This window comes from Hyperolius riggenbachi, chromosome 2, assembly GCF_040937935.1.
Source record: "Hyperolius riggenbachi isolate aHypRig1 chromosome 2, aHypRig1.pri, whole genome shotgun sequence".
In the NCBI taxonomy this organism is placed as follows: Eukaryota; Metazoa; Chordata; class Amphibia; order Anura; family Hyperoliidae; genus Hyperolius; species Hyperolius riggenbachi.
The window spans coordinates 205,466,518-205,610,696 of record NC_090647.1 but is presented as its reverse complement, the minus strand read 5'-3'; the positions used below and the strand labels follow the sequence as shown (position 1 = coordinate 205,610,696).

Sequence of the window (144,179 nt, the reverse complement as noted above, 5' to 3'; positions counted from 1 at the left end):
AGTTTGTGCAGTACTAATCTCAAATCCCATTGATCCCTTTCTCGCTCGGTAGCAGATCGGACAGGTTGGAAATTATTGACTTTTCCTGTCAATCTGGTGGGAAAATTACATCGTGTATACCAGGCCTAACAAGTAGTACAATCAAGAAAACTATTACTAAAAATACAGGGAGTGCAGAATTATTAGGCAAGTTGTATTTTTGAGGAATAATTTTATTATTGAAAAACAACCATGATCAATGAACCCAAAAAACTCATTAATATCAAAGCTGAATATTTTTGAAAGTAGTTTTTAGTTTTAGTTATTTTAGGGGGATATCTGTGTGTGCAGGTGACTATTGCTGTGCATAATTATTAGGCAACTTAACAAAAAACAAATATATACCCATTTCAATTACCAGTGAAACCAATATAACATCTCAACATTCACAAATATACATTTCTGACATTCAAAAACAAAACAAAAACAAATCAGTGACCAATATAGCCACCTTTCTTTGCAAGGACACTCAAAAGCCTGCCATCCATGGATTCTGTCAGTGTTTGATCTGTTCACCATCAACATTGCGTGCAGCAGCAACCACAGCCTCTCAGACACTGTTCAGAGAGGTGTGCTGTTTTCCCTCCTTGTAAATCTCACATTTTATGATGGACCACAGGTTCTCAATGGGGTTCAGATCAGGTGAACAAGGAGGCCATGTCATTAGTTTTTCTTCTTTTATACCCTTTCTTGCCAGCCACGCTGTGGAGTACTTGGACGCGTGTGATGGAGCATTGTCCTGAATGAAAATCATGTTTTTCTTGAAGGATGCAGACTTCTTCCTGTACCTGTACCACTGCTTGAAGAAGGTGTCTTCCAGAAACTGGCAGTAGGACTGGAAGTTGAGCTTGACTCCATCCTCAACCCGAAAAGGCCCCACAAGCTCATCTTTGATGATACCAGCCCAAACCAGTACTCCACCTCCACCTTGCTGGAATCGTACTGGAGCTCTCTGCCCTTTACCAATCCAGCCACGAGCCCATCTATCTGGCCCATCAAGACTCACTCTCATTTCATCAGTTCATAAAACCTTCGAAAAATCAGTCTTGAGATATCTCTTGGCCCAGTCTTGACGTTTCAGCTTGTGTGTCTTGTTCAGTGGTGGTCGTCTTTCAGCCTTTCTTACCTTGGCCATGTCTCTGAGTATTGCACACCTTGTGCTTTTGGGCACTTTAGTGACGTTGCAGCTCTGAAATATGGCCAAACTGCTCGATACACGGTACAGAAACGTACCGTGTATACCCAGCATAAGGGCACCTTTAAGCTTTGTGCTGACATCTCAACATCCTTATCACAGTTTTTAAACAAATATTTTTTTGTCACCAGTCTCAGCCTTTTTATTGTATGGTCACCTCCAGTAAATAGATCATTTCCATTTGTATGCAGACCTTAATCATGGAGATTTCCCAGCACGCTAGATTATCTTTTGATTGTTATTATCTTTGTCATTATGCCTTATATGATAACCCCCTCCCTGCTTAATAGCAAATGACTGATAAGTTAACTAGGCAAATGCAGCACTCTGAATATATCTGTATATCTTTGCAATGTTCCTGAAATTCGCTGTTTCCATGCACATACTGTAATACATTTCACCTTGGGCACGGCACATTTTGCATGGATATAAATGTGTACCTTGTTTTAATTAAGTTTACTTCCCCCAGTGCAGTCTGCTTGGCTTTTCTATGTCATAGTTATTTGTTTCACCTTTCATGTCTGGACAATTTCTTTCTGTATCATGCTTGAATTTTATTCTCTCTCTGGGCCCCCTGTCCAAGCTGCTAGAAAGTTATTTTTGAAATAAGCATTCTCAACCACACCTCTTTGAAGACATAATGAGATCAGGAATCATCTGATTTGATTTAGCAATGGTAGCTGAACAGATCTGTACCTGGTTATGTTTTTCCGCCTAGGAAAAACAGCAAACAGGCGGCATTGTAAAGATGGATTGCACATAACGTTGTAAAGATAGATTTCACATAAAAACAGGCTGTAAACTTGTGACCGACTGTGCGCAAATAAATCAGTATTTAGAATATTTACCAAACGTAATATGTCATTAATTAGTGGACACTGTAATGAAATTACTTTAAGTGTGCATTTCTGTGGGTTATAACTTAATCTATAGTCGGCCAGCAATGAGCAGCAGTGGTTTTACAACCAGCGCATTCACATCGGCACATGAATGAAACCGAATGGAATTCACTGCTGTTTAGAGTAGGCTTTCGCTAGAAGCATGCAAATCACATGCTGTTTCACGGATGCAGAAATGCGTGTGTATATGTGTTTTTTCATTCCTATTGACGTGGACACAAACACATGCAAAAACATGAATGCGAAAATGCACATGAAAACAGAATGCGGCGACTGAAAAATTGTAACACTGCTGTCCAGATTTTTTCTGGATGCGATTTTGGCATCTAATGGAAACGGTTACATAGAAATATCATTGGTATGTGGTTCATGTGCTGAAAAAAAACACACTAATTTGCACCTAGAGAAAACGGGGCTTTTGAGCTGGAACCCACTAGGAGTCACTGTCTGCAGCTCCTTTAAATCATGGCAGCGCTATGTGCGGCGATTCCTAGAGTGATTGCGTTTTGCTTCGTTTTGAAGTGCTGTAGAGTATACTGTACAGCGCTTCCGATTGGCATTTCACTTTAAAAAAATAAATAAATAAACTTTATTACGAACAGCTTTTGTCTATAGTCATGGAAGAAGTCATCGGAGCTTCTCTAGGACAAATCAGAGAAGCGCCTGTGACCTATTCTGCTAGGTGGTGGGGCTACGGACGGAAGCCGGACATCGGGACACCTGGTAAGTAAAATAAAGTTTATTTAAAACTCAAATTGCTTGACCCCTAAAATGCTGCTAAATCACTTTTCAAAGTAATTTGCAGCGCTTCTATACTTAGCATTGAGCGCTCAAAATGCTGCATGTCCAGCGATTGCAATTAAACCTAACAGCAATCGCACTAGTGGGTTCAGCTCCATTTAAATAAATTGGCAGAGCATTTTTGGGAATTGTCGCCAATCCAAAAACGCCCTAGTGGGTCCCAACCATTAGGCACCACTCAGTGAACCAATGAGAATCCTCCCTGTTTTCTGCAATCTAGTGGGAGCCTGATGCTTCTGATGACCCCACTTTGTGTTCTGCTTATCACAAAAGATCAAATGGATCCGTTAAACATTAACACGTGGGCTCGGATCCTATAAATAATATAGATACTGTGAACATGTCCATTTCTCCGCAGTGGAAACGGTTCATTTTTTTACTACTGTAGTGGGAACCTATTCTTATTCAAACCTTAGCATTGTCTAAGGATTATGGCTCTCTAGAAATGAACAGAATATATACCAGCATTACAGAATGCACTGCTTTGTATCCGCTTTTGTAATTATATTTAGCTATTTTTAACTCTGGATATATAAATAACCGTTTGTTTTAGCAGCTGCCAATTATTAAAGGAAAACTTAAGTCAAAAATAAAAAATATTTACTCACCCGGGGCATCCCTCAGCCCCCCGAAGCTGGATGGTGCCCTCGCAGCCCCACTCCGATCGTCCTGTCCCCGCCGGCGGCTACTTCCGGGTTCGGCGACAGCCGCAGACAGGCTGGGAACGTGGCTGATTTTCCGCGTTCCCAGCCGCTATATCACCCTCTATGCTGCTATAGCGTATAACGCCACTCAGACACCAGGGATATTTGGGGACACTAACTGGGGTGGTAGCAGAAATAAATTATTTAAAGGGGAACTCTTCCTAATATGTTTTATGACAAACACTGCCTACTGTGTTTTCTGAGGGGGTAAATGCTGCTTCATATGTCTGTGTGTATTTTGGTTGAAACTATGCCACATTTTGTGTATTTTATGGGAAACACGGCCACATTATATGTATTTTGTAAGATATGCTTCTGCATTATGTATATGTGTTATTTGGTTCCAACGTTGTCTAATTACCTTTAGGGTCATTTTGCCCTGTTTGTTTTGGGAGAAAACGCGAACCCACTGTCTTTGCTTAACACTGTTACATTACAGTTAGCTCCACCACATCCTGTAATGGCCACACCCATTTTCTGCAGCTGCGCTGCCACACCCACTCCTATTCTGGTCCAGCCTGCCGATCAAACTTAAGAACCCCATGTGGCCCTTAAGTCAAAACGTTTGCTCACCCCTCCTCTAGAGATTTCTATTACATTGCTTACTGAACTAGTACGCCATCTGCTGCATTTAACAGATAAGTATGAAACATTCATATTTAAAATTTCATGTACACTTACATAATGAACTGTGTGCCAATTTTTCTAGATGAACTTGATGGATGGATATATTTTTTTAACCAAACTAACTTTGTAACTATATAACATACATACTGCCTCTAGTGAACAATAAGGATGGTTAATGAGATGCAAATAATTTTGAGTTGATGCAGGATTATACACATTTTGTAGGCAAGATTGAACATAGACCAATCGAATCCTGCCAAGGTGGAATTCTGGTCTATTTTCGAGCTGCATAAATTTGCATATACATTTTGCGTAAATCTGCATCAACTCAAAATTATTTGCCTTTCATCATTCATCGCTAGAGAACAAATAATAATACAAAGTCCTAATCACGTTATTAGTGAAGATAAACGACAAAACTCCTAATATATGGCCTTTAAGTAGGAGTTAATGAAGTGGGTTTCTGTACTGCGTGAAACAGTAGGAGTCAGTTTCAGATAAGGCCTTAGCTTGCAGAAAGATGCAATCAGATTGTTTTGGTAAGAAATGAATGTCTTCTGGTCTCAGCCCTTATGACCCTTCTGAGGAGGGACCCGCATACAAGTCAGGAATGAATGCTGGCCTCCTCTTCAGTCATTCCCTACACATCCTATCTTCTAATTACACGCCATTTGCACACTTGTAACATCACAGATTATCTCCTGTTTATCAGAGGGACAGGGAAGTAGAAGAATAACATATATGAATCGCCTATCATCGTATGGGAGCAAAACAATGGATACGCAATTAGTACAAGTGCTACGTTAAACACAGCTGGCTGGAAACAGGGCATAGTGAACCTAATTTTATAAAAACAAAACAATATTTTGTTTACAGGTATAGTGATTGTTGTTTGTTCCAGCTGTACTTCATTGTTATTGCTTGACCCCTTTAAACACAGTGTTTTGGTTTTCAAACATGAAAAGCTAAAAACAAAAACAGTTCTAAAGTCACATGAAAGGAAACTGTTACATGTAAAATTGTAGGGCCCTATTTAATAAACTACACAGCATAAATTCTGAATATGGAAAACCACAGCTGTTCAATATCTATCTACGGTAGTTAAGCGGGTTTGGGCTTCTGTTTACTTTTCAGTAAAACATTGGATTTGTGACAAGCTCATTTGCATAGTTAACAACTCAATTTTTTTAACACTTGCTCTTCCGGAAAATAGAAAGGATCTTCATACAATTTCTTAGTAGGACTAGTGCTATATGTATCTATGTATCTATGTACAGTGGGTTATCTGGCACAGACGGGGATCAGCTGATGCAGGATAAATGTGCTTTCTGGTTGCTTGAGACTCGATTTAAAAAATAGGCCTCAGGTAATACAGTACTATACTCCACTCTATGTACATACTATTAACTCTATTGAATGTTAAAATACAGTAATTAAAAGTATATTAACCTGGGGGAGCCAAGGAACCCAGCCTTTAACCTTCTTAGCTCAGCTCATCCATAACCGCCGCAGGGCACTGCTCATGCCCTAGTGGGCCGATTTTCTTAATTTTTTTTTAAAACACGCAGCTAGCACTTTGCTGGCTGCATGTTGGGGACGATCACACCCGATGCACCGCTACCTGCCACGTAACAGGGCCCCCGCGAGACCCCGTGCGCAGCATGGCCAATCAGTGCCAGGCAGCGCTGAGGGGTGGATCGGGGATTCCTGTGACGACGACGTCGATGACGTCATTCTGTTCGTCGCCATGGCGACGGGGGAAGCCCTAAAGGAAATCCCGTTCAGAACGGCATTTCCTGGTGGGTTTGATCGCCGGCGCCGATCAGAAGGGTGGGAGGGATTCGGCAGGGGAGCGGAAAATGATTTAAAAAAAAAAAAAAAAATACTGCTGCGCAGCCACCCTGGCGATCTTAATAGAATGCCAGGGTGGTTAAAGGAGTTATCAGGCAAATTTATCAAAATAAGCGCTACTTACCCGGGGCCTCCTCCAGCCCCAAGCTCCCAGAATGTCCCTAGCCGCAGCACTGCCCGCAGCCGTTCACCGCAGCTACGTCCCGGTCCCTGGCGATGACGTCAGGGTGACCTCCAGGTCAGCCTGTAGTGCACCTGCGCAAGCGGCGCTGTCAATCACCGACACGTGGACCGTAGCGGACTGCGCAGGCACAGAACTACTAACCAGAAGTCTGAACCAAACAGCACAACTCACCTGCAGTACTCACAGTGGTGAAGGCCAACTTGTTAGGCTGTTTGTGGGTTCTGCTGTGCTTAAAGGAGTTATCAGGCAAATTTATCAAAATAAGCGCTACTTACCCGGGGCTTCCTCCAGCCCCAAGCGCCCAGAATGTCCCCCGCTGCAGCTCTGCACGCACAGCTCTGTCCCAGTCCCCGGCGATGACGTCAGGGCGACCTCCAGGTCAGCCTGTTGTGCGCCTGCGTGAGCAGCGCTGTCAATCACCACCACGTGGACCGGAACGGACTGCGCAGGCGCAGTAGTTCTGCGCCTGCGCAGTCCGCTCCGGTCCACGTGGCGGTGATTGACAGCGCCGCTCGCGCATGCGCACTACAGGCTGACCTGGAGGTCGGCCTGACGTCATAATAATAGCACCAACATCTACACCATACGTTTTTTCAGCAGATAGATGGTTCGATAGATAATTTCTGACATGTCCGATCTTATTTTCGATCATTTTTCTAAACGATTTTTCATAGAAGTGAATGGAAATTAATAAGAAAAGATAAGAAAATAGATCGGAAAATAGATCGTAAATAAGATCGGACTGTAAATCGACTGAAAAATCTCATTGTATATTCCCAGAATCAGGACTATAGATACACCAATAGTTCAACAAACAGTACAATAGAAGCATCAAGCAACACAAGCGCAAAAAACAAACATAGTTCATGGGTAGTTTAAAGCATTATCAATACTGGTACATGCTTATATGATAAAGTACAGCAGAAACAAACAGGAAACACTAGTGGGATGGACCTGCTCTTACAATCTAGGGGAGTCTATAGACATTTTTATTGTTAACAAATCCATTTAGAACTAAGAAAAAGTGAAATCTGTTTGTGTGAATACTGCATGGAACAGATTCCTTTGATAGGGAAATATAATAATATTTGTTGTTGTTATTAATGGGCATTTGGTAAACATTTCAACTGTTCCTCTGTGTTTGAAAAATATGTGTGTACATTTCAGCACAATCAACAATATCCTTGCTGGAATCCAATGAGTTTCACGTTTTGTTACTTCAGTGCCTTGTATAATCTGCAGATCTCAGGTTACTCTGACCCTGAGTATGGTTAATATGCCATAGAAATATGCATACACTTTCCCGCCTAGATGAATATAAATCTTGAAGTGACCTTTGGCATTCACATGCAATTGGTTGCTAGGAATAAAATAAGAGCCCGAGTTTCAAGTATCAGGGAGTCAGCTACTGTGAAGTGTCACATCTCAGAGCTCACATAAATATCCCACACTATGCATGGGATTTTTATACAGCTCACAAAGCTGAGAACCTTTAATCCCAGCATGGCTGCACATTCGGTGGAAGTGGTTAACCCTTCTGACAACCTGCTGTTTACAATACTGGTGAGATATAACTAAACACTCATTAGGCCCAATAAAAACATGCAACCTGAAACGACCGTTCATTATTACTTTGAGCGCACAATCCCTGTAGAAAATCACAACCCAACTGTTTGCTGAGCAGCCTGCTCTGCCCTATGGAGAGGGTTGCGTGAGCAGATGCAGTGGGGTATAACAATAGTTATCAGGCATGGTTTTCCTATATCTTTGAGGTACCGATACACACGTAGATTTCTCAATCTGATCAGAGATGGATCGAAGGCTCCCGTACACTGCACAAAGATTTCAAAAGATCAGTCCGAATGAGAATAGGAGACCATCTGCTGAGGAATGCAATAATGATTGGGTACAAAAAAATCCATTGCAGTTGATTGTTAAGACCCCATACACATGCTAGATTAAAGTCGGGTGAGGTGGACGATAACGAATGCCTATGCCAAACATCCGTTGTGTGTACAGCAGCTCCTGACTCCCGATGGCCGCCCGGCCAGTGATGCACCAGGCGGATCAATGTGGCTGAGTTACAGGCGATAGCCTTGTTCACCCTGCACGCCGTTTGAAGTGTCATGTCTGCACTGCTTTGTCCGTCTCCCCCCCCCCCCCCCCACACTGCAACAGAACATGTCCTTAGTAAGTGGGCTGAATGAGAATCTGTACAGCCTTGGCCCAGCGGTGTTGTCCGAGGGATTGATTCCCGATCTTGCATGTGTACTGGCCTTTACTCTTCAAGCAACATTGGTTGTACTGGGTACACAGCTTAAATCCAGCCTAGCTATCTATTGGTATGGGAGATCACGGGACAGTTGTGTAATGTCTGTAGTGTAAAGACCGTAGAATTACATTAGGCAATCCACAGTTAAAAAGAAGTCCAGGTCAAACTGGCCAGTCATTACAACTTTCTCTGAAGAGTCGAGTATAGTCTACTCTACAAGCTTACCCCTCCCCCCCAAAAAAATGAATAGTTTATAGCGCACATAAAACTTTATAACACTTAATGGTTTTGTAAGTGAAAACGCACTAGCACAGCTATTTTCCATAAACCGGAACAACGTACTCCCCTGATAATAGCATACATTCACAAAATATACATTTCACTCTGCCAGACATTGCCTCAAAGTGGTGTCAGGACTAGTTCCTCCATTGTTAGGCATGTCTACCCCTTGGCCTGGCCCTGCTTCCAGATACAGACAGTCCATGTATATTGTGCATTATCATTCAAGTACTTTCAAAACTTGTTCACACTAGATAATGTGTGGCAGCAGGCTTTCTTGTACTGCATTACCACAACGTTGTAGTGTCCAGACATGATCCAGGAGATGCAAATCATTGATTTGCATTCAAATTTCTTGTAATTAGAATACTGCTTGAAATTGAATTATTGACAGGAAGTTATTTTGACTTGGTCTAATTTTAAAGTGTACCTGAGACAAAGCTTGGGTGCAAAATGAAATACTTACCTAAAGAGAGAGAAGCCATAAGATTCTATTGAGGCTTTCCTTGGTATTCTAATGTCCCCCGTTGCTGAGCATGGCCCCCAAGAACATTAGGGCAAGGCATTGTCGCCGCTAATCATATTGAGGCCACACAGGTCCTCTTCCTGTAGCCTGGCTGCGGGAGCCTGCCTGTACATGCTCAGTAAGCCGGAGCCGCTCCCCGTGATCACGTGGCTACTGCACGAGTGCACGGCAACGCTTGTAAAGGAGGAGAGCGGCCCTGATCTGGAGAGGAGCCGTGTTCAGCGACGGGGGACATTGGAGCAACGAGAGAAGCTACAATAGGATCCTGAGGCTTCCCTCTCTTCATGTAAGTATCTCATTTTGATCCCAAGCTTCGTCTCTGGATTGCTTTAAGCTGCAAACATATTTGACTGCAAGTTGAAATTATTTGCATCTCATTGATGATCTCTTGTGGTGTGATAGTACTGATTTTATTCTAATAAGGGGTAGACTCATTTTTAAACAAAAATATGCCCTGCAATAGAGAAATATGCATGCATATCAGTTCTTTGTATTCAGATTCATTTTTCTGTTCTCGCTGCTCTCATGGAGTGATCATTGTAATGAAAATCCAGTTTTTCTGTGATGAGCAAATATAAAAACTGTGCGGTAGGCTTTTCTAAAGACCACTCTCTTCCTATGGGTAGCATTAGGATAAGCTCACATTAAAGCGGACCTGAACTAAAATTTAAACTATATGTAAACACATACAAATACGAAGTATGTTTCTTCCACAGTAAAATGAGACATACTTACTGTATGTCTCATTTTACTGTGGAAGAAACATACTTCTTATTTACTTTTCTCCTATGTTGCTGCTGTCACTTACAGTAGGTAGTAGAAATCTGACAGAACCAACAGGTTCATTTCTCTCTGTTTTCCTTCTGTCCTGTACAAGAATTCAGGTCCACTTTAAATAAGCGGCTTCAAGGAACCACATGTGTCCCGATGCACGGTTCCTCATCCTCATTCATGTGTAACGTGTGCATTGTCTGGTTGTGCCCAGCTTGGCTCATGGTAGAATGATGGAACATGTCAATATGGATGGGCTTTTGTGAGACGTTTGCAGCACGTTGTTGTGTGATTATAGTATGCATTATAATGCACTGCAACATGCATAGTGCTTACTGTATGTAGGTTCTGGCTCTGCTAGAATCCTGCTTTATCTTAGTGAAGAATTCAAAGACACCCCATGACTCCCTCTAGCCTTGTGTACACGCACTCTATAAATGTCGCCCTTAACGAACATGGATAGATCATTAGTGCAACACTTTGAGCCAACAAGCACTATACTATGCCATACCTGATCTATGTGTACTTTTTTAGGCCTCTTTCACATAAGACAAGCCAAGCCAAGACAAATAACATTTATATTGCGCTTTTCTCCTGGCGGACTCAAAGCACCAGAGCTGCAGCCACTAGGACACGCTCTATAGGCAGTAGCAGTGTTAGGGAGACTTGCCTAAGGTCTCCTACTGAATAGGTGCTGGCTTACTGAACAGGCAGAGCCGAGATTCGAACCCAGGTCTCCCATGTCAGAGGTAGAGCCCTTAACCATTACACCATCCAGCCACATAAGCATCTACAAGTGGTAAATTCACTGCCGTCAGCTGCTCTTATACACTGGCCGGGCACTTGTTAGCCCTCAGTACCGGTGCTGGAAGGCAGCCCCCATAAAGTCACATCTGAGCGCAGCAGTGTGGTTCTCTGCCGCGTAGTAACACAACTGCGTGTGAAGCGCTGACACGTGTGCTGTTACCACTGCTGCCATTAATCTGCATATCAATTGCACCTGAATGGCACTGGTGTGTGGTAGTCGGGAAGCTGAACTGCCCTACAATGTGGAGTTCAGCCGCCCATCTGAAAGAGGCCTTATTGAGAGGGGAGGAGGAACGATGGACAGCATCTGAGTGACGTCAAACATTGCTTGACGTTGCTCATTTGTCGCTCCTTCATCGCTTGTTGTTTAGCGATCCATAGCTCCAGATCATTAAGCAGACATCTGTACGCACATTAGATTCTCGGCCAATATGTCACAGAGCAATCACGTTTTTTTTCCCTAGCGTGTGTACAAGGCTCTGCAGCAGTTGCATCTAAACTTCTTCCTCTGCTTTTTTAATGTAGCTATTCCCACACAGCCAATTGTGTAACCTGACCTCATGCCAGTCATTCCTAATAACCCAGTGACAATATTAAGTCATACAAATCTAGACATAATATTGCAGATGAAGCCTTATCTGAGCCTTTAGTTTCTGCCTCCCTGGCGGATGTGGCTCGTTTTGGAGTTTTCTGTCTGTATTATTACTTTGCTTTGTTTAGGATCTTATCAGTCAAGCAGAAGCCTTTGATGTGAAATCCCAGCTCTTGTGAGGTATGCCTGGTGCTCTGCTGATGGGGGATGGATTAGTTGAACCTATTGCTAGCTTTTATTTTCAACTTTGCTTGTTTAACAGGTTTGCCTGGAAATATTTTCTTTGTGTATCTGTTTTTTTCTGCACTTACATGTACATATAAATATACCCCACCCATAGTTCCAGATAGTAAGTTCCTAAGGGCCAGTCTCTCTAGTCCACCATTGTCTTGGTTTTGTTATACAAACATCTGATTTAAACAACATATTTATTACTTTGGAGTGCCAAAATATGTTTTATTGTGGATGAAAGTGAATAAAAACAAACTAACAAACAAAACCCCAAACAAACAAGCAAACAAAAAAACACCAGACATTTATAGTTTGCATATAGTTGCACTGATTTATCCCTATGGATACATTCACACTGCAGCATTTGCGATTTTGATCAATGGCAAATGCGGTGCACACAGCGTCTTTTGGGTGATTGCGCTGTGATTCTCGCTCTATGAATGGGTATCATAAGCACAAATGGCGAGATTGTGTCCGCCAAATCGTAATCGCGGACCGAACGTGATCGTGGGGCAAGCGGCGGGCAAGCACAAAGTGAGAACTATCCCTCACCCCTCTGAGTCACTAATCACTTGAACCACTCTTGGCCGCATTCACAACTGCATCTCTTTTGGGGCAAGTCTACATCACTTGTTAACATCTGGTTCCTGGCAATCTATCCTCATTCTTTTCCCCCAATCTTGGGTCTCTTGGAGAGTGAAACACATGGAAAAAGACTCAGGGGTTTGAGGGTGGGAATACTTGTGCAAATTACAGTATATAGGAAGAGCGGGGTAACCTACCCCAAAAGAGCAACTCAATAATAAAGGAATTTATTATTACAGTAGAGTCCTGGTTATCTGGAATTCGACTAACCAGCAGTTTCAACCAACCAGCACAAACCGCCGGCAGTACTCTCAGTGGTGATGGCCAACTTCTTAGGTTGTTGCTGGGCTCTGCTGTGCTTAAAGGCTGGGTTCCATAGCTCCCCAAGGATAATATACTTTCAATGACTGTATTTTAGCATTTAATACAGAGTTCCTGATATGTACATAGAGTGAGGTATAATGCTGTAATAGCTAGGCATATATTTAACATTGTGTCTCAAGCAACCAGAAGCACACTTGTTTGGCATCAGCCGATCACAACGGTGTTGGATAACTGAGACTTTACTGTATTATGCATTTATATAATGCTGACTTTTTTCTTCTTTCACCTCTATGATTGTAGACTGGATTCTCTCCTTCCTTTTCCTTTATATCTTTTTATTTGTGTGTATGTGTGAATTTTTTTTCCACACCTCTTTTTATTTTACAGAGTTGCCTAATATGTTGCTGTTTTGTATACAATAACACCTAACTGTCCCTGCGTTATCCTCTTTACCTGTTTGTGTGTCCATGTTTTTTTTGTACTGCACATGTGCACAGTACATTGAACAGTTGGGACAGGAGGACGGGCCAGGGAGCAGGGTGGGCGGGCGGGTGTACTGGCGGTGGCGCGTGAAGAGACCTAGAGCCTGTTTTTAAACGGGCTTAGGTCAACTAGTGTTCTATAATTAACTAAAGATTCTTATTATAAGGCTGGTTGCATACCACCGCAATGGCCTTGGAAAGTCACATTGCATGTTACAGCCACGGTGCAACCATTTAAATCACAGGGTATTACACTGCAGCCAAACTTCTGCTGCATCGCGCTGCACCGCGGGTACCGTGGCCTGTCTCATAGAGGCTAATGGCCACTGTGATGAGCTGTGGTGGGGGAGAGTACTGCAGTGCTACATGAGTGAAAGGGCTCTTGTGGTGCCCATACATGGTACAATTTTTTCATTCAATCTTACCATTTCTATGTAGTATAAGGGTCAATTAAGTGAATATACTGAAAGGATAATTTAGGCAGTTGCCTTATATTACATAGTAATGATAAGATTGTATAAAAAAATTGTACCATGTATGTGTACCATTAGAAGTACAAAACTGAATTCAATGTTAGGTACATTTATTATTATTATTTTCCAGAATGAAACTCTCTGTATGGAAATTGTATAGAGATTGTATAGAGATTGCATGGATCTCTTCAGGGTGCCCAGCTTTCCCTCTATAAGGCCTGGAACCCACTGAAATCCGCAAACGCAAAACGCAACCGCTAGCGTTTTGTCTGAGCGGTTTGCAAGCGGATTCATGCGCGTTTTCGGTCGAGTTTTGCAACAGTGTATTTTTTTGCTCAGCGGTTGTGTAGCGTTTTGCGTTTCGCGTTTTTATCCTGATTGGTCCTGTGAATTATTTTTAATTTTGTTACAGTGTGCTGAACCGCAAAACGCTAGCAAAACCGCTCAGTTTAGGTTTTGCTGAGCGTTTCCGCTAGCGTTTCAATACTTTACATTGAAGCGCTAACGCTCCCAAAATGCTGCAGGTCCTGCGTTTGCGTTTCTGGGAAACGCAAACGCTCCTGTGGAAGTTGCCCCATCCATTAACATCAGCTGAGCTTTTTGGCAAAACGCTAGCGTATCGCAGCGCTGCCAAAATGCTCAAAAGAACGCTCTTGTGGGTTCCAGCCCTAAGAGTTCAATAGGCTTCCCCTCAGAACTGGCTGAAGACTATGGACAAGACATAAAGCAGGCCATACACTATACAGTAATTTTGCACACACATAAAAAGTTGTCGTTAACCACTGCACAGCACTAATGGACACATAGGGACGCACTTTGTCCAGTGTCCTCTGCTCTCTGTACAGTACATGAAAAATGTATCAGGGCCAAAACTGTATATATATATATATATATATATATATATATATATATATATATATATATATATATATATATATATATATATATATTGCATTTTTACACATCTGTAGTGTTATTGCTTCATATATATCGATGTACTATATATTATACATGACACATCTGAGTGCACAACTTATATTTTCTTTAGCCTTATTAAGATGTTTTTGCAGCAGCTATGTACAGGAGTGTTTAGTAATGGCACCTACTATTACAGCAGCCAGTTAATGTGTTTTAAATACACGTAGAGTGCTTATGCTGCAGACAGCGCTTAGTTGTAATAACAATGCAGCCGGAGCTGAGTGTGTGGACAGTGGGTGTGGGTTAGGGTTAGCTATGTGCACGGAAGGGCTGCAGGCACAGCTAATAGGGTGTTTAGCGGATTTTGTCTGCCCTGTGGAGGCTGAACGTTTACCTTGTTACTAGGAAATCATGAGGCTAATGGGGAGAAAGTGACAGCTCCAACACCCCCGACCTCTCCTGCAATATACATCTTAAATCATCATTATTAGCCACATCAGCATTTACAAGCACTTGTTTTGTCACATGTCTGCTGCAAGTTGAGCTACTAAAAAGGGCCTCGTACTATATACTCTGCATATGTATATGTCTGCTGCACAGCCCAACATGCAGCCTGCAGACATGGAAATACTACAGGGAGACAGCTATGCATATATGTTGTGTGTGTTTTGTGTATATGAAGCCAGGCTGCAGAGCAGACAGTCTGGATGGATCTCATCAGAAAAGGTGTGCTTATCAGAACGATTGTTTTACTGGGGTATATTTAGCCTGAAAAGTTATATTTGGAAGCTCCCCACTTCCTTTTGCTTGCTTGGAAGAAGGATGCAGCACACAAGAGGTCACAGTTTACTCACAGACCTTCACATCTATCACAGCTAGTGCTATTTAAAGCCAGAACAAACAAGAAACATGTAAACAAGAACCTCTAAAATACAGTTACCCCACACAGACATGGGATCTGAGGTTTGCTTGTTTTCCAATACAAAAAGTGTGCTTACTGTATTATTACTAGTGCTTTGGATTTATATAGCGTAGGCACCTTCTGGGGTTCTTCACAATAGAGAATACAAAGCAGGGCCGGGCCGAGGCATAGGCTGGAGAGGCTCCAGCCTCAGGGCGCAGTGTAGGAGGGGGCGCACAATTCATTCAGCATTCATTCCTAATTGTGTTTGAAGCAGAAAGATATAAGAAAAGAAGATACATGGAAGTGACTACAAGCCAGATAACTAGAGATTAAGGTGTTGGGGGCCCTGAGGTGCCTCTTAGTCTAATAGCAATCAGTGTGTGATGGCTGGGGTGGAGGGATGGAGGGGCGCACTTTGGTGTCTCAGCCTTGGGTGCTGGAGGACCTTGTCCCGGCTCTGATACAAAGTACACAGAGTTAGGGCTCATTTCCAAGGGTAGTTAAACTGCGCGCTCAGCAAGCAGTTACCAGGCAGCAGGGAGCAGTTCATCATAATCATGTTGTGTTCAGGGTGCCAGCAGGAACTCAACGGATTGGGACGGCGGTACTGCGCGTTATGCTCAACTTGCGTCAGGGACAGTGAAGCATACAGCCAATGAAAAGTATGCTTCACCCTTAGCAATTGTGCACTGCATGCAGTGTGTAATGATGCCACGGCCCATTATACCGCAACGCTCCCGCCGCATTGTGAACGTTGGTGCATTGCAGTGTTGTAAGCCACGTTACAAATAGCCTGATACACCGCACCACAACGCACCACTGTGAATGTGGACTGAGGCCAGAAACCCACTAGGAGCGATTTCTTATCGCTAGTGATTTGAAAAAGCTCTTGCTAATGCAATGCTATGGGGGATTTTTATAAAATCACATCGCTCAAGTGGGATCACACCCATAGCATTACATTAACAAGAGTTTTCAAATCGCAAAACGCTCAGAAAATCGCTCCTAATGGGTTTCTGGCCTTACAGATAAACTACAATTGGAAAGGTTAGCAATCAGTGGCCCTGATTCAAATAACTTTGAGGGCTGGAACCCACTAGAGCGATTTTTTGAGCATTTAGGGAGCACTTTAAATCGCTAGCGCTTTCCCTAAACGCTCTGCCAATGTAAATAAATGTAACAAATTCCAAAGTAGCGACTGCAATTAGTAAAATCGCAATCGCAGGACATGCAGCATTTTGGGAGCGTTTGCGCTTTAATGTAATGTATTGAAGCGCTGGCAAATCACTCATGAATCGCTACACATAGCAATTTAAGTGCGATTGCAAGCTGTAATAAAATTCTGATACATTGAAAGGACCAATCAGAATTAAAATCGCAAATCGCTACACAATCGCTGGCAAAAAGCTTACACTTTTTAAAATCTCTCCCAAAAGCGCCGGAAAATGCTCATGAAATCGCTTACAAAACTCTGAATAAAAACGCTAGCGATTGCAATAGCGTTTTGCGATTTGTAGTGGGCTCCAGGCCTGATAACATGTTCTTATCAATAAAGTACTTTTTTATACATTGGTACTTTCACTTGCTAGGTGCTAAAAACTATTTTATAAATGAGAAACTATCTCCTGAGCAAAACCCTGTAACATCAACTCTGGCAATATCCTGGCTGCTCTCAATCATTTCTTATTATAAACAATATATTTATATGGCTAATGTCACACTAATCATTGCATTGCATTGTGTCATAACGTATACATAACGTGACCAAAAACAACATTGGAGGCATGCTATGTAACACTAACATACGCAAAGAAGCAACTAACCAATGTGCACCTCCACTGACTTATCGACTATCATTTTATAGGATCGGGGAGATTCGATTATGTTCTGTTCTGCTTGATTGATGGAAATTGGCCGATATCTGGTCTGGAAAACATTGGTTGATTGTAAAGGGATTGACTACTGTTCATATGATTTTGGTCGACACAAAATCAATTTTAGGTTTCAGGACATTGAGGCGCAACATTGTTTAGCTTGATTAGTGGAGAATCCCATAGGATCTCTCTTGCAGTGTGTGGGCCACTAGTTTATTGACTTTCAAGCAACTTCACAGTTTTTGATTGCCCAATAAAGTTGATCGCTTAATCACTTGGTGGAAAAATCGACTAATGTACCTTAACATTGTGCGCATCAAGGTGTGTGCTTCTAGCAACCTACTGCACAGTCAGACAAAAACGACACTGGAAATGTGGGCACCGCCTAGGCCTTAGTGTGAATTACGGCTATAGCGGCGTTCAGTCAGTAATTAGGGCGCTGTCAATAGACAAAGCCCAAATTGTGATAAAACAGCGTAATTCAGCCGCCAGCAGCACCTGAATGCCGAATTACGCCTTTCCCCAGTGTCAATGGCGGCCAGGAGGAGAAATAGTAGTGAACACCGCCAGGACTGTTGCAGGAATAGGATGAGCCACTTTTCAGCTTTACCCTGCACCCAAATTTCCCGACGCCTTAATTACACGTATCATATACTGTACTGCATGTTCTGTGTTGTAACAATGGAATCAATTTTATTGCAGCACAACTGATTAGGTGTGAACTAAGGCTGGTTTCACACCAGGACCTTGCATTTTAGGGGACGTTATGGTCGCATAACGTGCCCCTAACGCAACGCCTGGTGCTCTCTGCTGTGGACGTCAGAGTGAGCCGCGTTGTGCAGCTCACTCTGGCGTCCGTGATGCGTACTCTTGGACGCATGCGGCATCACGTGGTCCCGCCCGGCCAATCGCCGCACAGAGCGGCCGCTTCAGGAAGTAAACACTGCACGTCACTGAGTGCAGTGAATATTAATTAGCCATGTGCCTGGCCGCTCTCCGCTCCTCCCCAACATTACTGAGCATGTGCAAGCAGTCTAACGCGGCTCTGCCGCTTATAAAGTACTGCATGCAGTACGTTGTCTTATGTCGCAGCGTTACTAAGTAACGCAACGTGGGCACTGTGAACAGCCCATTGATTTTTCATTGTTGTGCGGTGGGCTGCGTTACAGGCTGCTCTAACGTGCGCCTGTAACGTCCCACTGTGAAACCAGCCTTACAGTTCAGAGACTTTGAATTGCACTGTTACAGTGCACAGAACAATGTCCACTACAATGCAACACACACACACACACACACACACACACACACACACACACACACACACACACACACACACACACACACACACACACACACTTTACACACACACACACACACTTTACATGCACGCACGCACGGACTTTACACACATACACACTTTACACACACACACTTTACACACACACACACACTCACACACACTTTTCTCTGCGGTAATCATGTAATTACTCATTCCTTGTGGGCTTCTGAGGGGGTGATCTCTGTGGATATTCATTGTTTTGTGTACACTGTTTGATGCATATCTATCCACCAGAAGCCCTGTCTCCAACTAGAAGTGATTTGATCCCATCCTGGGAGCCAGACCCTTTATTCTGATGAAAACCGGATCCACGACCTTTGTAGAACTGCAAATTAAATTAATAGTTTGCTACAAAGGAGACCTTTAGAAAATGGAGTGTCAGAGACAAACTGCTCCTTGTCTTTGATGGTGCAAAACACATTTCTGAGATAAAAATCCACATTTACTCAGGAGGCTGGAAATGTGAGCAAGGCAGGGGTGTCTTTCATTTCCAGGGGTTACTGTATTTGAGTCTTTTCCATGATTTAATAGGTGGGGTAGAATTTACATCCTACTTGCAAATGGCTTTTTAATCCCACCATACATGTTTGGGTAGCAGTGATGTTTTCTTTACTTTCCTTGTGTCTTTTGTCCACTAATGTCAATTTCCAGGTCTGCTTTGTCTCTGCAGTTCTGCAAATTTACCAAACACTTTGTCTTCAGCATCTGTCACTCAAACAAGAATACATCAAAAGAAGAGGACAGGCAGGTCAGTGTGTGCACTGGACCTGAGCCCTCATTACTGGAGCTAGGCTGGAGCCTGCCCTCAGCACTGACAATGGAACCATGTGGTGTCTAATAGAACTTTGTTTCACAGTCACCCCCCTGCTGACTGTTTCATCTGCATAACTAACTTTGTTACTTTCACTGTGTATTCCTATATGTCTAGGGGTACATGCAGAAACATGTTACTTAGTTTCCAAAATAAGGATGAGCCTAATACAAACAGATATAGTGATAGCTGGACAGTCCAGTTCAATGGTGCATAACTTCAACACCAGTATATTTTCATGCTACCATCTAGGGGTTCATCTTAATTAAATATTATTTTGTGCTGAAGTAGCTGTGGGAATCAGAGATTGTGCAGGTATGACAGGAACACTGCTAGAGCGTACATTTAATAAAGGCACCCCATGAAAAAAGCGCAGGAAATAGCCAATAGTAGAATATCAGTAAAATAACCAATATAATAGTAATATACATTAGTAATAGTAATGATATTTTACTATGACTTAACATAACCCTATTCTCACACAGAACCCTCCCTGTACTGATGCCTAACCACAAGACCCCCCCTGGTGGTGCCTAACCTTACACCCCCCATGGTTAGCTAACCCAATCCCCCTCCCCTTGATGGAGGTTCATAAATGTTTTTTAGGTGGGCAGCATTCATTTACTTACCTACAGGGGCTACTCCGTGTTTACTTACCTACATGGGCTACTCCGTGTTTACTTACCTACAGGGGCTACTCCGTGTTTACTTACCTACATGGGCTACTCCGTGTTTACTTACCTACAGGGGCTACTCCGTGTTTACGTACCTACAGGGGCTACTCCGTGTTTACTTACCTACTGGGGCTACTCCGTGTTTACTTACCTATTGGGGCTACTCCGTGTTTACTTACCTACTGGGGCTACTCCGTGTTTACTTACCTACTGGGGCTACTCCGTGTTTACGTACCTACAGGGGCTACTCCGTGTTTACTTACCTACTGGGGCTACTCCGTGTTTACTTACCTACAGGGACTACTCCGTGTTTACTTACCTACTGGGGCTATTCCGTGTTTACTTACCTACAGGGGCTACTCCATGTTTACTTACCTACAGGGGCTACTCCGTGTTTACGTACCTACAGGGGCTACTCCGTGTTTACTTACCTAAAGGGGCTACTCCGTGTTTACTTACCTATTGGGGCTACTCCGTGTTTACGTACCTACAGGGGCTACTCCGTGTTTACTTACCTACTGGGGCTACTCCGGGTTTACTTACCTACAGGGGCTACTCCGTGTTTACTTACCTACAGGGGCTACTCCGTGTTTACTTACCTACAGGGGCTACTCCGTGTTTACTTACCTACAGGCAGGCACGTGCAGAGGGGGGTGCTCTGGGTGCCCAGGCACCCCCCCCCCTTTAAAATCTTCAAAAAAGGCCCCTTTCGCCGCGCAAAATAAGCTCCGCCCCTGATCGCGATAAGCCCCGCCCACCCGCGGGAAGCTCCGCCCCCGCCTTGGACACTTTCAAGTGAAGAGGCCCAGACAGGAATCCAAGTGTGGCATACTGACCTCTACCTCCCCCAGCACCCATAGCAACCTCTCCCTCCACCTAGTACCCTCAGTGACCACTCCCTCCCCTAGCACCCACAGTGACCTCTCAATCCACCTAGCACCCACAGTGACCTCTCCCTCCCCTAGCACCCACAGTGACCTCTCCATCCACCTAGCACCCACAGTGACCTCTCCCTCCCTTAGCACCCACAGTGACCTCTCTCTCCACCTAGTACCCACAGTGACCACTCCCTCCCCTAGCACCCACAGTGACCTCTCCATCCACCTAGCACCCACAGTGACCTCTCCCTCCCCTAGCACCCACAGTGACCTCTCCCTTTACCTAGCACCCACAGTGACCCCTCTCTCCCCAGCTCTAGCAGTGATCCTGCCTACACCAGCACCCACACTAACCTACCCCTCCCACAGTGACCACTACCATCACCTAGCACCCACAGTGACCTCTCCCTCCACCTAGCACCCACAGTGACCTCTCCCTCCATCTAGCACCCACAGTGACCTCTCCCTCCACCTAGGACCCATACTGATCTCTCCTCCCCCCCCCAGTACCCACAGTGTGTACCCTCCTGTTCCCTGCAGCACCCACAGGGACCTCCCATCCCAAAAGCAGCACCTACAGTGATCTCTCCCATTGCCAGTGCCCACAATGGCCTCTCCCAACACCCAGAATCCACTCCCTCCTCCAGTAACTACACTGACTATCCCAGCACCCATAGTCACCTCCTCTTCCTCCAGCACCCATACTGATCTCTTCCTTCCACAGCGCCTACAGTGAATTAGCCTTCCCCCAGCACCCACACTGACCTCTACCTTCCTTAGCAGCAACTATGCCATTCACAGCAGCACCCATAGTGGCCTCCCCTTCCTCCAGCACCCACAATGACCTCTACCTCCCCCAAGACCCACAGTGACTTCCCCCAAAGGACCCACAGTGACCTCCCTTTCCTCCAGCACTCATACTGACCTCTACCTTCCACAGCACCCGCAGTTACTCCCCCCAGCACCCACAGTGACCTACCCTTCCCCCAGCACCCACACTGAGCTCTACCTCCCCCAGAAACCACACTAACCTCTACCTCCCCTAGCATTAACTATGCCATTCATAGCAGTACCCACAGTGATCTCCCACCCCCTGCACCCACAACAATCCCACCAATATTCAGCACCCAATTCAGCACAGTACATGCACCCAGATCTTACATGGCACTAAGTACTTGCAATCAACACCCGCATGACACTCGATACCCAACCATAGCCAGCACCCACATGACACTCTGTACTCACACCCAGAACCCACATGGCATCCAGCATCTGCATTCAGCACCCACATGACCACCAATACCCCCCTAGCCAGAAACGAGGAGGGGGGGCATGTGGGGGAAGACGTTGCCAGGCCCCTTTTTGAAATTTGAGCACCCCCCACTTAAGGACCCTCTGCACGGCCCTGCCTACAGGCAGGGACGGATCTAGGGGGGGGGGGGGGGGGCAAGCGGGTATCTTGCCCCAGGTGCAGTTTGTTGAATTCTTAAAAAGCCGGCAAAATGAATGGCAGTTTAGGCGCCAAAACCTGACCTTTAGGCGCCAAAACCTGACCTTGCCCCAGGCGCAACTTGGTCTTGATCCGTCCCTGCCTACAGGGGCTACTCTGTGTTTACTTACCTACAGGGGCTACTCCGTGTTTACTTACCTACAGGGGCTACTCCGTGTTTACGTACCTACAGGGGCTACTCCGTGTTTACTTACCTACAGGGGCTACTCCGTGTTTACTTACCTACAGGGGCTACTCTGTGTTTACTTACCTACAGGGGCTACTCCGTGTTTACTTATCTACAGGGGCTACTCCGTGTTTACTTACCTACAGGGGCTACTCCGTGTTTACTTACCTACAGGGGCTACTCCGTGTTTACTTACCTACAGGGGCTACTCCGTGTTTACTTACCTACAGGGGCTACTCCGTGTTTACTTACCTACAGGGGCTACTCCGTGTTTACTTACCTACAGGGGCTACTCCGTGTTTACTTACCTACAGGGGCTACTCCGTGTTTACTTACCTACAGGGGCTACTCCGTGTTTACTTACCTACAGGGGCTACTCCGTGTTTACTTACCTACAGGGGCTACTCCATGTTTACGTACCTACAGGGGCTACTCCGTGTTTACTTACCTACAGGGGCTACTCCGTGTTTACTTACCTACAGGGGCTACTCTGTGTTTACTTACCTACAGGGTCTACTCCGTGTTTACTTACCTACAGGGGCTACTCCGTGTTTACTTATCTACAGGGGCTACTCCGTGTTTACTTACCTACAGGAGCTACTCCGTGTTTACTTACCTACAGGGGCTACTCCGTGTTTACTTACCTACAGGGGCTACTCCGTGTTTACTTACCTACAGGGACTACTCCGTGTTTACTTACCTACAGAGGCTACTCCGTGTTTACTTACCTACAGGGGCTACTACGTGTTTACTTACCTACAGGGGCTACTCCGTGTTTACTTACCTACAGGGGCTTACTTACCTACAGGGGCTACTCCGTGTTTACTTACCTACAGGGGCTGGTCCATCTACAGTATATGAGGGCTTCCATCCTCTCTGTCCCTGTGGCGTAGAACTGCAGGTTGAAATACTAACAGTGATGTTACGTGCCCCTAAGTGCATGCCAGGAGATGTGGGTACATACATAAGATAAAAGTTTTTGGAAAATGAAAGATCAAAGATTATCTACAGATAATCTTTGTAAAAAAATGTTTCCAAAGATAGCGACAACAGAGATATTTCTCTTTCTATCTTTCAGATCCATCCCAGTGCATCTGATCTGCAGACAATTGCTAGCTAAACAAGCCAATTAACTTATCAGTATGTTTTTGGGATGTAGGAGGAAATCCACATAGACACAGGGAGAACATACAAACTCCATGCAGTAAGTGTCCTGGCTGGGATTTGAACCAGGGAGCCAGCACTGCAAGGCAAGATTGCTAACCACTATGCCACATGGTACCTTGTCACTAGCTATTTAGAAACTGGGCACACTGTGTGCGAGGTGTCCAGTAGCACACAGCTCTATGTGCATTTCTATGATGAAACACCACACACCGCAAAGTCTATGTGTGTGCGCTGCACTGATTATGTAATCATTGCAGCACGTTATGCGGTTAAATATTCAATCATACCTCAATGCCATACGCATAGTGTAAACGCAGCCCAAGAATTAGACTTGCTTACCACTTGCATCGGATTACGTGTTACCAGCGGGAATGTAGTGTCCGTTCTGATAGTACACTGCCGTCCTGGAGCCTGCGACAGATGCATTACCTCCATAGGCCTCCCATAGATATCTTCTCTTCAACGATTATCACGGACTGCACATAAGTGTGGCCCCCTTACCAAAATGGATCCATTGCAGACTAATATGTGTTAATGGCTCCTATGTATAAAATAGGAGCTGATCACTGTCAGTTTTGTGGTGAGTGGAGAACGGAATGAATGTCCGTTCTCAGCTCAAATGGGAAACACAGCCTAATTCACATGTCTGATCTGATTTCCGATTTTCCAAAGACGTGAATGGAAAATCGATTAGAAAATCAATTGGAAATCAGATCGGACATTTTGGAAATAATCGATCTGACAGTAAATCTGTCAGAAAATTGCATTGTGTGTACCTAGCATAGCAGAATTGAGCATTTGTATGTAGCTTAATGTCTGAATTTAGCCCTATCAGACATATCTAATGAGCAGTCTTGGTCTTATGCTGTAAATATACGGTACGTTTTTATTATCAATTGAGCCGCTGATGGCTCGATTGATAATATCCGAAGTGTCCGATACCCCGCTGGATTGATTCCGCGCTTGATACCGGCGGGCAGGACAAAATAATAAATGAAGCGGAAGATAAGAAGCCGCCCGCGGGTACGAGCGGGAATCGATCCGGGCGCGCGGGGACGTGCCAAAATCGATACACGGCACTAAAACGTACCGTGTATTTACAGCATGAGGGCATCATCTGGCCATCTAGTTAGGGATCTACAAACAAAAGTGTCAGTATGGGGAATCCACATGCAGATATCACTGGCTCCAGCTTATCAGGAGGGGAAAGCAACTGGAGGTGAATTTCCATGCTGTTCAACTGATCCACACTGCCCTTCAGATGGCCAATGGTGTCTGTTGAGAACCTACAAACATAGCTTGCTCCAATTGCTTTTGGTCAAGTAGAGCAAGCATTACTCTAATGCCTGGTACATACACACCATGCAATTTCCCATCAGATAGATGAGTCAATAGATAACTTCTGACAGATCTGATCGGATTTCCAATCCGTTTTCTGATCGATTTTCTGATCACTTCTATGCAAAAGATCGGAAATCAGAACGCTCGATTCTGCAGTCGATTCTATTAGCTTCTGCTTGTTTTTCTTATCTTTTCCCATTCACTTTTATCAAATATCGAGAGGCAAAACGATCGAACAGGAGATCGGACATGTCGGAAACTATCTATCGAGCCATCTATCTGTGGCAGAAACTAACCATGTATTCCCAGCATTAAAGCTGTGTACCCACACTTAGGCTCGGTTCACATTGAGCCCTCAACCGCTCCTGCGCTGCGTTCTGCTCCGTGAAGCGGAGCGGAAGGATTGTGCAGGTCGGGAACGTCCGCTCCGACGAGCGGAACGCAGGGAGCGGAACTGAGCGGAACGTAGCAATGTGAACTTTCCCATCGGGAAAGCATTGCTTCTGCTGCTCATCGGAGCAGAACGTAAGCTATTTTAGGTTCAATGTGAACCGAGCCTGAGATATTTGTCAACTAAGCATTATTCGGTACACTCGTTCCTGGCAGCCATATGATCACTCTCTGATCAGATTCGATCAGAGAGGGATCTATCTGTTGGTCGATCTGATGGCAAATCGACCAGTGTATGGCTACCTTTACTGTGAGTATGTGTCCACTGACCACACTGATGACATCTTTAATCAATTGAATTACTTGACAACCTCTCTGATTGTTTTATTGCAGCCTGCACAGCTGGGAACATCTTGCCCCGACCCCTCCACAGAACAAAGGCTGGGAATAGTATGTCTATACATTTGTTCTCAGGAATACCTTTCTAGGTGACTTTAATGTGTGTGAAAGTTGTCATAAGCGATTGAAACCCTTATGAAAAGTGTGTGCATAGGTTTTCCTAGAATATTTTTCGACTTCGACTAGAATATAGTAATAAAAAGCTCTCCTCAGATAAAGTACAGTCTAAGTACAGGGATTGCACTGACGTAAAATGAACTCCTATGGTGATGTGGTGATGACTCCTGCGCGTACGTTAAAAAGGGGCGCTGGGAAAAAAGGGCGCCGGGTTTTTAACGATAAGCATGGATAACGTTTAAAAAAATATTGTACTGTTTTTCGTTTAAAATTAATGGTTTTTAAAGTTATAAATCATTAAATAATGTGCATTAAATCGGCAATTGTAAAAACGTTAATCTTTCGTTTAAATAGTGAACCGTATAATAACGTTTAAAAAAAAAAATTACTAAGTAACCCTCCCTGTACCTACCCCTAACCCCTAGACCCCCCTGTTGATGCCTAAACCTAAGACCCCCCCTGTTGGTGCCTAAGTAACCCTCCCTGTACCTACCCCTAACCCCTAGACCCCCCTGTTAGTGCCTAAACCTAAGACCCCCCTGTTGGTGCCTAAACCTAAGACCCCCCTGTTAGTGCCTAAACCTAAGACCCCCCCTGTTGAGCCTAAACCTAAGACCCTCCTGTTGGTGCCTAAACCTAAGACCCCCTGTTGGTGCCTAAACCTAAGACCCCCCTGTTGGTGCCTAAACCTAAGACCCCCCTTTTGGTGCCTAAACCTAAGACCCCCCTTTTGGTGCCTAAACCTAAGACCCCCCTGTTGGTGCCTAAACTTAAGACCCCCCTGTTGGTTTTTTCGTTTAAAAATAATGTTATAAAAAATGTACTGTTTTTCGTTTAAAAATAAAATTTAAAAATGTATAAATCATTAAATAATGTGTAATCATGAGAAACAGTAATAAAACATTAAGTCTCCGGGCGCCGCTTTTAAAACGTTAATTTTCTCCGGCGCCCTTTTTTCCTATCGGGCGCCCATTAAACGATGTTTATTATAGGAGTGAATGGCGGCGCCCGATTTGTCCACTAGCCTCAGGCGCCCGAATTTACTGTTTCCGACTCCTGCAGCCTAGTTCAAAAGTCGGTGCTCTCGTTGCAGAACTATAAGTTCCAGCACTACTGTGGCTGGTGGAACCATCCTCCAAGCCGTTTATGCCCGCCTGTGCCTTTTTCCATTACAGAAGGAAATTGGCTTATGCTACAGGACGCTTTTTAGACACCAGTAAAAAGAAAGTTGCCGAGGCAAACCGAAGTAGTTAAACGGGTGCCTTTTGTAGGAACTTGGGAAAAGTCTTGCAGGGTCGCGTGTAGAGATTGAATCGCAGCCGCTAGTAGGCGCTGTGACTCCGTGGAACATGCAGCAAGCTATGAAACAAAACGCCGTGTTCTTCAGCACTGGATGAGGCTGGAGACCTGCAGCTGCATGCTGGAGCATTAAACCATCCTCTTGGCAGTGCCTAGGCCGGGGAGAGAGGCAGGAGGGGAATCTGACTGCAAGGATCACTGGCGTTGTGATTCCCAGAAGTTGCTGCCTGAGCTGTGTATGTGCCAGTCACTAGGTCACATTATCATTAGCACTAGTCTCCATTGTAATTTCATGCTAATAGTGGTTCTGCTCCACTGATCAGGCTTTCTCCCCATCTGGATTTAACCCTTACCACACTGGGACGGTATGCCTGCTATTTAGACACCACTTGACTTAGTGAGATAAGTCCCTAGACGGGGTGCAAAACACTTCAGGAGGCCAGGCAATGGTTGCTGGAGTTTTTCATCGCCTCTTCTTAGCTTGTCGCAAGAAGTCACACTAGTACGTGTGACAGTGTGCAGACCCGTGTGACAGTGTGCAGACCCGTGTGACAGACACGGCAGAGTGTTAATTAAAGGGCTCCCGGGAGGGAAAGACTCGGGAGGGATTTTAGGGAGACTGGAGGAGAATGTCTGCAGCTGCAGGGGAGACAAGTTGTCCAAACTCAGCATGAAGACCACCTTATAGAGTGACCACAGCAGTCGTCGCAATATACACCCTGATTGATTGACTGATTCATCTGTCTGCACACTGCTGATTACAGGAGGCATAGCAGGGGGACCAGACATCATCTGGTTGCCACTGGCAACGGCCTTGCTGCAGTTAATCACTTCCATTCCTCTGTACAATACTGTAAAGCTTACTGATGACAGTGGATGTGATGTGACATCAAGAAGTGGCAATAAATGGACCTTGCAACCGTTCATCTCTTTTATCCCTTCATTCCAGGGAAGATTGGCTGCTGTAACCTGAGCAGGTTAAAGATGGGAGGATTTCACCCAGAGATGGGTGCTCTGCGGAGCACAAATCCTAATGGCCTGTCTATAATAACTCTGTATAGACATAGCTGTGCCCCCACTCACTGAGCCCTCGTCCTGCTGCAATGTTTAATCCCTGCCGACCTGCTGGAAAATAGGCAATTTCCCAAAGATTTCGGATGATTTACAGATGCTTTTTCTTACAGGACTACCTAAAGATACAACCACAGACAATATATTTCCCTCTTCACCCCAGCGGCACGCATCACTTGTACAAGTTAAACAAAACAATCATAAATCGAGGAAAATAGGTCATATATTAGAGTTGCTGTGTGAGGAGCCCTCTGAGGATCTGACTCGTGTTTATTTAAAGTACAGGAAAGTTGTGTGTAACTGGGCAGCTTGCAGCATAGATAGATGTATTATTATATATATATATATAATCATTTCAGGCACGCAGGAGGGCACCCACTGTCTCTTTTTAAATGACCATAACTTCCTCAACACGTATTAGTCCCCCTCACCCGGGGGGTGGCTATTTTCTGACAAAATAAGGTTTATAGCCCAATGTGGGAAAGCTTACAGGCGGCTTTCTTTCAAGGAAGAGTCTATTACAGAGGTCAAAGCTGCTAAATCGTAACTCAATCACCGCTTACTGTATGTACATGAGATGTAATCTCATTATCTGGCGATAATCACCTTAACTGGGGACTTATACGGTTTATGGTGTAGAGCTATCTATCTATCTATCTATCTATCTATCTATCTATCTATCTATCTATCTATCTATCATCAATAGAATATCTTCTGACACACAATTCTGTCAAGTTCTTCGGTTGATATAAATATCGATGTTTTATCACAAAACAAACATAGTTCCCCTATAGCACATTTATATATGTGAATCCATGCGGTGGTATCAAAATACCAGATACAGTATAGAAGGCCTAGGAAGAGACACTCGGAAAAAAATAAATAAGTAAATAAATACATTTTAAAAAAGGAGCAGCATTTTTGGGCAGCTAAAAAACAATAGTAAATATACAGCAGTAATGTTGTAACATTTACCACCACCTTGTTTGTAGTAATGTTTGCATTTAAATATAGACTGTGTTCCAACTATTGCAAAAGGAAGCAGGCTTTAGACAGAAGGGGGTACAGGAGTCTAAGCACATTACACTTTCATATGGGCGATATGTTTTCTTTGGGCTTATGAAGGGGGGTGGTGGTCCCTTTGAGAATACTCAAGATCAAAGCTGTACTTGCCCATGCGTTGTGCTTATTACTGGGGTTATCTTCTGCAATCTGATTTAATCACCCAATTAAAAGTAGTTTAACATACTATTTACTTATAATCTATAATCACATCAGCTCAGACTTTAGTCACAATGAGACAGGTTTATCTGTGTTTGTTACAGTGAAGCTCTTTATTTGAGTTTGATACAATGTAAGGAGTTGATGTGATTGACAGTAGCTGCATGATGGAGTTTATGTGACTGGTTGTAGTTGTAGTATCTGCATGATGTAATGTGTAGAGTTTATACCCCCCTCCCCCCCCCCCCCCCCAAATAAATAAATAAATAAATACAATTAGTTTAGGTCAGGGGTGCCCATTAGGTAGATCGCGAAGGACTTCATAGTAGAACTTGACCTCATTACAGTCTCCATTCTGTATATACAAATGTGCTCCTAAAATTGTACATAGGTAGATCATTTTGACCTGATAATTGTTTTAAGTAGCTCACAAGCCGAAAAAGTGTGGGTACCCCTGGTTTAGGTTATAACTTTAATGACAAGGCTTGGATCATGTGAGGCCAGCAGGAGCGGACAGTGTAGTGTTCGCTCCATTGGTCCAGCGCTGCGTAAAATGTTGGCACTTTATAAATACAATAAATAATAATAATAATTGGTCCGCTGTGGTCCGGCTGGAGCCTGGTCAGATGCGTTACCTCCATAGGCTATACGGGGAACACATTCACCTGTCCGATTATCGGGACTGCAGAGAAGTGCAGCCCGCTTACCACAACCGATCCCTCCTGTTCATAAAATAGGAGCTGTTCACTGTCAGTTTTGCAATAAGCTTAGAATGAAGAAGCTCAAGTTCAGCCCAAGTGGGAACTGTACAATATTTCCTTGCAAGCTTTCAAAACTTTAGGCCCCTTCCACACTACATGTGCTTCCATCCGATTTTCAAAGCCAAATTGTAGTACATGCTGCAGTTTGCCTGCGTTTGTGATTGGGTTAAATGAACGGGATTGCATGCAAATCGCATGGCAAACAAAGTGCTATGCAATTTGCTATGCAATCTCCCATTTGAAAAAAATTACCACTGCTTTTTTTTCCATGTTGGGAAATGCAATTGCAGTTGCAGTCGATGATCCAAAATACGTGAAAATTGTGATCACTGCACACCGTGATTGCAATCTCAATTTCAGTGCGGAAGAGCTCTAGTACGTTTCTTTTTTTTAGGCATGATACAGAACAGGATAATAACTGTATAGAGATATTTCTTCCATGCACAAACTTATATTTTCTGATTGTACATGGCAACTTGGAACTTTATGTTGAGGTCTACACTCAGAAAATCATATAGAAGTTTGTTCATTTAAGAAGTAGCGTGATAAGGTTCTGATCCAGTTCTGTATCATGTCTGAAGAAGACTTTTAAAAGCTTGAGGCCTTGCTCACAGTGGGGCGTTAAGGTGTGACATTATAGGGCCAATTTAGCATTGTGATGCACACAGCAATGTTAAGTCTATTCGCCGTTCATTGAGTTGCAATATGTGAAGTTATCATGCAGTGCATTGGACATAACTGATGCGTTGACAGATATAATGGTAGCCTATGACAATGCAAAAGTTGATGAATTACACATGTTAGAAGAATTCCTCACGGTATTAAGTTGGCACATGCGCTGTAATGTCACAGCCTGTAACGCATTGCGACCTAACGTAGCTTAAAGCGGACACTTTTTGTGCGATTTTGCGTTGCATTAGGGTTCCGTTGTGTGCCCTAACATCGCAATATAACGCAATGTCCCACTGTGAATGCAGCCCGAAAGGAAAATGGGTACAGCTAGTCAATAAAGGTATTACCTTAACAACTTTGGCTGTTATGTCTCCGGATTTTCTCCATGATTGGCAGCACGGTGGCGTAGTGGTGAGCGATCTTGCCTTGCAGCGCTGTTTCCCCAATTCGCATCCCAGCCAGGTCAACATCTGCAAGGAGTTTGTATGTTCTCCCTGTGTCTGCATGGGTTTCCTCCGGGTACTCTGGTTTCCTCCCACATCATGAAAAGCCCATACAAGTTAATTGGCTTCCCCCTAAATTGGCCCTAGACTTTGATACATACACTACTCGATGCAAACATAGACACATAACTATGGTAGGGATTAGATTGTGAGCCCCTCTGAGGGACAATTGATGGACAAGACAATATACTCTCATTCGCTCTGTACAGTGCTGTGTAATATGTTGGTGCTATATAAATACTAATAAATAAATAAAAATTGACACTGGGCCACATACAAGCAGAGATGTACCAGAATTTGATCTGGCTACCATCGATCAGGAGTTTATGAGACTGCTTCTAGTAGCTGTAGCTGCCGATAGTCCCTCATCACGCTTTTTCCAGCACACCATCGCTGTTTCTAGGAATAGGACGCTGTCTCTCTCATTGGGAGAGTCGTATAACTTTACTATGGGAAAGAAGCATAACTTGTTTCTCCACGTCACGCCTGCTGAATTCACCCTCCTGATTCCTCACACTAATCAACGTACAGTGAATAAGGGGCGCAGAAACAAGCGAGGCTTGTGTGTTTCGAGGGGTAAGGGTACGTGTAAAAGTGCTGGATGTCAGTGGGTCACGTCATGAATATTAATGAGGATGCTGATGAGTTCATGCTATATTATATGGGAGGTCTGTACCTGTCAGACACAATACTCCGCCGCACAACAGACGAGTTTAGCCTGAGCGTCCTGTGAGCGGCGTGCGTCTTGGCCAATGGCGAGGCTCCGTGCGCTGATCAGCCAATGAGCGGGGCGGTACAGGCAGAGGGGCGGGGTGAGCTTATAGGCATACAGCAGTGTGTTGGCCGCGGTTACTTTGGTTCAGTGTGGCTGGAGGAGCAGATCTCCCATTAGAAGAAGAAGAGAGGCAGGCAGTGAGTGAGTCCAGCTCCTGCGAGTCGCTGCCACATCCAGGACACACGAGAAGCAGCAGGAGCACCCGCAGGATTTCCCCGGGAGACGCTGGACTACCATTCAGCTGCACTGATTCCCTCTATACTCTGGGCTGGTTCCCGAGGATTCCGATAAGGGCTGCCGGATGACGGATCCCCGCTATAGCAATGTGGGCTCTTTCTATGCCTTAGGAGGATACTGTGTATCCGAGCCGGAGCTTTGCCTTTGGAGTTGATCTTTGCTTTGGGAGTAGCACTAATCTCTGTGTCCAGCGGTGATCTCTGCCTACAGGAGGAGGACTGCTGCTTGCCGGATACACTGCTCGCCTATAGAGCGCCCCAGCTGGACTCTCCGCTCTCCCCCCATCTCCTGGTCTCGCTGGATAGGGGCATTGCATCGGGGTCACCCCATCCTAACATGGCATTCAGCGGGGACTCGTTGTGGAAGTACAGCTTGGGAGTTTGGATCCTGTTGATCAGGACTGCTATTTCCAGATCTTTAGTATTAGATCCCATTTACTGGAATTCTTCTAATCCCAAGTAAGTATTTTGTGTTTCTTATTTATTAATAGCTCTTGATGTGTGTGACTCATGCTGCTGGTGCGGTATGTGCTGCCTGGGCAGAGCGTAGGATTGGAAGTGACAGCAAGTGTAATAAGTATCGAGCCTCTAGGCGTAGCGCTCACCTATACCAGCGTGCGCTTGTCAGTGAAATGCATTGGGGGATCGGGAGACTCCTAGACAGATCACACAGTGTCCTCTTTCAGGGCTGTAGTAGGTGGTTGTGGTTGAGTAATGGGGCTGGCTGTATGTGAGACCCTACCACTTGCCATAGGAGTATAGTGCACATAGGAGGCATTGTATACCGGGGCAGGAGTGGCCGTATATCCGGGCCAAGATCGGGGTCATGCCAGTGAAAGCGTCTCGCTGCTATGTATAGCTGCATCTTCTAGTCTCCCGCCTGGCTTCTTGTGTGCCATCAGCTGCAGTTAGTGAATGGTGGCTCCGAGCTCTTCTCTATGCTGGCATGCCAGCCCCGGCCATGAAATCAGTCACTTGCTGGGACTCCTGGTGACATTAAGCGCCTCTGACGGCTCAGGCTTCACACAGTGGCTGATTACCATATCCACACAATGCAGCCTCTATGGCCTACTGACCCTAGCACTCTCCTCTACTAGTCACTAGTCAGCTTTACTTTACTGCTCTCTTCTCCTTCCTCTACCCACTGCACTTCACTGCATGGCAAATATTTGTATTAGTAATCACCATTACAGGTTATGTAACCACTCCTCTCGTTTAATCAAAACGCTGGCGTCTTTCCCATAATTTTCTAGTTTATGGTAGCCCCTTAAAAACCTTATTGGTCACACCTCAGTCTCCTATTTTGTAGGGTGGAAATTACACATTGCCCTTAAATTCTGAACACCAGGGTTATTTTAATTGTTTACAGTAAGTTTGTTTATTGTAGTGTGAACTTTGGCAAATAACAAAGCTAGTGTGTCTCAATGCTTGTCAGTGCATACTGGCTGTTTTTAGTGGTGTCGGGATCAGTGTAGTTTTTGGAGATACATTGAACTAAGGAGTCAGGAGGTTAAGCCTGCACTGTGGCCTGTCCACCTCCCTTTTGATCTGTACTCCAGAATATCTGCATATCTGGGCCAGAGTGTCTAACTATAGGGTCAAACTATGATAATGGGTCCTGGGAGTCTGGAGAGGGGAAGGTGAATTCTCTGTACTGGATCCCTCAACTCACTCCTAATGTCATACTGCCACCATGGATATGTGTATCAGTATATGCAAGCCTTAGATCTACTTATCAAAAGCATTCAGTTTGATTTTTTTTCAAAGTTATTTCATTATTTATCTCCACAAAAGTACAGTGAATTGTCAGGGCACTGAAAACACTGGATTTCGCCTATTCACCTATGTCATATTCATGTAATAGGCATGTGTTTTGTGTTTTCATGATAAGAAAGCTATCTTTATTTTGTTATGATGGTATGCTTAGAACAGGGCGTATCACTAACAGGCATAATACAGCAGAAATTTACTTAACCTGCTTTTCCAACTGTGTGCATCATTTAGTTTTACAAAATCCTGTCCAGTTTGTCACTGGGGTTGGCAACTAGAAACTTTCCTCTATCCAAAATACACCAGTTTCCAAAAGCTACCCTCTGCCGTACTAAATGGTATATTTGAAGAACAGTGATCAAATCAGGCCTACAGAGGTCACTCTTTCAATGCACATCACACGTTGCTCAGGTCTTGCTGCACACAAGCCTAATGTTTGGCTTTTTCAGTCCCAAGTTATAGCATTTGATCAGTTTATCACATTTACCATTGTTTTTAGTATTCTCTCCCTGGTCGCCAGTGTGTTGTGGGTCTTTACCACATGCCATAGTTTTCTTGTTGTTTATCTATTAGCATGATGATTCGTTGAAAAGTGTTCAGTTAGCACTAGGCCTGATTTATCAAGGGGGGGTTGCTGCTGCCCCCCAATTACTGCCAATCGTCCTCGCTCAACCACAGGGAAAGCTTTTAGATTGTTGGAAAGCCTGATTGGCTGCAACGAGGCAGGACAGACAGTCCTTATTGAGGACTGATGGATGAGACTGTCTATAGCATTGTCCTAGTATGCATGTATTTCTTCTTGTAATGCACCTCTTATTCTCTGGCTGATGTCATTTATATATCTGATAATGATGGTGCACTGAGATTAATAACTTGGCATATCCCTTCAGAGAGAGATTGCATTGTAATGTGTAGTCTACTGATTTGCCTTTATGAAGGGGAAATGGAACCTGGGAGGTGTTATGTGCTGGTGCTGCTGCTGTGCAGCCAGATGAGGGAATTAAAACATGCAGTCATATTTTACATTAGGTGGACATTACTTGAAAGTGTCATTTAATAATAAACGTCATTTTTCACTTTGGGATCAGTGATTAAATATGAATGTCACTGCGTTTCAGATGAGATGGGGAGTCTGCTACATTGCTTTGTGAAAAGCATATTAAATCTAGGACGATGGGGATATGGCATGGGTAATAACTTTCATTTGCAGTTATAAAAATGTATTCTTGCTCTTCCATGTAATTAGAAGATGGAGGAGCCGCCTCTGATTTGATATTTTGGCCCTTGAAAGCAATATTATGGGGAGGCATTATGCTCATTGCTCATGGCTGGCCAGGGCTGCGGTTGATTAACTGCGTGAGATATAAATACATTCTTCATAGTTTGTCGGCTGTCACTTGCGATATTGTTATGAAAAAAAAAAACGTCTCTCTTATGCTGGATGCAGAATCTTAAACGTGAGCGCCAGAGAAAACAGAAGACTGCCATTAAAATGTACATTTCATGCGTATGTCAGGCCCCTGCCTTCCCGCTGTTTCCGCTTGGCTAATATTCTGATGCACATTAGATAAAAATAGACACTGCACTAAGTTCAGATTGCATCTGGATGATTTATTTCCCTTGCATTATAAAAAGGATGGCGTCTATCCTTTTATTCCCCTTTGTGTTTTCCCATGCTTATCAGTAATTTCAATTTATTGTCAGGAGTAGGAGCTGCGTAGCCTTATTAATAACTATTATGTGACCCCGGCCTATTGGAGGCAGACTTCTCACTTGCCTTCTTTGCTGTGGACAGCCACCATTGTATCATGGAACGCAGAGTTTTGTAGGTAAACAAATGAACATTGAGAGCCAAGTGAATACCCCCTTGAACTCTTGCTCCCCAGTTTGCATTTAGGTTAATCTTGTCGGTTTTTAATATAGAATGGGAAGAAAGACGACCGCACCAGGGGTGGAATTGTTGCTGCTTTTACATGCACATTCCACACATTTTGTCAAGATCTTAAACTGGAGGTAATGGTCCTTGTTTCAAGGGACAACTGAGCCAGCCCTTGACGAAAGCGCCCTGCTGAAACCATATCTCAGGCTCTGGTAAACTGCTGTAGACAAGTATTTATTTAGGAATCCTTTCTCTTGGGAAGGCCCTTTTAACCCTCACAATTACGGTCCCAAGCTGTGGAAACAAAAGCTCTGGATAAAGTAGTTTGCTAAGCACTTACCTCTAGAGCTCAGTCACCCCTAGCTCTGCTGAGGAGGATGCTTGGTGGCCTAATGCAAACATCTTTATTTCATTATCCCTTCACATTGCTTTGACACCTGTACACCACATTAGGCCTAGGTACCTTTTTTATGTCCAGGGCACCTTCAAGAGGCCTGGGTTTAGAGCTATAGATTCCCCTTGATCTGTCTTGTTTGGTTCAGCTGGGGTTTAATTGTTACTTTATCTCTAGTAATTATCTCCAAGCTCCTTTATCTGTAAAGAACTTTGTTTAGATCAGTAATTGTCTGTAAATGGTGGCCTCAAGGTAGGAAACAATGCAATATATTTGTGTATGTTATCTTTTTATCTACATTTCATCACTGGTCTCATTTTATTTACACTGATCTTATAATACCAGAACAAGATGCTTGTTTTATGAAGTGGTGTCATACAGGTAATTTTTAGTTTGGGTTTAGTAACATTCAAAAGGCCAAAGAACCTTTTTTTTTTTTTTTTTTTTTTCTTTTTTTTTTTTTGCATGTGTTTAGACGAGATTGCTTTAAAATTACTCTGAGGTATGTATAATATGACAAGTAAATTGCTTCGGGTCTGCATTTTACCTCATGGAGATGCAAGGGTAACCAGGGAAAGTAATTAGTATGCGCTATACAAGTTGCCTTTTTCTTGTTAATATCTGTTTGTTCAACCAATTTATTGAAGGTTTTTACTTTCAGCTCATCCGTCTTCCCTAAAGACCTGTAGTGTCACATCTTTCTTGCCTATCCCGTGTATCTGCCAATTGGACGAGGCAGAAATACGCACTTTTGTCACTCCTGCGCTGTTGTGAAACCCTTTTCTCATGTTTTAGTCATAAATATTGATTTATTCTTATAATTCCCTGAAATAATGTCTCAGAACACAGCAAAATACCTTGAAGAATTCTGTTTAAACAGTCTCAGTGAGTGGATTCTTGGCCATTATTTGAAAATTAGATACTTTTAACTACAGCATAGGCTATATCCTGTGGTGGCTTAGGGAATTGCCCCCCCCCTTTTTTTTTTTTCTCCCCCTTAATGGGAATTGGGAGTTGCAGAAAGTTTTATATGTAATAAGAATAAAGCAGACACATTAATAAAAATCAGCCATTCACATATTTCACCAGCATTATTTTAATCCTGTTATGTAGCTAGAAGCTGTTTATTGTTATCGTTTATAATGGGCAACACTTAAAGTGGGCTCAAAGGGCAATTGCAAGTCAGCTGTTTAAGTGTGTCCGCATAATGCTTTGCATTTTATTGCTAGCTTTGATTACCAGCTTATAAACTTTGCTGCCCTGTCTGAGCACAAATTACATTATGATTGCTTGGGAAATAAGCAAAGCACAAAACTGTCACTTTTTTTGTGGGATGTATATTTTATTGGTAGTTTTACACATAAGAAAAATTAGATACAGTAAAACAGATCAAGGTTTGGTTTAAAGAATTATATAACACACAAAACCTTGACCTAGGCTTTCTATTTTTTTTCAGTCCTAGAGTAATCTTTAGTGTAAGTCATTTAGGTCGCTACTTAACGATCTACAAATACATCCATAAACAACAATAATAGCAGTTAAGCATATTTTTGCTTTGTTGCAGTTTTATTTAACCATTCACATTCATCCCTGCCCTGGAAGTAGCTTGTCCTGTAAGTGTTCATGCACCTACTCTACATGCTCTGATTCATCTGACGAAAACACAAACTACAAAAATAAACGCACAGACACACATGAACACACACTCTTATAGATACCCTGTAGTATTGCCCAGGGCCAGGATATAAGAACTACAAAGCAAGACCACAACTTCTAGTCGTTGTTCTGTTGAGGGAAATGTATGGCTGAGGTGTATGAGGCCTACTCAGAAAAAACGGCAGCCGTTTTGGGCCTCCCTTATCAAAATGTCTAGAATTACCAGGCATCAATGGTCACTGCCCGAGCAAGTTGTTTATGGTCAGAGTGAGAAATTATTTAATGTTCGGATGGCCACCCTGATATGTCTTGGGCAACCCTGCCTAGAAATGTGACTGAAGGCCATTCAGGATGTATTTTATCGTGTGTGTGTGTTTTCCTCCACGAGATAAGAGCCAGGAAGAAGATTTCTACTGTCTTTCTCACTTCCATGCTTGGTTGATCTGAATTTGCATGTTACAGGAAAGATCTTTTGGTAGTTGGATTGAAGTGTCCCTGTCTCCGTTTCTCACCCATAAGAATGAATGTGTATGCTTGGTTGATCTGAGTGTACATGTTCCAGTAAAGATCCTCTTACGGGGATTGCACACATGCATCTATTGTTTGAAGCAAATTGGACAAATTAATGTGGATTTCTGGAGCTGTCAAGATATTCTTTTAGAGCGAGCTACATTAACAATGAAATACAACCTTAATGTTATATTTCTCAAGGCCTGGTTTGAGGTTCATGGTTGTGTTGGCCCATTAGCAGATGAAGTGAGATCTAAAGTGTATGACTGGTTGAGGTCCTGCTGTTTAGAGAATGAGCATCAGATAACAGTAGTGCTCTTTGGGAAAAGACAATATCGAAAGTTTGCCAGTTGGCTATACGTGAATTAATTTTTGGCAGCTGATTCAATCACTTCAATCAAGTCTGAAGGACATCTCCCAACCTATCTGATCACACTTTCAATTAACTTAAGCCAGTTTATCGATCAAAAGTGTGATCACATATCTTGGAAAAGTTCAGAGTGGGTGAGTTTGCTATTCAACCGATTTAAACAATGTGTACACAAAGTTTACGGCACTTTCCCCTTGATCCTACATCATTTATGATCCTATTGGTTAAGTCTTCTGCTGCCGTTCACATCGCTTAACATCTTCTTCTGCTTTTGCTCGTGGGATGGTCATTCATTGGTCATATTGCACAATTTTTTTTTTATCTTTCAGGGTGCACGTAGCTTTAGACACACATGCCATTCATAGAACTGGATTATCAGTTATTAGGTTTTTGCTGGTGGTTGGTAACTCTTATTGTTCCAGTAGGGATATCAATAGTTTCCCTTTGGTACACTTATTTTCACCATGAAAAGTCACAGCTAACTAGCGTACTTTAAAACAGGAGGATTGTTACTTTTGTTTTAGTTTTTCCCCTTGTTATCCTTTATTGCTTTTAGGTTATGATTCAATTATTTGACATTTTGGCCGATCTTGCTAAGGGATATGTAGTGGTCCTCTGAGTTGGATTGACTTGGGAAATAATTTGTGTTCACTTCTTTAAATGAATCTATTTTATAGGATGCCCACAACATAAGACTGAGTTTTGGTTTTTTTTTGCCTTGTGTTATATTTACATAGTGCCGTCATGTTCTGTGGAGCTGTATTGATTTGCAACCTAGACAAGAATGAGTATCATGCATGCTCCCACTGGTTATGCACAGTACAGATAAAATACAACAATTAAAGTATGTTTATTTGCCTGATATTGATGATTTGATTTGGTTTACCCCCTTGCACCAGTAGCTATTCTAGGAGTTTCAGCAGACATGCTGTACAGAGCTACACAGTGGTTGTTGATACACCACTCCCACCCTCAGCCCTCTATTCCTGCTGCAATTGGTTGAGGAAACTGCTTACTTTCTGATTATTACACTGGGTAACAATTGCTTAAAGTTGGCCATACATTTTATAGATATCCACCAGATTCCTGTCAGATGCCTGTTAGATCAAATCTGACAGGGATCTATCTGATGCTTGCCACACACTAGGAACAGATTTTCAATAGATTTCAGAATGAAATGTGTTTAAAATCTATTGAACTGTGGTACTGCACTGTCCGATCCAGTGCAACGCTTAAGCCTCGTATTCTCCACTTGATGGGTCCAGCGACGTCCCCTTGATGACTGTCATTAAGCAATGCCTCTTCCTGCACACGATGAATGCAATGTTACTGGACTGGTGCAAATGGGAAGTCACGTGATCACGGTACTTTGTGCGCAGTCGTCGGATTTTTAAAGACCTAATCCGCTGTGACGGTTGTTGTTGCTGCATAATGCTAAGTCACCTTCACGTGAAAGCATGCCTGTACCCATATCACAACATTGCTTAAACAACTGCTTGTCACTCAAAAAATCGCCAGTCATTGGGAAAATCGCGACGTGGGTATATGGCTTAAGCTTCATCGATCTGCTGACTCTTGAACCACTTCTGATAGACCCCACTTCTGATAGACCTAGATTTTCCATCTGGTTTGATAACTCTATTTGACCGAAAATTGGTCGAATGATGGATCGGTCTGCCCACTGCATCAGTTTCTAGCAGATTATATCAGAGTGATCAAATTGGCCGGATAGTGACAGGAAAAATCAATGTGTATGGCCATCTTGGGGTTTTTTTGTTCCAATGTTTGTTTGTGTTTATTTTCATTTTATGGAATCTTTTGCCTAATCGGTTATGAAAATGGAATGGTGTATAGCTGGCATTGGAAAGCTATACGGCTGGGGGCTCATGCTGTGCCGTTCTGACTACCATTAGAAATGTGCTCACTGCTTCGCATTAATGCATACCCAGCAGATGTCTCAATTTTGAAGTAAGTTGCCTTATGTGAAAAGTGGCAATTAAACCCTTCATGCAGGCTTAATCTTTTCCTTCCTTGGCTGACATATGGTAAACCTGTTCCGCAGGTCACCTATCGTACGTTTTTAAAAGACTCTCTGTATGAGCTCATTCTTTGTACCTTATTCAGGTGTCTGAAATGGGTGTGTTTAAAATATTTGGAGTCAGCTACACAGAGCCATGGGCCTGCCACCAGATTTCAGCTCTTCAAATGTATTTTTTTTATTTTCTGTATTTTTTATCTTTCTCCCTCCTATAGTATAGGAAAGCAAATGGTCACCATAAGAAAAGCTTGGATAAGCTCCCATGGCTCCATTGTGTCTTTAGAACCCGGCAAGACAAAAGACGTGAGCAAATCAGGCCTTGTCTAATAAAGAAAAATGTAAACCATTCACACAGCTTTCCTGTTTGACTTGTTTAATTCTTATTTTAAATTCAGTGCCACACTAGCTGTGTGAAATCTGCTGATTTCTTTAGTAATCCATTTTGTAGTGTTCGGTTTAAAAACAAAGCTGACACAATTTGCTTTTATTTTTAAGCAAATCAACCCATGGCCATAGTTAATAAGGGGATTACAACTCCAGGCTAGATCTGGACAGGGGTGATTTTAAATCAAGGACAACGTCTAAAAGAAACTGATCCCTTTTGATTGAAATGTGGGAGAAAGGCATAGAGAAACTAACAGCAGTAATCTGATTGTATAGCTATAAAACCTCCATATTTTTTTTTTTTTTTACTTCTCCTCCCCCCCCCCCCCAACATAAATTCATGCAGCTACAAAAAAAATGTAAAGGAGGATAAAGGGTGCAACCATAGCAACCCATAGATTAGCTTGATGTTAGAAGTGACACGTATCTAAAAGGACCGTAGGAACTAAAAGCCTTCCTTGGGGCTGCTGTGTATTGTGAGAGTTCAGCACGGAACTTGGAAGCAAGGATTAAACAGTATTGAAAAATGATTTGCGTGCTTGTGACTACGGTGATAGCTATTTCCAGAGCATAGCTGCTAGTTCTGCAGATGTGCTGCTGAGACCTAGAGCAACCACTCACACACTGCCTTTCATATTTTTTTCTTTAATTATCCTGCAGAAGCAGTGCGTGTGATGTAATGAGTGTGAATCTGGCTATTTGCTGTTTCCTCTTATTTCTTTAGCATATTAAAGCAGTACTCATCGTAGGAGCACTTGTAGTGGTAATGGCATTAAGAAAATGTTGTATAGATCCTGTTTTGTAGTGTCAGACAGCAGAGCAGAGAAATAAGACGTTATTATTGTAATGGTACTAAGGGGTACTGTTTATGTATGATTTGCCGGAAGAGGTAGGTGTGCTTTGTATTAATTTAATTTAGTGCTTCTTTGTTTTGATAGCATTAGTGTATGTCCATAGTTCCAAAGTCTAATAAAGCAGGTTTACATGTAGCAAAGTAATGGTAGTATAAGAATATTTAGGTGGGAGTGTAATAAAAGGAGCTGAAATATATTAAAGAAAATCTGTATTAAGAAAAAATGCCCCTGGGGGGTACTCAGTTTGGGAGGGGGAAGCCTCTGGATCCTATTGAGGCTTCCCCGTCGTCCTCTGTCCCACGCAGCAGCAATACAGCTTCCTAAACGGCGGGGATATAAATATTTACCTCTCCATCTCCAGCGTAGACGCAGTAGCGGCTCTCTCTGCTCTGAAATAGGCAGAAATAGCTGATCCCAGTTGGGTCCGCTCTACTGAGCAGGCGCAATTCTCCTGCACCTGTAAAGTAGAGCAGACCCGACTGGGATCAGCTATTTCCCTCTATTTCCGAGCGAAGAACCACAACAGTGCCACACACTGGAGCCAGGGAAGGTGCATATTGAGCAGCCTGACAAATTGACGGTTGTGCCTTCTAAGGGACAGAGACCACCGTGGGACAGAGGAGGATGGGGAAGCCTCGATAGGATCCAGAGGCTTCCCCCTACCAAGGGGAGAACCCCCCCCGCCCCCCCGGGGCAATTTTTAGTCTCTTTTTAAATGGAGCTCTGGTCAATTACAAAGTGTGAATGTCCCTTGTTTTTAAGGTGCGCTGCCATGCCAAACCCCAGTATTAACAGCTTTTAACATTTGGGACTGACTAATAAGTGTCCTAAAGCAGGCCGTATACAATGTTTCTCAGTCGACTTTCAGCACATTTGATCACTCTGAATCCTTTGAATCTATAGCACAACATGCTACATTGATTGTAATTTCAGCAAAACATTGAGCAAAATTATTGATTAGACCAGATAGCGGTAGATCAACAGCTCACAGCGTTGCACTGCATCGAAAAGTGTAATTCTGCTGTCAATAGATTTTTCAATAGACTGAAGTAGGCATAGGTAAGGTGGAGGGTTTGTTTTAAAGGAAAGTAAGGCCCTGAGAGTAGAATGTCTGTAAAATTACAGATATTATCACCCTGCTCACTCCAGCTTCCAACTTATGCCTTCAGGTGTGAGATACCGGTCAGTTGCAACAAAAATATCCAGGCACAGGAACAGCCTCTTCCCTCAGGTGGTAGCCATGCTTAAAGAGAAACTCCGACCAAGAATTGAACTTTATCCCAATCAGTAGCTGATACCCCCTTTTTTACATGAGAAATATGTTCCTTTTCACAGACAGACCATCAAGAGGCGCTGCATGACTGATATTGTGGTGAAACCCCTCCCACAAGAAGCTCTGAGTACCGAGGTACTTCTAGCAGTTTCCTGTCTGTGAACCCTGTTACATTGTGGGAATTAACTGTTTATAGCTGTTTCCAACTGCCAAAACAGCAAGCAGCAGCTGCATCACTTGCCAGCAGTAAAAATGTCACCATGTAATGTCAGAATATAAATCAGGGATTTAAAATTTTACAATGGGCAAACACTGACTAAATCATTTATACGTAATTATTGTTAGAACGAAGCACTTTTTTATTACATTATTTTCACGAGTTGCTCTTTAATGCAGAATTATGTTAGAGCTGCTAGGACTGAAAAGCATGACATTATAGAACTGAAAATGAACATGTCTCACCCTGTTTGCTAACACTTTAACTTATATACTGTCCTTGACTTGCTATTACCTACACTGGCCTCTTCACTAACCGTCGCTAAGCCGGTTAGGAGGCCTTAACAGTTAGTGGGCGCAAACCACAGTGTTAGGACCACGCACATCGCCACTGCGCGGCGGAACAGTAAAAATGCGTAGTGCGACGATAACGTCGCACCCGCTGCCTTGTAAGACTAAAACAGCGCATCAGGTGCCCCCGAAGCAGCGCATTGATGCACCGTTTGACGCACCGGGTGCGGCATTTACAAGGCAGCAGGTGCGACGTTATAGTCGCACCATTACTGCCCTGCGCGTGATGTGGGTGGTCTTGTGTGCAATGTAGCTGTGCAGGACTATTAGTGCCCGCAAAGCTACTTATGGGGCACTAAGTGGTTGTTCACTCCGGCACTATCACTTAGCTCCAATTAGTGACTAAAGCCCACTGTGTCCTTGTAGTATTGTCAAATAACTGCAAAGTCAAATTCCTTGTAAGTGCAAACTTACTTGACCAAATAAAATTGAATCTGTCTATATCAGCCAGCACCCAAATGTAGAATATTGGTAATTTTGCAGATATCTTACTAGTGGCTTGTCCCAGCGCCTTTATTTGCATGAAAGTCTCTAGGATAGTCCAATTCTGCATGCTCAGCGTTGTGGGAAATGCCAACATAACGAAATAGACGTGAAGCCTGTAACATAACGGGCACTAGAGAACAGTGCCCCTCACCAAGGTTTAATTTGACTGGTCCTTGATTAGTCCTGATTGCTCTCTACCTCTCCACTCCTTGGAACATGTCTGCTCAGCTTATTATTATTATTATTATTATTATTATTATTATTATTATTTTAGTATTTATATAGCGCCGACATATTACGCAGCGCTGTACAAATGTGTGTGTGTGTGTATATATCTATCTTTATATCTATATCTTGTCACTAACTGTCCCTCAAAGGAGCTCACAATCTAATCCCTACCATTGCCATATGTCTATATCATGTAGTGTAAGTACTGTAGTCTAGGGCCAGTTTTAGGGGGAGCCAATTAACTTATCCGTATGTTTTTGGAATGTGGGAGGAAACCGGAGTGCCCGGAGGAAACCCACACAGACACGGAGAGAACATACAAACTCTTTGCAGATAGTGCCCTGGCTGGGATTCGAACCTGGGACCCAGCACTGCAAGGCGAGAGAGCTAACCACTACGCCACCGTGCTGCCCATAGCCTAGCAGAGGCCTGCCAAGAGACCTGTGTGCTGCATCCATTTGCGGGGAGACAGTGATGATGGTTATATCTACATGTAATTAGTCTGAAGACAGTAAAACTACCAAAACAAGAAATGAGATACAGTAATGCAGGTTTTACATAGATCTTCCACTTACTAGGATACCAAGATGGAGAAGGATTCACTGTTGTAAGAGCAGTGCATAATGTCACATTAAATACATCAGGCACCCCTTTGTTTAAAGCCATTGGTTTTGTCATGCAGTAAAAGGGAGGATGATTTCCTGGCTTCTGCTTTCCTACTGAAAACAGCCCTGTAAAAGCAAGCTAGAAAGAAAAGGCTCTTTGGCTTTTGTCTCCCCCCTGCACTTTGTCACTATAGACACTAGATACACTGAAGAATGACACTGAGAAGGGCTTTAAACTCCATGCTGAGATGTAGCCATACAGGTGCTGGAGAGGCAAGAGTATTTGTTTTATTGCCTCAATGGCTGTGTGCTGCTAGATGCCATTCTTTATAGAGGAAGAACCTTACAGGCTGGGATGAAACACAGAAGCTACCACAGTAACTGCTCTGTCTACACAAATAATCCTGAACACACTTTTTTGATTAAGTGCGTCTCAGATGATTTCATTAAATCATGTTTCTTGGCAGGGCGGCTTGGATAACTTTCCAGGTTTTTACATCTTTATTTGTTTCTTGAAATTCAAGAAGAGTTGCCTTTAACTGTAGATGTCAGATGTGAGGAAAGTGAAATGCTGTACATTAAGTAAAAACAGAAGAAATCACCTGTAAGGAATAACGCAGTGAGCATAGTCCAGCATGGCTGAATGTGTGAATTATTGGCTGAATGTTGACTTATTATGTAAATTGAGAAAAATGAGATTATCGCATACAGTTTATGCCGCATGGCAATAGCATTACACAACTGCAGCAATAAGATAATTGGGCGAAGTTCACACTATGCCATTGGATTGCGGTGTAATGTAATTTTTTTATCGTCATTGCAATGAGCTGCTGTGGTTCCACAATTAGCACATTCAGTGTTGTGTAGACTCCAATGCGTTGTTAGTGGTGTGCACCGAATTGTGCGCTACTAGACACCACAGGTCTTGCCGGCTTTTTAAATGGCTGGCAACAAGATTCTGTGCGCTGTGATGTGTGCATTGCCACCAGTTTTAAATTTCATTGTGATGTGTACATAAAAAAAACAAAAAACATGGGTACATACTAATACAGTATAGGTCAGGCATGGGCAAACTTGGCCCTCCAGCTGTTAAACTACAAATCCCACAATGCATTTGCCTTTGAGTCATGGCTTTGGCTGTCAGACTCCTGCAATGCATTGTGGGACTTGTAGTTCCTCAACAGCTGGAGGGCCAAGTTTGCCCGTGCCTAGCATTGGCACTGGTATTAAAGGAGGAGTGTTTACTTTTACTAATCAATTCCCTCGGCTTCCTCCTGATTCCCCTATGGTTTTCTGCTGTCCCCCTCTGCAAGTTCATGGACTAGTCGCGGGCTACTGTGCATGTGTGTAACTTCTCAATTGTGCTCCTGCAGCTGGGATCATTTTGCGCATGCACAGCTCGTAAAGACTTTAACTGCGCAAGTGTAGAATGCTCTCAGCCACATGTGTAATCAAGGTGACACAGAGCTGTGCATGTGTAGTCAGTGATCTGTTGAGGCACAGCAGAGAGGACTGGAATGAAAAAGACTTGACAGACTGGGAGGCTGGAAGAAACCATAGGTAAGTAAAACTTTTTTTTTTCCCCTTTAACAAAATCTACAAGTTAAAGGAAACTAAAAAAGGAGAGCATGTCACCTAATTGACATTCTCGTCTGGTTACAGGTGATATCAGGAGCAGCCTGTATGTCTCAGGTGGTTGTAGATCTAAATTTCATTACATCCACGGCTTCTGGATAACCGAGTTGAAGCAAATACATGTAAACAATAAGCAGATTGACTTGTACAGTCTTGTTTGTAAATGTCTCTGATGCATTGAGACAAAATATTATCCTCGGCATCGCCTGGTTCACACAGATGGTTGAACTGCATAGTACACTTTGTGGATCAGCTGCCCAACAGCTGTGGACTGCTTGTCATTTGGTTGCTGTATTTGCAACCAAATGGCTTCATCCATTTGTTTGGTTGGTTGCTTCATCCCCATCAGCTGATGAGAACCTTGTATTTGAAATCTTGAGGGAGGCTTATGCCCACCCAGTTGTTAATGAATGTGGGTACAGGGCAGAGGCAAGTCTCTTGCCAGCACCACATTCACAGCGGCAGCACCTGTAGCCATTTGTGCAGGTAAATCATGAAGTGCACTTAATTTTGTACTGTGCCAGCCTGGTCTTCCTCACTAGTAATCTTTGTTTTTGTTTTTTTTTGTTTTGTTTTTTGTCCCTTTCTTCATGGTCTCCACTCAACTGACAGTAGTCCTTATAACTATAGATGATACTCCAATAAAGCCTGCTGTATTGGGGTAGTATTTGAGCTGTAATTAACGCTTTGTATTAACTACGTTTTTCTACTTCCATCTTACAAAATATCCCACATATGCACACTTCTCATGCATGTATACTAAAATCCTTGTGCATGCTTTCATTCTATCCCATCTCAACTACTGCAACATCCATACCAACTATTATTTATTATTGATTTATAAAGCACCAACATATTCCATGGTACTGTACAAAGTAAGAAACGAACATGGGGTACATAATACAGTGTACACCATACACAAGCTACATAATTAATGACAAAACACGGAATTGGTAATGACAGTGATAAAAGTAACATGATGATAGATAAAAATGTAAAATAATTTTCAAGACACAAAAGGGGGGGAGAGCCCTGCTTTTGTGAGCTTACAATCTAAAGAACAATGAAACTAATCATACTTTGCATTTATCTAGGGGCAAACAAGTTTAATGTCGGATTTAAGATCTAGTCAGTCTAATCCTGATGCAAACAATAAATGTTTAGGATACAGTTGTATTTACAAGTATTAAAGAAAAGATTACCGTAACTGCCTTGGCTACTTGGCACTATAGTAGCTATGTAGGTTTCAAGCTTTGCAGTGACTAGGTATATGATCTCTCTTTCTATAGTTAGATGTTGAGATTTATATTGAGTATTGTATTTATGGTACCCACTATAGTCTGCTGTACACTCTTCAGCACCATAGCAGATAATGGTGCTAAACAATAATAAAGAATAGAGATAATGTTTCTCACGGAGACACCCACTTGCAAGATTGTCAGCCAAGAAAGAACATTTTAGACCTTATTTGCCAAATTCCAATAATCTGCTCATGTTTGGAAAGAGCCCAACTCCCTACCCACCTGCTATTCACTTGTTTGTTGTGTAAAAAGATAGAGATTTGAGAATAGACTGTTAATATGGTGATCTATAGATGGATGTAGAAATTAAGTGTTGGCTCTGGTTATCTACTTTATGCATAGAAGGATAGCTTAACTTTTTTAATTGTTTTTATATTAGAGAAGACCGAATAAAAGGTTTAGGGTAAACTGCATCTGTGCTTTTATTAAACACTTTAGCTTCAAGATACAACAGTGGATTCACAGGCATGGATCCACTACAGGGCCATTGTAGTGGCTTAAAGTGAATGGGAACCGCATCTCCTCTCAGTGCTCTCTATCCTGTGCTGGCTCCCCCCGTTTAAATCCCCCACCGAAAGGGTATTTTATTATTATTAATTTTAAATCTTCGGGAGCCGTGTCCTCCCGAAGCCGTGCGGCTCCATACTGCACAGGCGTGAGCGTGCAAGAGAGCATGCAAGAGAGCGTGCTTGCGCTGGCGCAGTACAGGGCTGCCCTTCTTCAGGAGCACTTGGGCTCCCTGAAGACTTCTGAAGCCTCCTTCAGCCGGGTAAAGCAGTATTTGACTAAACATACTGCTCCCGGGTGAGCCAGCACTGGATCAAGCAGACCAGGAGAGGAGCCGGAAGGCTCTATAAGACCCAGAGCCTTTCCTCTCCTTGGGTAAGTATCTATCTTCTTTTTTTTTTTTTTTTTTTTTTTTTAAATGTAGTTTCCATTCACTTTAAGCGCATTGATGTGGTCATCTTTTGCAGTCAACAAACATGGTTGCCTCTAACAGATTTTAAAGGGAACCTAAGGTGATATTGAGTCTGCAATATTTCCTTGTAAACAATACCAGTTGCCTGGAAGCCCTGTTGATCTTCTGGCATACGTAGAGTCTGAGTTAAAACCCTGGAATAAGCATATAGCTAATTCATTAAAACCTGAGTCTGAGCATCTGATCTGCATGCTTGTCCAGGGTCTATTGCTAAAAGACACAGGATCAAGACTGCCAGGCAACTGGTATTGCTTAACCACCTTGGCGGTAATGACTAGCTCAGCTCGTCCATGACCGCCGCGGTGGATTGCTCAGGCCCTAGTGGGCCGACATTTTTTTTTTGTGTGCTCAGCCTGCCTTCGCTTTTCAGATGGAAAATGGTGCATATGTACAGCATTCACATGACAAAAGGAGCAAAGTGAATGGCTCTGGCCTGCCAGCTTATTTATACAAAAGGAAGGTTACAGTGCTATAAGTGCTGATGCTGAGCAGCACACTCTCATTTCCTTCAAGTCATGGCTATTTTGTTTTCCACATCTGGCCTGTGCCACATCACAAACACTGCTATGTACCTCACATAAATGTGTCACAGCAGAACGTGAGCACTGTCCAAGGAAGGTTGAATTGCATTTCAGCCATTAGGTACCTAGTAATGCTATTGATGTCTCTCCTCACAGAAAATACCAAGGAGGCTGTTACAATGCTATTCACTTGTCTGCTTTCATTTACTGCCATGTACAATGCACAAGCTCTGGCAGCTCCTAAAAGCAGTCTTGCAATGTTTTCTAGCATTAAAAATTTCTAACGAGGACGAGACCAACTGCATCATGGCAATCAACAATAAGTAAATTAGAAATTGATAAACCTAATGAGGCTATTATTAAGGGCTGTGCCTTCTGAAGGGATGGGAAACTATACAGCAAGAGGGAGAAGGTTTCCGTAGTTACTGTGAAAGCTCCTTTATTCTCCTTCTGGCAGAAATGAGGCAGTTTTTCTTCACCACGTAATTACAGTGCAAAATTCCTTATGATAGTAGGATTGTATCTGCCTGACTGCCTATGAAGTCCAGGACTGTTGGTGTAACGTCTGTCTGTTCACACATTTCAGGGGCTACAGAGCGCCACTATATGGATGGAGGTGGCTGTATTACCAAACTTTACCTCCAGGTGGCACTGGAAAGAAATGAACAAAATTGTTCTTGGGCCTGGGACGAATGGATGACTGTCGCCGGGTTAGGGACCAGCAGTAGATTTGCAAGAGAAGCTACTGTAGCCATAAATGGCCAGATCTGACATAGACTTCTGATCTGTATGCTTGTTTAGGGTCTATGGCTTAAAGTATCAGAGGCAGTGGATCCGCAGTACAGTCAGGCAGTGTGCACTAGTTAAAAGAAAACAAACACGTCAGCCTCCATATCTCTCTCACCATGGGCCCTTTAGGGCCCGTTTCCACTAGACTCGTTGCTATGCGGAAACTGCTTCGCAACGCAAGGAAACTGCAACCAATTCACGTCAATGGAGTAGTTTCCATTGACGCGACTTGACCTATGTGAACGTTTTCTGCAGTACGCATCGAGTCCCCATAGCAGTTGTCGGGAAGCTGTATGACTCCACATACGGTTGTACGGATGGCAACCGGAAGGGTCTGTGGGGCGATGCAGCGATCGCCTTGTATCACTTACGCTAGTGGAAACGGGCCCTTAAGCCACTAAGGGTCCTCAGTGTTTAAGGATGCAAGGCCCGTACTCACGGGCTGCAAATGTTGCCTGTCGCCAGCACACGTGAGCGTGTGGGCGACAGGCCGGCGACAGCTCCTCGCCAGGTCCCTCCGCGTACACACGCGGAAGAGGGACCAGCGGCGAGGCGGAAGCTGTCGCCGACGTTCCTCCTCCCTCCGCCGGAAGCTCCATATACTTTAATGGAGGTTGCTGTCGCTAGTCCGCGTACTCACGCGGACTAGCGACAGTTGCGGCGGAGGTGCGGCGGCGACTATCGCCATGCGATTGAAACTTTCAATCGCATGGCGACATGAGCGACGGGCGACAGTTCGGGGTGCGCGCGCGTGCAACGGCCCATACTCACGGGCGACCTGTCGCCGCAACACGCGCGCGCCGCGTGTTGAGGTGACAAAAGTCCCTCGTGAGTATGGGCCATAACACTATTCCTGGCATCAGCTGCTCCTAATCCAAGTCTATTGCTAGCGACTAGCAGGACTGCCAGCCAACTGGTATTATTTAAAAGGATACAAGTATGGCAGCCACCATATCACTCTCACTTCAGGGGTGCTTTTAAAAATATTTAAATACATTTTCACTGTCTAGCAAGGCAAAAAAAAAAAAAGAAGAAACTTTGGAACCGCTTTATTTTGATTACTTTTTACTTGCTGGGGTTGAAATGGCTTCCATACACAAACATCAAGAGGTTGTAACATGAGATTTTTTTGACTGTTGCAACGCTGCTACGTGTCAACTGTGACACGCATGCTGTTACCAAACGCTGCCATTGGGCTGCATGTAATGGAAGCCTAATGCCACTTGTGGCCAGTAGCTGGGTCGCTAATACTACCTGGCAAAAGAGCAGTTCAGCCATCTGAGAAAAGGAGGCCTTAACTTGGCTGGCTGATACCTTGCTATACAAAATCGATGGTTTTCAATTAACGAGATTCCTTGTCGTTATGCTTTCACCAGCAGGTGGCACTACACGAAAAATCTTAAATTGTAAGTTCTGGTCTCTGTGAAGAGATCTGCAATAGGTAGATTTCTATAAGTGATTCAATTGTGAGCTTCTCTGAGGGCCAGTTAAGTTGCAAGGCGCCATATAATTACTAAATAAGTCTCAATGGCAAACTAGAGGACCTCCTTTTCAATAATACCATAAATTGATGCTGACACAATAGGTCTAGTTGTGAAAGCTTCTCTAGACCTAAACATTAGTGAAAATAAGTTGCTACGCAAATGTGGCCTACATTTTATAAAAGCAAACAAAACCACAACAAAAAAACTACTGCTTGCTGCAGGTACGTGTATGAGATCTTATTTGACACCTTTTTTAGCCACCCTAGCTATGTGGCCTGATATGATCCAGTTGAGGATTGCAGGCTAGGTGTACGTGGTAATTTGTGCTTCTTTATCTCCAGCCAAGAGAACATTGGTGAAAAAAAGGCCCAGTGTGGAGATTACAAACTGTACAGGGGAAAAAATGTGCTTAGCTATTGTAAACTGAACTAACCTTATTCATTTCTTTTGCTGTATGTGTGTGTGTGCGTGTGTGACAAGAATTTTTTCTCAATTGCGTGGCAACATCTGCCATAGAGCAAAAGGTAAAGGCACACAGCTCTTCTGTTAGCAGTGGGTCGCACATTTATTCAGTTAATTACCATCCCAAATGCATTCTTCTGGATTCTTATCGCTGACTTGGAACACACTGTGTAAAAAGTATAGTAATCTTTAGATACTAACATTGTCTCTATGATCGTCAGTTCTCCCAAAACCCCCCCACCCTTACCAACGTTTTCAGAATTGCTTTAAAAGTGAAAGACATTTTTCTTCTGGCTTTGGCAGCTGTGACGGACCAACACCCAGTATTTCATTGTGGGATATGGCTGTTAATTACAAAGCTGCTGATTTAAAGCATGGTATAAATATTAGGTTCCCTTGCTTGCTTTCCCAGGATGCCGAGCCTTGCATTTTTCAGCCTGTCATAAATATGGGCTCTTTATACGAAGGGGGGGGGGGGGGGGGGGACAAAATCTTTTTAATTTCGAGAACTATCAACAAGCTGCATATATTCTGGTTTAAATGATGTCAGACACAGAACAGTGGGCCAGACCGCTGCAGTCTGAAGGGGATATTATGTAAGGGAGACGAATATTCAAACAAATCTAGCAGCAGGCCTGCTGGAGAGCAGTATAGGAAAAAAAATTCAAGGGAATAGAGGGGCACTGTAAACGTCCATAATGCAAGAATACGTTTTATTGAAAGTGACACTAAGTAAGGATGAAAAAAGAGAGCCCGGTCTTGGCACACAAAGCTGCAACCAGTGTATATTCTTCTGGATTTGTAGCCTGAATATGTAATAGCGGTAGGAATTATGTTGTCTCTGTGAGGGGTTTCAGTTCCTCATGCAGGGCTGAGGTTTTCCTTCAGATAGCTGAGGCAATGATGTCAGCAGTCAGTCTGCTTTAAGCTTAGATGTGTACTTCAAGATTTCTGTTTCGTCTACTTGTAGTTAAGTGACATTCTGTTTTTGATTTGGGAGCTTAGCCAGCTCAGGCCTGTGATCGTCAGCGGTAAAATGCCCTGTCTATTTCTACTTGGGTTTCTATGTAGACGTGCTCAGTAAGCTGAAATTGGGTTATTTGAGAATCCCCTTTATGAAACAGTATTGAAAAATGTTAATTAGATGTGTGTAATAGTTTGGTAGCATATCTGGGCTGGAATGTAACGGAGAGAAAGCTTCCCTTCTGGGCAGATATACTGAGGTTGTGTCCTTTTTTTATTTTTTATTTTAATTTATTTTATTTATTTTTTATATTGAAATACACGCCATGCATGCTAACACTCCTTATTTCCATAGCATGAAAAATTGCTTTGTAGTGTGTGTTACCTCACAAGTTCTCCAGAAACACACTGTAGAAAGTTTGTTAGGATGAAAACCTATACACATGCTAGATGGGCGTCACCCGATAGGGATTGGGAGTTGACATTGCAGGGGCGAGGCTGTATAGACGTGTAGTTAGCCTCCAGGCTAGTGTGTGTGTGTGTGTGTGTGTGTGTGTGTGTGTGCGTGTGTGCGTGTGTGCGTGTGTGTGTGTGTGTGTGTGTGCGTGTGTGTGTGTGTGCGTGTGTGTGTGTGTGTGTGTGTGTGTGTGTGTGTGTGTGTGTGTGTGTGTGTGTGTGTGTGTGTGTGTGTGTGTGTGTGTGTGTGTGTGTGTGTGTGTGTGTGTGTGTGTGTGTGTGTGTGTGTGTGTGTGTGTGTGTGTGTGTGTGTGTGTGTGTGTGTGTGTGTGTGTGTGTGTGTGTGTGTGTGTGTGTGTGTGTGTGTGTGTGTGTGTGTGTGTGTGTGTGTGTGTGTGTGTGTGTGTGTGTGTGTGGAGAGGGAGGCTGGGCGTTCTGTGGAGGGCTGATGGAGTGTGATGTCAAGCAGGGTTAACAAAGCTATCGGCTGCCACACAGTTGAATTGATCCACTTGGCGGATCGCTGGCCGGGTGACCATCGGGGCTGCATTTACATACACCAGATTATCGTCAGAGGTGGTCGTTGTTGGCCGTCTCAGCCCTACTTTTAATTTAGCATGTGTAGAGGCCTTACAGTGGACCTGAACGCAGAACGTCCTGTCTGCTCCTATAATAATGTTTAAAGAACATTTTCTTTGTTACAGCTGATATAAATCTGCATTGTCTACTTCCTGCTTTTATGGAAGCAGACATATTGTTAACATCTTGTGTTTACAAATTAGCTGCACTGCCATGGCAGAGGAGAATCCTGAGCTGACACATCTGAGAGCTCAAATTACAGTGGTAATTAGGCACAGATGAGGGGGAATTAGACAGGCTAAACACTTTAAATACATACAGGGTGCATTGCTCTGTTTTCCTTCTGTCATGTGCAAGAGTTCAGGTCCACTTTAACATGACCAGTGCCTTCACGTGCAGCAACGCAGCCCACCGCAACACAGTACACAACAATGTGTACCGATGAAAAACGCAGCCTGTCCTCACTCGGGCAAAGCCGCTTCTCTAGGTCCAGTCAGTCACTCTCCAGAAAAAGTGTTTTGAATTAAAATTACCCATGAGGGAGGTGATACTAACTGAAGGTGCTGATTAGCAGGTGGCCAAAAATATAAAACAATTAATCATTTAAAAAGGAGTGGAAGTGTAGACCTGCCTCCACCAACATGGCACAAACCAGCTGTTAAACCGTCATCCGTTTTTATGGAGTCAGTTTAAAGACCTAAATGTGTTGCAGGCTAGTCTCACCTGCTCACTTCATGAATTACGTCTGTTTCCAGGGAGCATGATGCTTATTTAGGTACTCCTGAGTGGGAGAACAATAGAGTATTCAAGTGATCCAGCAAACCTGCACTGGATTTCTATAAACTGACTGCTACCTCTAAGCCCCATTCTCACTGGGGCCCTGTTCTCCAGCGTTTCAGCACTACGCTGATTTGCTGATCACTTGTAGTTTGCAGCTCTGTGGTAGGAGTAGGGATTTAATATTGTTACACATGAAAGTGTTAATTCTATTAAAGAGACACTGAAGCGGAAAAAATGTATGATATAATGAATTGTATGTGTAGTACGGTTAATTACTAGAACATTAGTAGCAAAAGTGTGTATGTATGTATGTATGTATGCATATATATATATATTTTATTCCCCTTCATTGCATCATTCTCTAATATTTGCAGTTTACACACTACTCAGCATTCTGAATGATTTTACAGAGCAGGCTAGTGAACTTTTGAACTGTTAAGAACAAAAACAATACAGTGACTGACAATTGAGATAAGAAGCTTCAGAAGACAGAGCTCTCTGTGACTTTTCGTGGAGCTCAATGGCTCTTTTGCATAGATAACTGGAGATTCTTAACTCTTCCTGTACTGGAAACAATATTCGACTCATGCCTCTGCTCCTAATGTTTTATTTCTTAGCTGTACTACACATACAAATCATATCATAATTTATTTATTTTATTTTTTTTCACTTCAATGTCGCTCTTAAGTGCCACATTTTTCCTCAACTGTTTTATCTCATTACCACTAAAGGTAACCATACATCTAGGGATTCTAATTAATCAACTTAGTGATCGACTTTATTGGGAGATCGACTTCAGTATGTTAATCAAGTCAATCGACGAATGGCCCATAGATGACAATCAATATATTATGCGATTATCCTTCACTAATTGATCTGTACGATGTTGTGCCTCCATGCTCTGAATGGAAAAATCAATTCAGAGTTGATCGAATGACATGTGAACAGTAACTGTTTCCTGTGCGGCGACCAATATCTTTCATCCTGCTTAATCGACTAAGCTGGTTGATCGGGCATACTGATGCCCATTGAATGGTCGATCGCACAGCCAAATCGCTAGATGTATGGCTCCCTTAAATGTATGTAAATTAAGTTTTGTTGGTGGTGCATGGTGTCCAGACCACCATAGTGTTTATCTATACATAATGTACTCTACAGAATGGGCAATGGGGCCAGCAGCTGTGTACACTAGATGGAATTCATATGTTGCTGCAGTCTAGTGCATCAGTGAGCCAGCATTTCCCCCCCCTAGTAATACTAATAATGTAAAAAAGCATCTATTTATCAGTCATAGTATGACTATTTTTGCACCCCTTTTTCATGTTTAGTCTGCACATTCCACCTTTGTTATTATGTGCTCTTGTACAAAAATGGTTTGTACATGCTGTGAGGAGATGGCAGGGCAGAGCAATACATATTTCAGAAGACATTAATTTTGTGTCAGATCCTGGGGCTTTTCAGGGTCAGCCGCTGTGGCCTAACAATGCAGGCTTGTTTGGGGGATAATGGGAGATATAAGATGAAGTTCTATGACTGTTATAGGAACACTTTACAGATTTTAAGCTTTAGTTTGTTTTTTCTTTTTCCCTTAAAATTTTTTCCAGAAAAATGTAGAAACGAATATATTTCAAAGACATGGGCCATAAGTACCATCTCAGATGTAAATGTTTTTATAGTCCTTTGTAGGCAGTGTACGGCAGAGCCTGATTTGATTTGTAATAAGGCTAGAAATCTTATTAAAATTTGGTCGCATAACCCAAATCAGCAGAGCTGAGGAGATTAAAAGTGGAATTTTGGAATGGGCCTAATCTTGGCTTGCATCAACAACTTTTCAGACTGTAAAGCCTGAATCATCTGAGAAGATTGCAGTGTATGGCAATAGTAGTCTGTGCTGCAGGAAGTAGATTGTAAGGGAGTTGCACACCAGGTTGTCTGAGGTAGATTGTTCATTTTTAAATTCATCCATGATTGAAACTTTACTTTCAGTCATGGATTTGAGGTAGATCAATGATTTTTATATTCCTCTATTAATTAAAGTAAAATTTCAATCATGGATGAATGTAAAAATGAAAAATTAAACCTTCAACTCATTTTAGTTTGAACAGTTGTGTAATGTCAGGTGCTGCCAAGGTTTTTGTGTCGTCGCGTCCCCCCCCCCCCCCCAAAAAAAAGTCCTCCAGTACATGTGGGTAGCCGGAGACTCACCCTCAGAGTATAGGTAGCCCCCCAGTACAGGTAGCCAAGGTGTCCTCCAGCATATATAGCCGCCAAACAACGCGGTAAAGCCGGTAACCGCGGGATGCTAAACGCTCCCATTCACTTGAATGGGAGTGTTTAGCCGACGAGTCCCGAACGCTTAGACACCATAAACGCCGCCAAATGTCCGTGTGAACCAGCCCTTACTGCTCCGTTTTTGTAGAGGCAGAAAATGCTGTTTGGATCATTTCAATTACAAACATTGGACGAAGATTTAATAAGGAATAGCAAAAATGCAAATAACTTGATATTCCTTACCATATTTAACATTTCAATATGCGTCGTCCTAGTTGCCGCGTTGAGCAAGTGTGTTTTTTTTGTTTGTTTGTTTTTTTTGTGGCTGCGTACAAGATTTTTAATAAATATGCCTTTATTGGCAAAACAAATGGTGCTGCATGATCATAATTGCAAATATTATTCCTAATATTTCACTACCTCTATTGGCGCTAGCATTCATATATTAACTCCTTCTGCCCCGGATGTACATCTACAGTAAGGCTGGAGATCTCCCAACAATAGCAGTGCATGGTTCAGTCAAAACAGGACTGCACAGAAATCCTGTGCATATTTTTTTATGATAAAACCACAATGGTTCCATAAACGTATAACGGGGGGGGGGGGGGGGGGTGGAAAAAGTAAAATAAGCTAGATTTTGAAAATGAGCTATAGTAACTGTTCTGTTTCTTATAACAAAAGCCATATAAAACCAACAAAACTTATAAATCACAGTTGTACACTCCAAAATATGTTTTGCATAATCCATTTTCACATGCTTCAAGTTTTTTTTATGAGATTTATTTAGCTAGGACAAATGGAAGTGTTGTGCAGCAGTCTACAACAAGAATTCACATTTTGGTTTATTATAGCACAAATTGATGTCTGGTGTGTTGCTAAGGATTACAGCTCTTGGCACTGTTACTCAAGCCTGTATCCCACCTGTTTTAAAGGCAGAGGATCAGCATGACAGACAGGCGATGTGCAATTTCAAAAGGAAATAAATGTCAGCCTCCATATCCTTTTCCCCTTAGGTTCCCTTTAGGTGCCATATTTATATGACTTTAGTTTTTAAGAGAAAAAAAAAAACACAACTTGATTATCCCACGGCAGTGCTATTGGGCCTGGGATCTGTGGTTTTCAGGAGGCTTGACATTCACTGTAGCGGCTTGTGGTATCAGACAGGGCGTCTGGGAGGGGCCATGACACATGCTGTCACTCGCTGTACCTCCCATTATTCTCAATGGTAGGCTGGTGGAGTCCACACCATGTAGCTAATTGGAGTAGGTTGTGGGTACTCCTATCTCTTACACACCATGCAATTTACCATCAGATCGATGGGTCAAATCGATGCATTTCGACTAGTCTGATCAGTTCTCAGATCAATGTTTTACAGAAGTGATCGGAAATCTGATTGGACCTAGGGAAGTTATTAATTCGACATGTCAATTTAATGGGAAAGCGTATGGTATGTACCAGGCATTACCCTTCCATGCAGAGGAGCTTCAGATGCTGTGCCAGGCATTAGAGGATGGTGTGCAGCTGCCCTGTAAACTCCTCTAAAGTGGGCAACAGAGGAGGGTTGTGCCCTGAGTTTCAGAGATTCGGGTAGGAGTGCAAGAAAGAATGCCCACCTGCTTGAGGAGGACATCCAGATTTCTGAGTATTAAGATTTTTTAGAAAAGGCAGCAGACTGGATGAAACAAACTATTTGTGCAGTTTAAATCTTGCAGATCAATCATAAGGTTAGGTAGTTCCTAATCTATCAAAGGTTTTTCATTAAAACCTGTAGAGGCATTCATTAAAAAAAAAAACCATGCACTGTATATCAAAAGGGTAAAAGATTTTGCTCTTGTCAGCCTTTCAAGTTACTAATCGTGTATCTTATATGCATTGGTGATTGACTGCCATATAATCTGTCATAGGCAGTAAAAGGCAGATAAATATTCCTTTATTCATTTGAGTAATCCAAATATGCAATTTGCATTTTCTAATCAAATTGCAACAAAGGAATGACATCACTCAAAATTCTCAATTGCCTTCAAATATTTCTGAGGCTTCTGTCATTGTTTGTCTAACGCCTCACCTTCACATAGCAAGACAGACCCCACCCTCTGTCACAGTCTGCGGTTTGGATAGCTGCTGCCAGGAACCTGACTGTACAGGTGTAACATTACCTGCATATTAATGTGATACCACAGGACAAAGTGTATCATGATGTGGAGGAATGATCGGCTCCACAGATCATGGTGAAGCCAAATGACTTGCTCCTGTTCTCCTGTCAGTCAGACTTGTGTAATGATTTATGGTGTATGTACATGGCCAGCTGCTAAACAGGTGCCAGTTGGACTTTGAAAGCTACAGGAAACCTTTCATAAGGTTCTAAGACAGGCACTGATGGTTTGATGTTTTTTCCTTACGAAACAACAAATGGTCTGTTATACCAATATATGGACTTGTTATACTGTTTGTTTGTAGAGTAGTGTTTTGGATCCTGTAGCTACACTGCTTTTTATTTTCACTTCCTTTATGGTTTACTCTTGTTGCCCATAGCAGCCAATAACAGACTCCACTGAACATAATCTAATTGTACATTTCTGTACTTATATTGGTCCCATATGGACATTTTATTTTTGTTTCCCATTTGATCCTTGGCAGATTCAATCACCCTGATCAAATCTACCAGGATCCTCAAAATATCTGATTGAATTTCAATCGATTTTGATCTAAACTCTATTGAACGTATCGACCGGGGACAAGGCAAGAGTGGCTGTCAATTGATGAGTCTTAAAGGGACACTGTAGGGGGGTCTGGGGAAAATGAGTTTAAGTTACCCGGGGCTTCTAATGGTCTCCCACAGGCATCCTGTGCCCGTGCAGCCACTCCCCAATGCTCCGGCCCCGCCTCTGGTTCATTTCTGGAATTTCCGACTTTTAAGTCTGAAAACCACTGCGCCTGCGTTGCCATGTCCTCACTCCCGCTGATGGCACCAGGAGCGTACTGTGCAGGCCCAGTATGGTCTGTGTCTGCGCCGTGTGCTCCTGGTGACATCAGGGGAAGTGAGGACACAGCAACGCAGTGGTTTTCAGACTTTAAAGTCTGAAATTCCAGAAGTGAACCGGAGGCGGGGCCGGAGCATCGGTGAGTGGCTGCATGGGCACAGGACATCTGCGGGGGACCATTAGAAGCCCCAGGTAACTTACACTCATTCCCCCCCCCCCCCCCCCTACAGTATCCCTTTTTAAGAGCCATACCCACTAAATGATTTTCACAGGCGATTTTGAACAAGTAATATCGCACAACATTTAATAAAAATTCATGAAACTGTTTAACGAAGCACTCCGTCTGCAGTTATTAATTTTTGGACGACCGACTAGTCCGGTTAAGCCGTGACTTGCATGGGTTTTGCTGCAATTGTGTAAGCTATAGTTTATGCCATCGTGCGTTTTTTTTTTTTTCAGTGCAACACTGGAGTTTTCTTTTCAGAAACTAGAAATCTATGTGCTGTGTGTGGAGGGAATTGATCAGATGTATTTCCGAACTGAAATACAGTATGCTGTATGATGAACTACTTAATTTGAGTACTGTTCAAAACTCCCCTCTAGGCACAGATCTAAAATACCATCCGATAGCCTAGTAATCAGTGTTCAAATGTACTACTTGTGTAACGAGGCCTCTGTAGCTCCAAATCCAGTCTCATGTCCAGAAAAGGTGCTGAGTCAGTTTCAGGCTCTGTGGGGTGGGACTGATGCTGTTTGGATTGTACCATCCTGCTGTTAAAGTGAACCCAGAATTTTCCGGAACGTATACTGTACAAATGGAACGGACGTTTGGCAATCCAATGATAGTCTATGGATGCGTACATACTCGTCCGTTCCACGCGGACCGGATACGGACTCCGGACACTTTTCCAACTTGCTCTATTTTTCACGTACAGAGGATCCGGCTGCCGCACCCGGACCGGATCCTGACTGCGCCATCCGCACAGCTGAACCAATGAGAAACGGAAAGGACAAAACACACTGGCTATAAAAAAAATCTGGATGTTCTACCCACTTCCTATGCGTTTTCATGGGCCCAGCGTTTGAGGAGTGGAGCAGCAGTGACTTGTGGCTGGAGATATTTGGCAGCATGTCGGACGAAGAGGTGAGGCCCTACACACCTGAGGACCTGATTCTACAGGTGCAGCAGCTACCTGCCTGGTGCACCCACCATCTCCTGCGAGGAGCACGCTTTCTTCCCACATAGTATAGGTAAAAATCAAAAAGGAGACCATTCCCAGGTAAAATGAGTACAAAAACACTGGATCCATGGTCCAAACTGCAGTCTCTATATCAAAGGATGGTCTCCACACGTCAGGCTGTCTCCAACAATGACCCCAGGGCTTCTGCAGACCTCCCAGACCCCAAGAATTTATATAGTCTGTATCTTTAAAAACTGATCCGGATATCAACCTGATCACCTACTGATGAAAAACCGGATGCAAACGGAACGGATTTGTACCGGATCCTGAGTGCAACCGTACGCATCCGGTCCGGCTGCGCACGGAACGGATCCGGAAATCCGTTCCGTTTTTTTGCAAAAACGCAAGTGTGAACGGGGCCTTGCTCATTGCATAGCTGTTCCTTTCATATAGTTTATAAGGCATTCCTCAAGCCAAATACTTTCTTTTTTGTTTCTGTTTTAACCACTTGAGGACCAGGGGATTTTTCTCTGCGCTGTCCTGGGTGGGCTCTTCAGCCCCCAGCACAGATCATGTTGCAGGCATGGTGATCAGACGCTGCGACAGCAGCGCCGTACGCTGTAAACACTGGGGATTTCTTCCCCACGGGTGTTTACATTTTCGTCTGCGAGCCGCGTTGGGAGACTCGCAGGCTGCTAATGGAGACGCCCTCCGTGAACTGACATGGATGGAAATGCACTTACGGCCAGCCGCCGTCTATCAGCGTTAGGCGTTCATTAAGTGGTTAATACTCTAATTCCCTATAAACTAAACAAGCCTCGCCCACAGCTTCTCAAGTGCCTTGGCACTTTCAGACTCGTGTAGCAATGACTTATGGGAGCTCAGTCAGGGCAGGAGGAGGAGGAGGAGGTTACTAGCCAGATATTTCAGAGGGAGAGGGGGAGTTGCGTTTTCACAGGCTGGAGATGCTATCAGTATGCCCGTGTGTAATGTCACACTGAACATGGCTGCCCTCATTGTATCACAGGAATAAAGAATCCTAAACTGTTGAAGTGGTTTACAGCTAAATTTGCTGTGTAAACTAGATATATAGACAAGTTACTTATTATAGATAGATTTTAATCTCAAATCCGCTTTAAGATCCGAAGAGGTCTGGTACAGACCTAATATCTATAAGAAGATTGCTGCCTGTAGTAATGGTAGTTTGTGTTGCAGAAAGTAGATAGTTATTTATTTTTTTCCCACACAGGTTAATTAACCACCCTGGCGTTCTGATTAAATCGCCAGGGTGGCTGCGGGAGGGTTTTTTTTAAATAAAAAAAAAACTATTTCATGCAGCCAACTGAAAGTTGGCTGCATGAAAGCCCACTAGAGGGCGCTCCGGAGGCGATCTTCCGATCGCCTCCGGCGCCCAGAATAAACAAGGAAGGCCGCAATGAGCGGCCTTCCTTGTTTTGCTTATATCGTCGCCATAGCGACGAGCGGAGTGACGTCATCGACGTCAGCCGACGTCCTGACGTCAGCCGCCTCCGATCCAGCCCTTAGCGCTGGCCGGAACTTTTTGTTCCGGCTACGCTGGGCTCAGGCGGCTGGGGGGGACCCTCTTTCGCCGCTGCTCGCGGCGAATCGCCGCAGAGCGGCGGCGATCAGGCAGCACACGCGGCTGGCAAAGTGCCGGCTGCGTGTGCTGCTTTTTATTTCATTAAAATCGGCCCAGCAGGGCCTGAGCGGCAGCCGCTGGCGGTGTTGGACGAGCTGAGCTCGTCCAGACCGCTCAGCTGGTTAAAGACCTTGCCTACTGACAGAAACTGCCTGCCTATACAGTTGTAGGAAAACTTGTACCTAGAGAGGGATCTAGCACTAACATGCTAAAGAATATCATTCACAGCCTCACTCGCTCACTAGCATAGATTAGTCATTTTGTATAAAAGCAAAACTATTTTCTACAGTAACTTTATAGTATTGCTCTCTGTGTGTAGAGCTTAGCTGATTTCAGAAATATAGCTTAACTCAAAATGGATGCTTTGTTTACTAACAATGCATACTTCAGCTCAAGCATATCTAGTGTCCTACCAGGCTTGCGGCCATTGTGAACACTGGCGTTATCACATCACAATATCATTCTACTGGATTTGTAAATATTGTTACGTATTGCCAGCCGGTGACCAGGAAAACGTTTTGTTTTGAACGCAGTAACTACATCAAACGCGGTCATGAATTAAGGCTTAATTGTGCAGACTTGTACTGTGAAATGTAATATTATTGTTACTTCACCAGCAATTGTGACTGAAAGGTGGTAAATTGATTAAGAATTGAGTAAAGCTATACCCAGCATTTTAGATTCTTTTGTTAACTGGGACATGAGGTCACCAAGGGTAAGAACAGCCCCCTCTAGCTATGTCAGGATAAATTACTATTTAGCAAATAATGCATTCAATTGTAATGTATTACCTTCTAGTCTATACAGTTATGTGCTTGGACATGCCACAGAAATACCTGCTCAACTAGTTGTTCTACTTCTGAACCTTCTGTATAAGGTGTGTGTCTGTGGTGGTGTGTTTTTTTTTTTTTGTTTTTTTTTTTTTTTTTTATCCCCTCTGACAAAAATGTCATGCAAGCTGCCTGAAGTTGTAGCTAAAAATATATTGGTGATAATAAATAAAAAAAATAATATATATATATATATATATATATATATATATATATATATATATATATATATATATATATATATATATATATATATATATATATATATATATATATATATATATATATATATATATATATATATATATATATATATATATATATATATATATATATATATATATATATATATATATTCATTTTTTTTTTTTTTTTAGATTGTTGATTCACATCTGCACATTTTGGTGGTGCATAGTATTAAAGGACCACTCGAGCAAAAAAAGGAAGCAATAAAATCTGAGAGAGCTGACTGGTTTTGGACTTATCCATGTGCTCATGGGAGATTCTCAGGGTTTTCTTTGATTTCTAAAGCATTTCCTGAACTAGTTGCTAAATCTAACTGCCTAAATACTGTGCAAGTAAGTAGGGAGGCTGGCTGGTATCTTACTGTTTTGGCAGTTAAGCTGCCAGTCAGGAAATGCTTTTGAAAACAAACAAAGAAAACCCTGAGAATCCCTCATGAGATGGATTAGTCGAAAACCTGTCGGTTCTGTCAGATTTTAACTGCTTCATTTTTTTCGTTGAAGTGTTCCCTTTAAGGCTTCCTGCATCTGAGCAGCAGAAGGCGGTGAATTCACCGCCTGTCAGCTGCTCTCTTGTAAAAGCCTGGCACTTGTTAGCGCTCTGTTTATAAAAGGTTGGAGTTAGTACTGCAATAAAAAGACCAGCAAGTGTTTGTTCTTCCTCTTCGATCTGCCCTCCGGCTGCTTTGAGTTGCATCTAGTTTCAGGAAAGATGCAATGTGCTAATGACCTCTTGCCTGCTTGATTGATGAGAGGCTATTCACCTCCTCTCTGTATGTCCCCTAAAGTGGCCCTTACACATCACTCCTCAAAATCCTGACCTGAGTCCGGCAGATGGAGGGTTAATCGGCTCACCTGCAGCTGCAGTCATTATGCAGCGAGCTGTGTGTGGAGCAAGTAGGCTCTTGAAGGGCTGATGTAGCAGAGAGGCTGCACAATCTAATGTAGCAGAGAAGCTACCAAAGTGCTGGAGTGAGTGGAGCTCTAGTACTAGAGATCCAGGTGCCGCCTGGACAACTGAGTGGCAGACATTCCTTAGCTCTGTGGGTGTCAAGTGACCACGGAGATGACCTGAGAGAGGAGGGTTAGTACAGAAGTGGAAGGCTGTATATCTTTTAACCCCTATGAATACCCAGTGTGATATGTATGTATGTTATATTTTATTTTTATTTTATTTTTTCAACTTTAAAAGACTCACTGGCTGGTGTGTTGTGACCCTTCTATGCTATGATCTCCTCTACCAACATGATCTAAATGTTAAAGCGAAACTGAATTCAGAACTTCCTCTCTGCTCTAAAAGAGAAGCAACAGCATAATAAGCTTTAGAAAAAAGAATTTCTTTGTTACAGCTGATACAAATACTGCAATTAATCTGCAGTGTCTACTTCCTGCTTTCATGGAAGCAGATATAGGGTTAACCTCCCGTGTTTACAAATTATCTGCTCTGCTGAGGCTGTCAGCTGACACAGTATGAGAGATCAAATTACAGTTGTAATTAGCCACAGATGAGGGGGAATTAGACGGTCTAAACTCTCTAAATACATAGTGTGCAGATCTCTGTTTTTCCTCCTGTGCAATAGTTCAGGTCCACTTTAAAAACTTACCCCAAACTTAAATTTAAAAAAAAATTACTTTGCCGAGAGTTTTCTGAATTCATTCAATTGCCGGTTTGGTTCACAAAACAGATTGTCATCATGACAAATGCGTTGTTCTATTTTAGTTATAATTGCGCCCAAATAAAAGCATTTATGATGCTGCTTCCAGAGAGAGCGCTCTATTGTTTAGCCTCCGCAGTTCTGCTAGCCCAGTATGAATGGTGTCAGCAAGTTTTCAGTTTTAATGTATTGCTATAGTTTATTTTCCTATTGCTCGGTTTATTCATCTAATGATGGTATTGTCTGAGTTTATAAACTATTATAAATGGTCTCCCTGTACATTTGTCACCAGACAGGAGTGTCTTCTTATCGACACACCCTGGTGTAGCTGCTAGTCTAGGAAGAGGAACTGCTGAGCATTTTATTTCCATGCTATGCAGTGAAAAGATGTAAACGGTTTGAAAATGCATAAGCAGATCCTTGTAGTGGAGAGTGCCCTCTTTTTCAAAGGGACTGCCGGCTGTTTAAAAAGGGATGCTGATTTGAAGTAGAGAAGTGTGGAGCTGTGTAATGGGTCAAGAGCTGACCCTCATCCACCGCAGAAACAATCATTTACCAAGGCTTTAGTAACGAGCAAAAGCAACTAATTACACTGCATAGTGATTGCCTGCAAAGCCACTAACATCACAATGTCCCAATAGGCTCTCGCGTATTAATACTTTTTAAAGCAATCTGTTTCAGAAACCGCTTTATAGCTTTTCCCAATTCTTATGGTTTCAGGACACTGGGGATTTCATATTCAGCAGTCTCCTTTAAAGCTAAGTGATAAACGTGCTTTCATGAACACTTCGAAATCCCCCCCCCCCCCCCCCACCTTCCCTGCCCAGGAACTAGCACATTTAATGTAATCTGTGGAGATAGTCGTGAGCTGCTTAAAAAAAAAAAAAAAATTACAGGCAGATTTACTGCAAATTGTATGCAGCTTGGAATTTAGCAAGTGAAATGCCCTTACTGGCCTAATTCAAAACTGGATCATAAGTACATGCAAGCCAGAATAAGTATGTCATTGACCAATATAATATCCTTGTCTGCTGTATATCATTTTCAGAAACCCTGTGCTTGTACTTACTCAATCTGGCCACTAGAGGTTGATGTTGGGAAACAAGATAGGCTGCCTCCATTGAGTATAATAGAGAGCCCTTCTTTTGTCTCCCAACAATGTTGAAAAGAGTACATTGTAGGGTAAAAATACCAGATATGTAACCGGATATAAAAAGTTTAATAGAAGCATAGTAAAGTGCAGCAATCGTGTGTGATAAATAATAATAAAAAGAAAATCATGAGCTTGCTTTTTCATAATTCTTTATCCCAGGAAGAACCCAGCCATACGGAGGCTTTTTATTCTTCCCCCCCCCCCCCCCCCCCCCCACACACACACACACACACACACACACACACACACACACACACACACACACACACACACACACACACACACACACACACACACACACACACACACACACACACACACACACACACACACACACACACACACACACACACACACACACACACACACACACACACTCTCTCTCTCTCAGACCTATAAATAGACTACAAAGAGAATATGAAAGGTGTTAAATTGTCATACCTAATAACTTTTTTTTTTTTCCTAAAAACAAAAAAAAATCTGTACATGGTGTAGCATACCTTTTTTTCATGGACCAACCCAGTGAAATGTTTAAGTCCTTTGAGTTATGCAACTGCTAGCACTATTACAAAAATTGGAATGAAAGAAAGGGGGAAGCAATATGCTGTGAGACTAGTTTTATTATTATTAATAATAATAATAAGTATTTAAATAGTTACTATGCTTCTCTTGTTTTTTCATAACAAAATGAGGCAATGTTGCTATTTGATGCCTGGCTGAAATCCTAATGGTGACGACTTGATATACTGCACTGCAGTCTGCAAGCCCAGTTACCCAGTGCTCTGTACATATGTGAGTAGAATATGTATATGTGTCTGGACGGTGCCTGGGTATGGGTGTCACTGTACTTTCTGTATGTCTTCTTTACTACAGAATCCTCCCATGGTATCTGTATAAGCCCTGAGTATCCTATTACTCTGGCACCAAGATAAGTGATATGCTAGCTGCATGATTACAGATAATAGCTGGAGGGAAATAAGGAAGGCTCTTCTTTGGCTTTGATTACCCATAATGTTAACCAACAAAAGCAGCAACTATAAAGTTAGAAGATCAAATGGGCTGAGCCTGACATATGCGAGGCCAAATGCAATGTGCGTATGCTGACATGAGAATTGATTTAGCAATTAATAAACTTACCTGGTGGCCTTCTAGAGCCTTGCTTGTAAGGGATTCCTGGCTAAAAGCTTTGTTCTCCGTCTTTAATATTTTAATGAGGCTGCAGGCTTAGCCGCTTACACAGGAGTCGGGGATTTAAGTGCAGTGTTTAATGTTTGTGCTCCGCAAAGGATGTTGATTAGTAAGCTCTTGTTTTAGCTTCCCATAGGCATTCTGCCTCCAGCAATGTATGTATGGAGAGGACAAGCTAGGATGGAGGATGATACCATAGTATTACTGAAGCCAAGGGACAGAAGTGCTAGCGTAAGCCTTGCCTCTGTGACTGAGGCCTATGTGCTGTGGGATTATATTCCTAGTGTGGCTTTGTGAGGTTCACACTACAAAACACACGCATGTTCTCACTGATGTTTCAGTTCTTATGTTTTGGGGTTTGTTTTTGTTTAGATTGGTTTTGCTATTTTGGCATACGAACAGACCTGTGTGTGAGCTGGTGGCACTTTTTCTTCGGAGCCCAGCAAATGGATTGGTGTGTGGTGGTTTAGGAGTGGATGCTGTGCAGGCTGCTGTTACTCTTTCAGCACTTGGAGCCCATATGGGATTTTGCTGATAAAGGCAATCCATGTGTTAAAATGATTTTACAGTTTTGAAATAGACACATGAACTCATTCCCAGCCGCTTTAAATATAGAGCTGTGAAGGTGACTAGTGTGAAATGCATGACGTTTGCTCTTTAAAATAAAGTTTAGCAAACCTGCTTATAATTACAGAACAATTTTTCTGAATGTTTTTAAGTTCTGCATTGAAACTACTTACAGGTGAAACTGGCAGTAAGCTAGCTTTTTGTTGTTGTAGCATCCCCCCCCCCCCCCAAAAAAATAAATAAATAATAATAATAAAATAGAAATAAAATAACTGCTGGCTATAGGGGAGTTTGGTATATGAATCATGACAGGATGACTTTATTCATTGTTTTCCATTTTGATTGGCATTATTTATTGATGTGGTTATTAATATAATCAATGTCGGCAATCCTGGGTGAACTCCTGGGGCGATTTTTGTTTTCTTACAGATTCATCTAGTTACACCCAGCTGCACACACTTTTTTTTAGGTACTTCCTCCCAACTCAGTTACCAGAATTTGGGACGGTCTTGAGTAAGCTGGGACATTTGTCAAGTCTGCTTGCAGCCTGTTCCAAGGCAGATTTAAATATACCATATAATTGCATAGTAACAACAATATATTATATACAAAGCAGCACTGTCAAAGGAGTTAAAGTGGACCTGAACTCAGAACTCCTCTCTGCTCTACAAGATACACAACAGCATAATAACATTTAAACAAAAACATTTCTTTGTTACAACTGATACACATCCTAAAATCTGCACAGTTTTTATTTCTTTATTCATTGAAGCAGACATATTGTTTACAGCCTGTGCTTTCAAATGGGCTTATCTGCCATAGGCAGTTATGTGACACAGGAGAGATCAAATTACAACTAGTGATTAGACACAAATGAGGGGGAATAAACCAAGCTTAACTCTTTAAATACATACAGGGTGCATTTCTGTTAGGTTTTCCTTGTGTCCTGTGCAAGAGTTCAGGTCCACTTTAAGATTAGGCTCTAAGTACAGCTGCTTCTGTTTTTATTGCATGCCCATGCTAGAAGGGGTGGAGCCTAGACTGCTTTCTAAGGAGTCTACAGACACCAGCTCCACAAGTCTGTGCTGCAGGAAGTAGCTACTGACCAAGCACTTAGAAACAAATTTGCTTGACTTCAGGTCATCTAACGTATTATTGCTAACACTGCTGTATGAAGCACCAACATTTTGTAATAACAGTAATAAGGATGATGTCTGTATTTGTATAGAGCTTTTCTCCTGTCTGACTCAAAACGCTCTTACTCAAAGCCGTAGATAAAACAAGGGTAGATTACAATGAAATCTACTCTGCCACTAATGTGCACCTGGATTTACACTTTTAAATGTTTTTCTTATTATGCTGCTGTTTTGTTATATCTTTTCACACTTTTTTTATTTTATTTTTTACTTAGATTCCTTCCTGGTCAAGGGATGATCCTGTACCCACAAATAGGAGATAAACTGGATATTATTTGCCCTAAAGTGGACACCAAATCTGCTTCCCAGTATGAGTATTATAAAGTCTACTTGGTGGATAAAGAGCAAGCGGACAGCTGCACTATACAGAACAAAACACCTTTGTTGAACTGTGCGAAGCCAGACCAAGATGTGAAGTTTACCATCAAGTTTCAAGAGTTCAGTCCGAATCTCTGGGGACTGGAATTCCAGAGGTACAAGGACTACTACATCATATGTAAGTGCCTCTATGGTTATCTGGAACATATGTCCGATTCTGTTGTATGAAAATATGCCATGTTTAGAATAGTAAGTAGTATAGTAAAACTTTTTTTTTTTTTTTTTTTTTTACATCCACTGGCTACGTGATCTAAGACAATATGAATCGGTATAGATCAGCCTAAAACCCCTTTTTTTAAAGAAATCCCCATGTTAAGTGTTTTCATATTGAAAGACGATTAGTGCTGGGGTCCCAATGCTGGCTGAAGGAATAAAAGCTATTGGCTGTGATATATAGAGCTAGTAAAAAGCCAGGATGGCAGACTTTTCTACAGGAGCTGGAAATGGACTAGAAATGAATAGCATGTAATACTATGAAATATACATTATGTCCCGAGCTCTTTAGTTGCATTAAATGGGTTTGCCGTCCGAGAACTGATCAAAGCTCGGTAAGCAACAGACTCACTTTCATTACCTCAGACCTCAAAGCCCAGTTGCTCAGGGTTTTTTTTTTTTGGAAGTTCTGCCCAGACTATCGTGAAATATAATCATTTTTCGGCTTCCTTAACATCTTTTATGACCTGTGAAGTGGGTAAAGGAGAGCCTCGGGAAACATTCGGCTGAAAACCTCCAGCTTGCATGCGGACCTCATTAGTTCAGCTTATACCGAGATGGTCATTTATTCTGACATGCACACGCACAGATATGTAGGTTTCCCTAAATGTTTTGTACTTTTTTTTTTTTTTTTTTTTTTCCTTTTTTCTAACCCCCCCCCCCCCCCCCCCTCCCCCCTTTTCTCCTTTTCTTTTTTTTTTTTCCATCTAATCCTCTTAATTAATTGCCTTCTTGCCTCAGTGCAAACCATCTAATTCCCTAACCAGCTGCATGAACTGACCTAATGTGGAATGCAGTTAGTTTGGCTGGGATTTAGTCATACAAGGTTACCACATTTATTATATAAGACATTTTAGCCTTATTAAAACGAATGTTTGACTGTGCTGTAAATGCATCCATACAAGGCTGGAAGTAACGTAGCTGTATTCTCTGACACAAAATGTCCTTGCACTCTCGGAGGAGAAGGGGCAGGCAGTAAACACCTTGAGGTCGTGTTGAGACAACACTAGCAGTCTCTGTGCAGGTAACTTGCTGGCTGGGCTTGCACCTGATTTATACCGGTTTGAAGACATTGCCTGACAGGCCTGGCAGACGAACACGGTAAATCCAGCGCTGGAGACTTGGGCGCAGCCGGCGCCACCATAGGCCGTAATAGGAACTACGGCTATCGCAGGCACAGGGAGTAACTTCAGCGCCGTCAGAAGACGGACCTGAAGTTGCTTTTAAAACAATAATTCGGATTCCAGCGATTGCTGGAAGCCGAATTATTTCATTCCCCCACTATCCATGTCGGCCTGGAGGGGGAATAGTAATTAACACGGCCCGGACTTGTGCGGCAGCAGGATCAGCCATATACTGGCTGTGTCCTGCGCCCAAGTCTCCGGCGCCGTTCTCTCTCGTACGCCTGGCAGAAGGGTGTGGGGTAGTTGGAGTGGATTACATTAGCCTTTCCTTGTACTCCCATGTTCTCAGTCCATCAGTAAACGCACAGCTGGCCAGCTCAGAGCAAATCGGGCCACAGCTCTTCTTTACTGATGCCTTAGTTTCAGGTAATATGCCCAAAGTTTGTAGATTGGAGCTTAAAGAAGCACTCCGGGTAAAATGCATAATCCTGTTCCCATGAGTTTGTGACAGTAAATAAAGACATCATCTTTGCTTGTCTCTTATCTTTTGTAGGAGTTGCAAAAAATAATTAATATAGCTGCACTTGCTAGAATGACAGAAGTTTGGTACCATGATTCTGCTTTTCCATTGTCACTGAATAACTAGCAGAGCTACAAATAGACACCAGCAATTGGTGTTCGGTGTCATTGGGGTATTAGCAATAAGGTCATTGCTAGGCATTGTAAATGTGGCCATACACTGGTCGATTTGCCATCAGATCATCAGATCGATCCCTAACTGATCGAATCTGACCAGAGAGGGATCGTATGGCTACCTTTTCTGCAGACAGATTGTGAATCGATTTCAGCATGAAATCGATTCACCATCTTTGGAGCTGCCGCACCCCCCCACCCCCCCCAGCAGTCATTACCTGATCCCTCTGGCGCGAGTCCCCCGGTCCGTCGGACATTCGAACACCACTATCGACGCACTCACGACCCGCCGGCGATCGAGCGATATCTTCCACACGGATGGATTGATGGGAACGATCGATTTCAGATGGAAATCGATCGTTCGGTCAGCGTTTGCGCAATGATTTCACAGCAGATTTGATCACAGTGATCAAATCTGCTGTATATCGGCGGGAAAATCGTTAAGTGTATGGGCCCCTTAAGAAGTGTAGTTCTCTATCCAGCTGTCAGGTGATACAGGAGGCAGCATCAATCTATTCCAGTAGCCCTGCTGTTAGCCCTGCTGTTAGCGTAGTGCAGTGCTACTAGAGGTAATGTAATCCAGGTATTCAAAATGTAATTTAAAGTGAACCTAAACTGAGGAGGATATGGATTTTTCCAGTTGCCGGACTCTCCTGCTGATCCTATGTCTGTAATACTTTTAGCCACAGCCCCTCAACAAGCATGCAAATTGGGTGCTCTGACTGAAGTCAGACTGAAATAGCTGCCTGCTTGTTTCAGGTGTGAGATCCAGATACTACTGCAGCAAAGAGATCAGCAGGACTGACAAGCAACTGGTATTGTTTTAAAAGGAAACCTCCATATCCCTCTGTTAAGGTCCCCTTCAAGGCAGCCGCCAGTGCTATTAGGTGAACTTAATCCATGGTAGATTACTTTTAGCACCCCTGTACACAATGAAGGTTGCTCTTGGTGTGCAGATTCCCCACTAAATGCGTATTATCCTTGTCCAACAGCCTCTTTCATGGACAGTGCTCTTGGCCAACAACTCCCCTCTTCCATTTGTTGCTCCCCAAGGCCTTCATGACCTTTCTAGACCAGCCCAGAACATACTGATAGGATGTGTATGGGAGGTTTTCCAGGAGGTACAAGTTCTTCATGTTCTCCAGGTTGGGAAATCTGGGATGATATTTATATTGGTTGACCAAGTTTCTTTCGGTCTTCTCTCTCTTCAATAGATAATGCTCATTAATAGATTTTTTTGTTGTTGTCATAGTAGACTTCAGGTAGGCTAGATATGTTTCTTCTTATTAATTTTTTTACTTTACTTTTTTTGTTATACATTATTTGGACAGCACAATAACTTAGTTTCCTGCACTACTCAAGAGTCCTGTCACCGGTACTTATAAATCTTATGAAATGATCCCTGTTAGTTCCCAGGGCTTTAGGCCAGCACTTTCGCTTGCTGTAAAAGTCCTCCAAAACAATGGCTTAAGTGCAGCGTATAGAACAGAAACCTTTGCAGCTCGTCGCAGGTAAAAATCCTCATCACTGATGAAAAAGCAGCTCTTATAAAGTACACAATTGTACCTATTCTTTATTGTTCCCTTGAAAAATTACATATAATTTTACAGCCATTCATAGCTGAAGTACCGATCCACTGGGAACACTTGTGAAGTTGATGATGATAATAAAGGAAAACAAGAAAATGAAGCCCGAATCTGTCACTATTTGTAGCCGCTTACGGCATGTGACTCAAATACATGTAGCTTCTCATTAACCCAATGACAGTCCTGCAAGAGAATGCTGCAGTAACTTCAAGGGATCTGGAAGAAGTGGAGAGAACTATGCCCTCGGCCAGCACTCAGCCAAGTTAATCCAGCAGGCAGATCACTTGCTGATGTGCTTAGGGGGATCGCAACCTGCTCTACACACGCTAGATTACTGGCTGTGGCAGTCATTGGTTGCCTTGGCCTAGTTTAATCTAGCATTTGTGTGTAGCTTGAAGCCCCATTCCCCCTTCCACATCATATGCGGCCAGCGGGTCACAGTATATTGTCCTCTCCAATGGTCTGCATTGATCCAGCTGGAGCCCAGACACATGCGCTCCACTATAGGCTATACCGGGAACACCTCTGCCTGGCCCAGAATTATCCCGGACTGCACAGAAGTGTGGTCTGCTTCCTGCTGCATCAGGCCCACGTGAACCGCTGCAGTAACAGCTCCTATGTATAACAAATGTCTGTTTTCCGCTGTAAAGGGAACATAGCCTTACTTTCAGACACCTGCACTAATGTACTGACTAGCAGTAAACGTTGGCACTGTGGTCTGTAAGTTTCTTTTCTAGACACAGGAGTGTGGATGTGTTTATAAGTTTATAAACAAAATAAGCAAGCTTAAAAAAATGCCATTTGTCTTTGGAGTATACAGTGCTGAACTAAGTACATTATATTTTTCTCCACAGAAGTGGAATTTGCATTTGGCCCTGTAGTCTTATCCAAAAACTAAATGGGACTTCCTCCATAAGATGCCCCTATATGAACACCTCACTGCTACAGCGTTGTGCCTCACACTGCATACCACTGTTATATGAAGTCCTTGTGTAATGGAAGTAGGACGGTGTCTGGGCTCCCAATTCATACATGACCTTAGCCATGACAATGACCTACATAACATCAGAGGCACAGCAGACTTCTATAGTTGGGTTGATGTAGCTAATTGCATGCAAATGGCAGCTCTTAGTGGGACGATACTAGACTGTTGGACTGTAATGGTTGAATCTTGAGTAGGAAATGTCATTTATTTTTGAATGCGTTCTGGGGCAGAACATCATATTATTGTCATCTCGCATGGTTTAAAGTCAACTCTGGTAACAAACTGATGCCTTTACAGGTGACGCTGATTAGGGACAATGCAAATGGCTGAACTTGAGTTTTAGTGCTGATCAGGTCTTTTATGTAAATGCCCCCATATGGTCCACTCCTCACTCTAGAGGAAAGTATACACATGATCAGTGAAGCTTACATGTCTGTACAGGAATCTCTGGAGAGGCTAATTGATCCAGTTGAGCATTGTATAGCCGGCAATTATCTGTACCAAGTGTTAATAATTGGTATTAATCAAACAAATAATATATCCTCTAAGGGTGTGTGAGGGCTATTGATTGATTAATGAAGTTGATAACTGTTTATTACCTTCAGAATCTTTATTAGATTCAGAATCTTGCCCAGTAGCCAGGTTACACCCAATTATTTATTCTTTTGGGTGGAGTGAATGAAAGGGAAGTGTAAAGAGAGTCCCAACATTGGAAACTGGCAAAAATGCTAAAGGTTAATGGGATTTCAAAAAAATTACTAGAGTAAATATGCCCGGTTTGTGGTTATTCCAGAAAACAAATGAAATTGGGAGTTTCTAGAGATTTTTTTTTTTTTTTTTATAGATTGCACTTTCCTTATTTCTTTTTCCCATATGTACAGGTATTGAGATGTAAATATTACACTTCAGGGAATATACTTAAAGGATATTTGAATTAAGTGGGATACGGGGCTGCCGTATTCATTTCCTTTTAAACAAAACCTGTTGCCTGGCATCCTGTTGATCTTTCATGCATCAGTAGTGTCTGAATGGACTCAAACTTCATTCAAACATCTGATCTGCATGCTTGTTCAGGGTCTATGGCTAAAAGTATTAGAGGCAGAGGAGCAGCAGGACATCCATGCAATTTGCATTGTTTAAAAGGAAATAGGTCAGCCTCCATATCCCTCTCACTTCAGGTGTCCTTTAAAGTGAAGACTTTGAATTGGCACACAGTTAAGATATTTTCTGGTTCAGTAAACACCATTACAACATCTACTGCAATACTATTTTTCATGTTTTTCGTCTATCTCCGAATAAGCCCAAGTGTATATGTTTTGGACATATCTAAAAGCTATATTTACCATTGCTTTGATGTACAAACTCTTTTTACATTAGCCTAACCGTGTAGAAAATAGCTCTAGACTGTCCATTGTATTGAGCAGCTCCCCTCCAAGGAATGGGGTTCAGCAGAAGGGCAACCATGTCATTTATTTGGTCTACCACTAGGCTGGCCTCCGTCAGATTATATAGCGTCACGTCGATCTCTGCTGCTCTACCATGAGAGGAGAAGGCTTTCTAATCCATAGTGTTATATTCCAAGCTGTCAGTTGGCATTATCTCGGTGAGTGGTGAAATCTCACCACCAAGAGATGAACTCTGCCTCCAAATGATGTTTTCCACTTCAGTGCCACTTGTAACGCAATTACTGGGTCATTAATATCATTGCATGCAATTAGTGCCAGAAGAGCAAGTGTGTGTCTTCCCTGTACCATGACCCTTTGTTAACCAGGGGATTCAGCTGATCAGTTCATGATGATTTGTGTAGAGAATGTTTAGGCAGGAACATTTCTTTTAGTGGCTTAATTATGGTAATTGCAGCTTTGTGTGTTCCATCGTGGCAGAGAAAAGGTTAAATAATGCACCTCACAGTATTGCACACACAACGCATACACTGTATGAACTTTTTTTCCGGCTTTTCTCACCTTTCTTTCCAGTTGTTGTCCATTGCTTTCACAATCCTTCACATTTTCCTCTTCTGCAAATTACTGTTAATTGCTTCTTTTATCGTTAGTCCCATCATTTTAATAGAAGCCCTCCAGTCTCGCTTTAGAAAGGCCAGGAACATAAAAGTAAATATAAATTCTAATTTAGTGCCGCCGCTATTGCTCAGAATGCCCAGTGGAGTCGGAAAGGTTCAAGTCAGACAGCAAATTAGTCCGTAGTAGACCTTTAAAAATAATATTTCAACACTAATGTAGTTGGACTTGAAGGAATAGACTGTAAAGTTTAGTTTTTGGCAATTAAAATTATTTATTTCTTCCTTTTTTAATCAGGCCGCCTGTTAAGATGTGAGATAGTTTGCACTCCACAGTTGGCTTTATTACGGCTTTACTTTTAGAAAAATGTTTCTTGATCAATGTCTCAAGCTGGTGTCTGGACTAAAATTATAACTGGAAGACCTTGCAAGTGGACATGAGAGAAAATAGTGAAAATGGAACATCAGAAAAAATGGCTGCTCCAGAAGTATAGGAGCAAAGAAAAAAACAAATACTTGCTCCAAATTTCAATAATCACACTTCCCAGGTGCTAGCACTGGTAAAAAAAACATATCAAGACAAAATGGACCCCAAACCAGTATAGCTGCACTCAAAAAGATAATTTTTATTGCACTAATAAGCTACAAATTGTGATTAACCCTTCTGGCGGTTTATTAAAATCCGCCAGGGGGCAGCACAGCCGTTCAAAAAAAAAAAAAATTATATCATGTAGCGAGACAAGGTCTCGCTATATTATAGCCACTGCTCAGTGGCATCCCTCCAGCCCCGTTTAAAGAACGGGATCTCCTGGAGGGCTTCCCCATCGCCATGGCGACGGCCGGGATGACGTCAAAGGGGACTCCGATCCACCCCTCAGCACTGCCTGGCACTGATTGGCCAGGCAGAGCACGGGGTCTGGGGGGGGGGGCTGCGGCGCGACGGATATCGGCAGAGCGGTGGCGATTGGATTGCACACGCAGCTAGCAAAGTACTACACGCAATTATGCAAATCTGCCCAGCAGGGCCTGAGCAGTGCCTTTCGGCGGCATAGCCCGAGCTCAGCTCGGGCTTGCCTCCATTAAATAGAGCAAAAAAAACCCCAAAACAATTAAGGGTAAAATTCCATGTGCCTTATATTGATCAATAAAGATACACCATACATCAGTCACACTTGCCCCAACATGAATCAAAAAGTCCCTTCATAGGAATAAGGTGCTGAGCTAGTGATCACTAGATTCAAAAATTTTATTTTTTGAATCTCTAGTGATCACTAGCTCAGCACCTTATTCCTATGAAGGGACTTTTTGATTCATGTTGGGGCAAGTGTGACTGTGATGTATGGTGTATCTTTATTGCTCAATATAAGGCACATGGAATTTTACCCTTAATTGTTTTGGGTTGTTTTTCCTCTATTTAATCACAATTTATAGCTTATTAGTGCAATAAAAATTCTCTTGAGTGCAGCTATACTGGTTTGGGGTCCATTTTATCCAGAAGTATAGGCCCTTTATTCAATTCACTTTTTCTCTTGAGTTTTCTCCCAGGTGATATTTTCACATTTCATCAATAAAATGCCTTCAAAGCCATTATCAAGAAAATACAAACTAAATGTTGACAGTCATTTTTGCTTTATGGTATGTTTTCAATTGCAGAGTGCTGCTTTTTGGTACTTTTTTCAATTGCAAAGTGCTGAAAAGATTTTTAATTGAAGATGAAAAATGATATCCTAGAAGAAAACTTAGAAAAGGTAAATTTGAATTAGGGCCATAGTCTGCTTAGTACAGAAACGTTAACTTTCCTCAGTTTTAATGGATATGTCTTAGATGGCATGCTATCTATGACATGCCTGATTTTCATGCAGTATTCAGGACACGACTATGCCTTCTGTCAACGCAACAGACATGATGGGCATCTGGATTTCACAGAGAACATAGGTTCTGTTTTATTTCCTTTTTAAACAATTTCTGTTGTCTGGCAGTGCTGTTGATCTATCATTGTCTAAATCGCATACATGAAGCAAGCATGCAGCAAATAGTCAAACTTGAGCCAAACCTCTAATCTGCATGTTTCTTCAAGGGCTATGGCTAAAAATATTAGAGGCAGAGGATCAGCAGGACAGCCAGTAAATGTGTTTAATAGGAAATTAATATGGCAGCCTCCATATCACGCTCCTTTCAGTTGCTCTTTAATATAGAAGCATGGTGGTTCCACAGTAGTGGAGATTAGAAGAAACGTAAATAAAATCCAGAACAGTCATTCACTACACCATTCACATTATAGCTTTGTTACTTTTCTTCCAAACCCAAATGAATAAACCACTAGATTGCATATACTGAACATTAGGTAGGAATGCCAAGATTTATAGTATGATTTATATAGAACATTAGATCACTATAACTAGAGAACTCTCCAGTCTCACTGCTGAATATTGCATGTGCTTATATAAAGCAAACAGCTCCCTCCTCTGCCATGAGTGCAGCAGAAGCGAGAGACAATTTATTACTGCCAGGACTATTTGATCTTCTTGAGAAAATGCAGGCGTATTGGGCTCTGGCATGGGAAGGTACTTGTGTCCTTGTCACTCTCCTTCTCTTTCTTTGCTATCGGCAGGGACGGCAATGAACTGTGCTTTACAAAGACGGCTGTGGCCTGTGAAATCTGCGCTCGTTAAATCAAGACACTCAGGTTTAAAGTGTTCCTGATAACTACTGAAAGGCCAGTACACGAGAAATAATTATATTTGAGTCCATGCCTGCTCTCAGGAGGGGTTTGGGGAGAGAAAGGAAGAGGTGAAACTTTAGTTGCTCACCATCTCCAAATCTATCACTTAATATAGCTCAGATTACAATTAATGAAAGAAAGTGTAAGGTTGCACTGTAGAATATTCATAAGCTCCTACTAAGCTTTGTCCAGGCACTGGAATGTCACTTCATGCAGGTGGAAAGACTTTTCGGAATCGTCAACCTTTCACAAAATGTTCTTTCCTCAGTCACCCCACTGTCAGAAGAGGAAGATGTTCGGTAATGCATGACAAATCTTATGGATTCCAGGTGTTGTAGCAGAGCAAGTATTTTGAAGGTTATTTGTAGTTAAAGCATTACTCTGTGGCCACGTAGGCATGCTATTGGTGTAAAGGTAGGTATAGATGATGGGCAATCTCCTTCATCTAAACCTTTCAAGTCTGGTTGGGTGTCTGTTTTCCTGCACAGTCTTCCTCCACCTAACAGTCTGACCTTTCTTTGGAAAAAAGCAATCAGCCAGTTTGGATTTTCTCATCCAAACTCTAATGTATTCCCATGAGAAAACACTGTTGTAGGTCTCTTGCTCATCTCTCCATTCCCCTGTTACCCTATAAAAATTTAACATGCTGCTTGGCTGAGCTGAGGCAAAGTCATACAGGATCTTTCAGAGTGCGTTATGCACGCTTTTGTTTTTCACATAGGACTATATTTTCCTGCATATACTATTGCGAGGGGTTAAGAATATTTCTCTACCTTGCATTAATGGTAGTTTGTTTTGTACATGGCCCTCTTCTAATAGAAACTGTCAGATGGCTGTATCAAAGCCTACGGTCAATCACTGGATGGGTTCAGGTATTGAAAATTAGAAACAAGGGTCTCTTGTTTTGTGCAGCTTAGTTACTCACACTTTACTGTTGTGTCAGTAGGGAGGCAATGCTTTAGATGACAGACCTATTAGTGGGGAAGCTATGGGACTGAGGAGGAGGGTGGAGAGCAGGCATGTTTAAGTGTAATGTATGTTGCAAAGCTTTTTTTTTTTTTTTTTTTATATATGTATAATTGCATAAAACACCTGTGCATGATCCCAATGTGATATAACCGGTGCTGATGAAGGATACCACCTGCTGGTGGTAGAGCTGGTGCTCTATTGGGCTACAGGCTTTGGGTAACTGTCAGGACTCGTTAACACTAAGGGCGTTTTTGCCCTTTTTTCAAGTGCAGGCGATTTTCAAAATTGCCCTCAAAGCGCTTGTGCAATGATTCCATATGAGAGAGTACACATCTGAGCGGTTCATTTCCAATCATCTCAGCAAAGCGGTGCCTGTATCATTTTTGAGGCGGTTCTGCCTCAATGGAAGGTATAGGCAAAACTCTCACAAAATTGCTTTGTGCAGTGATTACGTTTGCATTTTTTAAGAATAAATATGTTGTATTTATTATTTACTGCGTCGGAGTGAAAAAAACGCAATAGCTCTGAAAAGGCGCTTAATGAAGCGCTTTACAAAAGCCGCAGTGCAAACTCGAGCATCGGGAGTAGAAAATATGCCCAAAGCCCCTCCCAAATTCTGTATGTGGAAGACCTGTACATACTATTACCAGAACAGCATGAGAACCAATATACAGGTAGATGGATCCTCGATGGAAATCATTAAAAATGTGGATAATATAGTAAAATGGCACTGACTATATTAACAAAAACCCAGTTCTAATTTTTCGCTATAGATTTATTAACAAAGAGCACAGCTGTACTTGTGCTAGGACTCTGCAATAGCTGTGTGTAGGTGGATTGATTAATGGAGTGTCTTATTTCTTCCAATAGGCAAGTTCTGTCTTTGTGTATTATTGGTGAGTTAGTCCAGCCTAATGTCTGTGTACATTACTGCAGTAATGTCATTGGCTCTGCATGACTTCAGGCATTCACTTGATGATTTTATAGTATTACATTTATTATTTGCCTAATTTCAGTGCGCCTTGCTTTAGTAGAGGACATTTTTTTTTTCCTTCAGAAAAACTAACATCTCTAATGTATTCCCCGTCTCTGGATGATGACCTGTGGTTATTTGATCGTTAACTGATGGTCTTTTTCATTGCTTGATGTAAAATGATTTTTTTTCTTCCTCATCTCAAGTACTACAAACCACACATGTTGAAATGAAAGCAAAATTTCCCTATAATTATTGGCTTGAGAATTTAATTAGCAGGGCTGAACCCGTAAGGTTTCCTAGTATCCATTTACTATGTTAAAATGTATAAAACCAAATGTATGGAAATGTATTGCCTACTTCTTGAAAGCTCTTGCATATTTACAAGTTTGAAAGTCAGAGGTCTTGTTTAGAGGACCAGTGAGAATAGACCTGGTAGGGCCATTACTACATTATCTTTAGCGATACTCAACTAAAAATGAAGTGTTGGGAGTGGTGGTTTATCAACTTCTGAGGGCTGTCAGAGAGATGAGAGTTGCAGTATTTGCTTAGTGCACTCAGGTCCTTATTCAATACCCCTTTTTCTCTTGTTTTCTCATGTTTTCTCCATGTTGATATTTTCGCACTTTATCAATAAGATGCCTTTTAAGCCACCAGATTGCAAGAAAATACCCTGAATTGACAGTACTTTTTTTTTTTTTTTGTCAAGTGACAAATGTGGGTATACCTCTCGCTCTCCTGGATCTAAGCAGTGCTCTGCCACAGAAAGCCAATCCACAAATAGTACAGTGAGGAAGAAGGTCCGTACTTTGCCCAGAAATATCCAAACAACAATCCTTATAATGGACGTAACTAATAAAAAGCAGCAACAGCACTCGCCAACAGCTTTCAGTTGCAGAGTAAAGAGGAGATGAGAAAATTATCTCCCATGGGAAAACTTAGGAGAAAAAGTGAATTTAATAAGGGCCTCGTTGTCTTCATTGAAAGGAAGCAAAACAAGACCACTGTCCCTGTGACTTGTGTAAGGAGATAAGCTATAGATCTGGAGTTAGTGGAACTAGAAATGCATTAAGGTGACAGGGGACTTTAGGTAATATACAGCTTAGATTTCCTCACCTTGCTGCCTGACCCTTTTGGCAAAGAGAAGAGTAGTGGATGGAGATCCGCGGAGGTGGCAGCAAGCCCCCTGAAGACACACCGGGCTTAGGGTTGTTTGATTTGGCTATGAAGGCTTGGTGGCATTGGCCTCACATCCAGAACTGTACAGTCCAGTGTGCAGCAAATTAAAATGAAAAGCAAACAATTTGATCTCCACTAAATTAAAAACTAATCCCCCTGCATGTTTTACCAATTCCCATCAATTCATTGTGAAATGTCCTTCATGTCCTGGAAATCCCCTCTAACAATTATTTCTAATGTAAAGTTGGCCAAAGCCAGCACTGTAGCAAACATTGCTGAGATTACGTGACTGATCTGTGCCTGCAGCTTCCGCTCTCATGTAGATTTGGTGCAGGTATAGCCTAGATTTGTCAGCACCAATGCTGTCTGGGTGCTTTTTTAGTTGCAGTGAATTATTCCAGAGACTGAAGCGCACAGGTGTGGATCGCTCTATAAAGAGAAGACTAAGGGGTATGTGCAAGTACTTTCCTGGCAGCCAGGCTATTTGCATCTTAGGGCAGGGGATTGTACGTTCACTATGAGCTCTTGAGAGTTCTAAAACTTCCAATCCTGCTTTCATCGTCTAGCAAGTCCTATTTATGTAAAGGAGTTTGAAAACCTTCACTGCCATGCTTATGTGCCAATGACTCACTTAGTAGAGAGCCAGGATGAGAGTGATGTTCATGTGGCTTGTAGTCATTAAAACGACTAGTAAACCTGTGATGAAAGAATTGAGGCTGCTATTCCTGAGCTCGGTATACTTATAAGAGGCATATATGAAATATGTCAAAAACTGCTGCTTGATCAATAATACATGTGTAACGCATTACAGGATTTCTGCTGTGGCTTCACTGCTGCCTCTTATGTTTTTGACATTCCTCCTCTATCTGTTGTCTGCAGTTAAGTCTAATAATTGCTCTTTGTATATCACTTCCTGTTTCTGTATGTATGCAGGAAGCAGAAGAGACATTCGCAGGAACAGTACCCATCACAGCAATGATCAGGCCTGATCTACAAAGTCACATGATTAAAGCTGTGACGCAGGGTGTATGGTGCACAGCCAAGGGTTTTGTAATGGATTAGCAGCTCCTCCGTTATAATTACATTATTGATCAGTGAACCATTTGGGTCTGCACTTATGTTACAAGTACACTTAGGCTTTAAGTTGTGCTTAATTGCTTTGTCATCGTTCTCTTGTGCCATGGCAGGAGTTAATATTTTCTGCTAATTGCTCATGCAAGTTAAAAAAATAAAAGCACTGCTCTGCTCATAATTTGTTTTTTAATTTTGATTCATTTTTTTTTTCAATGACACAAGACTTGTCATTGGTTGTTTCATCGGCTATTTAATGGGCTGCATGGAATAGACTGCAGTGGGCCCTAATTATACAGGGGAAAAATGAATGTGCACACTCACAATCCATCGGTGCATACTATAAGGCAGACAGACAAATGGGAACAATCAGGGCATGCCTGCACAGTCTTGCCACCAAAGGATTTTCTATGATAAAAGCGCTGTGAGCTTCATAATCCGGTGTAGCGGACATTAGATCAAGTACAGCTTGCGATGAGGATTGCTTCTTATTAATGCCTGATTCCAAAGGCTTTCGGTATTTTCTTTTTCCTGTTTTACTGAGCAGGATAGATTTTTTTTTTTTCCTTTAACAGAGTCTAGAGATGTTTATTACACTTGCCTCCCTCTCTTGCAAAGCCCAAGCGGATATGACTGGAGGAATGAATATTCGTTTAACTAGGCTTTAAAACTCCCAGGTAATTCATGGCACACTATGATTAAATTACCGCAAAGCGTGAGCAGAATGTGGGGTAGTCTACATTACAAACAGTAATTAGAAAACAGATACACCATCTAAAGCCATCTACAATGCACCAGCCGAACAGCAGAGCAAAGGATGGCTTTTATTTATCATTTTTTCCTTTCCTTTCTGCTTACATCACTGGAAGAATAAGTAGACACAGCGCCAGCTAGCTCGCTGCTCTATGTGATTAGTGCGATGCAACTGTCTTGATAGGCCAAAATCAGCCAAGATCTATGCAGCAGCGGCGTAGTCTCCCGGGAGGCAACGCAATAACGATCAAATGAAGACATATTAAAATGTAATATTACTTCCCTTCCATAGGGACCTTATGAAAAGTCATAGCCAGAAACAGATTGTGCCTGCTGCGTCTGTTGTAGCTGCTGATTCAGTAGCTTTTCATTTTGACTTAGGATTTCAAACACTAAACATAATAGGCAGACCTACTGATAAGTGGGGTAGCAAACCAGGTCCTACACTATATCCCATACTGAGAATTTTGATGAGCATTTAAGTAAAACAATTACTGCAGATTGTATGTTCTAGCAAATGTGCTGCTTCTGTGTTTAGGACTGTTATTTGCAGGGCATTTGAGTGGAACACCTATTGTCTGTCTGAAATGGCAGCTTAGGATGGTGTGAGCCAAACCAACTTTTAACCAGTCTGCCTTCCTCTGTGGATTGGTATCATTCAGTAGTCCAGTATCAAATTTTCCCAAATGTGAACTTGGTAGGACAGCAACACCTAGTTCCACTTTCAATATGCTCCGTTACTTTTTGCAACCAGTATATGGCAGAATTGGAGGTTTTTGTGGTAATGAAGACAACAGTGGGATTGGGGTTGAACTATTTACCCTAGATGTCTTATTGCTGTTGGGACAATCCCTACTTTAAATGAAAAGGACTGAATCGTGGTTAGGATTGGTTGACTGGAGAGGAATATCTGAAGCTACTGCAGCACCAGCTCCTCGGGACGAACGTTGCAACCGTAATAGGACCGTAATAGGAATTACTACTATAGCGGCGCAGTCAATAACTTCAGCGCTGTCAGTAGACAGAGCTGAAGTTACTTTTAACACTAATTCGCCTTCCATCAATAGCTGGAAAACTAATTACATAATTCCCCACTATCCACATGAACCTAGAGGGTGAATAGTATCTAACGCTGCCTGGAACTTGTGCAGCAGCAGGATAAGCCATACCTGCTGTATCCTGCGCCCAAGTCTCACGGTGGCGAATTCTCTTGGTGCCTGGGGGAAAGGGACTAGGGGACACTGTTTGTAGACTGAAGCTAAGTATTCCGTAAACCATCTGGCCTGATCTGGAGGCGTTGTTTGCAGTTTTGGGAACTAACGTGCTTTATGCATTTGTGGAAACTTTCGCGGGAGTCTATAGTGAGCTGATGTGACAGGCATTTGATATAAACCATCGTGGCGGGTGGTAACACGTTGTTGTTATACTCAGTTTTACCATTTCAATTACATTTTTGTCAACCAATGTTGAGCGATATCATGAAAATGATCATTTGTCTCAAAAAAATCGGCACACAAATTGTGTTGTGGATACAGACCTTAAGAATTATTGATGCTGAATAGGTTTGGCCTCCCCATGGTTTGTGTATGGCTAGCTTGAGTTCCAGAAGCATTTGCTTGACCTGTGAGTGATTCCTAACTTTTTTGTTTAATGGTTTACCATTACCGGAGAATGCTAGGATAATGTGAAGTGCATGCTTCTTGCAAAGGCCAGCCTTGAGTTTATAGAAATCCTTATTGCATGTATTTTGGACCACCCAAAGAGTTGAGGTTAAATTCCTGGAAGCACCAGTAAAATGCTAGCAATCTCTATGAAGACCCAACCAACAACCACCCATGATGGCCAGAAGCATTTTCCAGCAATTCCACTTGTACATGTCTTATTTATTTTGCATTTACACTTCTATATGCTTTTTTTTTTTTCCAAAAACAAATTTTTTGCTCTTCCATTGTACATATCTTATTTTTAGCTACGCTGAAGGTCTAATTTAATATCCTATCTTATAGACTGCTATCTTTTTGTATAATTTTGTATTAATAGTAATCGTTTAACCCTAAACCAAACTGTGTAACTCAAATTTTCTATTCACAAAAAATATTCTCCCCCTATAATTTAATACTTATGCTATCATGTGGCTTCTCAAAGGTTACCTGAACGAAAGCATCAGGCCATGCTACAATTATTAAATAGCAGAGCTAAAGATGAGACATCTAATACAATCAGTGTTAACATTCACACACTGTTTTAGAAATTAAAAATTCAGTAGCGCTTTCCTCCTAGAACAACAAAAGCCAAGAGCAAATGATCAAATAATTGGAGCAAATGCTCTTAAAAGTAGGAACAGCTTTCAGCCTCCGGCAATATAAATCGCACATTCCACCCTCAACATTTTGTCTCTGCTTTTACAGGGTTTTTCTGGCTATAACATTTGTAAAAACAAAGAATTGAGAATATTAATTCCCCTTTTTAAATGGCAGGAAATTAATGTTGTGATTTTATTATGGAGCTAGAAAATGATCCATTGTAACCTAAATGGAAATCGGGCAAATCCCTTACAAAAAAAATGCTGGGTTATTAAAGACCATATTGAGTTGAGGCAAGAAAAAAAAAACAGCAATAGAAAAAAGCTCAGGGAGATATCTGTTATTGAAACATTAATATGGTTGCTTTTAGAGCTATTTCAGCCTGACATGTATCATCACAGTGCGTGTGTGTGAGCGAGGCTGCGGCGTCTCGAATGACTTGATCATTTTAGCTTTAAATGAGCTTTGTGACAATTTTTAAAACCGTTAACAAACAGCTGAATAGCAAACCACCTCCATTATCTGCAGCAGAAACTCACGTTAGGCTCCTTTTCTAAAAATTCTAATCACCTAATAAAATGTTATAAACATTGGTGTATACACTCCTCCATGCTCCTACCCCCACTGTATTTACCTTGTGTGCCTTGCATTGCTTCTAATATGCCTGACATGTCTCTGCAGAGATGCATTGTGCTTTCACTAAAACGCTGATTGGTTAAAGGAGTTTTCACTTAAAATATGAAGTTGGAATTCAATGGAATTGTATAAAATATATACTGTATTCAGCCTGGTTAGATATTTGACGTGAACTCGGGCCATGGAAAAAATTGCTGAAAGCATATTTGTGTTTATGCTGAGTGCTGTTCAAATGAGGGTTTCTGACCTTTTTCTTTTCTTTCCCAGTTTATTTTGTAACACAGTAGTTATTATATGCAAGTTGTCTCCAGTTATTATATGCAAGTTGTGCCTACCCGATCGATCTCTCTCTGATCAGAACCTGATTTATTTGTGCTTGATTCCTTCCACAGAGCACATCAATCTTCTATAGTTTTCAAAATGGGATCAATTGGAAATTGTTCCAGCTGTCCCACTCCTGATTAACTTTTTATTTTATTTTTTTTATGTCCGATCAATACTTTTAAGCTATTTTTGGTCAAAATCAATCCGAAATTCTATCTGACATTTTGGGGAAATCGATTCACAGCAGATTCGTTCAGCATGATCAAATGTGTTGGGGAGTTGAAAGGAGAAATAGATGCGTATATGGGTGCATTAACTCAGTGCTCATGTCTCCTCCTTTATGGGGTCCACTACTGAGTCCACAATGGAGGCTTATCATTCATCAAATAGCAAAACAGGACTTTTCTGCAACAAATCCTAATGGTGTGGATTGTCATCCTAATTTAGCATTGTAATCTCATCTGTCAAATTTTGGCCACCACAACTGTTCCTGCAGCTACCTGGAATTTTGGCATGACTGCAGACCCATAATCACCCACCCATCCCATGACAAAGCTATACACTTTCCCTACACCTTGTGAACATGACAATTTGTGTCACTTTGTGAGCACGAGTGGGGGATGTATGGTTCCAGATGATTGCAAGAATAGTTTGGTTTGCCTGGATTTTAACAGAGATGATTACAGCACTGTAGTAATGAGGTAGATTTAGAGTGGCACATCGTACCATATATGCGAGTGGGTGCATAACCTGGGTGTCAAGCCACACCCATAAAGTAACAGCAAAAGTCCAAGATTGGTTTGCACACCTTTTTAAAATGCTGAAGTGTTTTATTCTTCATGTCATACGTCAACACAGTAATTGACAATTGTTTCTGGGCCACAGAGGGTCCCCTTCATCAGCAAGTGCAGTCAATGAGGAATAAAACCCTTCAGCATTTTCAAATGGTGTGCAATCAATCATGGACTTTTGTAGCAATGAGGAAAGATGTCCCTCCCTGTGCATAGGGCAATCTGCAGGGTTTGTTTTTTTACTTTGAAAGTCATTTCAGGTAACACTTAGAAAAAAATCTGCATTTTATGTCTTAGTCATTTTCCATTAGGGGCTATTGTCATTCATCATCATTCCAAAGTGTAGAAAAGGAACTTGATTACTGCATTAATTTAATGCATTTGTAGTCTAAACATTAGCTGATTAAAAGCTAAACTCCAGGACTACAGCTTAAAGCATAATGTTAAATGCTACACGCTAACCTAATTGTGACTGTGTTCAACAATTATAAGAGAAAACTTGCTTCTACATTTTTTAAAATGAGCTATAAAAACAAGGCTCCCATGATGCAATAGGTCACGAGTGGCTTTGCAGGAGTTCTGGCAAAAGTGTTGAAGTGGTGACATCAACAGTCTGCAGTATTCCTCATGGGGCATGTCCGAACCTCGGTCTGAGGCACTTCATCACTCTACAAAGGGTTTACGTCATGGCTGACAGGAACACTGCAGATGTGCAGTTCTAGCACCCCACTCTGCACCTGGCCATGCACTACCAGTCATTTCACGGAGTTCATTTTTTAATCCCTTTAACTGCAGCCTCACAGCTCGTTAAAGAGTAATCCCACTTTTATTATAAAGTTGCAGTAAATGTAGGTCACTGCCGTTTGTCCATTTTTTTTAAATGTGTGACTGTTCAAATTATCCTTTCATTTCAGTTTGCAGCATGCCAAGAATTTCCAAAAATGCTAAGCTCAGATTGCACTGCTTTGCAACCACAGCAACGGTACCTTCTCTTTTGAGTAGTTTGCCCATACAACTCCTCAGTGTTGCATGTGCAGAGCAGGGCTCCTTTTCAATACCTTCACTAATGCAGGTCATACACTGGTTGATATTTTTACAATGTTATCTGGCCTATTCCACCATTTGAACAAATCTGCTAGAAATTGATTCTGCAAACCATTGAAGAGTGATCAATTTTTGGCTTAATTCAATCGATTTAGCCGATTATACTGGTCGGAAGATAGATTCCTCTCCTTGCCAGACAATGATCTGAGAGGGATCTGTCAGTTGGCCACATTGACCAGTGTATGACTACCTTAATTCATTTACTGGCAGAAAAACTTCACTCTCAAGTTAGCCATACAAGGATGGGTTTATGACCAGATATGCCAAGCTGATTGACTGGAATGTGACGAGATTGTGATGGATTCCTACACCACACAGCAAACTCCTTTTCAGTAGATTTCAGCAGAAAATTGATCAAATCTCAAATCTTGTAGTGTATGATGCAGTGCATTGCTACGTCACCATTGGTCCATCACCACTCTAGCCCAGTTTACCTTGCATAGAGATTCCCTAACCTATCCAAACAGACGTTTAATCTATAAACTACCAAAAATCTATTGAAACTGCATTGATTGGATATGTTGGGGCAATAGATGACTGGCAGATTTGGTTGGAAAAATTGATGCATGTATGCAGTGGTGTAGCAATGGGGATGCAGAGGTTGTGACCACACTAGGGCCCTTGAAGCAGGGTTTCCCATTGGGGGCCCTCCTTAATCCATGTTATTAGCTTTTCATTGGTGTTATGCTGTTAAAGAGGAACTCCAGCCTAAACAAGCATACTGTCATTAAGTTACATTAGTTATGTTAATTTAGATAGGTAATATAATCTCTTACCCACACTGTTTTAAAAGAACAGGCAAAAATTTGATTTCATGATGGCAGCCATCTTTTTGGTAGAAAGGAGGTGACAGGGAGCATGAGACACAGTTCCAACTGCCCTGTGTGCTGATCACCTCTCCCAGTTGCTAGGCAACGTAAATAACGACATAGGAAATCCCATTATGCTCTGCACAGCATCAGGGGGAAAAAGCCAGGGCTTTTTTTCTTTGATGGGTGGAGCTTAGGTGAAATGATGCTTTGGTAAGAAAAGCAAAGTTCTGATGCTGTGAAACTGTTAAAGAAACATCAAGCCTTTCCAGTTCTGCTGAGTAGATTTTTAGTCCGGAGGTTCACTTTAATGAACACCTCTATATGTTCATTGCATAGTAGTAGTCCTTGACAAACTGCTTCCTACTCTAAATACACCTCTGGCACTGAAGCTGTCCTTGATAGGTTTTGTGGCATTACATAGAGTGCTTGGGGGCCACATATAAAACTCGAACTGGAGCCCCAAGCTCCTTAGTTACCCCACTGCATGTATGGCCAGTCTTCTCTTCCAGTTTTGTTGAAAAGGGTCTGTATTAGTAGATAAAGCAAAGCAAGCTGAAATGTATTCTGCCAGTTTGTTTCCATAACAAATGGCTGATTGGAATTGGTTGCATTTTTTTAACATTCTTCTAGAAAAATCTGAATTTCATTTTTGATTCAGATTCTATTCAGGTATCCCTATCCAGCCAGCCCCTTGCTCTCTGCGTATCCTCTATATGTAAGTTTCACAGTGGCTATGCTTGCCAGCTCAGTCAGCATGAAAGCCTCACCCCTGTCACACACCTGTGAAACTCCCTCACCAGAAACTCTGCGCAGGTGCCAGCTCAGTAAGTACACACACCTTTTTTTGTGTGGAAAGATCAAGCATGAAAAGGGGAAATGGAAAAACAAAAACACAGCTTGAAATGACAAATTGTCCCAGCCTTTCCCCATGGCTTCAGATCTCGAAGGAAAAAAACAAACAATACAGCCTTTTTATAAAGCATTTGCAAATGTATATTTGAGTGAGAAGTCCGGATGTTAAAGATGGTTACTTACCAGCTGTTCTCCCTGGTAGTTTCTATGGTGATTTTTTTTTTTCCTTCTTGCTATTAGTTTTAGAGGGTTTGCTTTAAATGTCATTGTCATCTGCTTAGAATACAAAATGGCCACAGAGAATACCCCTTCAATATCAGAAAGGCCTTCTAGTCATTTCATGTGTTTGCTTAATAAAAAGCCTTTATTGTGCTCTGAATAGGAGGCAAAGGAATTCATCCAAATTGCTGGTGTTCTGTATTTCCCTATAGATGTTGTTACAAGTAGTCAGTTTTAATTAAGGGTGTAATGTGGCTTTGGCCTTTTGCTTTGCTACCAGATAACGCTTCATTTTGGAGATGAGCCTTGCAGAGCCCAAAGCTAATTTTAGGAACTTCGAAGGAGCTTATGCAAAAAAGACGGTGACATGTAAAATGGCATGACACAACTTGCCATCATCCGTTTTATGAGATAAAATAACTTAATGCAGTGCAGCATAATCTTAATCATAATTGGTGTAATGAGAGAATTTTATGCGGACTACTTTTTTTTCCCCTCGCTCCTTAGCGAACATCGTGTTCAAATAAACAATTGTGGCGTTGAGACAGATTTATGTTGGCATTCTATTATGTGAAGATTCTAGTTGGAATTACAGCCTGACGCTTGTGTTATCAGCTACTCTATAGGCGTGTTCCATTTTCTGGCACAGGGTTTTCTCAGCTTAACTCCTTCTGTGCCATATGTTTAGCCATAGCACAGGCTCGTACAGTAGAGCCAAAGCTAATAATGGCTAGAAAGGGTTATAGTTGATTCAGGATTGTCAAGCGCTTTCTGAATATCGCAAGTTGTTCTTTGCTTTTTTTTGAAGAATATGAATTTTCTTAGCCATCTCCAAGCTTTATAGACAAGATGCTATCTGTATGTCATGGTGCCTGGAGGACCCTTGGATAGGACCACTAAGTACCTCATTGTGATTATGACCCTGTGCCTGCGCTCAGGTGGTCCTACTGTAAACAGCCCTGACTCTGATTCACTGCACTTCAGCAAATACAGATTTAGCTCATATTCTCTGGACACAGCAGAAACTGCAGCACAGTGACCGCTCATAAGTGTGGTCTGGTCTGCTGTAAGGAAACTGTGTTGTGTTGTCAGCATTGTGCTTCTCTTGTCTTCTCTGCACAGGTAATAGCAGGAGATGTATTTGGGAAGTTCATATGGATGTAAAATACACCTAGTATCAGATAGACCTCTTTGTTATACATGGTTTATCACTAGTAAAAGTGCATCCTCCAAAGGGAACTAATGTTGGGCACAGTGGGTACTTGTTGAACGTGCTGCAGTCAACCTATAGGAAGGTGTGTTTTTTTTTTTTTTTAAATTTATTTATTTATTTAACCACTTCACCACTGAGGGGTTTTACCCCTTGAGCACCAAAGCAATTTTCACCTATCAGCGCTCCTTCCATTCATTCGTCTAACTTTATCATTACTTATCACAATTAAATGAACCATATCTTGTTTTTTTTCGCCACCAATTAGGCTTTCTTTAGGTGGGACATTATGCCAAGAATTTTTGTTCTAAATATGTTTTAATGGGAAAATAGGAAAAATGTGGGAAAATATTATTTTTCAGTTTTCGGCCATTATAGTTTTTAAATAATGCATGCTACTGTAATTAAAACCCATGAAATGTATTTGCCCATTTGTCCCGGTTATAAAACCGTTTAAATTATGTCCCTATCACAATGTTTGGTGCCAATATTTTATTTGGAAATAAAGGTGCATTTTTTTCAGTTTTGTGTCCATCCCTAATTACAAGCCCATAGTTTATAAAGTAACAGTGTTGTACCCTCCTGACATAAATATTTAAAAAGTTCAGTCCCTAAGGTAACTTATTTATGTATTTTTTTAATTGTACATTTGTAAAAAAAAATTAATTACAAAAAAAAACAAATGGGGAGTGCTGGAGGTAATGAGTTAATTTTTTGTGTACAAGTAATGTATTTGTATGTGAAAAATGCTTTAGGGTGTAGTTTTACTGTTTGGCCACAAGATGGCAACAGTAACTTTTTGTTTAATGCGACCTCCAAGCGTCCTTCCGGACGCTTGGAGGAAGTACCAGGAGGCTGGGAATGGGTTTTTATTTCACAATGATCGCGCTGCTTAGCGGAGAAGCAGCGGATCATTGCGGGGCTTAGATCAACGAATGTGTCAAAAAGCACTTGAGCTGTAATGGACTACACAGCAAACGCAAACTCTCACAAAGGGGCACATACATTAATACTGTGGAAAAACAGAACGATTTCAAGTTAAAGCTTTTTGTGAACGGGTCTAAACCTTCCTCTTTTTGTACAATACCAAAAATAAATGCACTAGCCTGTAAACCACTGTGTGCTGTATAGCCCTGCTAGCTGGTCTCTGACTGTTTCATAAAGCAGGCTTCCAGTAGGTCCCAATGGACTTTAATGCCTGGATACCTAGCTTGTGCTGGGAGCCTCCTGGAGCTGACCCCTTCATGTATGTATCCCCTCACCACATCATATGCCATCTTGTGTTGAAATGCAAAAGTCTGATTAGGTGACGCTGGGATGTAGACCAGTTGTCCAAGTTTGGTTTCAGATAATCTTGGAACCTTGCTTGGTCCCAGCGAAGCAACATTTTTCCAAAGCAAGATGGCAGGCAGTACGGTATATAGCATTACCATTTGTTTTTTTTCTTTAAAGAGATACTGTAGGGGGGGTCAGGGGAAAATGAGTTGAACTTACCCGGGGCTTCTAACGGTCCCCCGCAGACATCCTGTGTTGGCGCAGCCACTCACCAATGCTCTGGCCCCGCCTCCGGTTCACTTCTGGAATTTCAGACTTTAAAGTCTGAAAACCACTGCGCCTGCATTGCCGTGTCCTCGATCCCGCTGATGTCATCAAGAGTGCACAGCGCAGGCCCAGTATGGTCTGTGTCTGCGCAGTAAATTCCTGGTGACATCAGCGGGAGCGAGGACACGGGCGTGCAGGTGCAGTGGTTTTCTGACTTTAAAGTCTGAAATTCCAGAAGTGAACTGGAGGCGGGGCCGGAGAATCGGTGAGTGGCTGTGCCAACACAGGATGTCTGCAGGGGACCATTAGAAGCCCCGGGTAAGTTCAGCTCATTTTCCCCCGACCCCCTACAGTATCCCTTTAAGCATATTGCTGGTGTTCTATTTTCAAGTGAGTTACATCCTAATAGAAAGTATAAGAATATGTTCAATAGTAAATGCATTTGCAGTTCACCAAGGACAAGGCTTGCTGCAGTTTTCATTACAATTAAGAAAAAAAAAACCTGTGTGAGCTTAGCAAGAGCTCAGCCTTTACTTTCCTTGCTCTCATTTCTCCTCTATCTTACTTGCCTGTACATTGGCAAATAGGTCGTAAAAAACACTTTTATCACAGACACATTTGATTTATGTCTGGGGCTGCTGCTTGCTATTGATTTTTGTTTCCGCTAAAAAAAAAAAAAAACCTATGTCTCCATTATTTTGTGAGCCTTGTGTTCTAGTGTCACGCTGTCAGATGTACTCGTAGATTAGATTACTATCGCTTTTTTTTTCTCCTTGCTTAAAGAAGGGTCCAGAATAAAAATAGGTCTGACGAGATTTTACAAAAACAAACGTACAGGACTGCGCTGGAATGCCGGGGTGTAAATTAAATAAAGCAGAGGAAAGACTCTAGAGGATGTAGTGTTAATGGATAGAATACAGAGCACATTGAAGCACGTGATGCAGAGATTTATGAGTACTGTGAGATGCAGCAAGCTACTTACAATAGATGGATGGGTGGTACAACCATGCTGAACTTGCACAATAGTGGTACCAGCATCTAGGACAATTAGTGGATGCAGCATAAGCTTCCTTATTTTAGTGAAACGTTTGTCTTCTTAAACCAGCAGGTATTTGTGATAATTCAGGTTAGAGTGAGCATAGGTCTCCCATGATGCATCACTGCTGTATATTCAAATCCTCCTTTGTTGTCCCTGGTGGCTAACCACACCTCCAGAACCGCTGGAATGCATTTGTGTCAGCTTGTTAATTATACACAGCCACAATAATTCATCATTCAGCAGTGCAGGCAATATGATGTCCCTCATCACACCAGTGCTTGCTTTTGGGCAGCGTGGTGGCGTAGTGGATAGCACTTCCGCCTTGTAGGCCTGGGTCCCTGGTTCAAATCCCAGCCAGGGCACTATTTTGGAGGAGTTTGTATGTTGACCTTGTGAGTTTCTTCCCACATTCCAAAAACATGATGCGTTAATTGGCTTACCCCTAAAATTGGCCGTAGGCTACGATGGACATAGGACTATGGTATGGATTAGATTGTATGCCCCGGTGAGGGGACAGTTTGTAACACTGCATAAAGTGCTACAGCAGAATTCATTGCTGTATAAGTACTAAATAAGTCAAAAACTGCGGATCAGTCAAAAACAGTCTTATTAGTCTGGGGACAGCTTGTACTCACGTGCAACTGTCGTCAGAACTACCGCCCCATGGGAGGGTCTGACAGACCTGTCATTTTGAAAAAGTATGGCGTGTGTACGCCCCTTTAACCCCACAAAATTACCCTCCCTTATATGGCCTTTTACAATATTGTGATAGCCTTATCTGTGCATATAATTGTCTTGGTACAAACTATATAAAATGTAAGTGCTGACCACAGCCTTTGACTTTTGAAAGTCTTTGCAAGTGCCATACATTCATCTGCTGTCTTAGGCACATGCTGCTCACCATTAATGGTTCTCCCATAAGCCTTTTCCAAAAAGGCATATGATGGAATGTTGCAAGAGTGAGTTGTCAAGAAGCGGCTAACTATTGTTAATGGCAACAATTAGCTGATATGCTATACCATGCTTGTAATTTCCTGATCTTATTTATATAGTGTAATAAATGATTCTAATGTGGGAAAAAAATGTTTGAAATCAGCCAGGCTCAGGAGGCACCTTCAAACCCCTAGATTAAAATTTATGGTTTTGATGGTGCTTGACTCAAATGTGATCATCAGTCAATACATGTATTTATGATTCTTAACTATTTAATTTGTTTCTTTCACTACAGCTACATCAAATGGTTCAATAGATGGTGTGGATAACCAGGAAGGAGGTGTGTGTGTTACTAAAGCCATGAAGATCCTCATGAAGGTTGGTCAAGGTAAGGACTAGCATCATTTTGGGTCTTCACCCAATTAAACTACTGATCGCAAATTAAAGATTTATAGAAGACTAGAGATGGGCAGTAATCCCTACTGAAGTCAATTTTCTACTGCTTCAGAGGGCATTAAATAATTTCCTTACTGGACTTAAAGAGACACTGAAGCGAAAAAAAAAAATATGATATGATGAATTGGTTGTGTACTATGAATAATTACTAGAAAATTAGCAGCAAAGAAAATATTCTCATACTTTTATTTTCAGGTATATAGTGTTTTTTCTAACATTGCATTATTCTATAATATGTGCAGATTACACAACACTCAGCATTCAAAATGATTCTTTCAGAGCAGTCTGTGAAGTAATGACCTCTCCTCTAGCAGAGAAAAAGTAAACCGTTCACTTACAGTTGAGATAATGAAAGTCAGATAACAACCCTCTCCACGACTAACTTAGTCGGAGAGCTTAATGGCTTGTTTGCATAGAGATAACAACTGGAGTTTCTCAACTCTTCCTATACTGGAAACAATTAGACTGATGTATCTGATCTTAATGTTTTATTTCTTAGCTGTACTACACATACAAATCATAATATCATAATTTTTTTTTGCTTCAGTGTCTTTAAAGAGGAACTCCAGTGAAAATGATGTAATAAAAAAGTGCTTCATTTTTACAATTATGTATAAATGATTTAGTCGGTGTTTTCTCATTGTAAAATCTTTCCTCTCCCTGATGTACATTCTGATATTTAATACATGGTGACATTTTTACTGTGGTCAGGTTATGTAGCTGCTGCTAGCTGTTTTGGCAGTTGGAGACAGCTGTAAACTGCTATTTCCCACAATGTAACAGGGTTCACAGACAGGAAATTGCCAACAGTACCTCGGTCCTCAGAGCTTCTTGTGGGAGGGGTTTCACCACAATATAAGTCATACAGCGCCCCCTGATGGTCTGTTTGTGAAAAGCAATAGATTTCTCATGTAAAAGGGGGTATCAGCTACTGATTGGGATGCAGTTAAATTCTTGGTTGGAGTTTCTCTTTAAAGAGAATCTGTATTGTTAAAATCGCACAAAAGTAAACATACCAGTGCGTTAGGGGACATCTCCTATTACCCTCTGTCACAATTTCGCCGCATTAAAAGTGGTTAAAAACAGTTTTAAAAAGTTTGTTTGTAAACAAACAAAATGGCCACCAAAACAGGAAGTAGGTTGATGTACAGTATGTCCACACATAGAAAATACATCCATACACAAGCAGGCTGTATATACCCTTCCTTTTGAATCTCAAGAGATCATTTGTGTGTTTCTTTCCCCCTGCAGTTCTCATGCACTGAAGTTTCAGGCTGCTCTTTTCTTCCTGCAAACAGCTTTGCCTTTGTCTGTAATTCCTCAGTATGTGAAAGCCCAGCCAGCTCAGAGGACGATTTATCCAGCTTGTAAAAGATAAGAGAGAAGAGAGAAGCTGCCCTAATCTAAATAATACACAGGCAGTGTGCATAGAGGGGCCTGGAAGGGGGAGTTCATAGCAGAACCACAACACTGAAGAACTTGGCAGCCTTCCAGACACAGGCTGACAAGTCTGACAGGGGAAAGATACATTGATTTATTACAGAGACTGTGATAGTAGAACGTGCTGCAGTAAGCCAGAACACATTAGAATAGCTTTTGGAACTTGTATGATGATAAAAAAACAGGATGCAATTTTTTCAGCGTAACAAAAATTGCATCCTGTTTTTTATCATCCTACAAGTTCCAAAAGCTATTCTGTGTTCTGGCTTACTGCAGCACTTTTTGCTATCACCATCTCTGTAATAAATCAACTTATCTCTCTCTTGTCAGACTTGTCAGCCTGTGTCTGGAAGGCTGCCAAGTTCTTCAGTGTTGTGGTTCTGCTATGCACTCCCCCCTCCAGGCCCCTCTCTGCACACTGCTTGTGTATTATTTAGATTAGGGCAGCTTCTCTCTTCTCTCATCTTTTACAAGCTGGATAAATCCTCCTCTGAGCTGGCTGGGCTTTCACATACTGAGGAATTACATACAGGCAGAGCTGTCTGCACTCTGCAGGAAGAAACAGCCTGACACTTCAGTGGAAGATAGCTGCAGGGGGAAAGAAACACACAAATGATCTCTTGAGATTCAAAAGGAAGGGTGTATACAGCCTGCTTGTGTATGATTGTATTTTCTATGTGTGGACATACTGTACATCAACCTACTTCCTGTTTTGGTGGCCATTTTGTTTGTTTATAAACAAACTTTTAAAAACTGTTTTTAACCACTTTTAATGCGGCAAGGGGCGGCGAAATTGTGACAGAGGGTAATAGGAGATGTCCCCTAACACACTGGTATGTTTACTTTTGTGCGATTTTAACAATACAGATTCTCTTTAAGCTGCATGTAGGCAAAGTACAAATTTTAAACTGTCAACCCTCAGCTCTGTATTCTGTTTAAAACTCAGAAATGTTTTCTCAAATGAACAGTGTTCAATTCAATACTTCCAAAAACTATTAAAATGGCCAGAAAATGTTTTGATTACTAGTGACCAAATTGCTCAATTTGTGTAAGTTTTCTACTCTTATTACATTAGCCGAGGATTATGCAAGTCTATTATGCTTTCATCTCTAAGACAAGCTATGTAAGATTCTTTGTTCTGAAATATAAAGGTTAGCAAATGTGTGTCGGGAATGAATGATATTTCCAATTATAACTTTGTTTGGTAGTCAGTCCACTCCTTCTACTAAATTGAAGTGTCATTTGCTAAGCTAGTGCTTGCCAATTGTGAGAATCCCTATAGTTTCTGCAGATGGTTTTAGAGTCTTCATTTTCAAAATGGCTTTCATTCTTTATTTTCTTAAAATAAGAGAAAATCACACCCAACTGAGCAGCCATGCAATGGGTTTGCTGTTGCCTTCTGATAGTTAATACATGGATTTATTCAAGATAAAAATAGGCTGTGGAATATCTTAACAGCGATTTTTAGAATTTTTAGACTGGTGTAATGAATATATTTTTTATGTTCTTTTGTAGACCCTGACTCTCCAGGTTTTGGCCCTGATGCAAATCCAACAAGACGTCCATCCATAGAGTCTGGTACTAATGGAAAGAGTTCAACTACTAGTCCATTTGTCAATGGCCCTGAAGGTATACTTCCTTTGTAATAGGATGTGTGTTTGCATAACTACTAAATTCAGCAGAGAAATGTAGCAGTTTCCTTACAAAAGATATCGATTTGCATACTTCATATATGACTTTGGATCCTCTCTCAGGCCACTGCTTTGAGGCTTTGCATGTTGCAACTCAAAGCTTCCTTGCATTGCTGTCAGGTTGTACTGAAATGGGACTATGTCCGCTGTTTCTAGGCACAATCAAAATTCCCATCAGTGTAAAGGATCCCTCCATCCGTGTCATTGCAGTAAATGCAGTGAACTTGTAGGGGTGAAAAGGGATGGCATACATTTCACTTCCTGGTTTGTATAGACAAATGAACCTTTGTTGGACATTTTTGGGGAGGATGGGCATTTTTTTTTGAGGGGGGGGGGGGGGAAGATCTTTCATTACTTGAATCAAATTTGCCAATGTTGAACACATTTTGGAGAGGAGAAGAGTTAAGTTACTAGTTGGGAGGACACAACTTAAACAGCATCTTGCTCTAAGCAAACAGAAAAACCTTTTAAAATGTTTTCAACAACTATCGTGTTTACATGTCATGGACACGTGACAGCAACTGCGTGATTGATTTTTAGTTCACTGGTTAAATCTGAACTAGAGCTTGCAGAGACTGCCTTATATGTGAGACTTTGACTAATTTGTTTTAATTTATCCTGTGGCAAAACCTGCTGATTTGAAAAATGGGCGGAGCATCATGCCATGTGTTCATCCATAATGTCCCCCACCATTCTCATGATGCTATATGTACTTATTATTCTAATTAATTCGTAATGTGCTGAGAACACAGAATACCAGACTGTTCAATGTGACACTTTTTACTGCTTGCCAGATGTGCATTCATTTGTTGCGGTAATTGTGTATTACACAAGCTGAATTGATTAATATTTTCAGCATGGTACCCAAATTATCTTTTTTTTAATCTTTTTACAAGCATGCAGATTCTTCTCTTTCCACTAATAAGTACAAGAAATTCTATTAAATCCACCTACACCTGTGAGTGATCTACAGTAACTGTTCGCATAATAAGGGTACATAGCTGCAGTTCTCACAGGCACTAAATAGGTTAATCTGCATTTGCTGAGGAACACAATAGGAAATGGTTCATACAGTTATTGGCAATTCTTAAGGGAATTACCACTCTGCAGAGGAGTAACAGGACATCCAGCAATTGCTATGAGAACAGGCATTCACAAAAGCCTGGCTGTCTTTTGTTGATGGATGTCCATAACAGAAAACAATGCGGGTGAACTTGGGCATGGAAGGAAGAGTTTGAGACAAAGAGTCTTGTTTAATATTGATACTTAGTTCCCTGAGTTTGCAGTTAGCTACTTACAAGGGTAAAACTGCTGTAGGTCAGCTAATTTTGTGTGCTTGTCGAGAACCCAGGATCTTAAAACTGGCAAAATGAAAGTGCACGTTTTTTTAAAGTGGAGCTGCAATTATTCCTACACCACTTTGGTAAAGGGGAACTATGCTAATGGAATATATACAAGGTACTGTTGATTACGAAAAGAATATAAAACAAGTAGAAACACCAATACACAAATGTTGCAATTTGGTTACAAGCAATCAAAACATTTCTGTCCATTTTTAATATTTTTTGGAAACATTGAATTCACTTGCAACTAATTTGTCTCTATGGGCAAATAATGTGATAGAATCTGTATAATTTCATCATTTTCATTTCAGTTACTTGAAGATGTGAAATATATCCCCTTTTTTTCCAGGTTCTAGCACTGGTGGAAATAACGCTGGACACACAAGTCTCATTGGATCAGAGGTGGCCTTATTTGCAGGGATTGCTTCAGGGTGCATCATCTTTATCGTCATCATCATCACTCTAGTGGTGCTTTTGCTAAAATACAGAAGAAGACACAGAAAGCACTCACCACAGCACACTACAACATTGTCCCTTAGTACTTTAGCCACACCAAAGCGCGGTGGCAATAACAATGGTTCAGAGCCAAGTGACATTATCATCCCTCTAAGGACTGCAGACAGTGTCTTCTGCCCCCACTATGAAAAGGTCAGCGGAGATTATGGACATCCTGTTTACATTGTGCAAGAGATGCCACCACAGAGTCCAGCTAATATCTACTACAAGGTCTGAGGAATCTGGTGGTACTTTTTGACAATAGTATGGACAAGTAAAGGTCCGTTGCTTCCTGTTGGGGTTTCTTGGTGATTCCTTATGCATAAATATGGACTTGCATTGAGGAACAGGCACAAGAGAAAACCCACCTTCAGAGAAAGCTCTCTAAGCTGCGCAGCTTAATGGATCTGATGGTTCCTGTGAAAAGTGTTCACTGCAAGCTGGAAGACTTTCAAAAATGCCCATTCTGATAGCTATGCCCTGGTCATGTTCACCCTCTAAGCCATGAGCTTCAGGCATCCAAGCATATTCAAAAGCCAGGTTAATATGGACAGATTTAAGGACATTATTCATCTTAGGCATTCTAAATATGCTGTAGATTATTTATCTTGAAATGCAATCTTCTGATTTAATATCAACTAGCTTTCTTAATGCGTACTGGATGTGTCAGTAAAGTTTGTGTCTAGGACGTTGTAGAAAACACAGATATCTGCATTTTAGTCCATCACTGTTTCATGTTCATCTGTTGTCTTGGGTTGCTCTATCCTTCACATAAGATTTCCATTCACTCCACCTCCCGTATCACTAATGGAACATTAACCTTTGTAGACTCTTGCTCCATACATTTCTACCGCAGTCACACTTGAATGGGTAATATATTATGGAAATTGTATTTGCTAATATGGAGCCTTCCAGCAAGAAGTTAGACTGTCAGCAAGTCCAGGAAGTCCACAGACTAAACTGCTGAACGCAGTTAAATGCTGTTGCCTCTGAAATAAAGCGTAGGACAGAAAATGACATAGGCAGCAAAGCACTTTGATACGAGATGCAGTGGCGTAAGACTGCAGCTGAGGGAGTCTTGTCTATCCAGTAGCAGTGTGTGGAATTTCAGAATACCTTTGTGCTAAGTAAAAATAAAAAAGTATTCTTAGAAAATGCATAAGCACGTAGGGAAGGACAATAGCAAGTTGTTACAAGCCAAGACTGTTGGAGATAAAAGGCAATAAGAGTATGTCGTATGAAACTCCTAGTCTGTTGCGACTGAAATTAATAAGCAGACTCAGGTGCTACACTGACCATATTATTCCTCAGACAGATAAAGCTTTCAAGAGAACAGCAGAAAGCCAAATCTGACCTTTGGTTCTGGAACTCATAGGTCAAAGCAGAGCATATGTTCCGCATGTCCACTTAAAAAAAGATTTTATTTTTATTCTCTCATTGATTATGCTTTTTGAGAAAAAGCCATTTTATTTTGCGCTCATAAAATAAATCATCGGACACTTTCGCTTTGTGGTCATGCTGTCCCGAGAGAGCGCGGCGTAAGAATTGTAGCTGACCTGGCAGTACGCTGGTGCTCTTAAATAAAAGCACACATATGGCAAACATTTTACAGTTCTTAGGTATAAAATAAATTATTAGCATGGAGAGCAGGAAAGAATAATAATAAAAAAAATACTTATTTAATAGGTGTATAGCACATGGGAATATATAGTTGAAAAAGGGAAAAAAAAAGATTTTACTAATATATAATTTAATATTGCACAGCCTGCCCCGCCAGGAGATATGAAATCCATCTTTTTTTTTTTTTTTTTTTTTTTCTTCCAGCAGTTAAATAGGCTTAACTGTTTCAGTTGGAGAACAGAATTAGACGTTGCTTCTGGTGGAAGAAAACAACCATAATCCAAAAATAACAATAATGAGAAAAAGGAAAAATAACAAAGCCCTCTAAAGGCGTCTTACACAAGAGCAGACTAGGAAGTTCAAGCCCAAAAGCAGGAAATCAGTGTTACTGCATCATGAGTGTAACAAAGATGGGAAAATGTTTTGTCAGTCGTTTTCTGCATTCGAATTTCCTTTTTGCCTTAATGCAACAATGTCACACTAGACTTCAGCAGGTTACAGAGCGCAATACCTATTTTTTGTGATCTATTTTTCTTCTGTCTTCTTTCCTCTTCCACCCTTTCCCTTCTTTTCTCTTTTCTTTTCCTCCTACATTTATGTGCTATGCAAAACAGATATCATCAACACAGTTCTGTTTCTATGGTAACACTTTGCTCTCTGAAATGGAAAGAAAAAAAAAATTAGTAGCAGCAGTTTAAGGTTCTTGAATCTCTAAAGAGCACCTGCAACAATGAGCTTGTCACTAGGTTGATTGTTCTTATTTTCCTGAACCTGAAGATTATGTTGGCATGAAGGAATAGTCGCGTGGTCAGTACTTAACAAAATATATAATCAGGATGGCAAATATTTAACCTTCACAAAATATTTTCTATGTACATTGATGTGAAGCTGAGATTTGCTAAGTTCGTAAAATATGGGAATGCTATGTTGCCAGGAATCATTTTTGAACAGTATTTTGCCATCCTCAGTGCGATCAACAATGACGTAAGTGATAGATAAAGATTTATATTTTCAAAACATCCCTTAGCTGTGTCCTTTATGAAAGCTGTGAAAATCATGCTAACAGATGCAACAACCTGCAAAACATGTCACATCTTTTACTTTCATGTCGGTTTTGTGTCTGACGCCGAATGACAATCTTCAAACTGTTCCCTTTTGTTTAGAAGTTGGTTCAGGTTTGGATTATTATTTTTTTTTTCTGTAAATGCCTTGCTTGTGCGATCATGTGATCCTTAGTCACCTGACTTAGGAATTTGCACCATTATGTCAAAGTGAAGCTGTAAATACCTTGAGAACTGTATCTGGATTTGGGGTGTGTCCGTAGCCTTATTCACCTTTTTAAAAATTAAATATAGAAAATTACACATGGAAAAAGACAGAAATGGATTTTCTTAACCAGATTGTGTACATAGAGCAATGTTGGATTTTTTTACAAAGTCTAAGCAAAATGTTTTGTATAAAATTGAATTTTTGCTATGTATTTAGCTACCGCTTGTTTAAAGGCAGTGTCATTCCCTTTGCACTGTAATGAGGAAGAAAAGGTAAAAAAAAGGTTGCCAAATTGCTGCATATATGTGCCGTAATTGTGTACCATGAATATTTATTTAAAATAATTTTTGTCCAATTTTGTAAGTAACACAGTATTATGCCTGAGTTTATAAATGTTTCCTTTTTTTAAGAAACGAAATAGCCTTTCCTAGGTTTACAATTTTTTGCTTTAGTTTCACATTGTATTTAGCCCTTCAACCCGTTCCTTACCAGACAACAAAGCTCTGAATTTTCACATTCCACGTCTGTTTCAAACTGAATTTGTTCTTAAAAAATAAAATATTTTTTCCTATGGAACTTATTGTGTTTCTAGATTTATTTTTAAGGGGTCTTACATTTTGACAACTTGTGTATGATGTTTAGTAATCTTGTTAAAAGTATTTTCCTTAAAGCGGACCTGAGCGCTTGCACAGGCGAGATGGCGAACACAGAGAAATCTACCCTGTGTCCACCCTGCAAGTATTTATAGAGAACAGCCTTTCTAATTATCCCTTCTCAGCAAGTAATGAGGTAGTGTAATTTGAGCTCCCAGCTGTGTGCCGAGTTGAGAGCTAATATATAAACACAGGAGTTAACTAACCCTTTCTGTGCTCTCAGAAAACCAGGAAGTAATTACACTGCAGAATCTCTGAAGGAACTCTATAAGCTGTAACAGGGAAGTGTTTTTCTATAAAGGGTATGCTGTTGCTTATCTTTTAGTGCAGAGAGTAAGTTCTGAGTTCAGGTCCGCTTTAAGCCAAAGGCCAGGGACCCAGTTGAGCGCTTTGGCAATTCCAAAAGCACTTTGCTGCTGAAATTGAATGGCCATGGTCCCACAGGAGTGATTTGATTTGCCGTAATCGCTTTGTATGCAGAATTACATTTTTGGAGTGCTTGCATAAGGGAATGCATGGCCCATTGTAGCTTTCCCAAACATGTGACAATACATGCATACTGGTCTAATCCATACCAGGTCTGATCTTAAGTGGTGGGATAAAAATTTGATTGTCTTATGACTGCTCTTAGCTTTATTCTGGCACTTAGTCAATTCACCTTTTCTCCCAAGTTTGCTCCTAGGAGATAATTTTTCATCTTTATTTTAAAATAACTACTCTGCACTCTTTCAATATTATTCTGAGTATTTTCTTGCTTGCTAGTGGCTTCAAGGAGATGTTCTTGATAAGGTGGGAAAATATCACCAAGGAGAAAAGGTGACTTGAATAATTAATAATGGATTCAGAGCGATTGCAGTCATCGCTTTAAGCACTGTACCGCAATCGCTCCTGAATCACGGCAAAGATGCTGCAAGTAACACGTTATGTAATTGGGGCTAATCGCAAAACGCCTGCGATCGGCGTCAATCGCGGCAGTGAGAACACTGACATAGGGTAACATGGCATTTAGCGGGAATCACCCACTAATCGCTCAGGTGTAAATGAGCCCTAATATGCTGAGTGCTGGTCACTTTCTACATAATGTTTTATAGCCTTTCCACTTACTCTATGCCACCTGATGGGAAATGGTCTGTCTGGAAAATTATTGTAGCTAAAAGAATTTCCACAGCCCCAGAGGATGTTTAATCATGCTGGTTTCAAGCCACCACTCTGACTTAAACACTGCAGGACTGGACCATATTAACACTGGAAGTCTTTGAGCACCCTTGCATCTGTCACTGTGGCTAGATATGTAGGTGGCTTGAGGATCCCTATAATATTGAGGTAATTGTACGGCTCTTTTCACACTGCATCCCTTGCATTTCTGTCACAACTGGCAATATAATCACACTGCGGTGCAATTCCGGGCTGGTTCACACTGCAAGAGCTTTTTTTCCAAGCGCTTGTGATTTTAAAAGCTCTTGCTAATGTAATGCTATGAGTTTGTTCTCACTAGAGTGATGTGATCTTATAAAAATCACCCATAGCATTGCCTTAGCAAAAGCTTTTCAAATCATGCTAAAATGCTCTTGCAGTGTGGACCAGGCCTTTAGCTCTATGAAAGCTAAAGGCCGATGCACCTATCTAAAAAGTCCTTCTGGGCTCAAGATATGGGGTTTATTTGATAAGTGGCCCAGGTTTAATTGGAATTGCAGGAAAAACGTCTGCCCGGCCTTAAAGTGGAACTAAACTCAGACTACTGAAGTTAGTGATATGGAGGATGCCATCTTTACTTCCTTTTAAAAACACCAGTTAAATGGCAGCCCTGCTGATCTATTTGGCTGCAATAGTGTCTGAATAACACCAGGACAGAGCACGCAGCCAAACTTGTCAGATCTGACAATGTCAAACACCTGATCTGCTGCATGCTTGTTCAGGGTCTATGGCTAAAAGTATTAGATGCAGAGGATCAGCAGGAGGCCAGGCAACTGGTATTGTTTGAAAGAAAATTAATATGGCATCCTCGATGATATAGATAGATATACATACATACATACATACATACATACATACATACATACATACATACATACATACATACATACATACATACATACATACATCTATCTCTATCTCGATATTTTGCAAAAGTATTCGGCCTCCTTGAAGTTTTGTCACTTTACTGCCACAAACATGAATCAATTGTATTGAAATTCCATGTGAAAGACCAATACAAAGTGGTGTACATGTGAGAGGTGGAACGAAAATCCTACATGATTCCAAACATTTTTTACAAATAACTAGGGTGTGCGTAATTATTCGGCCCCCCCTGAGTCAGTACTTTGTAGAACCACCTTTTGCTGAAATTACAGTTGCCAGTCTTTTAGGGTATGTCTCTACCAGCTTTGTGCATCTAGAGACTGAAATCCTTGCCCATTCTTCTTTGCAAAACAGCTCCAGCTCAGTCAGATTAGATAGACAGCGTTTGTGAACAGCAGTTTTCAGATCTTGCCACAGATTCTCGATTGGATTTAGATCTGGACTTTGACCGGGCCATTCTAACACATAGATATGTTTTGTTTTAAACCATTTCATTGTTGCCCTGGCTTATGTTTAGAGTTGTTGTCCTGCTGGAAGGTGAACCTCCGCCCCAGTTTCAAGTCTTTTGCAGACTCCAAGAGGTTTTCTTCCAATATTGCCCTGTATGTGGATCCATCCATCTTCCCATCAACTCTGACCAGCTTCCCTGTCCCTGCTGAAGAGAAGCACCCCCAGAGCATGATGCTGCCACCACCATATTTGACAGTGGGGATGGTGTGTTCCGAGTGATGTGCAGTGCTAGTTTTCCGCCACACATAGCATTTTGCTTTTTGGCCAAAAAGTTCAGTTTTGGTCTCATCTGACCAGAGCACCTTCTTCCACATGTTTGCTGTATCCCCCACATGGCTTGTGGCAAACTGCAAACAGGACTTTTTATGCTTTTCTGTTAACAATGGCTGTCTTCTTGCTATTCTTCCATAAGAGCCAACTTTGTGCAGTGCACGTCTAATAGTTGTCCTATAGACAGATTCACCCACCTGGCCTGTAGATCTCTGCAGCTCGTCCAGAATCACCATGGGCCTCTTGACTGCATTTCTGATCAGCGCTCTCCTTGTTTGGCCTGTGAGTTTAGGTGGACGGCCTTGTCTTGGTAGGTTTACAGTTGTGCCATACTCCTTCCATTTCTGAATGATCGCTTGAACAGTGCTCCGTGGGATGTTCAAGGCTTTGGAAATCTTTTTGTAGCCTAAGCCTGCTTTAAATTTCTCTAACTTTATCCCTGACCTGTCTGGTGTGTTCTTTGGACTTCATGGTGTTGTTGCTCCCAATATACTCTTAAGGCTCATACACACATCAGACTATAGTCTTTGGAAAATGAAAGCTCACAGACCAATCTTACCACCCTTCATGTAGTATGAGAGCCATACCTTCAGTCTTTTCTATGGAGCTGAACTCCCCATCAGAAAAAAATCTTTGCAAGATGCTGCACACAAAGATGCTGTACAGACACAAAAGATCAGTATCTGCAAAAGATCTGTTCCTGCCAAAGATCCGTTCCTGCAAATTGCATTCATAGTCTATGAGATCTGCAGTTCATCATAAACACCTTGTTTAACTGACATTCATCTGCAGATCAGACAATCATCTGCAGATCTGAAAATCCATCCTGGTGGATCTGATCTGCAGATGAATGTCTGTTAAACAAGTTGTTTATGATGATCTGAAGATATCATAGACTATGAATGCATTTTACAGGAACGGATCTTTTGCAGGAACAGATCTTTTGCAGATACTGATCTTTTGAATGTCTACAGCATCTTTGTGTGCAGCATCTTGCAAAGATTTCTGTCAGATGGGGAGTTTAGCTCCATAGAATAGACTGTGTGGGTATGGCTCTCATACTACATGAAAGGGGGTAAATTGGTCTGTGATCTTTCATTTTCAAAAGACTATGGTCTGATGTGTGTATGTGGCCTTAGACAACCTCTGAGGCCGTCACAGAGCAGCTGTATTTGTTCTGACATTAGATTACACACAGGTGCACTCTATTTAGTCATTAGCACTCATCAGGCAATGTCTATGAGCAACTGACTGCACTCAGACCAAAGGGGGCTGAATAATTACGCACATGCCACTTTGCAGTTATTTATTTGTAAAAAATGTTTGGAATCGTGTATGATTTTCATTCCACTTCCCACCTGTACACCCCTTTCTATTGGTCTTTCACGTGGAATTTCAATAAAATAGATTCAAGTTTGTGGAAGCAATGTGACAAAATGTGGAAAACTTAAAGGGGGCTGAATACTTTTGCAAGGCTGTGTGTGTGTGTGTGTGTATATAATATATTCTTTGCGCTAAAATATTACTGCATATTCTATACTACCACAATTTTTTTTTTACTAGAACAGCATTCAATTAGTTACCGTATATACTCGCAAGCAAGCCGAATTTTTGACCCCCCAAAAGTGGGCCAAAAGTTGGGGGGTCGGCTTGCTTGCGAGTCATGGGTGGATAGGTGCTGTCCCTCCCCGCTCCCCCCGCGGCTGCCGCTGCTATTACCTTAAGCGGCGCCGCTTCCTCTATCCCCGTCCTCCTCCGGTAAGTAACTCATTCACAGCAGCGCGCCCCCCGCTGCTGTGATGACGCAGGAAACCATAGAGAGCGGTTCCCATAGTAACGGCATCGCCGCTACAGGAAGCCGCTCTCTATGGTTTCCTCGTCATCACAGCAGCGAGAGGCGCGCTGCTGTGAATGAGTTACCGGAGGAGGACGGGGATAGAGGAAGCGGCGCCGCCTAAGGTAATAGCAGCGGCAGCCGCGGGGGAGCGGGGAGGGACAGCACCTACCCACCCACCTACCCACCCATACTGGGGCACTATGCTAGCTATATGGGGCACTATGCTAGCTATATGGGGCACTATGCTAGCTATATGGGGCACTATGCTAGCTATGGGGCACTATACTAGCTATAATGGGGCACTATACTAGCTATAATGGGGCACTATACTAGCTAAACTGGGGCACTTTACTAGCTATACTGAGCACTATACTAGCTATACTGAGCACTATACTGGCTATACTGAGCACTATACTGGCTATACTGAGCACTATACTGGCTATACTGAGCACTATACTGGCTATACTGAGCACTATACTAGCTATAATGAGCACTATACCAGCTATACTGAGCACTATACTAGCTATACTGAGCACTATACTAGCTATACTGAGCACTATACTAGCTATACTGGGGCATTTTACTAGCTATACTGAGCACTACCTACCTATACTGGGCACTATACTAGCTATACTGGGACATACTGGGGGGATCACGCGGCCAGCGTTTCCTACCCCCGGCTTACATGAGGGTCAATCATTTTTTCCCTTTTTTTGGGGTAAAAGTGGGGGGGTCGGCTTACATGCGGGTCGGCTTGCTTGCGAGTATATACGGTAAACACAGGACTAGACAAGTTCCCTGCAGAGAAAGCTGGACGCATCTGAACTGGAGATGATATCTTGTGTTTACATTTCTCACTTGATACAATTAAGTAAATACTTCTGACTGTACAGACATGAACAAAGTCAGACAATCAGAAGGCATTTCTGCTTATAATACAAGATGAATAAACCAGTTATGAATAAAATGCAAAGGCAGCTCTCTGAGCAAAAAAACTGTACTTTGGGAACTTTTAACTTCTAAATGAATAATACTTATGCACAAAAGCAAATATGATAACCGTATGGCATAAAGTAGGAAACCATGTTTTTCTTGAATATTATGTCAGGGTTTTATACCGCTTTGAACAATGCCACTTGCAACGCAGCTGATCTATGTGGCTGCAGTAGTGTCTGAATAACACCAGGACAGAGCACACAGCTAAACTTGTCAGATCTGACAATGTCAAACGCCTGATCTTCTGCATGCTTGTTCAGGGTCTATGGCTAAAAATATTAGAGGCAGAGGTTTAGCAGGATAGCCAGCAACTGGTATTGCTTAAAAGGGAATAAATATGGCAGCCCCAATATCCCTCTCACTTCAGTTGTCCTTTAAACAATAAATTGTGTCTGCACCCTGGCCCATCAAGAGTGTGCTAGGGCTATATATATATATATATATATATATATATATATATATATATATATATATATATATATATATATATATCTATATCTATATCTATATATCTCCAGAAAGCACCCCAAAACAGTAAGAGAGTTAGAAGTTGAAAAATGATGTACATTTATAACTGGATTATAACCATATCAATGCTAATTCAATACTTAATGATAGTACAATGCAATTAAAGGACCTCTATTGATTAAAGAAATCTGTTTGTAAAATGCAGTAGTAGGAGCAATTTATTTTCTCACAACTCTGCCTCTCTGCTGTAAAATCATCCTGACTGATGCCTCTAGATACAAAAGGTGTAGGCTCTGCAGGGCTGGACCATGTTCCTGCACAGGGGGTTGCTATGAACTCCTCAGCGTATAGTCTAGTAATCACCTAACTGAAAGAAACTACAGGTGGTGATGAGGGGATAAGTTTCCAGCAATGAGTGATAAGGCAGCCATACACTGGTCGATTATGCCACCAGATCGACCAGCAGATAGATCCCTCTGTGATCGAATCTGATCAAAGAGGGATCTATTGGCTGCCTACACTGCAAACAGATTTTGAATCGATTTCACTATGAAACTGATTCACAATCTGTGGAGCTGCCGCCGGCCTCCCCTGCATACATTACCTGATCCGGCGAGTCCCCCGGTCTCCGCTGTCCCTTCTCCGTCGTGGGCTTCAGCTTCACTTTACTTCCTGTCGGAAGTTTAAACAGTAGAGGGCGATCTACTATTTAAACTTCCCCCGACAGGAAGTAGTAAGTGAAGCCAGCCGGAGCCCAGCGCAGAGAAGGGACAGCGGGAACACGCACCGGCGGAAAAGGCAATGTATTGCCGGCAATCGAGCGAATTTTCAGCGCAAACAGATCGACGGGATTGATCGTTTTTGGGCGGAAATCGGTTGAACATTGATTTCACAGCAGATGCGATCAGTGATCTGCTGTCTATCGGCAGTAAATCGGGCAAGTGTATGGGCACCTGTAGTCTTCACTTATCTGACTGTTCAGAAAGGCATTATCAGTATATCTTTTTATCAAGGTTTCCCTCCCTTCCATTATGGACAGCACTGAGCAGCCAGAGCTTTGTTACATGCTGCAGAGTCAGAAGTGTAATGCTAGGTAGACACAATGAGATTTTCTGACAGCTTTACTGCCAGATCGATTATTTCCAGCCTGTCCGTTCAGATATCCAATCAATTTTCCATAGAAGTAAATGGAAAATCGATTGGAAATCAGATTGGAGATGTGGTCGTTGATCTGCCAGAAAATCTCATTGTGTACCTAGCATGGCATCACAAGCAGTCAGGAGTAGTGTATACATATCTCCATGACTGCTAGTTATATTACAGCACATCTAGCTACCTGTTACCTCTTCTGATCTGCTTTCCTCCTCAGACTCTCCTGCATGCTGTGAGGAGAACACAGTGAAGTATTTCTGAGCCTGAGCTGTGTTACAAGTGAAGGGTGACAGACCCGCCAATTTCCTCAGGAATATCCCTGCTTTCTCAAAAGAGCAGGAGTCTATTGATATTTAGGGGGATTGAGGATTATTATAATATCAAGGTAATTGTGAGGCTCCTTTCATATTGCATCCCTTGCATTTCCATCACAATGGGCAATATAAGCACATTGCAATGCAATTATATCTCTATGAAATGCTCTCTTTGGCTCATCAGCGCCTAGTTAAAAAGTCCTTCTGGGCAGTGGCGTACCTAGGGCATTTGACACCCGGTGCTGGGTATTATAAGACCCCCCACCCCCCCCCCCCCCAAAAAAAAAAGTAAAGGGGCACAAAATGGGTGGCGCTATAACATGCGGCGCGCGAAGCGCGCCACGGCAAAGAATGGGCGCGGCCATGACCGGATGAGGGCGGAGCTAACTGTAATTTGACGTGAACCCGGGTGAAAATACACGTAATGTGTGCAGATTTGCCCAGAGAATACGTTCAATCATGTCGGCAGATTTGCCCAGAGAATACGTTCAATCATGTCGGCAGATTTGCCCAGAGAATACGTTCAATCATGTCGGCAGATTTGCCCAGAGAATACGTTCAATCATGTCTGCAGATTTGCCCAGAGAATACGTTCAATCATGTCGGCAGATTTGCCCAGAGAATACGTTCAATCATGTCTGCAGATTTGCCCAGAGAATACGTTCAATCATGTCTGCAGATTTGCCCAGAAAATACATGCAATCATGTCGGCAGATTTGCCCAGAAAATACATGCAATCATGTCTGCAGATTTGCCCAGAGAATACGTTCAATCATGTCGGCAGATTTGCCCAGATAATACATGCAATCGTGTGGCAGACCTGTCCAGAAAACACTTCAATCGTGTAGCAGACCTGGCCAGAACATAAATGCTACCCCTGGCTGCTAATATAAATTAAAAAGGAAAAAAAAAAAAATTTACTCACCTGCAGCAGAGCTCCTGTTCCGGCCTCCGTCCAGTGCGCAGCTCCCACGATCCTCTGCAGCCAGCAACTCCCAAAGTCTCCAGAGCAGGGCTTCGGACATTTTACTATAGCCCTGCTCTGCCGCTGCGGTGAACTGATACGGCGTCAATTAGATGCCGAAAGTCAGTTCATGCTGGGGGGTGCTTGGAGAATTTTAAGGGGTGCTTCAGCACCCAAAGCACCCCCCCCCCCCGTGCCGCCACTGCCCCCAGTATAGGTAGCTAGCAGTTGCCCCCAGTGAAGGTAGTATAGTTGCCCCAATATAGCTAGTATAGTTGCCCCCAGGATAGGCAGCATAGCTGCTGCCCCCAATGTAGGTAGTGTTGCTGCCCCCAGTGTAGTTTGTATAGTGGCCCCCGTACAGCTGCCCTCCAGTATAGCTAGTATAGTGGCCCCCATAGTTGCCCCAGTATAGCTAGTATAGTGGCCCACAGTTTAGATAGTATAGTTGCCGCCATTGTAGCTAGTATGGGTGCCCCCCCCCCCCCAGTATAGGTAATATAGTGGCCCCCATAGATGCCCCCAGTGTAGCTAGTATAGTGCCCCCCCCCCGTTTAGCTGCCCCCAGTATAGTGGCCCCCAGCTAGTATAGTGGCCCCCAGTCAGTAGCGTTCCTACCTAAGGGCGCAGGGGGGCGGGGCGCACCGGGTACCAGTCAGCCAGCGGGGTGTCGCCACGACCCCCCTACACCTGACTAAGGAGGGGAAGAGCAGCGCTAGGAGGAGGGGTGACAGCAGGGATAGCGGCGGGGAGGGGGAAATATCCCCCCCTCCCTCACCTGGGTCCCCTCCTTCTGCCTCTCTTCTCCCCCCAAAAATGCGGGCAGTGGGCCGGTGGCAGTTGGCAGCGAGCAGGCGAGCACGGAGTATACTCACGTTACTTCCGCGTATCAGCCTGGAACGCTGCGTCACCGTCACGTGCCTCTTCTGCGCCTCCAATCATTGGAGGCGCAGTAGAGGCACGTGACGGCGACGCAGAGTTCCAGGCTGATACGCGGAAGTAACGTGAGTATACTCCGCGCTCGCCTGCTCGCTGCCCACTGCCCACTGCCACCGGCCCGCTGCCCGCATTTTTGGGGGGAGAAGAGAGGCAGAAGGAGGGGACCCAGCTGAGGGAGGGGGGGATATTTCCCCCTCCCCGCCGCTATCCCTGCTGTCACCCCTCCTTCTAGCTACATGGGGGGGAGGAGCACTATACTACCTAAACTGGGGGCCACTATACTAGCTGGGGGCCACTATACTGGGGGCAGCTAAACGGGGGGGGGGCACTATACTAGCTACACTGGGGGCATCTATGGGGGCCACTATATTACCTATACTGGGGGGGGGGGGGGCACCATACCAGCTACAATGGAGGCAACTATATACTATCTAAACTGTGGGCCACTATACTAGCTATACTGGGGCAACTATGGGGGCCACTATACTCGCTATACTGGAGGGCAGCTGTACGGGGGCCACTATACAAACTACACTGGGGGCAGCAACACTACCTACATTGGGGGCAGCAGCTATGCTGCCTATCCTGGGGGCAACTATACTAGCTATATTGGGGCAACTACACTACCTTCACTGGGGGCAACTAGCTACCTATACTGGGGGCAACTGCTAGCTACCTATACTGGGGGCAGTGGCGGCACGGGGGGGGGGGTGCTTTGGGTGGTGAAGCACCCCTTAAAATTCTCCAAGCACCCCCCAGCGTGAACTGACTTTCGGCATCTAATTGACGCCGTATCAGTTCACCGCAGCGGCAGAGCAGGGCTATAGTAAAATGTCCGAAGCCCTGCTCTGGAGACTTTGGGAGTTGCTGGCTGCAGAGGATCGTGGGAGCTGCGCACTGGACGGAGGCCGGAACAGGAGCTCTGCTGCAGGTGAGTAAATGTTTTTTTTTTTTTTCTTTTTAATTTATATTAGCAGCCAGGGGTAGCATTTATGTTCTGGCCAGGTCTGCTACACGATTGAAGTGTTTTCTGGACAGGTCTGCCACACGATTGCATGTATTTTCTGGGCAAATCTGCCGACATGATTGAACGTATTCTCTGGGCAAATCTGCAGACATGATTGCATGTATTTTCTGGGCAAATCTGCCGACATGATTGCATGTATTTTCTGGGCAAATCTGCCGACATGATTGAACGTATTCTCTGGGCAAATCTGCAGACATGATTGAACGTATTCTCTGGGCAAATCTGCAGACATGATTGAACGTATTCTCTGGGCAAATCTGCCGACATGATTGAACGTATTCTCTGGGCAAATCTGCAGACATGATTGAACGTATTCTCTGGGCAAATCTGCCGACATGATTGAACGTATTCTCTGGGCAAATCTGCAGACATGATTGAACGTATTCTCTGGGCAAATCTGCACACATTACGTGTATTTTCACCCGGGTTCACGTCAAATTACAGTTAGCTCCGCCCTCATCCGGTCATGGCCACGCCCATTTTTTGCCGTGGCGCGCTTCGCGCGCCGCATGTTGTAGCGCCGCCCATTTTGTGCCCCTTTACTTTTTTTTTGGGGGGGGGGGGGGGTGTGTCTTATAATACCCGGCACCGGGTGTCAAATGCCCTAGGTACGCCACTGCCCCCAGTTTAGGTAGTATAGTGCTCCTCCCCCACCCCCATGTAGCTAGAAGGAGGGGTGACAGCAGGGATAGCGGCGGGGAGGGGGAAATATCCCCCCCTCCCTCACCTGGGTCCCCTCCTTCTGCCTCTCTTCTCCCCCCAAAAATGCGGGCAGCGGGCTGGTGGCAGTGGGCAGCGAGCAGGCGAGCGTGGAGTATACTCACGTTACTTCCGCGTATCAGCCTGGAACGCTGCGTCGCCGTCACGTGCCTCTACTGCGCCTCCAATGATTGGAGGCGCAGAAGAGGCACGTGACGGTGACGCAGCGTTCCAGGCTGATACGCGGAAGTAACGTGAGTATACTCCGTGCTCGCCTGCTCGCTGCCAACTGCCACCGGCCCGCTGCCCGCATTTTTGGGGGGAGAAGAGAGGCAGAAGGAGGGGACCCAGGTGAGGGAGGGGGGGATATTTCCCTCTCCCCACCGCTATCCCTGGTGTCACCCCTCCTCCTAGCGCTGCTCTTCCCCTCCTTAGTCAGGTGTAGGGGGGTCGTGGCGACACCCCCCTGGCTGACTGGTACCCGGTGCGCCCCGCCCCCCTGCGCCCTTAGGTAGGAACGCTACTGCTTCTGGGCTCAATATATGATATGAGGTTCCTTTGGTAATCACAGCCTTAAAGTGGAGCTAAACTCAGAACTTCCTCTCTGCTCTAAGAGATTAGCCACTGCACGATACCATTTATGGGGGAAAGAAAATCTTCAGGTTTTTTTTGGTTTGTTTTTTAATAGTTTTATAAATTAATCAAGTTTTAACTTGGTTTCACTTTTCAGGTAGCACTGAAAGAGTTAAGTGGTATATGTATGGAGACACATCCTAGGCAGAGCTCCTCTGTAGTCTATTCACAGTTGCTGTGATAGGAACAAATTAACCACTTGAGGACCACAGTCTTTCTACCCCTTAACCACTTTACCCCCACGCGTACGGATTTCTCCGCCCCTTTTTTCCCTCCTAAAAAAACAGGGACGGAGAAATCCGTACCTTCCGCGCTACCGCCGCTGTCCGCGCACCCGCCGCTCGTGCGCGCGCACCCGCCGCTCGTGCACGCCGCCGCCCGCTCGTCCGGAGATCAATGAACGGGAAAATCCATTCCCGTTCGTTGATCTAAGCCCCCGCAATGATCTGCTGCTTCTTTCAGAAACAGCGAGATCATTGTGAGTCTCCCAGCCTCCTACTGCTTCCTGTAAGCGTCCTTCCGGACGCTTACAGGTCGCATGTAAACAAACACTCTGTGGCCATCTTGTGGCCAAATAGTAAACTACACCCTAAAAGCATTTTACATATACAAACATTATATTTACACAATAAATTAACTCATTACCTCCCACACTCCCCAATTTTTTTTTTTTTTTTTGTAATTAAAAAAAAAAAAAATACAATAAAAAAAAAACATAAATAGTTACCTTAGGGACTGAACTTTTTAAATATTTATGTCAAGAGGGTATAACACTGTTACTTTATAAACTGCGGGCTTGTAATTAGGGATGGATGCAAAACTGAAAAAAATGCACCTTTATTTCCAAATAAAATATTGTCGCCAAACATTGTGATAGGGACATAATTTAAATGGTTTTATAACCGGGACAAATGGGTTAATACATTTCATGGGTTTTAATTACAGTAGCATGCTTTATTTAAAAACTATAATGGCCGAAAACTGAAAAATAATAATTTTTTCCCACATTTTTTCCTATTTCCCCATTAAAACACATTTAGAATAAAATAATTCTTGGCATAATCTCCCACCTAAAGAAAGCCTAATTGGTGGAGAAAAAAAAAAGATATAGTTTATTTCATTGGGATAAGTAATAATAAAGTTATAGACGAATGAATGGAAGGAGCGCTGAAAGGTGAAAATTGCTCTGGTGGTCAGGGGGTAAAACCCCTCAGTGGTGAAGTGGTTAAGGACCAGAGCCTTTTATTCCATTCAGACCACTGCAGATTTAACGGTTTATTGCTCGGTCATACAACCTACTATCTAAATGAATTTTCCCTCCTTTTCTTGTCACTAGTACAGCTTTCTTTTGGTGCTATTTGATTGCTGCTGTGATTTTTAGTTTTTAATATATTCATCAAAAAAGACATGAGTTTTGTCAAAAATTTTTTTTTTTTTTAACTTTCTGTGATACAATTTGTCAAAGTAAAATTTCTGTATACATTTTTGTCCAAATTTATTGTGCTACATTTCTTTGATAAAAAAAAAAACATTCAGTGTATATTTATTGGTTTGGGTAAAAGTTATAGCGTTTACAAACTATGGTGCAAAAAGTGAATTTTCCCATTTTGAAGCATCTCCGACTTTTCTGAGCACCTGTCATGTTTCATGAGGTGCTAAAATTCCAGGATAGTATAAATACCCCCCAAATGACCCCATTTTGGAAATAAGACATCCCAAAGTATTCACTGAGAGGCATGGTGAGTTCATAGAAGATTTTATTTTTTGTCACAAGTTAGGGGAAAATGACACTTTGAGATAAAAAAAAAAAGTTTCCATTTCTGCTAACTTGTGACAAAAAAAAAAAATGAAATCTGCCACGGACTCACCATGCCCCTCTCTGAATACCTTGAAGTGTCTACTTACCAAAATGGGGTCATTTGTGGGGTGTGTTTACTGTCCTGGCATTTTGGGGGGTGCTAAATTGTAAGCACCCCTGTAAAGCCTAAAGGTGCTCATTGGACTTTGGGCCCCTTAGCACAGTTAGGCTGCAAAAAAGTGCCACACATGTGATATTGCCATACTCAGGAGAAGTAGTATAATGTGTTTTGGGGTGTATTTTTACACATACCCATGCTGGGTGGGAGAAATATCTCTGTAAATGACAATGTTTTGATTTTTTTACACACAATTGTTCATTTACAGAGAGATTTCTCCCACCCAGCATGGGTATGTGTAAAAATACACCCCAAAACACATTATACTACTGAGTACAGCGATACCACGTGTGGCACTTTTTTGCACCCTAACTGCGCTAAGGGGCCCAAAGTCCAATGAGTACCTTTAGGATTTCACAGGTTGTTTTGAGACATTTGGTTTCAAGACTACGCCTCACGGTTTAGGGCCCCTAAAATGCCAGGGCAGTTTAGAAACCCCACAAATGACCCCATTTTAGAAAGACAACACCACAAGGTATTCTGTTAGGAGTATAGTGAGTTCATAGAAGATTTTATTTTTTGTCACAAGTTAGTGGAAAATGACACTTTGTGAAAAAAACAATAAAAATCAATTTCCGCTAACTTTTGACAAAAAATAAAATCTTCTATGAACTCGTCATACACCTAACGGAATACCTTGGGGTGTCTTTTTTTCTAAAATGGGGTCACTTGTGGGGTTCCTATACTGCCCTGGCATTTTAGGGGCCCAAAACCGTGAGGAGTAGTCTGGAAACCAAATGCCTCAAAATGACTGTTCAGGGGTATAAGCATCTGCAAATTTTGATGACAGGTGGTCTATGAGGGGGCGAATTTTGTGGAACCGGTCATAAGCAGGGTGGCCTCTTAGATGACAGGTTGTATTGGGCCTGATCTGATGGATAGGAGTGCTAGGGGAGTGACAGGAGGTGATTGATGGGTATCTCCACAACAAGCAAATTGCAGCGAGTCCCTGTAGAATAGGCCTAGTCAGGTCTATGTTACCGGTGCACAATCCCTCTGTGGGTCACCACTCCACACACGGTTCAATGTAGTAAATACGAAGGAGGCACTCAATTGGCATCAAACTTGCGTTTTATCAAATCCCAGTAATACACGACATATTTCGGGGCATATCCCCTTCATCAGGTGTACATACATTGAATGGCACACAGTGAATTAATAAATACATATTTCTAACCACCACACCCTAAATTGGACCACCTCCATCTTGTCAGCTGACAAGTCAGCTGATCACTGACATCACACAGTCCAAAGTCTTGTTAACCCCTTAGGGCACTGATCAGAGGCATTACTATATCCGTCTACCTCGGTAAACCTGATTAACAAATCAAATTACTGCATCTTAGGTAAACCTAATACAGACAATACTGCGAAAAACTTCTGTTGCAAATATTTGGACCACAGATCCATCTTACCACCCTCCAACCGACACCCCCAACCAATCACGATGGTGTGTGTCCCATTAATACCTGGGGATTGGAGAGAGAGAGAAATTAAATCAGTAACACATAATACAGCATAATAAAAAACATTTCAAGCTGAACATTTCATTCATCCCCTTGGGGTTGATGGACTCCAACTTTCTCATCCACTGGGCCTCCTTCTGTAGGAGAATCCGGTCTCTGTTCCCACCTCAAATTACTGCATCTTAGGTAAACCTAATACAGACAATACTGCGAAAAACTTCTGTTGCAAATATTTGGACCACAGATCCATCTTACCACCCTCCAACCGACACCCCCAACCAATCACGATGGTGTGTGTCCCATTAATACCTGGGGATTGGAGAGAGAGAGAAATTAAATCAGTAACACATAATACAGCATAATAAAAAACATTTCAAGCTGAACATTTCATTCATCCCCTTGGGGTTGATGGACTCCAACTTTCTCATCCACTGGGCCTCCTTCTGTAGGAGAATCCGGTCTCTGTTCCCACCTCTCTGCAGCGGTGGTACGTGGTCCAAAACTAGCCATCTTAACTGTGACACCCTATGTCCGCATTCAAAAAAAATGTCGGGCTGCTGGGGTGTCACAGTTTTTTTCTCCTGGCTTATAACCACGAATGTCACCCTTATGCGCCTGAATCCTAGATTTTACTATTCTGGTGGTTTTACCCACATAAAACATCCCACAAGGGCATTTCAAGGCATAAACAACAAACATGTTGTTGCATGTATACATTGAGTTAATCTTTATTCTGACACCAGAGTATGGATGTTTAACATAAGCGACTTTTATAATTGCATGGCAGCAATTACACTCCAAACAGGGAAAAGTACCCCTTTTCCCTGTCAGATCACTAATACATTGTTTCCTGGTTGACAGATCAACCCTGCTCACCCTGTCACGTATTGTTTTACCTTTCTTGTAGGAGAATAAGGGTGGCTCAGTGAATAGCATTCCAAAACTTGGGTCATGCTGAAGTATGGGCTAATACTTCATAACAACCCCCTTAATCATTCCAGACTGTTTACAGAATGTTGCACGAACAGGATCTTGTTTTTACTCTGGTTGTTCCCCTGTCTACTACTATTCAATAGGTTATCTCTTGAGATTTGAGCCACCTCCTTCTCCACTTTCTCAAGCTCACCTTTCTTGTACCCCTTCTCTAGAAATCTGTTAGTAATCCGTTCTGCAGCAACTCTGTATCCATGGTCTGTGGATGCGACTCTCCTTGCCTTAAGATATTGCCCCTTAGGGATACCTTTCACCACTGCGGAGTTATGTAAACTGTCCGTTCTTAAAAGATTGTTGCGATCAGTCGGTTTCGTATACAAATCCGTATGTAACCCCTGGGGTGAAACCGAGATCGCCACATCTAGATAGTGGATAACCTCTGTGGAATGTTCCAACATAAATTTAATGGTTGGGTGCGCATGATTTGCCTCATCCACCATTTCCCTCAGAGTTTCCACTGGACCCTTCCATAAAATTAGAATATCATCCACAAACCGCAGATACCCGTGTATCATGTGACAATATTTGGGATTCTCAATAAACATTGATTTCTCTAGTTTATGCATGAAAAGATTTGCAAAGGAGGGAGCTACAGGGGACCCCATGCTCGTGCCTTGTTTCTGTAAATAAATCATCACAAAATTCAAAGTAATTATTCCTCAGTACTAACTCTAGGCAATCGAGGACAAAGTATATCAGGTGATGGTTCATTGTGGTGTCCAGTAATGCATCTTCTACCACATCCATCCCTTCCTCATGCGGGATTGGGGTGAATAAGCTCTGTACATCAAGTGTGGCTAAAACCAAACCTGACACCTGCCTGAGTGTTCCCAATCTTTGCAGCAAGTCTGTGGTGTCCTTTAAACACACCGGTATTGCCTTTGCCAAGTCTTGCAGATACACATCCACAAATTTAGATAGAGAGTAGAGCAATGACCCTGAGCTAGCAGTGCTGAATAAGGGATTAGGCTTTATCCCAACATATGATCTTGAATTTTTTGACTGGGAGATAGACTTCCATCGCTTTATCAGGAACTTACAACTTAAGATGTGCTTTAAAGATACAGTAGCTGTGCAGCAGACTGAGGTCTTAAGGAATAAGAGCACATGTATTCCTGACATTACTTCACCAGCGTTAAAAACTTTTGAGAGCTTGGTGATGCAGGAGGTTAAAAAAGTATGGTCCAAAAGTGGGGATGTGAGAGGCCAGAATCTATGTGCATCTGAACAAAAGGCACTGCAGTCATTAAGTAAAAATGATCAAATCATCATCCTGAAAGCAGATAAGGGGGGAGCCACTGTGGTTCAGGATAGAGCACTTTATATTGCAGAAGGTCTAAGACAACTCCAAATACAGGGTCACTATGTTAAGTGTGCTGCTGATCCTACATGGGATATTAAGAAAAAGATTGATATGTTGATTAATGATGCAATGTTGAACGGTCTCATTACTGAAAATACAGTTGACTTTTTGAGTGTGGAATCTCCTAGAATACCTTTATTGTACTTATTGCCAAAGATCCATAAAGGTCTGGAAAACCCACCTGGTCGCCTCATTGTGTCCGCTATAGGGTCATTGCTCTACCCTCTATCTAAATTTGTGGATGTGTATCTGCAAGACTTGGCAAAGGCAATACCGGTGTGTTTAAAGGACACCACAGACTTGCTGCAAAGATTGGGAACACCCAGGCAGGTGTCAGGTTTGGTTTTAGCCACACTTGATGTACAGAGCTTATTCACCTCAATCCCTCATGAGGAAGGGATGGATGTGGTAGAAGATGCATTACTGGACACCACAATGAACCATCACCTGATATACTTTGTCCTCGATTGCCTAGAGTTAGTACTAAGGAATAATTACTTTGAATTTTGTGATGATTTTTATTTACAGAAACAGGGCACGAGCATGGGGTCCCCTGTAGCTCCCTCCTTTGCAAACCTTTTCATGCATAAACTAGAGAAATCAATGTTTATTGAGAATCCCAAATATTGTCACATGATACACGGGTATCTGCGGTTTGTGGATGATATTCTAATTTTATGGAAGGGTCCAGTGGAAACTCTGAGGGAAATGGTGGATGAGGCAAATCATGCGCACCCAACCATTAAATTTATGTTGGAACATTCCACAGAGGTTATCCACTATCTAGATGTGGCGATCTCGGTTTCACCCCAGGGGTTACATACGGATTTGTATACGAAACCGACTGATTGCAACAATCGTTTCCATAACTCCGCAGTGGTGAAAGGTATCCCTAAGGGGCAATATCTTAGGGCAAGGAGAGTCGCATCCACAAGACCATGGATACAGAGTTGCTGCAGAACGGATTACTAACAGATTTCTAGAGAAGGGGTACAAGAAAGGTGAGCTTGAGAAAGTGGAGAAGGAGGTGGCTCAAATCTCAAGAGATAACCTATTGAATAGTAGTAGACAGGGGAACAACCAGAGTAAAAACAAGATCCCGTTCGTGCAACATTCTGTATACAGTCTGGAATGATTAAGGGGGTCGTTATGAAGTATTGGCCCATACTTCAGCATGATCCAAGTTTTGGAATGCTATTCACTGAGCCACCCTTATTCTCCTACAAGAAAGGTAAAACAATACGTGACAGGGTGAGCAGGGTTGATCTCGTCAACCAGGAAACAATGTATTAGTGATCTGACAGGGAAAAGGGGTACTTTTCCCTGTTTGGAGTGTAATTGCTGCTATGCAATTATAAAAGGCGCTTATGTTGAACATCCTTACTCTGGTGTCAGAATAAAGATTAACTCAATGTATACATGCAACAGCATGTTTGTTGTTTATGCCTTGAAATGCCCTTGTGGGATGTTTTATGTGGGTAAAACCACCAGAATAGTAAAATCTAGGATTCAGGAGCATAAGGGTGACATTTGTGGTTATAAGCCAGGAGAAAAAAACTGTGACACCCCAGCAGCCCAACATTTTTCTGAATGCGGACATAGGGTGTCACAGTTAAGATGGCTAGTTTTGGACCACGTACCACCGCTGCAGAGAGGTAGGAACAGAGACCGGATTCTCCTACAGAAGGAGGCCCGGTGGATGAGAAAGTTGGAGTCCATCAACCCCAAGGGGATGAATGAAATGTTCAGCTTGAAATGTTTTTTATTATGCTGTATTATGCGTTACTGATTTAATTTCTCTCTCTCTCCAATCCCCAGGTATTAATGGGACACACACCATCGTGATTGGTTGGGGGTGTCGGTTGGAGGGTGGTAAGATGGATCTGTGGTCCAAATATTTGCAACAGAAGTTTTTCGCAGTATTGTCTGTATTAGGTTTACCTAAGATGCAGTAATTTGATTTGTTAATCAGGTTCACCGAGGTAGACGGATATAGTAATGCCTCTGATCAGTGCCCTAAGGGGTTAACAAGACTTTGGACTGTGTGATGTCAGTGATCAGCTGACTTGTCAGCTGACAAGATGGAGGTGGTCCAATTTAGGGTGTGGTGGTTAGAAGTATGTATTTATTCACTGTGTGCAATTCAATGTATGTACACCTGATGAAGGGGATATGCCCCGAAACATGTCGTGTATTACTGGGATTTGATAAAACGCAAGTTTGAAGCCAATTGAGTACCTCCTTCATATTTACTAGATTGATGGGTATCTCAGGGGGTGATTAGAGGGTAAAATAGATGCAATCAATGCACTGGGGAGGTGATCGGTTAAAGGTCTGAGGGGGATCTGAGAGTTTGGCCGAGTGATCAGGATCCCACACGGGGCAAATTAAGGCCTGATCTGATGGGTAGGTGTGCTAGGGGGTGACAGGAGGTGATTGATGGGTGTCACAAGGTGTGATTAGAGGGGGGAATAGATGCAAGCAATGCACTGGCGAGGTGATCAGGGCTGGGGTCTGAGGGCATTCTGAGGGTGTGGGCAGGTGATTGGGTGCCCTAGGGGCAGATATGGGTCTGATCTGAAGGGTAGCAGTGACAGGGGGTGATTGATGGTTAATTAGTGGGTGTTTAGAGGAGAGAACAGATGTAAACAATGCACTTGGGAGATGATCTGACGGTGGGTCTGCGGGCTATCTGTTGGTGTGGGTGGGTGAACAGATTGCCCGCAAGGGGCAGGTTAGGGGCTGATTGATGTGTGGCAGTGACAGGGGGTGATTGATGGGTGATTGACAGGTGATTGACAGGTGATCAGTGGGTTATTACAGGGAAGAACAGATGTAAATAATGCACTGACGAATTGATAAAGGGGGTCTGAGGGCAATCTGAGTGTGTAGGCTGGTGATTGGGTGCCAGCAAGGGGCAGATTAGGGTCTGATCTGATGGGTAACAGTGACATGTGGTGATAGGGGGTGATTGATGGGTGATTAGTGGGTGTTTAGAGGAGAGAACAGATGTAAACAATGCACTTGGGAGGTGATCTGACGGAGGGTCTGCAGGCGATCTGATGGTGTGGGTGGGTGATCAGATTGCCCGCAAGGGGCAGGTTAGGGGCTGATTGATGGGTGGCAGTGACAGGGGGTGATTGATGGGTTATTACAAGGAAGAACAGATGTAAATAATGCACTGGTGAATTGATAAGGGGGGGGGGTCTGAGGGCAATCTGAGCATGTGGGCGGGTGATTGGGTGCCAGCAAGGGGCAGATTAGGGTCTGATCTGATGGGTAACAGTGACAGGTGGTGATAGGGGGTGATTGATGGGTAATTAGTGGGTGTTTAGAGGAGAGAACAGATGTAAACAATGCACTTGGGAGGTGATCTGACGGCGGGTCTGTGGGCGATCTGATGGTGTGGGTGGGGGATCAGATTGCCCGCAAGGGGCAGGTTAGGGGTTGATTGATGGGTGGCAGTGACGGGGTGATTGATGGGTGATTGACGGGTGATTGACAGGTGATTGACAGGTGATCAGTGGGTTATTACAGGGGGGATAGATGCATACAGTACACATGGAGGGGGGGGTCTGGGGAGAATCTGAGGGGTGGGGGGTGATGAGGAGCCCCCAGGGGGCAGTTTAGGGCATAAAAAAAATAGCGTTGACAGATAGTGAAAGGGAGTGATTGATGGGTGATTAGGGGGGTGATTAGGTGCAAACAGTTGTCTGGGGGGTGGGCAAAAGGGGGGTCTGAGGTGTGCAGGGGGCAGGGGGGGGGGCAGATCAGTGTGTTTGGGTGCAGACTAGGGTGGCTGCAGCCTGCCCTGGTGGTCCCTCGGACACTGGGACCACCAGGGCAGGAGGCAACCTGTATAATACGCTTTGTATACATTACAAAGCCTATTATACGCTTTGCATGCAGCAATCGTGGGGTTAACAACCCGCCGGCACTTCCGAACGGCCGGCGGGTTGTCATCGCGGGTGGGCGGAGCCAGTTGCCGGGGGAAGCATGCAACACTAGTGACGCGATCGATCCCCGCACATGCCGAAAGGACGCAACACCGATGGACGCATTGCGATCCTTTCACTTTGCCGCCGCCCATTGGCTGTGGGTGGTCGGCAAGTGGTTAAACACTTTGATTTGGCTAAAGGAACACAGCAGTGAATTTTTTAAGAGACTATATGTGGAATGAAGACTTTTCATTGTGTGCTGTGCAAGAGTTCAGGTCAGCTTTAATGTGATTTTGTCAATCAATGCTACATGTTAAACCAATAAGGGGTTATAAGGGAATTGTGATTTCTGCATACAGAGCTGGTTGGAAATACCTGCTTTGCTAGACATATTTAATCTTGTACTGTCAGATCACTGCAGTGGGAAATTTGCTGATATTTCCCCACAAATTGTAATCTACTAAATGATACTGTGAATAATACTGTGAAAACCTTAAGAATATAACACTTGGAAGACTTGGAAGTGATCATGTCTTATGCACCATAAAAATAATTACCAATAATCTGAATCCTAAAACATTACAACACATTAAAAAAGCCTGTGAAGGTCTGCAGCATGTTTGCATAGGGCAGCCTTCACACTTATCCCTGAGATTTCTGGCCACTTTTTCTTTCGCAGTTGTGCTCCTGCATTTTTTTTAGGTTTTGATACATATGAATTTTCATATTTAGAATGAAATTCTCAATTCCCGATGACTTGCATTGTATGAGGAATGCTTGTCTGGAGCAGAAAAAAGCAATACATGTAGGTTTTTACTCACAGAAATTTTGCACAACTCAAGCCAAATGCAATGCCTTTGCCTTGCATTAGAGGTTGATGAATACAAATTTGCAAAAATGCAATTGGCACACGGATTCTTTTGTGTGAGAGGGGCCTTAAACTTATACACACATGCAGAGAACGCTTTCTAAAAACCTTTCTTTTTAACGGTAATCCCTGTCATCTTTTGTGGAGAGCATGATTACATCTGTCATTTCATATTTCCCTATCTGAGATTTCCACATCTCCTTTGTTCTGTCTTTGCATTCATTTATATTACATTCTATATCATTCAAAGTTCTTTATTGGTTGTGATCAGTTAAATTTCAAAGGCTAACTTAATTTTATTGACATCTGATGGACCAAATGCGGCACCTAAAACCTAGTCGTTGTAGGTTAAGATACAGTTTTATTGAAAACTTGATGTTGGCTGATTGTAGCCTGTCAAATGGCTTAAAATGTCTTGTTGACATTGCAGCTTGGCAACAGCTACCATTTATATGCAGAGTGGCCGGAAAAGGTCAGACATAACTTGATATTCACATTTAAAGGCTATGCCTTCCTGCTATGTGTCTGCAGGGGTCTTAAGCCATAAACGTGAAATATGGTGAAAGCCCCAAATATGTCACAGAGGTCAGTCTGGGTGTTAGGTGGCAAATACATAGTGAGAGCAGACTTCAAAGGATGTCATTTCTCATTGCTATAGCCTATCTTATGGCGCAAGCAGAATAGGTACTAGAGTGTTTGTCATCTCTGTTGACATGATGCTATTAATTATCCAGCAAGGACAAAATGTGAATTTATGGCCACAGTTTTGAATGGAAAGTCATCTGTAAGAGCTGATAGGAGCTGTTAAATGCATGGGGAGAAATAGAAAGGAGAAAAGCGAATATCAATGTGCTAGTCATCTCGCTGAGAGACACGGACTGTGTCAAACACATAAAAAACAGCGACCGTTGCCCGGTGATACCGCCAGTGCTGGCAGTTGTAGCTCGTCCAAACATTGTGAGATGTACATTAGCATTGCACAGGAAGGCAAATGCTCCATGTGTTATACAGGCAGATGCTTGAAATTTCACACTCCACTAATGCATTATGTATGAGCAGGGCAAGAAAACGTGGTAACATACAAATATATTTAGCACTTTCTAGCTCAGTATATATACAGTAATGTCCATAAATACACTTGGTAAGCATTTCATATGATTTGGGTGATTATCAGAGAAGGCTGCTTGCATTAGGTATTGCAAGTACAGCAGTTTATTCTTAAACCAGAAAAATCACTTGCCATCACACATAGAAATAAAAAATACATTTAAAAACCCAAAAACAAAACAATAAAACCATTATTTTACATCTTTTCTGAACTCGGCACCCAGAAGCACTGGTGTATAACAGGGCTGGTGCTCACAGAATTAATTATATGGATGCTTAAGGCATTCGATTAATAGACAGCATGGTGCCTATGTTTTGCAGTGGTAGTGTATTGGGAGAGTAAAAATCAAACAAAATCCCTGTAGGTGCACCACAATCACCCCCACAAGTACTATTATATACTCAGGGTGGAATATAGTAAAAAAAAAAAACTCAGGAAAACAAAAATTGCAAAATATACTTTTTCTTTTAATATTCCAAAAAAAAGTGCAGCGTCCTTGTAAAAAGGACGCTGCAGAAATTTGGACTCCTGAAATGGCAGTGGTAATTCTTTACCTAAACCTGATCTCACACAAGCATTCCCTCTACCGTTGCCTAATTCTAACCCCCTCCCCCACCAATGCCTAACCCTAACTGCCCCCCCCCCACCCAGTGAACCCTAACCAACCCATCCACCCATGCCTAGCCTTAACTGCCCCCCCCTCCTCCCTTCAGTGATCCCTAACCAACCCATCCACCCATGCCTAGCCTTAACTTCCCCACTGCCACAATCCGTGAGGCTCTCCCCCCTTGGATATTGCTCAGATGAAGCAGGCAAATTAGTCAGTAAATGGCGCTGCAAGCTTCTTAACACCTCGAATTGCATATGTTCCAATGTCTGCTGAAACCAGGCCTAATCAATACTGCATATTTTCATCAACCAAATTATGTCTTCAGGTAACGTTAGCAGTAGAATATTGTATGTTTAGTTTCACAAATACATACAGAGAGAATGTGGAAAGGTGGTGGATCTGGTAAACTACATGTGGTGTGTGTGCTACTTAGGTTCTATCTATCAACATTCTCCCTTGATAACAATATTCTTTCTGTTATCAGATGTTTAAGTGCTAATTATTCCATAAAACAAGTTATTAGAATGATACCTTAAAAGCGCAAAAAAAAAAAAAACGGCGAAAGCCACTGTCATATACAGTTCTTGTTGCAAAGGAGACCATGTACTGTATGCTCACCACAATAACTGAGCAGTTCACACGTTAAAATAAGTGCCATTCACACAGCAGACGACTGTTGTTTTCCAACAGAGCAAATGATGGCCATTCTCCTACCCAGCAAATGACTGTCATCATACCAGCATGCCATGCCCTGTGTGCACATCATTTATTGGATGATGCCATATTTGTCTAGCTAGGTATAAAGATAGGTTAGGAAGATACAGGCTATGGTTAATGTAAGAGTAGGGTATGGTGGGATCACCGAATAGTACCATATGAGTTAAATCAATGCATAATGAATCTTCAAAAAGAGCCAGTTCTACAGTTTATACATATAATCACGAAGACGCCCATTCCACAGAGATTGTATTTTTCAAAATAGCTGAGGATTAAAAAGCTTTTAAGAACTGTTACTAATACGTGAAAGCCTTCATTAGATCCATGTAGCTATCCACTGAAGATAACATATAGTTATTGTTACAGTTGTTGTTTATTGATGTGATGAGGATTAACTGCAATTTTTTTTATCCATAACTGCCTGCACAACATGGAAGGAAAAAAGATCAACTGTACAATGTGACTAGAGACTAAATATCAGGATATATAATGCATGTAACTACTTTTTTTTCAGGGGTGTTTCTTCAAACCACCACCTTATTTGGTGACAGAATTGTTTCCCTTTATTACACCTTCTCCTTGAAGGACCGCTGAAGGGAGAGAAATAAGGAGGCTGCCATGTTTATTTCATTCTAAATACTGGTTGCCTGGCATTTTGGGGATTTTTCATGCATCACACACACGAGAAAGAAGCATGTGGTTAAGGGCTCTGCACAGGAGACCTGGGTTCAAATATCGGCTTTGCCTGTTCAGTAAGCCAGCACCTATCAGTAGAAGACCTTGGACAAGTCTCCCTAATACTGCCTATAGAGTGTGTCCTAGTGACTGCAGCTCTGGCGCTTTGAGTCCACCAGGAGAAAATATAAATGTTTTGTGTCTTGTCTGTGTCATGTGGTGAATCCAGTCACATGTCAGTCAAACATATGATCTATATGCTTTTTCTGGGTCTATGGCTAAACGTATTAGAGTCAGAGGATCACTGATCAGCAGGACAGCCAGGCAATGTGCATTGTTTAAAAGGAATGCATATGTTAGCCTCCATATTGTTCTCTAGTCAAGTGTCCTTAAATGTTTTTTTTTTGGGTGACACTAAAAGGGGTAGACCGTACTTCTACTCAGAAAGTGATGGCCAAATTGAGCAACTAGTGTGGGTAAAGAGGTGCCATGGGAGTGTTGGTAAACAGGTACAATTGGTATAATCTTGAAAAAATCTAAATGGTACTCACAGCTCCTGCTGACACTTTAGATATTCCCGCAATAAAGCAGGCTACGTACAACTGAAGCGTGTCATGAATAAAGGATTCCATTTTAATTTTATATTTTTCAGGATGACTAGAATTTCACCTATTTACTTCTAGCAGGAGCACCTACACCAGATTCCGAAATAAATTTAAAGGAGTAAAGCAACCATAGTGACACAATATCCTATTTTCCTTGCCTGCAGTTAAAAGAATGTTATATTTGAAACATATCCCTCAGTGTTGACAATGCAGATACCACAATGAGACTGTGTTCCTCACGCACAACAAATTCTCTGGTTCCTATAACAAGTGCTAAAAGTCTTCATTATGCTGATGCGGTGATCTGATTTGTATTTTCTTATGTCCATAAGCCAGTTAGAGCACCTCAGCTGCCAATAACAGAGCTTGGCGCTCAGTTCATTGCAGACCTCGTTAATTTAAGCTGAAAGTCTGCACTTCAACTGCATCTGAGTTATTTCATTTACAATTTATTGTGGTAATGTACAGAACCAAAATAAGAAAATAAAGTTGGCTTTGTCCAAATATTCATGGACCTAACTATATATATAATAATAATATATATATGAACAAGCAAATGTTTTGTAATCTGTACAAAAAATCTAAGCATGAAAGTTTTTCTGTTTAATTTACTTTTTTTAGATGGATGAGGGAGGGTGGTAATATTTTATCTTTTTTTAATGTAGGAAGTATACTTGTAAATTTGCATTGCAGGCTCTCTGAGCAAGCAGGAAGATATTCAGTCATGTACTAATTTTGACCCCTTTTAGCAGTTCCCTACATGGTTCCACCCTATAAGAAACATTTTCTGTGGCTCGATAAGAACTGCTAAAGGGTCCTGTAGACCAGTGTGTCTCAACATTTCATTGGTATGTACTCCTTTTGAAAGCTTAGGCTCACAAAGTACTCCATAGTGTGGTAAAATGTATATCAAGTACCCTCTGGTGTAGTAAAGTTTATATCAAGTACCCCTTGACACTAATATATTAAAAAGTAGCACATGGTAATTGTATTTAAATAGTTTCCTAGAATTTACTTTGCTTTAAATTGGCTACAAATTAATATTAATTTGGCATGGCTAACATATAATTTATAATTTTCCAAAACTCTAAATTCGTTATACTTAATAAACTTTTATCATTCCAGAGCACCCCTTGGACTAATTAGAAGTACCCCCTAAGCTAAGGGATATATACCACACATTGAGAACTTAGGTTTAGACTATTTAACACAAATTACAATTTTAATTAACATTTCCCTATATAGAAAAGTGATAAAAGAACAAAGGAACCCTTTATTGATTAACTAGACCTAAGACCCATTAACATAATGGGCGCTAGGCCTCTTTCACAACCCTCCTCACCTCCCACCCCTGTCACCACCACCGCCGCTGCATGTCATCGCGCATGCGCAAACGCCCCCCCGCCCCCTGGCCCCGTCCTCCTATCTCAACAGCCGCCCGCGTGCCACGCATACGTGGTTCGGCAAAAGCATGGACACAGGGACACAGGAGGAGGACGCAGGGACACAGGGGTTTTATTAAGTAGGAAAGGGCTGACTTGTCATTTTTTGCATAGGTTCACATGACTTACAACTACTTACAAAAAACAAGCAAAGTCTGGTGCAGATCCAAACTCAGGAGTTACAATATGCTCAGCTCAAAATAGAAAGAAGTATTTGTCTACATACTGTATATGTCAAACCGATTGTCTCCAATGCTGCTCTGAGCTGCACGTGAGTCGTGGTTCAAGAAGTCATGAGCTAAGCTGTCAGTGAAAGTGAATGACAGAAAAGAGAATTTGTTGGTGCCTGATTCTGGCATTTATGTACATATTTAGTTTTAATCAATAGTTTTATCTGATAAACCCAGTGGCTATTTTTAAGCATTAGTAGTAGTTAAAGGTTGTGATATTGGTGGGTTTGCCGGAGTTTGAAGCTACATAGGTGACTCTCAATGACTGATGTAATCTCTTAGAAATAAAATTGTTCTTTAGTGCTACTGCATGAGAAATATGAGTAGTTACTGAGAGATTAGATTTGTGAGCTGAATCTCCCAGGGTCATACTTGAAAATTGGAAATTGGTAAAAATAACCGAAATTAAATGAACAATCGTTGAGGGATTAATCTCTATTTAATCTCCATCTCCCATTTATGTCTATTGCTGGCCACACACTGCAAGATTGATCTGCCAAGTTCTTTTTAGATCAGGTGAATGGACCAGCAGTCAAGAGACTTACTGAAACAAATATACAGTGAAGTTTGTGTTGTTTCATCAGTCAGGTGCACTTTCTTTCACGCTCGAGAAAATAAAGATAAAAAAGGTTTCATGCACATAGCTAGATACTTAAGCCCTTTATACCTTCTTAGGGGTTCTGGGTTACCATGAGCTGTCTGGGTATTCTGTAAATGTATTACATGGAAACTTACCGTGAGTGAACATTTGAATAAGAAAGCTTCTTCAGAGGCCAAAAGATTCTTTTGGCCTCTGACGAAGCTGGAGGACCCTTGAAACGGCTCTCAGGCCGCTTTAACCCCTTTGTGCTGTATATTGTTTGATGTACCTGCTGGATTAAATAGTTTGTTTGAGCATTACACTTGTGCCCTGCTTTCTAGTCTCTTCTGCAGTTGAACAGTGAGTAATCTCAAGTACAATAAAGTAATCAAAATTTGTTCATGGAGCTTATTCTTAATATGCCTTCATTGACCAGAGAACTACTGTATGTAGGCACCACTAAAACTTTTCAAACAGTCACACCCTTAAAGTTTTATAAAATTCAAATTTCATCTATGATCTAAAGCATTAAACACATCATAAAACCAATAGGAAAACAGACATAAATGGTTCCCAAGTTAGTGGAAGGGTTGATAACCAAACATCCACTTCACTCAGAATCTAAGGCTAAGTACTCACGGGGGGACAATTGTAGCTGTCGCCGCACACGGGAGCGTGTGCGCGACAGTTCGGCGGCAGTTCGGCGACAGCTCGTCGCCAAGTCCCTCTGCATACACACGGCAGCAGAGGGATTAGCGATGCGGCGGAAGCTGTCGCCGAGGTTCCTCCCCCCCGCCGGATGCTCCGTGTAATGTGTGTGGGTAGCTGTCGCTAGCCCGCATACACATGCGGGGCTAGCGACAGTTCCGGCGAGGTTGCGGCGACGGCTGTAGCCGGCGATTGAACATGTCAATCGCCTGGCGACAGCTCCGACGGGCGACGGTTCGGGGCGCGCGCGTCATACACACGGGCGAACCGTCGCCGCAACACGCGCGTGCCACGTGGTTGCGGCGACGGCCGTACCCCGTGTGTATGAGGCTTAACTGATAAGATTGCTGTTGCAGTACCAAAATTAGCAGATTGACTTGAGCTATACTAAACTGTGTAAACAATGCTTCTGCTGTATCCAGAGGAGAAGAAGGAAACTTTCTTTAATTTGTTTGCACAGCAATTATTTATTATTAAACTTTATTTATGCATCACTAACATATTACACAGTGCTGTACAATACACATGGGAGACATTATAACATTAAACAAAGTTACACATTGGCATTACAGCAATAAACAATGGTGTGCAGATTGCAATGTAGGGATCAATATACAGTGGGATGCGAAAGTTTGGGCAACCTTGCTAATCATCATGATTTTCCTGTATAAATCGTTGGTTGTTACGATTATAAAATGTCGGTGAAATATATCATATAGGAAACACACACAGTGAGATTTGAGAAGTGAAATGAAATTGAATGGATTTACAGAAAGTGTGCAATAATTGTTTAAATAAAATTAAGCAGGTGCATACATTTGGGCACTGTTGTCATTTTATTAATTCCAAAACCTTTAGAACTAAAATTGGCTTGGTAAGCTCAGTGACCCCTGACCTACATACACAGGTGAACCCAATTATAAGAAAGCGTATTTAAGGGGGTCAACTGTAAGTTTCCATCCTCTTTTTATTTTCTCTGAAGTGTTGCAACATGGAGGTCTCAAAACAACTCTCTTGGCCTGAAGACAAAGATTGTTCACCATCATAGTTTAGGGGAAGGATACAGAAAGCTGTCTCAGAGATTTCAGCTGTCTGTTTCCACAGTTAGGAACATACTGAGGAAATGGAAGACCACAGGCTCAGTTCAATTTAAGGCTCTAAGTGGCAAACCAAGAAAAATCTCGGATAGGCAGAAGCGACTAATGGTGAAAACAGTCAGAGAAAACCCACAGACCAGCACCAAAGACCTACAACATAATCTTGCTGCAGATGGAGTCACTGTGCATCGTTCAACCATTCCGCGCACTTTGCACAAGGAGATGCTGTATGCGAGAGTGATGCAGAGGAAGCCTTCTCTCTGCCCACAGCACAAACAGAGCCGATTGAGGTATGCTAAAGCACATGTGGACAAGCCAGCTTCATTTTGAAATAAGGTGCTGTGGACTGATGAAACTAAAATTGAGTTATTTGGGCATAACAAGGGGAGTTATGCATGGAGGAAAAAGAACACAGCATTCCAAGAAAAACACCTGCTACCTACAGTAAAATAGGGTGGTGGTTCCATCATGCTGTGGGGCTGTGTGGCCAGTGCAGGGACTGGGAATCTTGTCAAAGTTGAGGGACACATGGATTCCACTCAGTATCAGAAGATTCTGTAAACCAATGTCCAGGAATCAGTGACAAAGCTGAAGCTGAAGCTGCACACTTTCTAAAAATCCAATAAACTTCACTTCACTGTGTGTGTCTCCTATATGATATATTTGACTGACATTTTTTATCGTAACAACCAACGATTTATACAGGAAAATCATGACGATTAACAACGTTGCCCAAACTTTCGCATCCAACTGTAGCAGACAAGTCACTGAGTCCATATGGTGGCAGAGAAGAGCACAAGGGGAAAAGGGCCCCACCAAATAGACTTTCAATCTAATGGTGGCCATTAATGGTCCAATCTTTTTCATCCAATCTTACCAAATCTATGTAGTATAAGGGTAAATTGTTAAATATACTGAATGGATACTTCAAGCAGTTACCTTATATTACATAGAAATGGTAAGATTGGATGAAAAAGATTGGATCATTAGTGGCCACCTTAAGAGAGCAATTGTTTAATTACAAGACTATCTGTAAGACATGCTGCTCAGCTGTAGTTCCTTTCCTCTCCATTGACAGCAAATGAGAAGAGGGATGACGGGCTGAGGCATGAGCCGAATAGGCTAGTTTGTTGCTTGTCATTTAGTAATCTGTCATGATGGATTGCTAAAACTGTCATGTTGCAGCGATACACATGCTAGATTTTCAAACGTGATGATGCAAAATGTCTGGGCGGAACATCATCTAGCCTGTATATGAGGCTTTAAAAAAAGGAGTCCTGCTTGTGTGTAAAGTTATTCTGTTATCTTTGAGGTCTCCAGCTGAACAAATAAAGTCCATTGGCGTAGCAATAGGGGATGCAGAGGTAGCAACCACACCAGGGCCCCTGGACCAGAGGGCCCTTCCTTCAATTGCTTTATTAGCTCTTTATTGGTGCAAAGCTAGAAATGATCACCTTTATGCGTGCTTTGATAAGTAACCTCCCCTGCTTACACCTCTCTGACACTGCAGCTATCTCAGGCAGGTTCTGTTGCTCCATATCAATTGTCATGCTTATAGTGCTTGAGGGGCCCAATGTAAAACTCACACTGGGGCCCAGAGCTCCTCAGCTACGCCACTGACACAGATAAGCAACAGCCATTTTGTTTTTTTCAGTGAAGTTGTTCATGCAAATAATATACATATAAAATGTTACATGCCTTTCATTCATACACCTATGTGTTCTTTGTTGCGAGTGTTTTTATTTAGACACATTTCTGTTCAGTTAACAATATAATTATCCATATATTTACCATCTGGCTGTTGTAATTTGAAAGCTATGTGGGATTTGCCCTGTTTTTCCAGCTAAGTACTAAACTAAAGCAGAATGAAAAGGTCTTTGTTGAGACATCCCTTGTCAAAATGGTAGCCATCTGCCTGCGATTATGCATATCCGAAAACCCTCTTTAGGCGCATTACAAACATGTTATCGCCACTTGTTTCCACACTTTTGGCTGAGCTTTTTTCTCCTGCTTTTTTTTCCCCAGTGTCTTTTACAGTGTCAGCAGGATTTCATTCCTAAATATTTTGTATGAACCACAAAGAATCATGTTTCATTTTTTGGTTATTTTACAAGTAAAATGATGAACTCACAGTGGAATTTATCATAGTGCAAAAATAATATAAACCCATCTCAGCTCACATGAAACCAGCAGATACATATTTCACCTCCAAAACAGCAGTCCTATATATCCACTAATATGTGAGTGGGCCCAACAGCTAGCATGAAAACCAGACTCAAACTAGGGTACCTGCACTAACTATGGATACGAATTCTGAGAACGGCACGCTCTGTTCTGTTCTTTGTGTTTGTTTTATCTTGCTTAGTATTGTGAAAACATCAAGCTTGTTGAAGTGGGCTTAAGAAGAACTGTTGCGAAACTCTTAAAATTTAAAACACATACAAATAAGAAGTATGATTCTTCCTGAGTAAAATGAGCCATGAATGACTTTTCTCCTATGCTGCTGTCACTTATAGTAGGTAGTAGAAATCTGACATTACCAACAGGTTTTGGGCTAGCCCATCTCTTCAGGGGGGATTCTCAGCATGGACTTTATTCTTTAAAACTACATTCTCTGAAAATAATTAATACAAAGATGCTGGCCAGCCTCCTTGATCACCATTCACTATTTTGGCAGTTGGACGGAGCAACTGCCATTCACTAAGTGCTTTTAAAAATAAAGAAAACCCTGAGAACTTCCCTATGAGAAGATGGGCTAGTCCAAAGTCTGTCAGTAATGTCAGATTTCTACTACCTACTGTAAGTGACAGCAACATAGGAGAAACCTAATTTATGGCTCATTTTACTCTGGGAGAAATGTATTTCTTATTTGCATGTGTTTTAAATTTTAAGATTTTCGTGACAGTTCCTCTTTGGCATTAATCCATTTACAACCAAGCAATGGGTTGTTGGAAGTATGATTAGTATAATAATAAAACTCACATTTAATTGTTTTTTGCCCTAAATTCTGTCTCATTGCATAAATGGCTTTGTATTGCCACTGTCTCGTCTATGATGTCATCTCTGAACGGTGCATGATGGGAAATGTAGTCTCGGTTGACATGGAGCCTCAGACAGCTGGTATTGCAAAGTTTCATGGGTTATGAGGAAGAGGATAATTCATATGAGTGACTGACCATTAGCAAATTTTCCACAACCTGTGCTGATGTTGCTGCTTTCATCAGTACTATATGCATGCTCATACCTGCTTAAGATGCCACTCATAGCTATAGAGTAGGAAGTCAACGTTACAGCATTACATAGGGAACAGGGAACCCCCCCTCCCTCTATCCGCCACCCTGCAAGTCTCTGCAGCCTGTGCAGTATATCATCACAGATGAGGGAGTGTCTGGGAAGACAACTTCTATATCTTCCTACATGTTTGTGGCCATATTGGGTGCTGGACGATACTGAATAACATCTCATATAAAATTCCCACAGATGGCTCTAGGCATGTGTTAAAACAGCAGCTAAGGGACTGCTGAATCATATATTTGAAATAACATCTATAGACCTATGTACAAGCCCACTCTTAAGCTTTTAGTGGGCCCTAAGTTTCAGCAGGTGCCAAGAAGTATTGGGTGTTAAGTTACAGGGGGTGCTCAGTAAAATAGGGTGCTAGATTACAGTGGGTGGTACGCAGCATTATGTGCTAAGATGGAGGGTGTGCCAAGCAGAGCTGAGTTCTAAGTTTAAGTGGGTGCTAAGCAGCTTGGGTTACAGTGGGTACCTAGGTGTTAAACTGCAAAGCAGTCAAAGCAGAATTAGGTGTGGGTAAATATAGGTAATATATTACTACAATAAACTATTGGCTGCTTCACGATCTACAACTCCCATTAACCCCTCTACCTACACCTAACATTAACACCCCCCCCCCCCCCAGTTAGGCCTAACACTCTAACACTAACCTCATCTCCGTTACTATAACCACTATCCTACTCTTAACCTATCCTCTTCCACGAACCCTCATACCTTAACATATAGCTGCCAATATGTGGAGCTCAGCTAGTAAAAGCTAAACCACAACACCATTAGCCGCTACCTTCCGCTGATATCTGGAGCTTGTAATAGCCAAATCCGGCGAGTTATCCAGCCACTTTCTCCCCTTGCCCAACTGAAGCACATGGTACACCATAGCCATTGCAGTTTATGATGGCTCCTGGTAAAACCTATCCCTGGTGACAAATTAACCAAATCAGGGGCCCCATAGCCACTAATTAACATAGCAGTCTATGGCATGCCTGTCAGAACTGGCATCCAATTTAATTGATCTGGCAGTTCAAACAAGCTTGCTCCCAGCCTAGCACTTAAAGTGAACCTCCAGACTAAAAATCTACTCACTACGCAAAGCGGTTGCCCTGCGGGGATTAGTTCATGCTGCAATAGCACTATCCAGGAGCGCCACAAGGAGGCTTCCCAATGCCCCCATACAACCGGGGGAACCGCGGGGTCCCAGGCGCTCTCACTGCCTGGGAACCACAACAGCACCCCGGAGGGGGAGGCTGGGTGGCGCAGGTGACCCCCCCCAAGCGTGGCCAGCGCCGGGGAGAGCCGTCCGCACCCACCTCCCAATATTTAAAAACAGGTACTTACCTTAACGTCCATTGCGTTATGCTACTGAGCATAGCTTGGGTGCAACACATTTGAAAAGGAAAGGAATGAAGCATGGGTCGCACTGAGCTTTGGAGCTCAGGGCTGGCTCACACACAACACTCCAAGGGGGGGAAGGACAGGCGCAGACAGCCCACTCAGGGCAACCGCTTTGCGGCATTGGTTTTTGATCCTGCATAAGTTGGCATGCGAAAGCGAATGCATATTTGCATGAGCATTGCCTCATGAATAGCCAATTAGGCCAAATTTGCTTAGCCAGTTTTGTCAGGCGTTCACTTGGTGTTTACTGCACACATTCAATTCTCTGTGTAGTAAAAATCTACTCAGCAGCACTGAAAAGGCTTGATGTTTCTTTAACAGTTTCACAGAATCAGAGCATTTGTTTTTGTCAACAAAGCCTCATTTTTAGCTGCACAGAAGCTAAGCTCTGCCCCATCAAAGAAATCTGCCCGGGCATTTTTCCCCTGCTGCTGTGCAAAGCATGATGGGATTTCTGATGTTGTTGTTCTCGTTGCTTAGCAACTGGGAGGTTTGATCAGGACACAGGACAGTTGGAACTGTGCCTCATGCTCCCTGTCCCTCATTTCAATCAAAAAGATGGCTGCCCCCATGAAATGACAAACATTTGCCTGTTCTTTTAAAACAGGGTGAGTAAGAGATTATATTGCCTATGTATTTTAATTAACATAACTAATGTAACTTAATGACAGTATGTTTGTTTAGGCTGAAGTTCCTCTTTAAAGAGGAACCTTGTTGCATTGTGAGAAATAACAGCTGTTTCTAACTCTCAAGCAACCCTCTGGGCATGTATATATCTATTAAAAAAAGAACATTTTAGCCTATAGCAATGTTAGTGGGTGTGGTTATAAATAATGGCAGTTGGTGCTATCTAGTGTTTTTCTTGACTGCCAGCAGTAATGATGATTATGTGCAACCTCATTGTGGATCAAACAATTTGCATGGCGAATATTAATAATTTCTTGATCTCTCTTCCATTCTTTAACTCTTCATTTTGCAGTGTATTGATTCCCCCCCCCCCCCCCTTTTCATTAAAGTTCCTCGTTAAATGCAGTTACATCATGCTTGGCCTGTGCTTGCAATCACCATTGCTCTGTGTTGAGTGTTTCTTTGTATTCATGGTTAAGTTATGCTTTGATAATGGCTCAGGAGAAGCTGGACCTGTTGGATACATTCTCAATTAGAGGACACTCACGTCACCCCCTGGAATACACACAAGTTATCTCTATGTATGTGACTCTGGATGATAATTAGCATCAGTGATAATGTATGTGGCTTATGCTAAAAAGGATTGCCATTTATTTAGTCAGGTGTTCTCTGTTTTTAATTAGTGTTAAGACCCCATGCCTCCCCTCCCCTCTCCCTCCCCCCCCCAAAAAAAACTGCCCCCCCCCCCCAAAAAAAAAAGAAACGGAAGCAACAAATAAATACATTAAAAAGCTAAAAAATATAACTCCTTTATGAATCACAGTTTTATTAAAATAAAAAAAACTGGAACGCAAGTAAATACTTTTTATAGACATCTTAGAAAGAAGCTCAGTTCCTGAGGGGGGTAGGGAAACATTTGTGTCTGGCTTGAGTAGAGATAGACAGAGCAGCTAAATCAAATAATAATACTCCGCTATGCAGAACTGAACTGGCGTACCTGGATGCTGATGCTCACACACTTGGAATATCATTTTCCATTCAATTTAGGCCAGCAGCAGCTTCATGCGCTAAATAGTTAAAACTTCAGATAAACCCTCTGCACATTTTCTCAGCTGTTGTTAAGCAGTACACGTGCCATGAATGGCATTGAGTCAATAGATCCGCATAGCTGGGTGCATTTCCCCATTTTGTAGCTATAGTATTAGATATATAATTAAGTATAGTATTAAATAATTAAAAGCCATATGCTCCTAGAAAGAATGGTATTATACGAAATTTCCACTGCATGTAATATAGTCAGAATGTTAAACAGCACCTAGCTGCTTGCTTACTCCTGTGCAACAGGCAATACCTTTGCTTAACACGATGCACATTTTTAATTGCTTAGTTATTTAAAGAGACTCTGAAGCGAGTCTAAATTAACTTTTTTTAACATTCAGTCATGTTAAGAACTATAACCCCTGTTAAATCACCGCTATCCTGTGGCAAAACGAGGGGTTTATACCACCCCAAATCCCCTCCCCTAACTCTGGGGAGCACTTCCTAAATGAGGCAGAGCTAATGGCTATAGCTCTGCCTCTCAGCGCGTCAATCCAGGCTGATCGCCGCCTCTCCCCGCCCCTCTCAATTTGCCTTCACCGAGAGGGGCGGGGGAGAGGCGGAGATCTATGCGTCGATTGATGCGCATGGAGGCAGAGCTTCAGCTGAAAGCTCTGCCTCCATGAGCAGCAAAATCCACGACCAAGAAAGGGCTGGTTCACACGGGCGTCTGCTGAGCTTTTGCTTGGCGTCGCATTCAAACGCCAGCGTATAAACGCCAGCATTTAAAAGCTAGCTTTTGAAGGCTTTTGGGAAGCCTTTAAGGCTAGCAGTTCTGGTCTCTGCTATTGTTTCCTGGCGTCTACCGCCTTTGAAAGCAACATGTTGTTTCGAAACTAGATGCAACGCCGGGATCTACCGCCAGGCTTTCATGAAAGTCTGCAAAAGCCAGCTCTAAACGCTCCCATTCACTTGCAGGGGATGGCGGTAGATCCCAAAAAACACTGCGTCTGAAACGCCGCGTTAAACACCACAAAAACGCCCGTCTGAACCAGCCCAAAGTCATGGATTTTTCAGGGGGAATTTGGGGGGTATAAACCCCTCGTTTTGCCGCGGGATAGCGGCGGTTTAGAAGGGGTTATAGTTTTTAACATGACTGAATGTTCAAAAAGTGGATTTAGACTCACTTCAGAGACTCTTTAAAGTGTAGCTCCATTTTGGGGGAAAACATTTCCAACAAATCAATTTCTAACAGCAGACATTGCCATTCTTGCCATTTATTTTTTTTACAGTGTTGCAGTGGCACTCTCACGATAATATGATGTAGGACAATTTTTCTGCTGAAGGACATTCATTTCAAGGATCTGGCTTACAGTCATGTTCAATGTCATTTATTCAAAGTATGGCTTGTGACGAAGTGGAACTTTATTTCTATGGGGCAATTGTTTTGGGACTATGGCAGGGAATGATTTATAAAACTTAAAGGAACACTGTCGATTAACATATTTTTTTAACCTGGAATTGAGCGAGTTCCTGAAGTGCTGGTAAATAATGATGTATACATTTCACTTTTCTCTTTTGTTTACTGCATTCAATTCCATTCACTCTTAA

At 42.4% G+C, this 144,179-nt stretch overlaps 1 protein-coding gene across 1 annotated transcript; it reads left to right on the top strand.

Moving 5' to 3' along the window:
• The first annotated feature begins 32,490 nt into the window (after nucleotides 1-32,490).
• EFNB2 (ephrin B2) lies at nucleotides 32,491-105,873 on the top strand. The gene is made up of 5 exons (XM_068268014.1): nucleotides 32,491-33,127; nucleotides 70,771-71,051; nucleotides 97,279-97,371; nucleotides 100,395-100,508; nucleotides 102,263-105,873. Exons 1-5 carry the CDS (start codon nucleotides 33,006-33,008, stop codon nucleotides 102,643-102,645), a joined length of 993 nt encoding a protein of 330 aa, XP_068124115.1. The 5' UTR covers nucleotides 32,491-33,005; the 3' UTR covers nucleotides 102,646-105,873.
• Nucleotides 105,874-144,179: the final 38,306 nt, after the last annotated feature.

What these genes read in the sequence shown, in the direction of transcription:
- EFNB2 (XM_068268014.1), top strand. Translation starts at nt 33,006, where the DNA reads ATGGCATTCAGCGGGGACTCGTTGTGGAAGTACAGCTTGGGAGTTTGG. An exon ending in CAAGGACTACTACATCATAT is followed by an intron (nt 71,052 to 97,278) that starts GTAAGTGCCTCT and finishes CTTTCACTACAG; the next exon opens with CTACATCAAATGGTTCAATA. An exon ending in CCTCATGAAGGTTGGTCAAG is followed by an intron (nt 97,372 to 100,394) that starts GTAAGGACTAGC and finishes GTTCTTTTGTAG; the next exon opens with ACCCTGACTCTCCAGGTTTT.